Below are 143159 nucleotides of genomic sequence, written 5' to 3'. Positions count from 1 at the left end.
AGAGAAAACCACAAGGAAAAAAAAAAGAAACTCTTCTTAATTTGCCTCCAGTGCAAGCTTGGCCCGGCCATGCGTACATGTTTGCTTACTCAACATGTCTCAGTACACTCGTCCGTGCAGCCTGCAGCTAGCTAATCAAACTCACACTAGCTACCCAAAGATCTGGCAGAGTTAGCTAGCTTTGATTGGGACTGCAGTGAGAAAGGATCGATTTAGGTAAGTTGACATGAAAACATTACACATTTACACGGTGAGAAAGGATCGATGAGATGTTATAACTAGTTATATATGCCATAAAAATTTTAAAACCTTTTACAACAAAAAAAAACCATTGTGATCAAATTAGACCATCAGTATAATTCCCGGCCCATGAGTTCTATTAAGGCTGTTTATTTTTTCAGTCGTTAGAAAGTGTATATATACCTATAAGATGATATATATGATGTACAAATTCTCTTAATATCAATTTATTGTAGGTTCCTCCAAAAAAATTATGGGAAAAGATATACGTACTATACTGTTTGTACTAACTTTGTACAAGTTAATGCTATTGGGTCATGTTGCAATTAATTCTTGACTTTTTAGAACTTCCAGTTGATTTAATCAAGCGGTTGAGATTTTTCATCAGTAAAAAGTTTGTAAGAAATTTTTAGTATATGTAGAGCGCTATAGACGCACACACTCTGCATCTATATATTGTCATGTATCCCTGTATAATTTCGTTACACAATTCTTGTCATTTGGCACGCACCTAGCTTAGCTTATCCATTCAACGTGTGGCTCACAAGCGCCTCCAGCTCTGATCTTTTTTCTTTTCGTATTCTTGAACTCCACCAGGAAGAGGGGACCAAATATCAGCTCACAGACAGAGAACAAGTTGCTTCCGACAAGAGATTGTCCTACAATATCTGTATCTATATGCAGGTATACTATCGGGATCTTTTCCTTCAAATCTCGTGGTGCATCGCTAGCTCTCTGTAGCCATCCAAGTGTTGCTGATGATTCATTGATCTCCAACCCATACTGCCCATTTATAATTTTCATTATTATTCATTAATTTCATCATGCTGGCGATCGTCATCCATGAGTTGTTTCAACCACAAATAAATAAAAGATATACATGCATTAAAAAAACGAGCGACTATATATATGAATAGTCAATCTTGTGTGTATTTAATTCTGTAGAAGGTGACTATAATTAATTAATCCAAATTTCAAAATATAAAAAGGATAGTTTGTGCCGACGGTTTTGTTTATTCCGACTTGCATGAGCTCTTGCTGGGAAATTTATGCAAAATTGTATAGTAATGTTCTATGTGGTCTTTGAGATTTTCTTATGAAATAGCTTTTCAAGTTTACACATGCTAAACATGTCATGATCAAGCTCTATATTTCTAGCTATAGTTTAGTTTAAAAATACTGAGAGATGGTGAACCCTCAATCTCGTACTAGTTAGATCTCTGTAGGCACACAATTTAGATCTTTGCATTCATAAGGAGTACTAGAAAAACAATTCTGTGCGTCACCTGAAAGGCACAAGAAATTGAACTTTTGCAAATTTACGCAGTAAAACTACAGTATAGCAGAAAGTCAGCAGAAAGATCTGGTAGATGACAGACACATATTAGAGGTGCAAGTACAAGGATTAATTAGAAAATTATGCACCTAGCATATGCACTATATGCAGAAAGATTTGGTAGATGACATATGCTATAAGCTGAACAAGAAATTGACACCACCTATATATATGCAAGGAGATGAAGAAAGAGCTCATCATGAAGATCCAAATCTGGAAATTAATCTTTATAATAACGAATTCTATGCATATATATTACAGCCACAACAATGAACTACAACTTTCCCTTGGCCAACAAAACTGATCACTTGCCTAGCTAGCTAGCTATCCCCCTATCTTCATCTCTCCATGGCCTCTAACTTGATGAACCTGCAGTTGTCGGCTTCTCGCCCCAGCTCCTTTTTCTTTCCCCACATCTTCTTGAGTTGTGTAAATTCAACTTAACAATCCCAACTCGAACAACACAAGAACATATGCATAGTCGATCTTGTAGATGAGCAAGCAGTATCGACGATGAAGATCGATACATATATACATATATGTATATATATAATCAAGATCCACACATGAATATGGACATGTACATATATATACTTTTTTGTCTTCTTGGCTTGGCTATCATCAGCTGTAGTCACCGCCTCGTCCCGGCGCTGACGACGGCGGCGGGTTGTGGTGGTGGTGGTGGCCGCGGGCGATGAGGCGGGCGGGGAGCGGCCTGCCGGTGCCGGAGCCGCCGCAGCTGCGGCAGGGCATCCGGCCGGAGCCGGCGCAGGTGCGGCAGCCGGAGTCGCCGTCGGACCAGCGGTTGCAGAGGCAGTCGACGCGGCCGCTGCCGCCGCACGTGGCGCACCGTGGCCGCGCGTCCCACCTCGACGCCGCCGGCAGCTGCCGCCCGTCGCCGCCGCCGCCCATGGTCCGGTTCGCCATGGCCACCCCCGCCAGCATCCCCAGCCCCGCCGACGCTATCACGATCGGCCCAACCATCGTACTAGTGTCCACGAACTAGGAGGAGGAAGGGGAGGAAGCTAGGAAGAAGAAGAGGAGTTGTTTGTATGCGTTTTCTTGGCGTATATAGTGGGTAGGGAGGAAAAGATTTGGGGGGTGGTTTGTTTGGCGGGGAAGAGGCGGGCGAGCGTGTGTAGGAGAGGGAGGCGACGTGCGTGCGTGCGCGCGCGCGACGGCGTGCGAGCGATGGAGGAGGGAGTACTTGGTTTTTTACGGTTTTTTGTGGGCGAGGGAGCGCCGGCGCGTCTCGGGTTTATAGGATTTTTTTTTTCTCTCTTCCGCGCGCGTGTGAAGGAGGATATATGGGTTGCGTGGCGCGCGGCGCGACGGCAGCAGTAAGCTAGCGGTGGGTGGTAGGAGAGATCGAGTTTTTGGAGGGTAGCGAGGCGGGGAAGGCGTGTCCGCCTTGTTACCTCTGGCTTGCGGAGTTGGTTACTCTTTGGTGAGAGTTGTGTACGGCTGGAGAGCCGTGTTTCTGCTTTATACATGCACGCACCTGGCTATACCTTGTTAGCTTAGCTGCCGGGGATTTTGGCATATATGGCCACCGGCCGGGGACGAAGGTTCGGTTCGATCTCTAGTGATTTAGAACCCTAGTTTTTCTACTGTGTGAAAATATATTTGTCGCGATGGTATTTGTTGCAAGTGTACTATTAGTTTGATCGTGCCAAACACGTATTCACTGCTCTTTTGGTTATCGTTCGGATTAACATACAGATTTTACCTCAATATTTTATTAGGATATTTTTTAAACTGCTAAATATATACTAGTATATTACGTGCGAAAATTTTTTATATAAAATTTGATTATTTTTTGAACTTATAATAATTAAAACTCAAATAATCATGCACTGATAGTTTATTTTTCGTGCTTTAACTATATCTTAAAATACCACCTATATATAATTATCTTTTCAATTTTAGTTTTACTCTCTTGCAAAACGATATAACTGTTGCCATGTAGTATAAAGTTTGTTATTCGTGCCACATTTTAGTTAACTACAGCTTTGTTTTAATTAGCTGGTTTTCAATTATGCATCTATCAGCAATATATCTCGTATACTAAGTTTTTTTTGGATTATTGAGAAACGGATTATTTGCTCCACACTTAGAAAATATATTTTCTCAACAAACTTTTTGCTATTATATTGTTTAGACTAATTGTTTTAAGTTATTACATATTAAATTTATTTCTTAAAACATTTAATTTATCTCTCTAATCAAGTTGACAATCCATATATATTTTGTTCAATTATCTGCTCTATATTGAGCTAAGTCCCATTATTAATTAGAGATGAAGGTAGCGTACCTGTGCGTACGCTCAATCAGAAACTGAAATCAAAAAGAGCATTTTGGGAGTAAATTATATATATGATCCGTATTAGTAGTAACCTAAACTATATATATCATTTTCACTAAGTAGGAGATGCATTTTTTTGTAAGATATATAATGAAAATGGAATGACAACCCAAGGCTCCAAAACCTCCGTTGTTAATTATATAGGTCCCAGCCAATTAAGGAGACCCATGCACATGCACGCATAAAGCAGCCAACATTTCATATATACTCCACAGCATAACGTACGTCCTTGTCCCTGCTTTTTTCACAATTGCTGTATTTGATCTTGATCCACACTCGATTGACTGGGCCAATGCCCAATGGCCAATGCCAATTTAGGCTTAATTAATTATGAAAAGGAGATTACCCAACTATATATACATAGCTATTAGATGTGTTTTGCCTCTTTTTAGAATTAATTTGCTTTGCGACCATGTGCGCGACAAAGACACAGGTTTATTATTGACATTAATATGTTGCTTTCGATGCAGGTCATCGTATGCCGTCACAATTACTTTGGGCTAATCTCTACCAGTTTTGGCCTTCGGCTTTATTTATACATATCTGTTATATATCATGGATAATCTAAACAACTAGATGGTCGAGGCGTTGATCTAGAATTATAATATGCAAGATATGTTTGAAATGTTTTCCTGTGATTTGGATAGTAGGTAGGTGTTGCCCCTTCTATGAGTAGTTTATTTTCCGAGGGAAGCAGGAATTTCCATGTCATGGTGTCACCTACTCTTTTATGGCTTGTAATTTAGCAAATTTTAGACGTATGCTAAAAGTAGAGAGCAGAGATGTAATGTAGTGCAATCTGTGCTTTAATAAAATCCCTTAATTATATTTGAAAAACTTTGAGGTTCCAAATATACGGGAAGTATTTACATTTAACCAATAATAATGGTGATCCAACCCTAGCTGCCCCACCGGCCCCTGGCTAGAGTTTTCCTTACCATCGGTCTCACCCTGCCCTAGCTAGAGTTTCTCTTACCATCATTTACCGTGATAACTGACGTTACCACCGTGGTATGATAATGGCAATGATTCTTTAACCCCCCCCCCCCCATCAAGCTCAAAAGAAATGAGACAAAAATTTAACTTTGTGTTCAATTTCATCTGATTTTTCTCACTATTCACTTGTGTAACTTTCTTTCCCTGGTAAGTTAAACCCTGCTCCCCAACGAACTCTTCGTGAGATGGGCTAGCTACAGCGGAGAATGACATCACATACCAAACTTGACGCAAGAATACTGAGATTATGGGGCTGTTTAGTTCCCAAAAATTTTTCCCAAAAACATCACATCGAATCTTTGGACATATGTATAGAGTATTAAATATAGATAAAAAGAAAAAACTAATTGCATAGTTTGCATGTAAATCGCAAGACGAATCTTTTGAGCCTAATTAGTCCATGATTAGCCATAATTAGTCTATGATTAGTCCATGATGTGCTAATGACAGATTAATTAGGCTCAAAAGATTTGTCTCGCGGTTTCCAGGCGAGTTATGAAATTAGTTTTTTCATTCGTGTCCAAAAACCCCTTCCGACATCCGGTCAAACATCCGATGTGACACTGAAAAATTTTCATTTCTCTTACCATCAAAAATTTTCATTTTCAAAAATTTTAATAGCAGCTGCGCCGTTGAGAACTCGAAACAGTGTCGGTGCTAGGTATAGTCAACACGATTTAGGCTTCGTTCGTTCCTGGGCGATCCAGGGGACTGAGAGAGAAAAGTATCTCGTTTTCCGTGCGCACGTTTCCCAAACTACTAAACGGTGCGTTTTTTACAAAAAAAATTCTATAGGAAAGTTGCTTTAAAAAATCATATTAATCCATTTTTGAAGTTTAAAATAGTTAATACTCAATTAATCATGTGCTAATGGCTCACATCGTTTTGCGTATCTTCCCAATCTCTCCAATCCCCTTCTCCTCAAAGACACCCTTAATGTTTCCAGTGATGTTATTGACATCTTTTTTCGTGGGATTGATGGATTTTTTTTTTTACTTTTGTTTTTCTTGGCAACCTTCTTGCTCTGCATTGTAGCCAATGTTCCTCTCTTCTCTTGCAGTAATGTAATGCCGTGCGAATTAAGATTTAATTTGTATGTTTAAAATAAAAAAAATCTAGGTGATGTGAAGGAAGTGTGTGCACGTAGCTAAAGACTAGTTGTAACTATCCACGATGTTTCCTCCAAGAAAATTTCTAACTGTCAAAATCAATCCATAAGTTAAATGAAACCATTTTAATTTAATTTGTGGAAAATCCAATTTTATCTTGGCTACTCTAGTACATCAACAAATCTTGGCTAGATTAGCATTTGCTGTCGACATGAGTCTATCTATTGGCTGTGTGGTGGCGACAACCATGTACATGCATTTAATCTATAATAGATGTCCACTGTGGACAAACCTTCTTTACTCCCGGTTGGTAACCCCTTTTAGTCCCGGGTTTCCAACCGGGAGTAGTAATCCGGGACTAAATATGGGTATCTTTAGTCCCGGTTGATAACAACAACCGTTATTAAAGAGAGACAGTCCAGATGGTCCCCTTTTCTTTTTTTTTTCTTTTTTATTTTCTCCTGAATTGAGTGGCATGCACATACCCAAATCAAACCCTAAAACCCCAAATCAAATAACATCCTAACTCTACATCACAAATCTTGAAGTTATTCATACACACAAATTAAATACATCATAAATCCTAAAAAATACAAAACAAATCAAATACATCACACATTATACATCTTAGATCCATACAAATGTCCAATGAATCACAGAATTATACATCTCAATAATCACATATTATAAAAAAAAATGGCCGCTCGCTGCTGCCGGCCGCCGGCCGCCTGCCCGCCGCCGCCGCGCGCGGCCCCCCGCCACAGGCCGCCGCCGGCCTTGCTCGGCGCCGCCCGGCACGACCGCCGCGCGTGGCCCCTCGGCCACAGGCCGCCGCCGGCCCTGCTCAGCGCCGCCCGGCACGGCCGCCGCCGGCCGTCTGCCGGCTGCCGGATGGGAGGGGAGGAGGGGAGTAGAGGGGAGAAGGAGGAAGGGGAGAATGGGGAGGAGAGGGAAGGGGAGGAGGAGGAGGCTTGGATCTTAGGGGAGTTGGAGAGGGATGATCTTATCTCTAAATATTTAGTCTGGGACTTAACCGATCAGAGATGAGAGAAAAATATTTGCTCCTGGTTAGTAACTTCAACCGGGACTAAAGATTAGATCTTTAGTCCTTAATCTTTAGTCCCGGTTTATAGTACCAACCGTGACTAATGATCTAAATGATCTTTACTCCAGATCAAAATTTTTATAACCGGGATTAAAAATAATTTTTAGTCCCGGTTTTTACTAGATCTGTGACTATTGTGGAAATCAGTCGACCGAGTAAAGATCATTTCTCCAGTAGTGGTCCTAATGATCACTCAGCTTTCATCGAGAAAATAACGTGTAAAAAATTGTCAAGATAACCCAAAGGCGTACAATAGTGTTGCCGTGGTCAAGGTCGACCAGCGGCAAAACTACCTACTATCTCTGCCCTAAAACGATTTTATTTTTATATATCTCACATATACCAACATAAAACTAAAAGGCTAAAAATTTATTTACTTTTTCAAACTTAAATGCATTTATCCCTTACATTTCTAAACTCTACTAATGTATTTGTAGCTTCAATATATATATTAACTGTCTTAGAAAATAAAGTTCTTAAAGTCTTTGTGAGATGAAAGGAGTAGGCACTAATAACTGACTCTCAGCCTCACCTGACAGAGAGGCCGAGTGGACTGGTAAGCTGCAGAAAATTGATTTATTAAATAAGTCCACGTGCTTGTTTTAATGACTTGGATCGATCGATCATTTTCCTGGGTCAAAATCAAAATTCTAATAATATACTTTATTCGATGCTGGCCGAGTTTGACTTTGCTCAATTAATTAATTAATCTCTAGACAGCTCTTCTCTTCTTCGACAGTTCGACCCGTTCTGTTCTGTCTGATACTGACACAAATAATTTCTTCTTTTTTTTGAGAAAAAATAATTTCTTCTCTCTTTCTCTTTCTCTTTCTGTTCTAAAACAACAGATTTAGAAAGGAGAGGCATGATGAGGACACAACTAGCTCGGATCTAACCATGACGACATTATGTATTAATCAACTAAAGGTGCATATGTTCTATAATAGATTTACTTGTTATATATTTGAACAAACGTTGCTACACAATGAGTTTCGTGTGTTTTTGTTTGCAGAGGTACTTTCTTGGGCGAAAGAAAAGAGACCGAGCGTAAGGAATACATGGATGATTGAAGAAGTTGATTGGGGACTAAACCAAGACCTTCTCCAAGTCTTCTTTTATCTCACCACGCCACTTTTGGTCCATAGATGACAAGAGATAAAGTTCTACACGTTTTGGATTCAGATTTGGGCCTCCTGACAGCATCAACTTCAAACAGACCTAGCCGCTGATCTAGAAGGAATTTTGTAGCCACCAGGTAACTAAAACAATAACATGCAAAGGAGAAGATACTATTATGTTATAAAGAAACCCCTTATTCCTACTTAGCCAAATAGATCAACAAATAGTTGTTGTATCTATCAAAAACAGATTTTCTCATCTCTTTGGAAACACATAAAAACCAATTCTTAAACATATGAGTAACATTACAAGGAGGTTGTAAATTAGAAACCATATGAATGATATGTAGAATTATGTGATGATTTAATCGTGGTGATGAACAATTATCACATGTAAATGTTTATGAAAACACGGTGATGTGTTTTTGGACGGTAAACAATGCGGTGGTCGTCACTATTGCCGGTTAGACCGGGTGGTGCATGTCGGTCAGACCGGAGGTGTCTGGGCAGTCTGACCAGGTTGCTTGATGGTCAGGCCGACAGGCTCTAGGTGGGAGTCGGTTTCGGGTTGTTTTCGTGGGATTTCTAGATTGCTTCATGTTTATAATTTCTAAATGGTTTCTATTTGCATGTGATATTATTGTGTACTGATGTGAGTTAAGTTGGTGCGAACTTGTACTCAAATATAGAGTTTCTTTGTTGTTCATATGCAGGTGTTGCTTGAGGCCATGGAAATATAGCCAGTGATAGATCGGGACTAGGCTTGGGGGAATTTGAAGTCCAGATGGTAAAGGATATCACATGGGATGCTCAGGTTAGAGAACAATGCATGTCGATGTGAAAGTTTCCATATGGCATACACGTGGGTGTTGTCTGCATATGGAAAGCAGAGTTAAATTTGGATTAAAATACATGTTTGGAAAGATTAGAGTTTGTAAAGTTTGTTTCTTATATGGGAAGGTTTCCTAGGGGATTAGGACTTCTTGTATGAGTTGGATTCATGGCTAGGGGCAGCCACATTATGGGTATAAATAGATAAGGGGTTGAGGCTAGAAGATATCGACTTTTTGGGAGAGAAAAGTTAGGGTTTGCTTCGAGGTTTCAATCCTAGCTCGTGAGTTGAGAAGGGGGTGCTTTAGATGCACTTTGTAAACACATTGATGCAATAAAGTTGATTTATTTTCAAGAGTTTTATTGGTACGTGTTTTTCTAGATCCCGACAGTTTGACCAGTGTACTACTGGTGGTCTAACCGGCGAAACGGCGGTGGTCTAACCGACAGCAAGCAAGCGCTCAGACCGGCGACGGCGAGCAGCAGAAGGCGAGGAAGCGGTGGTCCGACCGGTCGGACAATACCGATCAGACCGGGGGCGTAGAGGCGGTCAGACCGATGTGTACACGGTGGTCAAACCGACTACGTCAAGATCTCCATCAACTACGAGGGTTACTTTTATTTTCGCTACAAGTTTTTGGTTTTTTGTGTTCCTACTATTCACCCCATGGTAGATTTGTTTGGTCTTGTTCGATCCTACATGATGGACCACACCAGACAAGATAAATGATATTGGAAGAACAAATGTTCGATGATTTCATCTCTGTGACAAAAGCAGCATATCTTACTATCTTTTCATTTTAATTTGATGTAGAGACTTCATTTGTGTCCTAAGGCCCTGGATGGATCAAGGACTAAATTTTAGCCCGTGTCACATCAGATATTTGGACACTAATTAGAAGTACTAAACATAGACTAATGACAAAACTCATTCCATAACTCTAGGCTGATTCGCGAGACCAACGTTGATTCCTTCGACGTGTCAATTGGACAAATACGCATTGGAAATGTTTGATGCTTCTTGGGGCTTCTTTGGCGACCGTGAAGTCACTGGATGAATTGCCGAGTAGATAGATCAGATCCGGAGGAGAGTGGAAATTGCTCAAACAGTGGAGTGATGTGGAAAGAGCTAGGTGTCGGTCACAAAAACCTTAATAAGAAGTGAGGAGCTGATTGAATCATAAAAAGTGATTGATCGCAATCTTAGGGCAAAGCCAAAATAATCATGAGTGGCCACAATATTATAAGTCTCTTCCTCTTGACCAAATCTGAGAATCTATTAAGCCTAATTAATCTATGATTAGCCTATATGATGCTACAATAAACGTGCGCTAATTATGGATTAATTACGTTTAAAAATTTTGTCTCGCGAATTAGCTCTCACTTATACAATTAATTTTATTATTAGTCTATATTTAATACTTCTAATTAATGTTTAAACATCCGATGTGACAGGGACTAAATTGATCAAACACCAGCTTAGCTAGGTTATCTTGTAAGAACTACATTCCAATGATATCAAAGGAAAATTTTGATTTTGAACGGTCTTTTTTTTTATACCGTTACCATCAAAGGTAAGGTAAATTAGAGTACCCGCTCATCAAAGTGTCAAATTACATCGGTGTCCCTCCCATCCTGGCCTCTTTGCAAACAAGCATGTGCTAAGAAAAATACGAACCGGCCTCATTTTTAGCTATCAAAAAAAGAAAAAGAGACCTCATTTTTGGCTCAACCTATGAAACGACCTTATTTTTGGCTATTTCAGCCGCCGTCTCCCATGCCATCTCTCTGGCTTAACGGGTAAGCTAACTAGGAACGAAATTGACATGGTCAGGGAGACTCATTTCGCACATGCTCTAAATCCTGTACGTTGTTGTCCTGCATCGCGAGGTCATTTTCGTTGAGTTTTAACTTCAGGGAGATGAGCAATTGGGGACTGAACCGCTGAATCAGACCTATAAAGTTGAATCCTTTGTTTGCGGTTTTTATACGGGCACATGGACATTTCCTGCAGCTGTGAAGTGACTGATTTGCTTGGATACTTTTTGGTTGTCACATCGTAGCATGTTAATACTACTATATTGTGTTTAATCTAACATTATTTATTAATCCCTCCATCGTAGAATACCTATAGTTTCAGAGTTGAACACGGTTATTAAGAAAGCATATATAATTAAATAGTAAGATATTGTAATTGGTTGAGAAGTGAAGGTACGTGGAAAAAGTAAATGGTGAAGGGTTGTGATTGGTTAGGAAGGAAATATTGGTGGAAAAATTGTTATATTTTAGAACAAATTCTAAGTGCTAAAAGTTATTATATTTTGCGACGGAGGGAGTCAGGATTTCTCTTACCGTTTTTGGCACGGTTACGCAACCCCGTGGTAAGGGTTACGATGGTAACCGCGCGGTTACCGTGAGATATACTGTGGTTTCAAAAACTGAAAAATTTACCGTGCATGTAACAGTGATAATCGTGCAGTTTCGTAAACCCTGAAGGGAGTATATTTTAGCACGGTCTCCCTATCATTATGTTGCTCTGGCTGAGAGATTGATTGAGTTTGGAACACGTGTACACTTAGCATCAGATTATGTAGACAAAAATTGTTGGCAAGAAAATTAGACAAAAAATTGCAGCTCAGATTTTGCGAAAGGAAATGAAAACGACCACATCGAAGAAATTAGTGGATGATTAAGTTTTGGAATAAGTATTTACTTGAATAAGCAAAAGTTTAGATTTTATAATAGAAAAACTGACAGGATACGCAAGATATTTTGCCGAGACACACAAGTACACAACTAGCTAAGCTTATTGAGGTTTACGGACAGCACTGGCAAAAGCCTATTACAGCATGACATCACAGTTCTGGACGAATGCCTTCTACTTTTCTTTTTGAACTATTATCGGTAATTAGCAGAGCGTCCACATTAGTTAACAGTGAATTTTCCAGCCTCATAAAATCTACATTAACTCAAGGCAAAATTGTACACAAAAGCTCAAAACAGTACAGGTAAGTAACTTAAAACCCTTCAACCTCTTTGGTATGAACAGAAGCTATATCCACTGAAATGGGTAACTCTGTCGGAGTAAACACAAGCATCAGTACCCAGGTTGGTTTTCTAACCCAGTGTTGAGCTTTGGTAGAAACCAAGTTAATGATGACGGTCCAGCTTTTACAAAACATTAAGACGAGTTTAGGGCATCAAGCTGGCGCTGAAGCTCCTCAAGGTCGTCATCAATAGCCCCGGATGTAACTGGAGCAACTGGTTCTTGGTAGGAATCTGCAGTTGGGAGTTCGCGGACAAGGCCTTCTGGGAGGCTATCTGTATAATTTCGAAAAGTGGGACGAAATGGTTAAATACAACCAAAGAGCGGTAAATAAAGGGACAACTTTTCTAATAGCAAAAATGAATTACCAGCTCCAGTGCTTAGAATGCTTGGTGTCACTGTGTCACTGTCATCGACAACACTGGATAAGAACAAATATTGAAGTTAGCAATTCTACAAAAGCCACATTTTTATTCATCAAGCATGTCAAGATGCAGTACAACAGAAAAAGAGAATGAAGTTACAATTAGCACCAAAGTGCAACCCTAGCCTAGTAGTTTCTGAATCCTACAATAATGAGTAGCTAAAATTTAGCATGAAACATTTTCAAACACATGCAATCCTGCAAGCAGGGTGCTTAAGAAATGATGTGGGCTTGAGCATGGGGTACAAAGTTCTATCCAAGTCAACTATCTTGTCAGCTCCATTAGTATGGCAACTGAATCTGTAATGAGCATTAGCATAATTGATCACAGACATCCTAATTATTAATTCTCAGTAATTGCCAAATTTAGACATAAGTTGTTAGTTCCTACTTCCTACACATTTGCCTGTCAAGGAATTCAATAAAGTACATGAGGAATGACTTACCTAATATTCCAATCATTATCTAGATGGACCGGACATTCATCTGCTGCTGATGCTTCAGCTTCCATCTTAGCTTTTGCTGCTGCATCTCTAGCAGGTTTTGACTGCATATATTCTTTCTACAAAATGATCAAAAGAAGGGTAACATTCCCGATCTTTCACAATGTCAACAATGTAAACATAGGGAGGGCACATGGGAGAAGACAACACCTGTCTCTGAACACATGCTGGATTTGAACACTGTGGATTTGGTTTCATTTCCATTGTTGGGAAATAATCCTTAAGTGAATTATATCCCTGCGCAATCAGAGGGCATTACAAGATTTTAGAAACTAACCAGTACAGTGCTCGAATGTTGAGTTGAATATGATGAATCAGAATCAACGTGAGCCACAGTGGAGTCCCCTTTTCATATGAACAGTATATCATGTTGTTCCCCAGAAAAAGTATCTAATCTTGTGCAGTTACATAGGAATAGAGAAAATAGCAAAAATGCTAACAAAATTACAAAAAAGTTTTTTTCTCAGCCAAAAAATTTCAAAGAAAAAGGGATCCACAATGAGCAGGAAAAAACATAAAGTTAGCAATTACCAAGTAAGGGGAAACTTGTCCAAACTTCAACAAATATTTCAGAGCATTCTGGACAAGGAGACCAGCAACAACACCCTGCAAAGAACATTTTTTATCAGCCAAAAATAAATGGAGGCAGGGGAAGATGATAGAAAATTGATGTTAACAAACTAGCAGGGTAATACTGTAAGAATTTTGATGAAAATAGGTGTAAGAACCCTATCCCTAGACATAAACACTCTATCAATAAACAATCACATGGAACTGTAGTGCTCAATACTCTGTGCAATTCATTGCAAATTATTTTCAAAAATGAAGAAAAACTTGTTTCAATGCAACAACAATACACACAAGTGATTAGATAAAAGCGTGGTAGACACTAGACCTAAAATCAGAACTGTAGCCATACTTGTTAACATGTAGGCCTAAAACAAAAATATACAACTATACGAGCATTTAAGGCTGCTAAACAGCTACACAAATGTAACCATTCTAATTCAACCTTCCACATAGCTTTAACTACAGTTGTCCTTGTCAGATGAGAAAAGGATGAGAACTAAACAGAAGGAAAAATAGAAGCGTACCATTGTAGTTGGTAAAGAGGCAGCACAAACACCTTCCCGCTTTAATGTGCGCTCATCCACTCCGGATGCAACAACCTATGTGCAGAGGTTCACAATCAAGCTAGGAAGCAATAGAGAAATAAATATGCAAAAACAGGAAGTGTGCGGAGACACCGGACAGGTGGACACCTCTCCCAAACTAAACCAGCTATGTAGAATGCAAATGCAAAAGCCAGTACTAAATATTTTATCCATAATATAAAATAGTAAACTGTATAAGTATGTTCATTAAGACAGTACAAAATCTCAAATTTATAAAAAATTACCAATGGAGGAGCACATGCAAAACATGCTGTTTCACCAGGAACCAGCAACTGTATATGACCAGAAACAGCATCTTCTGAGACACCTGATGCATAAAGTTCTCAAGTCACATGCAATCGAGATTATAATGACTAATGCAAGCAAAGCGTCAGCACAAAATGAAGTCCATGGCAAAACCAAACTGTTCGTTCTTTTTTCCTTTTTTACCAAGGGCTATACAGGCACAAAGAATGAAACCATGTTTAACATGTATTCTGTACATATTGGTTCCCCAAGTGCATGTGCATTTCCATGTAATGTTTTATTAAAGGGTACAAAAATCAACATAAAGAGATCATCTCATATTTCACTAGCATGGTCCTCATACTTCCATAACAATAAGATGTAATTTATTAGCATCAATAATATCTGTGCTTGAGGAATTGTAAGCAGGGGACTAGTAGTAGTACATTATAAACTCACAACAAAGGATGATAGTCAAAGTATATTTGTAGATGTTTTTGGTCAACTGATGTAAGGCAAGTAATCTAAAGCAACTTCTCAGGGCAAGGTAGATTATCAAATTTCACATGCAATTTGAGATGTCTAATGAGAAAGAACAAAGGCTGAAGATATAACTGTTGGGGTTGCTAATAAGTACAGTACACAAATGATTTTATTCTCAAGAGGACAGGATCATTAACTGAGTTTTTTCTACTTACCAGACTCCATCCATGTCTGGCCAAGTTCATTGCATGCCTGAAAAGAAGGAATAAATGAATAAAGAACAAATGATGCACCACTGAATAATGCAGTATGCAGTTATACACTGGCATCTATGGTTAAATTAGTCATGAACAAGGAGACAATAATTTGGTTGATGGAGCTATATATCATGGAAATGTTCACTAGTTCACACCTGGTTTACAACCATACGAGCTTCATAGTTATCAACGCAGCTCAAAACAAGATCAACTCCAGTGTTACGCCCATCAGAGCTTCTGGCTTTGAGACTTCCTAAAAATGTTTCAAATCCTTTCACTGTAGTAATATTTAATGAATAGCTCTGCAGGAAGAAAAACAAGTATAATGTTGGTTTGCATATGGGCAGAAGGAAAATAAATATACTACAGCATATTACTCTATCCAAGGTTACTATCCAACAGAGAAACTTATAAATGAAATTCTGTACTTTATACAACATTCATCAATTGCCATAGATGAAACGATAGAAAACAAGGAGACATTCGCAAAGGAGTAAGAGCAAGTTCGTCTAATGATTAATTAAGATAGGATTCACCAAGTCATTGGCAAGACCCAGATATGTTTTCTCATGTATTAATAGTAAAACTTAATGTGTAATTTGAACCTGATGATAGAACCAATTAGCTGGAGATGAAAAAGGTTAACAGTAGTTTTCACCTCCAACGTAACATCAGGATTTATTCCAGATAGTGTCTGCACAGCAGCATCTGTCTTGGTCATTCCAACCTAGTTGCATAAGGATGATATAGATGTTACCATCTGAAAGACAACTTGCATAAAGGAAAGAGAAGCAAATACATGTAATTGCCGCAAAGCTTACCTGGTCTGGGCGAAAGAACAACCTATTCATGTTGGCCAGTTCAACTGTATCATAGTCATACAACAAAAGGCGACCAATGCCACATCTAGTGAGCATCTCAGCAGCAACACTACCAACGCCACCTATACCCTGCAGAGCATGAATACTTATATTAAGGTCTGTTTTCCTGAGTTAAAACTCCATATGTACAGACTGCAGAAGCTGACGCTTTCAGCCATCAATTGTCCACTAAGAAGACTGTATAGTTGCATACTATTTATGTTTTGTCTGTCTCATAAAACTTAAATACTTTCCATGAACATGTTGGCATTGTTATGAACATGACTTGTATTCACCAGAGGGCAATAGCCCAAATATATACACAGATACAGGGAAAACCAAAAGACAGGAACATGGAAAGCCAAAAGACATAAAACCATAAATACAACCTATCTAATACACATCTAACACCCCCCCCCCCCTCAAACTCAGGGTGGATCAACAACACTGAGTTTGGAGAGATAGAACCTGTGTTGAGCTCTAGTTTGTGCCTTTGTAAAGAAATCAGCCAACTGCAACTCGGAAGGCACGTACTGAAGAGCAACCACCTGATCTTGTACCTGTGTGCGGGTATACGAGGCATCCACACCAATATGCTTAGTAAGCTCATGTTTTATAGGATCACGAGCAATACTAATAGCACTTGTATTGTCTGACAATAAAGAAGTCGGTGAAGTCACAAAAACACCAAAATCCTCAAGTAACCATCGTAGCCAAGTAACCTCTGCTGTCAAAAGGGCCATAGTTCTTAACTCAGCCTCTGCACTAGAACGAGAAACTGTTGTTTGTTTCTTAGTCTTCCAAGCAATGAGGGAACCACCAAGAAAAACACAAAAAGCAAAAAGAGATCGACGATCGGAGGAATCACTGGCCCAAGTAGCATCAGAATAACCCTGAAGTTGTAAAGATGTGGAGCGTGGAAAGAAAAGACAACACGAGATAGTTCCACGAAGATATCGGAGGACACGAAGATGACTATAGTGATTTTGTGTGGGGGCAGAAACAAATTGGTTCAGAATGTGCACAGAGTATGTAATATCAGGACGAGTGACACCAAGATAAACAAGACTCCCGACAATATGACGATAGCGAGTGGGATCAGCTAACGGTTCACCATCAGTGGCAGAAAGATGAAGATTAAGCTCCATGGGAGTTTCAACTGTGCGTTGATCAGTGAGAGAAGCCCTATCCAGAAGATCCTGAATATACTTGGCTTGAGAGATGAAATCCCTCAGGAGTAGGGGAAATCTCAATGCCAAGAAAATAACGAAGAGGACCAAGATCAGTCATAAGAAACTGCTCACTGAGACGTGCTTTAACAAAAGTAATAAACTCCGCATCTTCACCCGTGATTAGCATATCATCCACATAGAGAAGTAGAATTGTGCGACTGTGGGGTGAAGTGTGAACAAAGAGAGCAGGATCATGAGCACTAGCTGAGAAACCAGCTTCCAGGACAACAGAGGAAAACCGTTGAAACCAAGCACGAGGAGCCTGCTTGAGGCCATAAAGAGAGCGTCGAAGACGACAAACCATACCCTCTGGAACTGAATAGCCTTGAGGTGGCCGCATGTAAACCTCTTCATGCAATTCCCCATTGAGAAAAGCATTCTTGACATCAAGTTGCGATATATTCCAATGATGAGCAGAAGCTATTGCAAGAAGTGTTCAAACAGTAGTCATGTGAGCCACAGGAGCAAAAGTTTCATCATAGTCACGACCATGTTCTTGTTGGAAACCACGCGCCACAAGGCGAGCCTTATAGCGTTCAAGAGTTCCATCAAAGCGAGTCTTGACCTTATAGATCCACTTACAAGTGATGGGACAAGCATGAGAAGGTAAGGGAACAAGATCCCAAGTACCAGTACGCTCAAGTGCAGCAAGCTCCTCTGCCATCGCATGTTGCCATTCCTGATGGACAACAGCATCACGATAAGAACGAGGTTCAGCAAGAACTGTAGCAACATAACCATAGCGATCCTCTGAACGAATCGTAACTAAATTACGATCACGAAAATTGTATCGAGGAGGAGCAACCGGAGAAGCATCCAGAGAAAGCTACTGGACACGAGGTTTACGACTATAAACCTGGGTAAGAGGAGGCACATAAGAGGATGCAGAATTCTCATAAGAAGGTGCCAGCTGAGAGGAAGAGACAGGAGAAGGAATGCAAGCACGAACAGGAGTATCAGGAAAAGTGAGAAATAGAAGAGTCATCGGGAGATGATGTGGAGCTAGGACGCGAAAAGAAAGGACGAGACTCATCAAAAGTAACATCCCGAGAAATCCGCATCCGCCGTCCTACAGGATCCCAACAACAATAACCCTTATGTTCAGCACTATACCCCAGAAAAACGCACTCAACAGACTGAGCCGTCAACTTTGTACGCTCACGTGGTGCAAGAAGCACATAGCAAGCACAACCGAAAAGACGCAGATTAGAATAATCAGGAGGCTGACCACAAAGATGCTCAATAGGAATCCCACCCTGTAGAGCAGAAGAAGGGTGGATGTTGGTCAAGTAATTAGCAGTGGAAACAGCCTCAGCCCAAAAATGAGGAGGAACAGAAGAAGCAATCATAAGAGCACGAGCAGTCTCAAGAAGATGACGATGTTTACGTTCCGCTACACCATTCTGAGCATGAGCACCCGGACAAGAAAACTGAGAAAGAGTACCCTGCTCGGAAAGAAAAACGCGCAACTCTATAGAAAGGTACTCACCAGCGGAATCAGCACGAAACACGCGGATGGGAGAATCAAAGTGAGTGCGAATTATGCGAGCAAAAGATTTATAAATAGCCAAAACTTCGGAGCGATGAGTCATGAAGTAAATCCAAGTATGACGAGAAAAGTCATCTATAAATATGATATAATAGCGATGACCTCCTTTGGAAACAAAAGGAGCTGGGCCCCACACATCAGAATGAACAAGATCAAAAGGACGCTTAGATACAGACTCACTAGAATGATAGGGAAGTTGTATTTGCTTTCCAAGCTTACAACCTTGACATTGATCTAAAGAGACATCACCTAACACAGACCCTAAAAGACCACGACGAACTAAAGCCGACAGACGAGAACCACAAAGATGTCCCAACCTATGATGCCACTGAGCAAAAGACACCATAGAGGAAGCAGCGGAAGCAAGAAGACTAGCAGGCGCAGCGAAAGGAAGACGAAGCCAGTCAAGGTCCCAAAGACGCTGAGAATCACGGCGGCGAGGGCCAGTACCAACCAGGAGACCCGTGTGACGATCCTGGACACAACAAGAGTCAGAATCAAGAATTACACGACAGCCATGATCCGTAAGTTGGCCGGCTGACATGAGTTGCATGGCCAATTTGGGAACGTAAGAAACAGCAGGGACACTGAAGGAAGAAGTAGAAAGAGTCCCGCGACCAACAACAGCAAGAGGAGTACCATCGACAGTATGAACAGTAGTAGGAACTAAAGGAGAACATATAGATGAAAGACTAGATCTATCATGAGTCATATGGAAGGAAGCACCAGAATCTAGAATCCATGGAATAGTACCTGGAGCAGAAGATGGTCCCTCAGTAGAAGATGAAGAACCAAGAACAGCAGAACCAAACTGTGCAGAAGGTAGAGCCACAGAACCAACAGAACCTGTCGCAGCAGAAGCAGTAAGGCGACGAAGTAACATAAGAATTTCCTGTGAATCTGAACCTCCAGCACTCTTCTGAGAAGAACCACTAGTACCCTTCGAAGAATTGCCACGACGTAAATCCTTCTTCCTGAAGCAAAATGACTCCACATGTCCATCTTTATCATAATAGGTGAAGTGAAGGTGACCCCTACCAGATGGCACAACTGTGGCAGGAGGACGCGCCGATGATTAAGAGGAAGAAACTGTAGAACTAACAGCCGGTGTGGAAGAAGCCAAAGAAGCCACAGTACGAATAGCTAACACCGAAGAAGGAAGTGGTAGAATACCCGCCTCTCGAAGACGAATGTCCTCAGAACGAATCTCCGTAAGAGCTTCCATGATAGTAACACGCGGATGTCGAGCAAGTAACTGTGCACGAGTGGACTCATACTCGGATCGGAGGCGTGTGAAAAAATCGTAGATCCGACGAAGATCCATGTGAGAACGCTGACGCTGACAGCACTGACAGGTATGACAAATAGCCGGTCCCAAAGAATCAAGCTGACGCCAAATAGAGGATAACTGTGTATAGAACTCATCCACCGTACTATCCCCCTGTTGCAAGGACTGCTCCTGACGCACCATAGCAAGGTAAAGAGCATCACTAGTAGGAGCATAACGATCACGTAGGTGTGTCCACATGAGATGAGCTGAAGTAAGAGTAACCACCTCACCAGTAAGATGAATCTCCATACTAGCTACAAGAATAGCAGAAGCTCGAGCATCCTCATCCAACCAAGCCTTGTATAAAGCAAACTGACTCTGATAATTTTCCATGGCATCATCAAACTGCTCTTTAGCCTTTGCTCTATCGTCATCAGTAGCTTGACTTGCAAGTGAAGGCATAGTTGGAGCAATAGGGCAAGGAGGAAAAGGTAGCTCACCAGATAAAACATCCCAAAGACGCTGACCACGCATATGAAGACGCATGTGCTGAGCCCAATGACTATAGTTGACACCATCAAAAAGAACTGGGCAACGAGGAACAGACACAGTGCCGGATAAAGACGACATCATCAAGAAGGAAGAAGCGACGGCGAGAGAGCAAACAGAACAAGCGGCAGCAAGTTTTTTTTTTTTAATGCCTCAGCCCAAAATATAGAGCCACCACGTGCGATCAGAGCACAACAGTAGCAGAGCCAGAGAAGCCTTTTTCTTTTCTTCTTTTTTTTTCGTTTTTTTATACCTCCCGATCCAGATCCGGATCGGGGAAACAGACACCGAGCGACCCAGGCGACGGCGCCCTACAACCCAGGCGGAGGCGCCCGCGACCAGGGTCGACGACGTCCGGAGGCCTACAACGAGGGGCGACGGCGGCCGGAGGCCCGTGACGAGCGGCGCCAGCCGGAGGCCAGCGACGAGCAGCGACGGGTTCCGGAGGCCCGCGACTAGCAGCGACGGGTTCCGACGGCGGCCGGAGGCCACGACGAGGGGCGACGGCGGTCGGCGACAAGAAGCGATGACAGCCGGTGATGAGGACAACCACCAGCCCTCTACACTGTTCTGAAGAAATTGACGACGTTGGGGAGCAGAGATGAACGATTCTCAGCGACACCATACTAGATCAAGAGGAACATCATGGCTTCAAGATGAAGAGGCCGATAATCCTCAAAGAAAATCATGGAGAAGTCGAGAGAGAAAATTATAAGAAGACGAGAAGTCTAAACCTGCTCTGATACCATGTTATGAACACGACTTGTATTCACCAGAGGGCAATAGCCCAAATATATAAACAGATACAAGGAAAACCAAAAGACAGGAACATGGAAAGCCAAAAGACATAAAACCATAAATACAACCTATCTAATACACATCTAACAGGCATGTGACAAAATTTGACTTTGGTGCAGAAATGACAATTCAAGAAGCCAAACAAACCATCATCGGTCTTGCCCATTTAATCAGGTATTAGTGAGAGAACCGAGAACCTGACAACATTGTCTAACCATACCATATGTTTGTAAGACTGAAAGGGGTAATTCTGGAAGCTCTGAAAGGGGTAATTCTGAAAGCTCCTACTGCCAAGTGCAGGTGAGAATAAATGTGACAACTAATGGTAAAACTAATACTAAAATGTTTGTCAATTAAGTATTATGACTTACGAAATAACTCGATTGAACCACTCTTTCACGGCAGGTTTAGAGGCCTAGTGTGTGTCCTTCAGAAGGTAGGGTCACATATAAGTCTGTCCAAAACTAACACTGAGCATATGCAATCTTCCTTCAGAAGGTAGGTTAAGCTAATATGGCTGTCCCAAAGCAATATTGAGCAGGAGCTGTGCTTACAACGATGGCGATGGAGTAATCACGGATGCGCTCGTAGTTGTCCACGATCCCCATACGCTGCAGCGCCATGAGCCTGCTGTAGGGATTGCTGTCCACCACCTCCGAGCTCATATCCTGCATCGCATCAGTTGACACATAGACTGTAAGCTTTTCACACCCAATTTCCAATTCGGCCATTCCCCCCCCCCCCAACCAAGGGGAGGAGGGAACCAAAACCCTAGTATTTGCGCCAGATCTTCGTACCTTGATCTTGGACCGTGCAGCGGCGGCCGGGGTCACCATTCCCGCCACGCGCTCTCGCATCTAAGCAAACAACCACAGATCCGATCCACAGGTCAAAACCACCACCAGATCCACACAGGTCAGAAGAAGCCAATCGCGGCGCGAAGTGGGCGGGCTTACCCGATCGATGGCGGCGGGGTCGGGGCGCTGCTTGAGCGCGTCCAGGTCGCGGAGCAGCGCGCGCAGCTGCTCCTCGTCCATGATGGCTTGGCCCGGCGGCGCGGGCTCCTCCTCCTCCTCCTCCTCGCGTCACCGCCGCCGGAGACGGAGAGAGCCGCGCTTTTCCTCTTGTCACTATCGAATCGAGTATCGAGAGAGGCTGATCGAGTTGAGACTTGGGATTTTGAGAGTCCGGCGGAGCCGACACGGCGGCGACGCCTGACGTGGCGGACAAAGTGGAGCCTTGACGTCCCCGAATGACGTGGCGGCTGTACACGTCGGAGCGGGTGGCCACGTCAGAATAGGATTAGAGCAAGTTTAATAGTGTAGCCCACTACTAGCTCCAATTCATCTATAGACAATTTAATAGCTCGTTCATACAATAGTTACATACTACACTATTAATAACTGGTCCCACCTGTCATACACACACTACGTCTTAGAGTTCGTGCTACAGCTGGCTATAAATCTGTAGGCCCATACTCTTCTCTCTCCTTATTTATCTTCTTAAAATATATTTACATCTGACTTATAGCCTACTATTGTACCTGCTCTTAGAGTAAGTATAGTACTAGCAGATTATATAAATTAGGTAGAAGTATATAAGCAATACTCACTCCGTGAAAAAAAAATCAAATCCTGGCTATACTCGTCCAAGTTCATAGCGCAGGATTTGAGTTTTCTTTTTCTTTTTTCGGGGTGCTTGAGCTGGCGCCAGCTTAGGGGAGTAATAACAGGATTGTGGGTGAGGATGGGCCAAAAACAGAGCAGAGCAAGAGCAAGGATGGGGATTTTAATTAGTTTTTTATTTTATTTAATTGATTGAATGAAATTTGTTTTACTAAAATTATTTTTTGAGCTCTAAAAGTTCACGGAAAATTTCAGAAAATGCTTTAGGGCATGGAGAATATTAGAAAAATATTTCCAGCCATGATTTTTAAAGGAAATTTTATTACCCACGTTAATTCACTTGTTTAACTCATTTAAAATTTAATATAAATTTTAGAATTACATTATTTAATGATTTTTAATCTCCGAAGGAAAATCAGGACGTGACACTTACTAGTAACACGTGTTGGACAAAAGGAAAACATAGATAGGCACTATATGCATTTTGGTTTTGCTCCTTTATAAGAGAATATATTATATGCCATTGAGTTTACTCTAATGCTTTATTGGATGCAGCATAAAAATTGAGCTTTTCAGTGCCATGGAAATCGGAGCAAGCAATTAACACATGATCAATTAATTATTATAAACTTGAAAAATGGGTTCGTTTGAATTTTTAAAGAAACTTTTATACAAAATTTTTTTGAAAAAATACACCGTTTAGCAGTTTGGGAAGCGTGCTAACGGAAAACGAAGAAATTGAAGTTTAGATTTGGAGTTTAAAACGGGGCCTAATTCAACGATTTGCTATGGACTTTATCTCCCTCTATAATATGCCACTATCGAGGGGGCGATTCTTCGGACAACGGGGAGTGGAGACCCCTCCCCGAGGTTGAAGATTCAACCAGGGGTTAGTGGTGAAATACGATGGAAAAGGCTAAACAAAGAGAAGGTTTGTGGGGCCCGACTTCCCCGCTGAGCAAGAGAAAAAAGAGTTTATACAGGTCCAGACCACCCGGAGATGTAATACCCTATTCCTGTGTTGGTTTTGTTGTTTTTCTCATATCAGCTAAGAACAAGAGACGCCTTTCCAGTCTACAAAGAAGAAGGTCTGATCCAAAAAATCCAACCCTCAATCCGTAGCTTGTCCCATTCCTTTTATAGACCAAGGAGTGGCTCGCAATGTTACAAATCCACTTTCTTGTGTTGTCTTATCAACCGTCTTTGTCGATGTTGGCTGGTCTCCTTTCATAGTCTTTGAGTAACCCACTAAGATTTGAAACCTATATTGCCCCGGGCACCCGGGCTTCTGTTCGAGACAGTTGGGTCACGCTAGCTAACCCTCCATGTGGGGAGTGGTGGGCTTGGTGAGACCGAGCCTGCTTAAAACAGTGCCACGGTTCCGTTTCCGCCCGTTTGGCTACTTCAGGTAGCGCACGGCATGTGCGACACACGTCCAGGATGCCACCGATCCTAATGAGTCAGCGTTGGCGTCTTGTCCACGTCTTTTCGGCTCCGGACTGGACGCGTGTTGACGGCCGTTAGTGATCAGTTTCAACCGTCAATATTACCAAAATAGAGAAGAACTAGTTATACTTGCAATGCATATTTAAGTTAGAATAATAATATTCCACTAGTATTAGGTTTACTAACCTTTTGCTGAAAATAACCATAAAGTGGAGGAGAATCGACATCAAATCAGATGATCAATTAATCGGACGATGTCGAGGATCAGACTTATACATGAATGGGCCAAGAACTCAGAATTGACACGATGAACTGGGCCAAAATTCACAAGTCTACGGAGAGGAGCAACAAAGGGAGCCACCTGCCGAAGTTAGGCCAGGATGGCCTAGCCCATGGTTCGACCGAACCCCCCTCGCAGCCGTTTGATCCAGGGCTTTGCCTGGACGGCTTGGATTAGCTCCCAATGACGGTTGGAGGGTATTTCCAACCATTCCAACTGTCACAACTGTCATTGGGAGGCTATATAAGGAGCTCACTCTTTCCATTTCAACACACACTTCAAACAAGAGCTCTCTCATATTCTCTCAAGACCATTCCAACTGTCACAAACCGTCATTGGGAGGCTATATAAGGAGCTCACTCTCTCCATTTCAACACACACTTCAAGCAAGAGCTCTCTCATATTCTCTCAAGTTTAGTTTAGTAGTCTCAAGCTAGTGGAGTAGGAATAGAATAGAAATCAGAGTCCGAAAGCCTTCGGAAGAGTTCGGGTATGGCTCTAGTAGCTATCCTCTTCTCTTTTGTAAGCTTTGTACTTTATTTAGAATACTATTCTTTATGCATTTCTAGTATTGAAATACTTTCCGAGTATATGAATGACAACTTTACTATATGTTCATGTTATACTGATTATACTGCTAGCTTATCTGGGAGATGCATAGGTACGAGTATAATGTTTGCTATTGCAATTACTCTATGTCATGACGATGATATTAGAGTAGTATCTGGTAGTTTAGGTATGGTGTCTAGATTATTGGGTATCATTATTTGGGGTTATATGCTGCGGATGAAAGGTGGGCCGCTGATGGTGACAGCTCGGTACGAGTATTCCTCCACGCGTGTATATAGTCCTAAGTTAATTTCCTGGGGGATACTCCTCCGTATTTAGCCCCGGTTGTATTGTCATGACGGGCTATGGTAAGGAACTCGGCAGCCAGAGGTGGCTTCTCGAAGTACTAGGAGGGCATCGGAAAGAGGGTATTAGCTAGTTAATCTTATAACTAGAATGTATGTATACTATGTATACTAGAAGTATAGGAATATATTCTTTTATATTTTTTTCCACTTAGCTTAGATAATTTAGTATGAGAATGAGTAGTTCTATGCTTGTGTGTCACTCTACCCTATAGATTATATTAACCCCTGCTTAGACATGATTATTACAAGTAACATATAAACTATTAGTACAATTCTCTCTACTATGATCTTCCCACGGGATTAAATAAATATAGTACCCTTGGAATACTCTCGGGGTGAAATGCTACAATGGTATATCCGTGCGCTTGCGGATGAACTCTGTAACCATAATATACCAGGAGTATTTCTGCGCCATTGCTGTGAATTATATTTCTAGTAATGTCGTTAAGAAATACCAACAACGCGTAAACCTGTTTCATTTATGGCTGAGGGGACTGCTTCACAGCATCCCGCTGAGCACACCCCTCACCCAAGCTGGTCCTGAGGTCACACCCCTGCGCATTTTATGGCAATTGTTCTTAGACGAGCTTCTTGAAGATGTCTTTGATAAAGCGATATTTTATATATCTAGTATGTTTCGACGCTCTTCTTTGCAAAAGAATGTAAAATTATAAGGACTAAGATGAGCCTGGATCCCAAGTCGTGGTCGGGGCTAAGGCAGACTTTATTTTATATCTTCTAATCATCCGCACGGTGCGGAGTGGGTTCCGGCGGCGAAATCCGACGGGGGAGGGGTGGACGAGGTGGCCCGCTCGACGGCGAACGCGACGGCGTCGACGGCGCGGCTTGGCGCGGCAGCTAGTGGCGGCCAGAGCAACGGCGGAGGCGGCGGAGAGGTGGGCGACGACACTAGGGCTTAAGAGAGCACGGGAGCGGGTGATTGCAAAACGAAAATGAGAGAGGAGGAAACGGGGGTGCTTTATATAGGCTCACAAGGGTCGATCGTGGCCGGGATGGCCGCGATTTCGCCGGCGGAGTGGGGAGAGGTGGGGAGGAGAGAGAGGCGGGATTCGAAATTCGAATCCCGGCCGTCTCGAGCGTGGGCGCGGGCGGGAGAGAGAGGGAGTGGGCGCGGGGAACGCGGGGGAAGGCGGCGACGTGGGCGATGTGGCCCGGGAGGTGAGAGAGCGAGTGGGGCGGCGGTTGCGGGATGCGGCGGCGCCAGCTGGAGGTTGGGGATGGGCCCGACAGGTGGCCCCCACCTGTCGGCGACCCCGGGAGAGAGAGGAGGGGGCGCGGGCTTAGCTGGGCTTAGCGGGCATTCGGCCGGCCCAGCAAGGGCGCGGGAGAGAGATGGAAATGGGCCGGCGGCCCATTAGGGGAAAAAGGAGGGAAAAAGGAAAAAGAAAAAGGGAAAAGAATTTCCATGGATTTAAATATTTGCTTGTGCTCCTTTTTAATTGGTTAAAATTATTTCTAGAGCTCTGAAAATTCCACTAAAAATCTTGTTAGCATATTTCGACATGTAGAACTCAAGAAAAATTCCACATGCCAATTCCAATTATTATTTACATTAATTAATTAGGGTTTCACTCTTGCTTTTACACCGGTATTTTCTTGAGACCATTTATAAATTTAATTTAGTCTTGGGAGAAGAACTTCAGGGTGTGACACAATCTAACCGCCTTTACCCCACTGGTCTGACCGGTCCGATGCCGTCGGTCTGACCGTGGAACCCGAGCAAACACAAATCGAAGATCTCTCAAAGTAAATTGCAACTTTATTACTTCTCACTGTGTATACAAAGTGCAACAACAGCACTCCTCACGAAAATCTCGACTAAACTCGAAACCCTAACTATTCTCTCAACTCAACTCTCTCTAAAAACGATACAGGGAGGCCACACCCTCCCTCTCTATTTATACCTGAGGTAGGCAGTCTAAAGCCACGAACCAAACTTGTATAAGAAGTCCTAATCCCCCTAGGAAATTAACCTTCCCGTACAAGAAACAAACTTTACAAACTCCAATTCTACCAAATTTGGGCTCTCTCTAAATTCGACTCCACATCCCATACACACACAATATCTCCATCGTATGCCATATGGAATCTTCACCAACCATGTGCATTTGATCTTTAGCCTAAGCATCCGCATGATATCCTGATCGTCCGGACGTCATCTTCTCCCAAGTTGACTCCCGATCCATCACCGGCAACAATCTCTCGAGGCATCAAAATCATCTATACATGCATCAACCAAGAAACCATATCCAAGTACAAGTTCTTACCAACTTGACTCATTGTTAGCACATAGCAGTATTACATACGCATAGTATCTATCTTGAAGTCATAAACATGAATTATCCACGGATATCCAACAAACCAACCCGAAACCGAAACCGACACAGAATCAGCCGGTCAGACCATAGGCTAGCCGGTCTGACTGCTCGATACACGCTGGTCTGACCGGTAGCTTTTGCCCTGTCAGACCGGACCAAACATTCAGCAGTAGTCTATGTTCACCTGCAAATCCAATTATCTCCAAAACCACTTTGCCGATCTGACCGCTCGATACACGCCGGTTTGACCGGCAGCTCTTGTCCGGTCAGACCCGACCAAACATTCAGCAGCAGTCCCTGATCACCTGCAAATCCAATTATCTTCAAAACCACTTTGCTGATAATCTTTAAATATCAAAACTAATCATCTTATATGCCAATTGTTCATCGTAGAATAAGAATCAAAGTCACTTTAATTTTACATTTGCAACCCTCGTCATTGGAGCGTTGGATAGGGCAGGGAGTCTGCGAGAGAGCAGCATCGATGATTGGTGCGCCACTGTGCTGGGCGAGCCCCTGCAGGTACGGGATCATGTGCAGGCAGGGGAGGAGACACAGGCAACAGCGTCAAGCAACAAACCCCTCTCGTTAATTCTGTTGCACTTCACTTCCCGCTAATCCCTATGCAGTAATTAAACCAAACACACACACCCAGTGGCAGCGGCAAGCTGAAGTCCGATTAATTAATTAATTAACTATTTAAGCAAAGCATCGGTTTTGAGGATTAGTTGAGTAGGGAAGACACATACATGCACAAGGATATGAGATGATCCAGAGGAACAAGCTAAGCTATAGTACTAGCTAACTACTCTCTTGGAATGTGGCGTGTGCACATACTTGCTTATCCCGAGCAGCATACGTGCGTGGGATCAGAGTAGTTAATTAACAAGGGAATTTCGGCTAATTCCCTGGCTGCTCTCTGATCAGGGTTAGTTATGATATTGATCCCAAGAGAATGAATTCAGTACATGGAACACATTTTAAAAACAGATATTCTGATCCCACTTTGCTGAATTTGCTTGCCTTCACTGGCACTCTGTCTGTCAGACTTCATGCTAGTGCTACTACAACCGTTTGTTTGGTGAGAGCAGGTATTAGCCAGCTATAAACATATTTTAATGGGATAGACGATGAGAAAGAAGAGCAGCGGGCTACAGATTTGTAGCTAGCTATAGCACGGACTCCAAGACGCAATGTGTATATGACAGGTGGGACCATATATTAATAGTATAGTAAGCTACTATTATATGAATTAGCTATTAGATCGGCTATAGATGAATTGGAGCTAGTAGTGGGCTATACTATTGAACTTGCTATGATATCTTTGCACTGAATCACTGAATGCGGAGGTGGTGTCTCTTTGCCCTCAAATTCATGAAACATTTTTTTATCGAACACCAGTAGCTGTGGAGTGTATTGGTAATTTGTTTTCAGCATTGGGAAAAGCAGCTTAGGAATGTACTTTGATTTTTTTTTGTTCCTTAACGAAGAAATTATAATATTTTGGATGAAAACAAATCATAAATGAACAGGTACAACTAGGATATATATGTAGCTTCAACAAATGGGTCATGATTTGGACATGTAATAATTAATCGTGTATATACTACAATTTAGACTATTAGTTTTTATATATATAAACAAGCACCGTGCCCATTTTCTCTTGTTTAAGTTACATTACATGACAGTAAATAGATATATTCCTTGCAAAATAATACAACAAATACATTACATAATTCTCCTTCAGTTTCATATTATAAGTCATTGACTTTTTTCTAAGTCATTTTTTTTATGTTTCACTAGAAAAATATAGTAAAGTTTTTAATACCAAACAAATTACAACATATTTGGGTTAGATTTGATGGAACTAATTTGGTGTTACAAAAGTCACTATTTTTTCTATAAACTCGGTTAAACTTATAACTTAGGAAAAAGTTATAATATAAAGTGGAGGGAGTAGATTACAAACATCAAAAGCACACATCAGCTTCGATGTTCAATGAGCTTAAATCCGTTGCAACTCAGTAAAGGAAATTTGCACATGCAAAAACATCTCCATGGTCCATGCATGTGCATTGCTCATACCGGTGAATATATATTCGCCTTCCAGTACCGTCTGATAGCGTGAAATGAGACGACGACCGTCGTCAAGAACAAACCCTATTTTTTATTCTAGTACCAATCAATCAACTGATCACGAGAGTTACCTACCTTAGCAACCAAGCCAAGTGAAAGTAGTTAGTTATTAATTAAACACAATGGGCACAGCGCGAGAGGCCAAGATATAGCCTAATTGCTTTCTGCCTTCTATCGATCGCTTCGAATGATGTTCTTTCGTGAACGTTCAAATCCAATGCTAGAGGCACACACTTTTTCCAACCATTTTTTTTAAAAAAAACAAATGTCAAGTCGTAACATTGGACACGAATGAAGAGTTTAATTGAAGGGTAAAATTTTCACTATGTTACTGTTTTAAAATAACTGGGAGATTTTATATGAAAAATTTTGAAATAGTGATGTAAAACTATCGAAGCTGCAGCAGTTGTGCCGCTAGAACTAATAGCATCACCAAAAGTACTCCAACAGATCCCCTACTCCCTTGCATGATTTTTGGAATTTCCTTTCTCGAAATATTCGCTTGTTGATATGCGGGAGAAAGCGGTGCCCTCGCTTATTCATTCCCAATCTCGCTGCTCCCACCTTCCTCATCTCCTTCACACGTGTGGGAGATCGGCACGGCTTTCATGGGAGCGCCAGGAGGTAGTGCGCACTGACGGAGGAAAACAAAAATTTTGTTAGTTTAATAGAAGGTCCACTTTTTTGTTTTTTTATAAAATTTAGGTTTTCTCTTGGAGAGATGAGTTATTGTGTTTCCTATTTTCAGTTTAGGAAAACAAAAATATTTTTTTTGAGGGGGATTATACGTAATCTCTTAGTGATGCTCTAAAGCCTAATAACAAGCACAGTGAAAATAGTGATATATATGCAGACAGTTGCTAAATTCAATTCCCTCTTTAATAAAAAAAACATGACACTATTTTTAAGGGAATATATAACGCTGTTAATTTATGAACATGATATTTCATTTTCCATCTTATTAATACAAATTAGTACAAATATATAAAAAGCTTAAATTACCATTACCGATAAAATAATTTGTAACAAAATAAATTATAGTCCCTTCAGTTTTTAATAATTAACTGTTGTTTTAGATTTATGTTTGACCATCCATTTATTGAAAAATATTTAATTATCATTTATTTTTGTTATAACTTGATTTATCATTAGAGGTATTTTAAATATGGTTTACATTTTTTTTACATATTTGTATTAATTTTTTAATAAGATGATCGGTTAAATGTATTTTCAAAAGTTAATGGTTTTATATGAAACCGGAGAGAGGACTTACATATATAGTCTTTTTAGTAACACGAATTGGTAAAGTGATATGTCCAAAGTTCAATAGCGTCTTCATAGCATTTCACATTTTATAACCAACTAGAAGGGATAGTACGTGTCAAGCAAGATGCGTGGATCACTTCCTTAACCCCAATTTTTAGTGAATCATTTCCACTATTTATATGGTGCAGACTTGTAAAATTTCGCGACTTCAAAAACAAATCGAGGGGGTGTTTAGATTCCACCCTAAAATTTTACATCATGTCACATACGTTTAAACATCTGCAAGAAGTATTAAATATAGGCTAATTAAACAATTAACTAATTGCATAGATTGCGACTAATTTACGAGACAAATCTTTTAAGCCTAATTGCTCCATGATTTGACAATGTGGTGCTACAGTAAACATTTGTTAATGACAGATTAATTAGGCTTAAAAAATTTATCTCTCGGTTTATCGACGGATTCTGTAATTAGTTTTTTAATTAGTGCCCGAACACCTCATGCAACACCCTATATAATATCCGATGTGACACGCCAAAACTTTATACCCTTGGATTTAAACACCCCCTGAAGCACTTCGAGACATCGCTCCAGTAAGAGTTGGATCAAGATTAAGTTTTTCATGGCACGCTTTTCAAACTGCTAAACGGTGAGTTTCGTGTGAAAACTTTCTATATAAAAGTTGTTCTAAAATATCATATTAATCTATTTTTCAAGTTTGTAATAATTAAAACTAATCAATCATACGTTAATACCACCTCGTTTTGCGTAAAAAACTTAATCTTTATCTTCAGGAGAAAAGAACACCAATGATGATTGTAAAATTTTAGCAAGATATAAGTACAATAAGCTGCACCAATACAATATAATGTACGTCGATGCATATACACTACTGCAAATAGAACTTGAGGAAGCTTCCGTCCTTCATTTATGAAGAAATAGTCTTTTGGGTTGTTTCAGATATGGATCAGCATGGAGGACAACTAAGCTAAGTTTGTAAACTGCTTAAGCGGGAAGGTAGCATTCAAGATAAACAAAACGAAACATCCTCGCAAAATATGAAAAAGGATAAACGAAATGAGCATGTGCAAGATTATCTAGTGTACGTTACCGATTGACCTGGTAGCTGTTCTCTCGTCCATAGCTTTCTCGAGCTGGGTCATATGTCAGTTATGTCTAATCCAGTTGGATCAGTTTTATAGTAGTTACCATTAACCGTGGTTTAGCCAGGTCCAAATAAATCCAATATTTATCGGGCAAAACTCCCTGTCCCTGCAATTGTAACTGCCAACTCACTTTCACCTCACGTTTTCTCTTGGTTTTGTTTTAGCCCACGCGTAGATGGATGAGCCCTCTCCTCTTCTGGTTATCATGTGAGGTTAATTTTTTTTTCTCCCTGTGATAAAATGATAGTGTATAGATTTTCAAAGAAGCATGAGAAATGTTGAATAAATGTATGCTTATAAAACCCATGAATTTTCAGCATACACATTTCAATGCACTTCTTTTTGCTTAATTAGAATTAATTTACAAATATAATAGATTTATTTTTTATCGTGATTTTTACTGAAAATGGCGTTAAAGGCCATGACTAATTTTAGTAGGTGTAATAAGTAAGATCACAAAATTTTTGGACAATTACTTAGACAAAGTAAAACAAATTAACTAATAGTACCCATTTTAGGTTAATTACAAATGACTACACACTAAAAATTGACATGATTTAATTTCCTATCGATTAAAGGGAAGACGCACACGGACACCACGCGTGAGAAATGATACCGGGATTGATCGTAAGTTGATGACAAGGTTTCTGACTCTGAAATTACCTTCACTATGCATGATCCTAACAAATTATGGGTACTTTCAAAATTCTTAGCATTAAATTTAAATAAATGTAGCTTAAGAAACAAATTAAACATCATATATAATGTGTAAAGCTAAACACATATGAGGTAGAGGGTTCATGGAATTTAATGCAAGGAAACCGTCTAGGTTAAAAGAAGAAGTTCATTGGTATGCATTAATTAGCTTACTATCTAAGACTAGGCTTTTGGACCCAAAGAAGAAGTATAAAAATCTTATCCCTAAATTTATTTCCCTTTACTTTGGTCACGTGTCTTCTGTTTATAAACTGTAAAGATGATTTCCAAGTGAACCTATAAAAAAATTAATATATCTTTAGCAACAAATTAACCACCTCATATAATATGTGAAAAGCCAAACACACTATGAGGAAGAAGGTTTCTGGAATTCAGTGTCAAGGAAACTGCCTAGGATAGAAAAAAGAGGTCATTTGTAGTATGTTTTAATTAGCTTAAAGGATATATTGATCTCTAATACTTCCATCTTTGGTGAATGAAAACATATAGCGAGGAAAAATTTGGTTTATTCCTAGAAGTTTAGATGATACAACCGTCAATATTTACAGACAGTATAAAAATTCACTAATTTCACCTTTCATAGAAATACAGCTAGCACCTGCAAAATTCATTAACTCAGATATGCATTGTGCAATCTTAAGGATACAAATGAAGGGCACCTAAAATTGCACTGCACCCAAAATAAGCACATATATCCTATACATTTAAGCGATATATGATACGCTGCATCACCTTCCGTCCAATTAACTGCGACCAAATCTGGGTTTATTTTTACTTGCCAAATTCGAAAACATTAAATTGGAAAAATGTGTGCACGGTTGGTTACAGCCCAAGATTAGAGGTGAAAATAGATCACCAGAATAGCTGGCATAATGAATTAGCTCCAAATAAAGCTGGCTTGGAAGCACGTAGTATAAGAAAGGCAGCAGGTAAAGAAGGAAGGAAACTGAAACGGGAAAAGAGATCAGGTCCTTTTTTGCGAAATTGCGGATACACCCTTCCCGAAGAGCCCCAGAACGGCCGGTCAACGGCACCGTTGACCGTATGAGGGGGGGGGGGCAGTTTCGTAAATTCCACGAAACACTGTCCCACTCCTCGTCTTCTTCGGATTGCCTATATATAAAGGCCACACCTCGTCTTCTCCATTCTCCGTCTCCAAGTTTTTTTTTTCTCTCTCTCTTTGTCGCCGTTAGCTTGAGGCGGCGAGGAGCTCGACGACGTGGAGGACATGGTGGCGAAGCGCGGCGCCGGCGCTTGTGCCCTCTCCTGGGATGAGGAGGGCGAGGTGTCCCGCGGCGAGAAGAGGAGGAGGGCGGATGGGGATGGCTCGTCGGACGTTGGCGGCGGCGGCGGCATAGGGGCGTTCGACGCGCTGCACGACGAGCTGGTCGTGTCCATCCTCGCCGACGTGGCCGCCTCCGCCGGCTCGCCGGCTGACCTCGCCGCCGCCATGCTCACGTAAGCGCCCGGCCCCCGCCGTTGGGTGTTCCGTGTTCGGTTTGGATCCGCGCGCCGTCTCGTGTCGTGTCCGAGTTTCCGTTTTGGTTCCCGCGTGTGTTGCGAGGAATCGGGCCGGTTATTGATTGGGATTGAGATTTTCTGATCGGAGTTTGTTCGGGGATTACAGGTGCAGGAGATTCAGGGAGCTGGGGAAGCACGGGCTGGTGCTCGCCCGGGCCTCGCCGTCGGCCGTCGCCGTGCGCGCCGCGGCATGGTGCGACGACGCGCACCGCTTCCTCGTCCGTTGCGCGGAAGCCGGAAACGTCGAAGCCTCCTACCTTCTCGGCATGGTGCGTTGCGCCGCGCTGCTTGCACACATTCCATTTCTTGTTGCGTTCCTCGCGTACGTACATGCGACCTCTCGATTGCTCGAGTGCGTGCTTTGATTTTTTTTTTCTTTTTCTTGTTTTGTTCTTGCAGATCATGTTCTACTGCTTCGAGAATCGCAAGCTGGGGGCGGAGCTGCTCGGCGCGGCGGCGCGGCGCGGGCACGGCGAGGCGCTCTACTCGATGGCGATCATCCAGTTCAACGGCAGCGGCCTCCCCAAGGACGGGCGCAACCTCCAGGCTGGTGCCCAGCTGTGCGCGCGCGCCGCGTCGCGCGGCCACACCGACGCGCTCCGCGAGCTCGGCCACTGCGTCTCGGACGGCTACGGCGTCCGCCGCTCCCTCTCCGGCGGGCGGCGCCTCCTCATCCAGGCCAACTTCCGCGAGCTGTGCGCCGCGGTGGCGAACGGCGGGGCCAGGTTCGCCGCGGCGCTGGGGCGCAGCGGCGAGTGCAAGCCGCCGGGCCCGCACATGTGCCTCCTGAGCGACTACGGGTGCCACGTCGCCGGCGCGGCGGGGCGGCGCGCGCACGCGGCGAACGCGTTCCTGGCCGGGTGGTACGCGTCGCGGCCGCTGGCGTCCGGCGCCGGCGCCGCGGCGCTCCGGATGTGCTCGCAGCCCACCTGCGGGCGGCCGGAGACGCGGAAGCACGAGTTCCGGCGGTGCTCCGTGTGCAGCGGGGTGATCTACTGCTCCCGCGCGTGCCAGGCGATGCACTGGAAGGTGGCGCACAAGAGCGCGTGCGTGCCGATGGCGCACTGGCTCGTCGCCGCCAACGCCGGCGCCGGCAATGCGGTCGGGGCCGCGGCGGCGGCGGCGGCGCAGATGGCGATGCCGTGACCCGCGGCGACACCGCGTCCGGGAGCGTGTGGTGGTCGTAGCTCGCCATCTCCGGGATGCTCGCTTGTGTTTCCTCTGCTCCACCGTCTTTGCGTCTTTAGATTATCGCTCATTAATTTACTTTCCTGTACTTAGTTCCTTGTTAGTGTTTTAAGTTAAGCCAAGCCTTTTTGAGAGGGAGAGAGAACTAGTAGCAACTCTTATGTTAATTTCCTTTTTTTTTAGTTTTGAGTATTATGTTTCTTCTTGTTTTTGTACATCGGTAATCAAGTTTTCATCAAATCTACGATGAAACAAAAACCAAACAAGTTTTTGAACTCCATTCTGAGAAACGCATTCAATCTTTGATCGAGGAGCAGTAGTAAATAGGATGGGATGGTCGGTTCGGTTCGTATCACGCAAATGGGGTGGTAGGAATCATAAAAGTGAAATAAAAATCTGGAGGAAACGAGCGGGCAAGCCGTGAAAGAAACGATGGGGGTGACCGCCTGCTTTTCTGGTAACGCCCCTACGGTCTGCGATGCGAGTCAGCGTACGAAGTTTTTTTTTTGTTTTTGGGGGCAGTCATAAATTCAGGCAAACAAAGTGAGCAGCTGGCTGCTGCCAAGTGCCAAGCGGTTGAAAAGCGGCACACGGGTCGTAAATATTTGGCCTGTAGCGTGGAGTGGCACAGACAGACAGACCGCACACGGCAGCAGAGAGAGGAGCAAGCGTACTTTTGGCGCAGGCGGAAGCGAAGCGCCTCGCGAGGATTCGGGCGGGGGGCCTCTGCTGTTTTTCTTCTGCGCGGAAACGGGACGGGGCGACCGTCACGAATCTGTGGTTCTGAAGTCTTTGGTCCTTTTTTTTTTTTTCGGGGAAGGGAGAAATCTTTGATCCTTTTATATTTATACCGTGTCACCGTCCTACACTTGTAGCGGTGAAAACGTACGGAATTGTTGCAAATCCTCGGGAGAAAAATAAAACAAATACAAACGGGACGGATAGGTTTTGTTCGCTTAAAGACAACGGATAATCTTAGTCTGCGTTCTTTGTTGGGAGTTCCCAACTCCCCTCGTTTTCTACGCGTACGTTTTTCAAACTACTAAACAGACGGTGTGTTTTTTACAAAAAATTTATATACAAAAGTTGCTAAAAAATCATATTAATTCATTTTTTTAAAAAATAGCTAGTACTTAATTAATCACACGTTAATGCGAACATCGTTTTGCGTGCCCTCCTTCCGAACACAGCAAATATAGATACAAATACAAATATTTTTTTCCTCGGAACAAATACGTCGGAGTTTTCAACGGATACCGATAATAAGATGGATATCCACCGAAGGCAAGAAACATGAAAATTTCTTTCTTAATTTACACTTCAACTTAGTACTCTCTCCTTCCAAAAATCTGAGATCTATTTCTTTTTCATCAAAACCAAGAAGCAATTAACTCACTCAACATATGGCGAAACCAATGAACATGCAACCAATAAGTATTAGAATAGCTTCTTGGTTTCCAATCAACAATTTAATTTAGCACATAGTGACTATAAATATGACTCAGATTTGTAGAGAAACCAAAGAATGAAATAGGTCTCAGATTTTTGGAAGGAGGGAGTACCTATTTAGATTTTCTTTTAAAGAAACACAGTTAAAATGTACACACTTACAACGTGTGCACACTCACTTTTATTAATACTCACGCACACCTACACCTATGAACACCTTCAAAAGTTTGAACCGGTATAATATTGGCTAGAATTTTTTCCTCCCATACTGTTCTAGTGCATCGGCCTTTCCTTCAACAAAGTGGCAAGAATGTGATCTGGCTCTATAATTTGTTTGTATAAAAATGAGATAGATAATAGATAGTATGCCCACTTTTAATATAGACCATTATAATCTTGACCCATATATTAATCTGTGGCTTATTAACATGGGAATTTGTAGGTGTGGAGACTAAACATGAAGGCTTATTTTTCTATTATTTTATTAAGTTAATAGATTGCACTTGGGGTAATTACTATTCGTTGGAGGGATGAGCTTGGGTAGACATTTGAAACCATGGGTCCAAGATCGACCAAGCGTTTTGGGTGAACCTGATGCACCCTAGAGTACTCGATAGTAATAAATACAAAGCAACTATATAGGTTTGTGCTGAAAGTGCAGTTCACACCTTTGAGTCCAAGTGAATGTGTTTTGAGGATTGTCGATGTCACCTAAGGGGGAGGGGGTAGGTGTTTCATGCAATTACAAAAACTAGGAACGGAAATTAGAACTAACGGGACAATCCGATACTGCTACAGACAGTCCGACAATACACAGTATTGGACAATCCGACATTAGCCGGACAATCTGATCAAACGCAGAGGAAAATAGGAAGTCTCACCTACTAGAGTATAGGCCTGGACAATCCGGTACCGAGCGGACGGTCAGACAACACCAAATGCACGACAATGTGATCACAACAAGACAATCCGACTTTGTATAGAGAGTATAAAACCTATGATAAGGTATAGCACTTCGCACACTAGTTTTAAACTAGTTGAAAACCTATGACAAGGTATAGCACTTTGCACACTAGAAATAGGAGATGATCAATAAGATATAAATATGCAACAAATAAGATCCCCAAATCGTTCAACATGAAAGCATAAGTGCAAAGTAAAAAGCTAGGAGGCACTAATTTGTTTACCAAAATTTGGATCTAGCCAACCCTACATCTCCATTGAGGGGCTTCGAAAAGCCAAATCTCTTTCAACCCTTTTCCTATTCAAGCTACCACCTCCGATGGTGCCTTGGTCTCTTCAAGCAACCACCACAGACAAGCTTGTGCTCCAAGAGACCCACTCAGTCCCAAGCTTGGACTCCAAGCAACTTCCCTCTGATGAAGCTTATTGTACCAAGCACCCACCGAGATGATGCTTTGCTTCCACTATTATCTCTTCTCTTATGGAGGCGATGTATATAACCTTCACAAACTTCTCCTGGGCACACCACACTCCACTTGGTTGACCGCAGGCTTCCCCTTCTCTTAAAAATGCTCAAGTTCTCCAACTTGAAACACAAGCCTCTCTTTTTCTCTAGCAGCACACAAGCTATAGCAAACTCTTGATATGGTGGGAGAACAACTAGCCTAAATGTGTAAGAACTCACTATCAAGGCTAAACTATCCTTGAAAGGATCTTCAATTAGCTGCTTAGGCTATTGGACATGCACTTGGCTTGCTCAGGTAGTAGAGGGTCCAAAAGTCTTAAAACAACTCCACGGCACTGGGTATATATAGCCCTAACCCCTCCAACTAGTTGTTTCTAGTTGTTGCTAGAAGCTGCCAAAACCTGTATGGTGCAGGACAATCCACCATAGGTGTTGGACAGTCCACCATCGGGGTGGATTGTCCGCCACCATAGGTGTCGGACAGTTCATCACCGGGATGGATTCCCGAATAATCCGGTACCTTATCTGATTGTTTGGCACTACTAAACTCAATTTGTCTGCCCGTCTCAGACAAAGCTTCTCTTGGATAGTCTGCTCGCTCCTGGACTGTCTGGCCTTCACTTCTCCATCTTCTGGCTGACTCGAATATGGGCTTGCCCGTACAATCCACTCCATCCCAAACTGACCAGCCTTTATCTTCTTCCTTCCAAGCCTTATCCCATTCACTTCTTCTTCAATAAATATTGGTCCTTAGCAACTTGTGACTTCTTATGGCCTTGACCGGTCCTTCGACATTTCACCAAGCACTTGCTCCTTCACCACTACATCGAGTCCTTCTCTTATGCATGGTCCATTGCGTAGCTAAGTCTTGCCAACCCTTTACTACATCATGCCATCTTCGATCACTTATAGCCTTGCATCACGATGAGACAATATTTTACTCCCTCTTCATCATCATCTTCTTCATCGAGCTGATCCCCTACTAATATATCGTTTGCCATCAATTAGCCAAAAGCCCAAAACCCACTAGGGGCATAGATGCCCTTTCACGGGCCTCCGAAGGATATAACAACCTTACTCTTGTCTAGATCACTATAAGTAAGAATTCGTACAAAGCTAAGAGCTCTTGATAGTACTAGTCGATTTCTGGAAAGCCAACCCCTCCTAATGAGCATCGGATGGGATTTTACACCCTTTGACTCTCATCTCTCTGCTGAGAGGAAAAAAAACCTTTGAACTCCATGCCTGTTTTGCTGTAGCTGTAGATGGTTTCCAGGACGCCACGTCGGGTCCGTCATGCATATCTAAGCTATGTGAAAATGAGACTTTTGGATACACCATATCCTACTACATTAATGCAATGGAATTTGGAGTTAATACGATGGACAAGCTCTGCAGTCGGTGCACCGCTCTTTTAGCTAACATATCATCTAGCAGAATACACTCCCATCTATCTTGCTTGTGCGAGAACATCACATACCCTTTCCCGAGGTGACAATGGGTTCTCAAAGTAAGACACCTGGAGTGCGGGAGCCGTCCATTGCTAGACGCCGACACACGCCGCCCCTTGGAAAGCAATAACCCACCTACTCATCTTGACTCATTTTAGTCAAAGAACACCTGGCAATCCCCTAGCAACCCTTAGTAATAGCGCCACATCGTCCCCGACGGTTAGGCAGTTGGCCCCATGCTACACTGCGTGGGACATATGGTTGCTCCGAGGAGCTTTGTGGACACACCTTCGACCCGAAGTTGATTGACTCTAATAGTCTTAGACATTCAACCGTTCTCGAGGTTTGTAAGTCATATAGGTGGTGGACCCGAGGACCTCCCCGCAAGACCTCAGATCCAGCCTAGGCTGGAGAAGCGATGGTCCATGACCTGCAGGGTTTTTCCGACTTATTTAAGCAATCTGGTAATGTGAGGGGCCCCTTTTGGCCATTACACTATTCCATGTTAAACAAACTGGCCATATATACGAAGGGATCCCCTTGGCCATGATGCTAATATCTCTTTCCACAAATATAAAGATGTAGTGTTTAAAATTTATTTGTAAATATAAGATCTCTAGAGTACTATTTCTGCTAGTACCCTTAATTTGATTTTTATCCAATCTTACCCCTAAGTACCCTCACATCTCTTTTTAATGAAGAATCATTGCCATTTATATTTCTTCTTACCTATCTATCGCAAGAATCGTACAAGTACTCCTGCCACAGCGCGCGGTATCACTGTCATTGTTATGTTCCATCACGCGATTCATGAAGTTAACTGTCATTGTTATGTTCCATCGCACACGATCGAACGAGTGTCGTGCCTAACACAGAAAGGGATCTATATACTTAGAACAGGTACTTAATTAGGGTGCTCGATCGTGATTAACCGCCGTGAATCAGCAAGCCATCGAGACAAAAAAAAAAGCGAAGCCTGGAATGGATAACAAGTAAAGAAATGTCAACCCGCAAGTAGCAAACGCATTTGTCCAAACCATGAGGTTGTTGCCCGTCACATCACATCACACACGTAGTAGTAGTACAGCACGTGCTGTCGAAACAGTAGTCGGAAAGGCATTGGTTTGATGCCTCCGTGTCCTTTTCTTTTAGCTACAAGAAGAGATCTAGGTGAGCTTAGTTAGCAAATTAATGTATCGAATTGGGAAGATTAATTAGTTAATCAGTTTCCCAATTAGTAAGGAGCAAGGACGTGTTCATGTGGTCCATTAGCCACACTGACGTCTGGCTAAGCTAGTTTACGTAAGGTAGCTTAATTTCTAGGGGCATGCAGGACATGATTAGTTGGTTGCTTCCTTCATACTAATCAAACAACGAGTTAAGTTGCGGCAGAGAAGAAATGTTTCTGTATTTAACAATCGTACGAAATTTTTTGCTCGAAAATAACCAGGAAAGCATCACTGACAATTCTCGACCAAATTAAAGTAGGCCTTTAAAGGGTCACCTGCAACATGTAGGTCGCGGTTAAGGTCTTAAAATTTCTCTATATATATTTATGCTATGAACTATTGATATAGATATATATGTGTGTGATATATAATAAAACGTAGGTTGAGGAGAGTTCTTTTTTCTTTTGTTTATTTAAAAAAAAATCAAAGTACTAGCAGGTGTTACCTAGTAGTTGTATATTATAAAAAAATAGATAAAAAATTTGTGTATAAAACAGACTAGAATTACAAAAGATATAACCAGCTTAAGAATAGAAGAGCTAAGCTGTTAACAGAGGTTGAGAGAGAGAGAGAGCCATCGTGTCGCCCTCGCGCGGAGGCTCAGGGACGAAACCCTAGCCGCCGCCGCCCCTCCTCCTCCCTCCTCCCTGCTTCGCCACCGCCGGAGCTCAGTGCCGGCAAAGCCGAGCGACGCCCTGGGATGGCGGCGGCGGGGTCATCTCCCTCGGCTCCATCTCGTCCTGGCGCGGGCGTGGCGATGACGGCGGCGGGATGGCGAGATTGCGGCGACGGCGCGGTGGTGGGGCTCTCCGCGGCGACGGCGGTCGGGCTTTCTACGGCTCCGGCGACGGGCGACGGCGTCGCCATATCCGGTCGTCCCGCTTCCAGATCTGGCCGAGGTGACCGGCGACAGGCTCGGTTGACGCCGGCACCGCTCGGGCGTAGGCGGGTGGCCGGTGACGGGCATCTCCGGTGCGGGTTCGTCGGCGACGACGGCATCGGGTCGGTGGTGGCTCCACCGGCCAGTGGTGCTCTCGGCGGAGCGCGCTCCAGCACCGGCTGCCGCGTGGACCTGGCCGGGGGCAACAGGCCTGCTGTGGTTTTTGCCGGCGACAGGGACGGCGCTTCCATCTCCCTCCCTCCTGTTCCTCCAGATCCGATTCTCCCCTTCTTCAGTGGTTGTTCTTTTGGTGCTCACAGGCGGTGTGGCGCCCGCTCCCCTCTTCTTAGGTGCTCCTCCCTTCTTAGGCTAGGCTGTTTCCAATCGATGCCGGGAGCTCCTTGGTTCGGTAGGGGTGACGTGTGGAGTTGGTTTCCGGCGTCCTGTCTTGCTGGTCGTCGGCCGCGCCGTAGGTTTGCTATAGCTAGGTTCCTGCGTGTGAGGTGGTCTCTGGTCGAGTTGCAGTGTGATTGACTGTTGAGGCGGAGTCGGAGCTGCTTGTCTTGCAAGCTTGGCAACGATGACCCTCAACAGACATCTCGGCAACGCAACAAGGGTTCGGAAGTGGAGCATTTTGAGAGAGCCTCGGGTGAAAACCTTGCCTAGTGCTATCCTAGGTTGATGATATAGACGCCTGTGGGCGCCGTTTCCTCCTTGGAGGTATCGTCATGCTGGCTCTCTCTCCCTTCAGGTGAAAACCGGGTTCCGTTCAGAATGGGCGTTGACAGCATTTTTGATGTTGTTCCCTTGTTGAAGGCTTCGCTCAGAAGGTTTCTGCACCACTAGAGGACGTTTGGTGGTTCTGGAGACCTCGTTCGCATTATGTTGTCAAAGTTGCTTGCCTTTGGTAAGCTCGGCAACGACGACTTTTGTGAGGTCTCAATAGTTGCTTTCTTCTCCTTTTCTGTAAAGGTTTTTATCGGTTTCCCATTTAATTATCCATGTTTGTTCTGTTTTTGGGTCCGGTTTCCCTTATTAACTGGGCCAATTCTCTTCTTCTATAAATTCTGGCAGGAGAAACTCATGCCGTTGGTTCCTCGAAAAAAAAGTTGTTAATAGAAGTTGTAATCTTTTGCTTTGGACCATATAGCATTATAGCTAGCTTATTTAGATGTTTTTTGGTGTAAGCTAGCCAGCGGGTATGGCTTATATCCATTGGAAATAAGAAGTAAGCGCCATCAAGAGGTGAGTACCATAATTAACTTTTAAGTACTAGAAAATTTCATATCTCCTCAAAACTAACAACTGAGAGTCATCAAACTTTACAATAAAAATTGTTAATGTAGTACTATAAAATCACACCTAGAAAAATATACATGCATATCCATAAGATGCCGGTGGCAGATCCAGAAAGAATAGTAGTAAGATCTGAGCAAACTAGATAGAGTTATAGATAGAGTTACAATCCCCCTTCTATCTAAATATGGTAAAACATTTTAATGGGGTCTTCGTGGGGACTCTCATAGTCTTCACGCCAGTAGTGGGGGCTCGAGACCTTGCCGCTCTCTTGCTGGATCCGCCCTTGGATGTGGGTTTAGTTGACCTCCAAAAATTTTTCACGAACACCCTTGTAAGTACATTTTACTCCCTCCATCCACAAAAGGTTATACATATATTCACATTTGAGTTTTTCTAAATAAGTTGTTTCTATTTGTAGTCTTTATACATTCAAGACTTGGTTGCATGCTTAGGAGTCATGGTTGCATTCAAGACTTAGTTACCAATAAATTAAATGTTTTATTAGAACCTAAGGAGTCATCTAAATACTCATTGGTTGCATGCTTGCATCCACTCCTTGATTTTGTAACATCTAAGGTGATTTAATTTCTTATTGGTCTTGGTGTTAAAAGTAATATGTGTAACTTTTCTAGATGGAGGGAGTATATGTAAGTCCAATTTACATAAATGGCCTCACTAAAATATAAATTGCTACTAATCGACTCTGGGTTAAAAAGTTACTTCCTCCGTTTCACAATGTAAGTGCTAGAAAGTCTTACATCGTGAAAGGGAGGGAGTACAGATCTGCCACGCCGTGTATACCCTTGTCGATGTATTAACAAAAACCCCAAGTGCTTATTACTCCCTCATTTTCTAAATATTTGACGCCGTTGACTTTTTTAAACATGTTTGACCGTTCGTCTTATTCAAAAACTTTTGTGAAATATGTAAAACTATATGTATACATAAAAGTATATTTACCAATGAATGAAATGATATGAAAATAATTAATAACTACTTAAATTTTTTGAATAAGACGAACTGTCAAACATGTTAAAAAAGGTTAACAGTGTCAAAGATTTAGGGATGGAGGGAGTATTAAAGATTTAATAGTAGAAACTTTAGTTAGCAAGTTGTTGAGAGATCATCTATCGATGGTTCAAACCAGTACGTCAATGATGAAGCAGGCATGCATGCTCAAATTTTTACATTTTGGTCCTTTCTGAAAACTTATTTTACAAATAGTCCCCTAGAAAAACTTAACCCGGGAATTATCCTTTTTGGAGCGCTAGAGAGGCTAGTGCCGTGGTCCAACATGGCGGCGCCGCGCCCGTGCCACTGTGGCACTAGGGCTATCGTGGCCGTGCTGACTGGGCAGAGGGGGGGGTGCTAGCCACTCTGGCACCGCCCCCCCATACGACGGTGCCAGCCTGGCTGGCGTACCCCTCCTGGGAGGGCCGCGCCCTTAAACCCCGTCGGCCCTACCACCTTTCTCCTCCCCACAGCCATTTGCGCCAAGTCCCAGCCCGAGCAGCAGTAGTTCTTCTCCCTTACTCTCTCCCCCTCACCTCTGCACCTCAAATCCACTCAATTTGAAGCCGTTTTTTTGCGGGATTTTTTGTGGAAATCGAAGAGAAAGGTAGACTCATCCATTCCCCCCTCTTTTTTTTTTCATTTTTATCGATTGAATTTGTAGATCGGAGGGTAACCCTAGAACCCCTTTCTTGCCCAAATTTGTGATTTTTAGCATATGTTCTTGGGATTAGCTTGTTGTAGTGCTGTATGTGTGCAATGTACTCATTGCTGAGTTGGTACGGGAAGACTTGGAGGGGCAAGGAGAGAAGAAGAGACCTTTGTTTGAAAATGATTTATGGGAGGCAGGACCATCAAATAGACATTGCGGTAGTGATGATGTGGACGAAGCGAGGGAGATGAAAAGGGAGTTAGTACAAGAGGGGCTTGATCTAAGTGAACATTTGTCGGAGAGTGTACATTGGTCGTCGTATGGAGGCAACCCTGAATACCCGGCGCAAGTAGCAGGCCAATATGTGAATCCAGATGATTACTTTGTTGTCGAATTGAGTGGTGGTCACGATTCTGTTTCAGTAGAAGTCAATAGGGAGGAGGTTGATGAGGAGGCAAGTGTTGAGAAATATGATGTTGAATTTGCTAAAGACTATTATGATGACCGTCCATTCCCTCCACTAATTAACAATGACAAGTTAGCATTAGAGGAATGTCGTGCGTTTCAGAAGGTGTTTGGGAGAAAGCCGAACATTCATGAGTTTAGGGACCTAACACATACCCATGGTGCAATACTAGATGGCGGAATCAACTTAGATCAGTTGTTAGAACCATTCCAGGTGGATGGTCTCAAAAAGGATTTAGAGTTCCCATCCATGGTAACATTGAAGCTATGGCTCCAGGAGTACGCCATCGTGCACCATCGTCCATACCGTGTTGTCAATTCTACTACAAATAGGAGGTATATGTTAAATGTGAAAACCCACGGTGCAAATGGAAGGTCCATGCAACTAAGAGGTCTAGTGGCACGTGGAGGATATCACGGGTTGGTAAGGCACATAGTTGTGCTACTGCCGAAGGTTCAGGGAGACACCGGCAGCTGACATCTAAGTTCATAGCAACTAGGTTATGCAATGCCATAAAATTGCAACCTACACTCTGTGCTTCTGCATTAGCTTTGTATATATTTGAGGTTTTCCAGTATAGGGTGAAGTATGGCAAGGCTTGGAGCGCACGAGAGGAGGCTATGAAGCTCATTTATGGAGAATGGGGTGAAGCGTACGTCCGTTTGCCCACTTTGCTACAAGCCATTAAGCAGAGAAATCCTAGTATGGTCTACCACATCGATACTCATCCTGATAGGTTTGTCAACATTGGAGGAGTGACCAAGAAAATTTTTATGCGTGCATTCTGATGCTTTGGTCCTTCCATTGAGGCTTTTAAGCATTGCAGGCCTGTACTAGCTATAGATGCAACCTTCCTAACTGGGAAATACAGCGGTGCCTTGATGACTGCATTATCGGCTGATGCGGAGGACCAACTTATACCTTTAGCTTTTGCCTTAGTGGAGAAAGTGAATTCACGAGACTGGTGCTGGTCTATCGATCTTGTCCGACGGGTTGTGGTTGGGCCGCACAGGGAGGTTGTATTATCTCAGATCGGCATGCTGGTATAATGAATGCCATGAGGACTCCTGTTCCAGGATTGCCACCAGTTCACCACCGATGGTGCATGAGGCACTTCAGTGCTAATTTCCACAAGGCCGGTGTGGACAAGCATCAGACAGAAGAGCTCCTAAGGATATGTCAGATTGATGAGAAGTGGATATTTGAGAGGGATGTTGAGGCACTAAGACAGCGTATTCCTGAAGGTCCTCGTATATGGCTTGAATATGAGTTGCTGGACAAGGATAAGTGGTCTCGTGCATACGATAGAAACGGCTACCGGTGGGGTTACATGACAATCAACATGGCCGAACAGTTCAATAGCGTGCTAGTTGGTGTTCGTAAGCTTCCAGTGACGGCCATAGTATCATTTACCTTCATGAAGTGCAATGATTACTTTGTGAACAGACATGATGAAGCAGTGAAGCGAGTCCAGTCAGGGGAGCGTTGGTCCGCCAAGGTAGCTAGTAAGATGAAGGTGCAAAAAAGCAAGGCGAACAAACACACTTCAAGGTGTTTCGATAAGTAGAAAAAGACATACGAGGTCACAGAGAGGGGTGGTATAACATGTGATGGTGTTAGATTCGGCGCAAGAGCCTTCAAAGTTGAAGTTAAGGGGAACTCATGTTCTTGCCAAAGGCCATTGCTCTACCATATGCCTTGCTCTCATCTCATCCACGTTTATCTGATTCATGTAATTGATGAGAAATCTTCCAACCGAATGCCGTATCAGTTCTCTTCAAGAGCCGTTGTGAACACATGGGCAAGTCGCTTTGAGCCATACCTCGACCCCACACAGTGGCCACCATACGATGGTGAAGAATTTGTTGCTAACCCAGATTTGAAGGTTAAAACAAGAGGGCAGAGGAGATCGAAGCGATTCAAGAACGAAATGGACTCGGGTGTTGGTGGTTCTAGAAGGAAACTGCCTTCAGGTGTTCAACTTGATGCTGCGCCGGTGCAAAATAGATGCTGGTTATGTCACCAGGAGGGTCACAAGAAACCTAAGTGTCTTAAGCGTCCAAAAAAGAAGAAGTCCAAAAAAATAGTGTTAGGGAGGTAAATCTTTTGTTTTCCTATTTAAGTCAATGCATGTTTTATTCTTGTCTATTTAGTGTCTATTTATTTATTTTGGATTCTCGCATTCATTTTCTTTAAAGTTATGTCATGCAATTCTTGGTAACTAACGGTGAATTTATTCATTTTTCATGTAGGATGGCCGAGGAGGAACAACCGCCGACTTACCCAGCCTTGGAGGAGTACTACGAGGCCTGTCATCGCAGGGCTGCGATCGAGGCGGGAAGGGTATGAATCGGCATCGATTCACTTATACCTAAGTATTAGTAGTGTGTGTTTGACATTATATTAACTAATTGATTTACAATTGCTAATGCATGTACTTCAACCGCTCCGAGTTAGAGCTCATGCCCCCCTCCAGTGTTCGACGTTAGGTACATCCCGTACCTAAGGGCGGCGGGTTGCTCGGGGTGACCTTGGTCGTGAACGGAATGCTAGTGTGCAACGCTCCTGCGTTGACAGCACTTGTGGACAGATGGAGGTCTGAGACACACAGCTTCCACCTCCCAAGTGGTGAGATGACCATCACTCTTCAGGATGTGGCTATGATCTTGGCCCTCCCATTACGGGGGCATGTGGTGACGGGCAGGATAGAGAATCCTGGATGGCGTGTACAAGTGGAGCAGCTGTTTGGCATTCCACTCAACATTGAGCAGGGGCAAGGGAGCAAGAAGAAGCATAATGGAATACCCCTGTCTTGGCAGAGCCAGAACTTCTCATATCTTGATGACGACGCTGAGCCTTGGCGTGTTGAGTGCTATGCCCGTGCATACATCCTGCATTTGTTGGGAGGGGTTCTGTTTCCAGATGCTGGGGGTGACATTGCTTCTGCGATATGGATTCCTTTGGTCGCCAGCCTTGATGATCTAGGCCGTTTCAGTTGGGGCTCAGCAGTGTTGGTGTGGACTTATAGACAGCTCTGTAAGGCCTGTTGTCGTCAGGCACCATCATCCAACATGAGTGGTTGTGTGCTATTGATTCAGATGTGGATGTGGTTAAGACTACCGGTTGGCAGGCCTAAGTGGAGGCAAAGCTTCACTCCTTGGCCCTACAATGAGCCAGATATGGAGAAGACAACGGCCTACCTGTTTGAGAGTACTGCTACTGCACATGCTCACCGGGATGTGGCATACAAGCATTATGTCAATGAGATGGACTACTTACAGCCTCAACACGTAAGTACTTCCAATATCATTTCTAGTTCGACATTTACTTCTATAATTGAGATACTAACCTACGACATCTCTTCAACTTTTCTAGATTGAGTGGTTACCATACCACACCAATGAGGCTTCAAGCCTGACCCTGAACTCGTTGTGCAATCGAGACTCCGATTACTTCATGTACCAGTGCCCATTGATTTGTTTCTGGGCAGTTGAGTACCACCTTCCACACCGTGTCATGCGACAGTTCGGGAAGAAACAAGATTGGCCGGTTGAGGACATCTCAACCTGAGTTGAATTACACAAGTAATATTTCTTATCTCTGTTTGCTTTCATTATCAATGTTCAATTTTGTACCATTTGACCCTTGTCGATGCTCACTTTGCTTTCATCACCTTCTACTTGTCAAGGTACGACAGGGTGAGAACAAAGAAGGTGAAGGACTGGAGGCTAGAGCATAACAGATACATTGATAAATGGAGGACAGTGGGAAGGAACAACAGGTACATCAAGATAATACACTAAAACCATCTTTTCTCAGAGTACCTTCGTTGGGTGCATAGGAAATTTAGACTGTTCTTACGCCCTAATTGGACGGAAATCGACATAGAGGAAGACCGCGACTCCGATGAGGGGCGGAATCCCTACGACGTCCGGACTAGGGTTGGATATCAAATGAAGCACGCCCCACTTATAGACAGAGTCGTAAGTTTTCTTGAATTTGTCAAAGTGATTTCTATTTGCACCTTACACCCTAACAAACATCTTCTCACGCTTTCAGTCGAGAGAGCTCCTCAGGAGTATGAATGAAATGGGGCATGCCCTCCAATCTCCGAGGGGTGGTGAGGACACGGAGAACACACTCCGCAATATCTTAGAGGTAAAATTGATTTAGCACTTTGCATTACTTGAGTTATGCCTAACAAACTTCTTTTTTTTAAATGCAGAAAGTTCATCAAAGATACCGGAAACTTGCAGCAAGATTAGGTTGCAAGTCGGTTAGATTGGACGACGTGTACCAACCGCGGAGAGTACCACCACCACTACCACAATCCGCGTGTCCAAGTACCGCTCGACACTCCATCAGGATAGAAGAGTGTGAAGAAGTTGGTGGCTAGTCGTCATCACGCATTCCACAAGGGAGGAGAAAGGGGAAGGCGTCGGCTCCACCTAGCGACGACGACGACGAGGAGGAGGATGAGGTCTACATCACACCAGATGCTGATGAGATAGACATGTCGTAGTTCCCCGATGCGCCTCAGGGGACGCAGCCCACCCAATACAACTTGCGATCCACTCGGGCAGCGAAAAAGAAGTAAAATGAGCTTACCATTCTTATGTGTTATTTGATTTCTCTCAGTTTGTTTTTTAAATGTTTTAAACATTGGTTTTTCAAATGTAGGTACACTCCGGGCTCACAAGCTATTCGGCGGCAACGGAAAAAGTGCTTTCTATTAAGTTGATCTATTTGTCATGTGTTAACTTGTTGGTAGTCTGAAGTATGTGGTGGACTATGTGATACTATGTGATGAACTATGTGATATACTATGTGAGGACTATGTGATAGATTGTGATGGACTATGTGAGGACTATGTGATAGATTGTGATGGACTTTTGGCATTGTTTGATGTGTGCAATATGTGATTGAGTTGTGGACTTGTGGACATTTTCGTCAATGTAGTTAGTTGTGCAATTGGAACTTGTTTTATTCTACAAAACTGTGAACTGTGAAAACTGTGATTTGATTGAATTGTGAACTGTGATATTGTTGTCTGCACGGAGGAAGAGGGCGGCACCAGCCAACGGTGCGAGGCAGAAGGGCATGGGGGGGAGGGGGCGGCGCCAGCCACCCTGGCACCGCGGTCTGGGGGACGGCGCCAGCGATCGGCTGTAGGCAGAAGGTTGGGGGGAGGAGGGCGCGGAAGGGTGCGCCAGCCTAGCTGGCGCCGTGTTATGCGGGGTGGCGCCAAGGTGGCTAGCGCCCCCCTCTTCCTAGTCAGCACGGTCACGACACCCTAGTGCCACTGTGGCGCAGGCACGACACCAAGGTGGTTGGCGCCGCTATGTTGGGGGACGACGCCAGCCTCACTGGCGCCCCAAAAAGGACTATTCCTGGTTTAAGTTTTTGTAGGGGTCTAATTGAAGTCCGTTTGAAACTCGGATCTTTCTTCATCAGAGTTTGATTGAACTATATAAAATTTGAATTTTAAAATATAAGAAATTCAAATAATTTTTTTGGGTAGTAAATGATTTCAAACAGAAAAATTGTCAAAAATAAAATTGTATAATTTATCAAGATCTATAACTTTTATTTTGGTCATTTCTCTATATGACTTTGTTTGAATAGTTTGAATTTGAATTTAAAAATATAACAACTTCAAACAACGTTTTCAAATACTAAATGATTTCAACTGAAAAAGTCATCAATAAAAAATTTATATAACTCATCAAGATCTATAACTTTTATTTTGGTCATTTCTTCATCCGATAAAGTGATAGTAACATTATTCATAAAATTTACATATATCTCATTTGGTTTTATAAACTATAAGAGAGATGTAAATTTTATGAACAATATTACTATCACTTTGTCAGATAAAGAAATGACCAAAATAAAAATTGTATGTCTTGATGAGTTCTACAACTTTTATGTTCATGACCTTTTCAACTAAATTTATTTACTACTTCCAAATATTATTTGAAGTTTTGAAATTCAAATTTTTAATTGATAAAACAAAGTCAAAAAAAATGGCAAAAATAATAGCAGTAAAAATACAATAACATGATAGAGCATGATTTAGAAATACAAATACACAATAGCAAAAATCATTTGTGAGTAGTGAGGGGTTTTTTATTCCGATAAATATTCTTCACCGTATCCGTTTCGCTTCGTATTCGCTCCGTATTTGTATTCGATTCTGTTTTTATATCCGGGTTTCCGATTCCGATTTCGATCCTGAAAAGAATTATGAAAACGAATATGATAGAGCTAATTTCGGACCGTATTCGATCTATTTTCATCCCTAGCGGGAAGGAACCGACTGATCGATCGAGCGCACAGGGCAGGGGGCGGCACCGCTCGTCGCGACGCAACGCTGATCCAGCCGCCAGCCGTCCGTCCGATGGATCGCACGCTGCCACGAGGCCAGAACAGCCGAAATGGACGCCATCTCGGAGGCTTGAGGCAATGACAATGAGGCGGCTACAGAAAAAGAGAAACGTTAACACGAGACGATGATGCGATGCGCGGCCGGGTCACGTACTGAGCTGCCAAAGCCATGGCATAGCTGCCAGGACGATCATGCATATGCTTCTTGGTGATGATCTGTGCACGTACATGGTGTGCGTAGCAGCTGGAAATGCTGACTTGGGTGTATACATACGTACGCATGCGTACAGCTCCCTCTCTCTCTCTCTCTCCCTGAGGATACGGCCGTGTCCGGGATTACATCCGTTATCCACATGCATCAGAATTGAAGCGGTTCAACAAAAAAATAAAGAAGAAGAGAGAGAGCGCTTGTTTATCCGATGGTAAAATTCGATTTATCTGCTTCTTAGAACGACGGGTAGATGTAGATAGTTGTAGTATCTGTTACTAAAAAAGAGAGGTGAGAATTACATGTGTCAATGTGTGTAGGTTCTGGAACCATCTACAGTTATTATTTCCTCTCTAAAAAATCTACAGTGTTGGCACGCGCGGAACACCGATGAACAACTAAAAAGTTGGCTAAAAAAGGACGGGACCACCTATACATTTGTCGACAAATTTTCTTCTGAAAATTTGACAGATGTAATTATAGTACAATCGTAGTATAATTACACTGTAACTTGTATGTAATTACTCTGTAACTTGCATATAACTACAGTGTAACTTGTATATAAGTTAAACGTAATTTTAAATCGTTAGATCTATTACAAAATTTGTTCTGGTGAGGAAGAAAAAAAAATCACATCACACATATATGTGAAAGAATTTATTCTCACAACCTCCATTTTATCGAAATAAATGTTATGGAGAGATTTTTGAAAGTTACATACATATTACATTATAGTTACAGTGTAATTACATGCAAGTTACAATGTAATTACACTACGATGGTACTGTAATTACATCAGTCAAATTTTTGGTAGAAAATTTGTCGACAAATTAATATATAGCAAATTCGAAAAGGCCACCTAGGAAACGGAAGGCAAGTGCGTAACAAAGAGTTCGAATTTCTTTTCTTTTAAGTTTCAGCAGGTTGGCTTGGCCCATCGATGACAACCATTTGTTGGGCTGAAGCCCAGTAATGATGGGTTTGGCGCAAAAGGTACACCAACAAATGCTTTGATTCATCAGTGTTAGATTATGCAGCCCGATCCATCAACCATGGGCCATCTAGATCACATTGGATCTGCTCTACTATAGGTCTAATCGGAGCCACAACTTTAGGTCATGGGCCTACACAACCCAAAAAACTAGTCTGATAGGTGAGAACTGCCCTACTTTTAAGTCGTGCTCCATCATCATCAATTACCGATGTAGAACTAAACCCAACAATCAATGTCCCAGTAGATCGTTCATTCTTGATCAGACATATTAGCAGCTATGAGTTTCCGTTTCTTCCCCTCCCTAATGAAAATGTAAAATTGATAATTTGACACACTATTCGGTGTAACACTTGTGATGGCAATGATATGTGGGATCACATGAGTGTATGACAGTGGCTATGAATATCAAACAATCGAATCCTAATTGAAAAGGTGTGAAATAATCTAAGCCCAACTAATGAAGTGTAAAAAAGAAGTGAAATCTCACGAATGAAAATGCATCTTGAATGTAGTTGCAAAACCGGACCAAAAGTGGAGGGGAGATAAAGTAGAGTTAACTTGGAATTAACCTCCCTATCAACGGAACCAAAGGTTCAACCACTATGCAGCTGCAGTCAACTGATGCTACCAAGGCTGATCCAATTGTATATGTTCCCAAACAGCCAAACATTGTACATTAGTTTCACTAAACGTCAACCCGGGCATTACATGGCTATTGTTACTTTCATGGAGCGCCACGTCGGCGGTCAGCCCCACTCAAACGAAAATTGGACCTACTGTGATTTGTTAAACTAACATCATATATATCTAAACGTGTAATTTTTAAGTTTGCGGATGTAGGTGACACCACCGCTTATGTTTAAGGACTGGACATATATATTTTACTCTTTAAAAGTACTAAATGAGATTTTTTGTGATGTAGTCATTCTAAAATTCTTAATTAATAAATATCGTGCTGCACTCATGTTCTTTTTCATGTTTTGCTATAAGTATGAAATTTCAAATCAATAAAAAGATTTGTATACGGTTTGAAGTCTCAATTCCCACAACATGAAGAATGGATAGGTTCTTAATGTAGTCCACAATGTTAAATGCAGATACTCCCTCTGTCCCAAAAAAACTCAACTTCTAGAGTTTAAATTTTGTTAAAAAAACAAACTTCTACCATCCTACGTACCCTCAGCACGTAAAACGAGAAGTTTTATTATTTTAATATCCTTTACTTACCTATCACTTTTATTATTTTTTTCAATAATTAAGGGCATTATAGTCATTCTCACTCCCACTTTTCACTAATTCTACCTTAGAATGCTAGGAATTGCTTTTTTTTTTTAGGACGGAGGAGTATATTGTCTTGGTAATACTATCTAGGGGTCTAATCAATAGTCAAATATTTCTAGTTAAAGTGGTCTCATGAGAGCTTCCATAAAAATGTTCAATTAGTATAGTTATATATTACTTCACCAAACAATTGACATCAAAATTGGCAAAACGTATACATGAGAAATTTCATTACCAAACAGATCTCTATGTTTATTTACAAAAACTTTTGAGATATCTGATCCTAGTACCAAGTGTGGAATGCCAACTTAAACATCAAAATTGAATGCAAATGTGGTATAAATTAAAAGACACTTTCAGCAGCACAAACACATTCCTATGGAAAAGAATGATCGCCCAAGAAGCTAGCGACCACACAAAACTATGCACACGGTTTGATCGAGGAAACAGAGCAACTATGAATCATCACAACATATTCTTCTCTCTTGTCAAGATCTTCCCTGTTCAAATCTGGCGTAGTATCAAAGGTGACGAAGCTTGGGAGGGAGAAGATCGATGTCAGTGAGCTAGCATTGTCCCCATTCTTGCGACACGAGGACGAAGCCATGGCCGGCCAGCATCTGCTCCCTCAGGTTCTTGATCGCCTCGTACCTCTCGGCGTCCTCCTCGTCCAGATCCTTGCTCCTCTCGCTGCACCCTCCGTCGTCCCACCGGTCCTCCTCGCCGGCGCCTTCCTGCGATCGCCGGTCGATGGCGGCGGCGTTCTTGGACCTCGCCGTCGTCGTCATGTCCTTGGAAGCCGTGGTGTAGCTCCAGCTGTAGTCCTTGCTGTTCCCGTCCACGTTCAGCTCGATGGAGTGCATCTCGCTGCCGTCTGAATCTTCGGCGACGCACTCGCCGCGGCCACCGCCGTCGTCTTCTTCGTCGCCGTCGTTGTCGTCTTCGTGATCTCCGTTCTTGTTTACGGCAACAAGAATGGACTGAAACTGATGGCCGTCGGGTCGGCGGCGGCGGTGGTCGTCTGCGTCAGGCGGCGGTGGTTCTTCTTGCTGCTGCCGATCCTTCTTGCTCCCGAGGAAGGCCTCGAGCTCGTCGCGCAGCTGCTCGACGACGGCGTTCTTCTCCTCGAACTGGAGCCGCGCCTCGAGCAGCTTCATCTGGACCCTCTCCTCGCGGAGCTCGTCGGCGAGACGCAGCATCTCCCGCTCCTTCTCCAGCTCCTCCTGCGCCCTCTCCGCCTCCCGCCTCATCTCCTCCACCTCCTCCTCGCCTCCCCTGCCGCCGCCGCCGGCGGCGACGAGGCCGCCCCGGACGAGCTCGTCGCACACCTTCTCCAGCCGCTCCCTCGACCGCCTCTCCCTCTCCAGCTCCCTCCGGGACGCCGCCAGCTCCCTCTCCGCGTCGGCCAGCGCCCTCCCGAGCTTGGCGTTCACCCTCTCGGCGCGCCGCCGCGACCTCCGCTCGCCGTCGAGCTCCGCCGCCGCCACGCGCACCGCCGCCGCGGCCTTCTCCCTCTGCCGGCGCCCCCACTCCCGCGCGTCCTCGGCGAGCCGCGCCCTCGCCCGCGCCGCCTCGTCGCCGCGCCGCCGGTCCTCCTTGGCGAGCCGCCGCGCGTGGGCGCGCGCCAGGTCGAGCTCGGCGCGCAGCGCGGAGAGCAGCGACGACGCCGTCGACGGGTTCAGGGCGCCGTCGCCGGGGCCCCAGATGCCGGCGAGAGCCTTGACGAGCTCCTTGGACGCGGCCAGGCTGCTGCACACCTCCTTCAGGTGTGGCGCCATTGTTTCTCCCCCTCTGCATGGTGAAGCGCAGTCTTGAGATCGCCATGAGTGCACCTGAAAAAAACACGCAGGGAGAGAATTTGAAATCGAATATGTCATCTTCCTCAAGAGCTTTCTGTCGTGTTTTTCTCCTTCTCAATACATTCAGGCGAAAAAAATAAATTATTTTGAAGCTTTTTCACAGTACAAACTGATCAATGAGGGTTGCCGGCACTTGCAAGAAACCAGTACTCTGAATAAGTACACAGTAATCAGTTATGTTTATCTGAATCGCTTATTATCAACTAACAAAACTTATGGTTAAACTTTTATATACGTGTTTTTAGCTATTTAAAAATAAATACTGTAAAATAAACTTCGATTGGAAAGCTACAAAATCAACTACAAAGTTAAGTCTTAAAATTTAAATTTTTGCTTATAAACATAAAAGGAACGTTAGGACTGCCAATCTCTCGACATTAATCGAACAAGTCCTAACCAGTACTCCCTATGTTTTATATTATAAGTCGTTTCACATTTTTCTTAGTCAAACTTTTAAAAGTTGAATAAGTTTGTAGAAAAATATACTAATGTTTTCGATACAAAACAAATGTTTTACCAAAATATATTAAATGTTAAACTAAATGAAACTAATTTAGTGTTGTAGATGTTGCTATTTTTTTTAACTTAGGTGGTGTTTGAAACTCATGTAGATAAAGATGAAGATTAAGAGTTTTAATTATTACAAACTTGAAAAATATATTTATCTAATATTTTAGAACAACTTCCATATAGAAAGTTTTCACATGAGACACAACGTTTAGCGGTTTGAAAAGCATGCTACGTATATCCAAATTTTCATCCAACTTTTGTTAGAGAAAAGAATGGGGCCTTAGTCAAACTTAAAAAACTTTAACTAAGAAAAAATCAAACAACTTATAATATAAAATGGAAGGACTAGTAATTTAAAGTTAGACTAGGTGTGTGACAAAACGGTTACACGTAAATTTTAACATGTAGAATTCGTACTTATAAAAAAGAGTAAAATGCACCAACGAACTTGTTATTAAGTTTCATTTAGGTTCACGAATTTACAAAGCAATCGAAGTCCTTAAACTTGGTTTATTGTATCATCCCGGTCTAAAGACTTGTTTGACCATGGTCTTGCCTATGTGGTACGCCATGTGAATGATGACATGGCTTTTTTTTCCTTTCCCCCTTCTCTTTTTCATCCTCTTCTTTTATCTTCTTCCTCCGCTAGAGCCACCTCGAGCTCCTCCACGCCAACTGCCACCGACGCCAAGTGTCACTGCTGTAAGAGGAAGAGGCTAAAGGGCATGATGCCTAATTGGTGGTGGATTGGAGGGGCGAAGTTGCGGCCAGGACGCAGAGCGCAGCGGCAAAGCCATCTATGGTGGCGGCTTAGCACGATGGTAGCTAGGGTGTCGGCAATGCACGGCCAGAGATCGGCGGTGGGCGGCGGAGCCTGTGCTCGTGGTGGAGGTAGGGTTACGGTGGTGGATTGGGGGAGCGGAGCGGCGACCACGGTAGCCCTCAGAGCAGTGGTGCCGGCGGTGTGAGTGGAGCAGCGCGGTGGCACCCAGCCGAAAGATGGTGGCAAGAGGGAGCGGCACGGAGGACGCAATAGAGGGTACGACAGGCTCGGGGAGTTGGGGAAAATGGTGGAGGGGAGCACAGGGGTGGACCTTATATGCTTGGGAGGTTGGAATCGTGCTCGAGGCAAGCAGATTTGAAGTAGGAGGAGAAGGCGGCGACGTCGGCTCGGGCGGCTCGGCTCAGCTGCCGGTTTGCGTAGGGAAGTGGGGAGGTGGGCGACGACCGCGTCCCCCGCACGTGTGGATGAGGCGGGAAGGCGCGAGGACAATGGCGTCGTGGGGAGCGACATGCGCATGAGGGGTGGCCATGGCGGTTGCCGATCAGAGGAGAAAGAAAGCCCTGACAGGTGGGCCTCGGCCCCACCTATCGGCGCCTCGGCGGCAGAAGCAAGAGGAGGGAGGCAAATTGGAGAAAAAAAGGAGAAGAAGGGAGGAAAAAAGAAAAAAGAAGGGAGAAAAAGTAAAAAAAATTCCATATCGTCATCCACGTGGTATGCCACGTTGATAAAACCACGGTCAAACAAGACTTTGGACCGGGATGTGTTAGAATAGGTGTCGAATATACTAGTCCTATTTGGTTACAGTTGGACTTGGAGTTGTAATAGATGTTGGGGGTGGAGTTAGAGTCGAACTCTGTAACCCGGCATCTCTCTTAAATAGAGAGAGGGGGCACCACAATGTAACTATGGCGACTACAATGTAGCGTAGACACGCAGGGAGATGATGGCGGCGTGCCATGGACTCATAGCGGCTAGGTGCTATGTTGGTTGGGGAGGAGCGCCCATAATTAGAGCCCCGGGGATTTAGGCTTCGGCTGAACCTTGTTAACAAATATCGTGTGTTCTTGTGTCGTCATCTGGCATGTCTTGGGTGATCAACGACTGAAGCGATCGGGAAAGTTAGTTGTCGTTCCACTATATCGACTAACTTTTATAACAAGTGGTATCAGAGCAGAAGGTTTCAGTATTGGATCAAGAAGACATGTGGAGAAGGAAACATGAGGTGGGATCGCGCATCGACAGGAGATCGTCAGTCGTGGCGATGAGATCGATGGCGACAACGAGGACGTTGCAGAGGCGACGACCTCACTCACGATCAGACTGACGATGGCGGAGCGTGACCGGAAGACGAGGCCGGGCGTGGCCGAAGGCGTTCGGAGAGATCGGAGGGGTAGCGCCATGGACGGCGCGCCTGACGCACGCGGCGAACACGGATCCGCGGCGGCAAGGAGGCCACTGACGGAAGGGCAAAACCGGCTAGCGTGGCGCGGCGCGGCGCGGCGGACGTGCAGGGCCGATGACGATGAGATCGTGGACGGTGAACACGAGGGTTGCGACTGCGGTGAGTGCGAGGGCACGGACAGCATGTATTGAGTACGTGCTATACACGCACACATGCACATATTGTCATCGGGAGAGCATAATCACCACGGTACGGATGCAGAGATGTAGAAGAGAAAGCAGAGAGGTTGGGTATGAAGTTGAACTTGACTCGGAGATGGGTTCACGATGCAAGGAGGATTCGACCACGGCTTAAGGAGTTCATCTCAGATCAGACTTACACATGTGGGTCGAGTCGGATCGATGAGGCCAGAATCTGTGTCGCCTTGAAACGTGAGGACCAATACCGAGAAGACTTAACAACAACAGGAAGACTCAAGCTTTGGAAGACACATCTCGGCAGGGGTGTACTGCAGCTTGTGTTCGACAGGTCAGAGGCGGCAGTGATCCGACGGTTTCGGTAGCAGTCGCCGGCATGCACCCAGGCGTGCGCGCGATGGCTCCTGGGAAGAAGCAGGAGGCAGCAGCATCAGGGGTTGTGTGGGTCAGAGGAGCTGGCCAAGCGGCGACGGATTGTCTCGAGGCTCGAGTGTCACGTGCACGTGGATCTGGTCAATCAGGCAAGTTTGTTGGTGGTTCTATTCTGGCTCGAGGCGAGAGACAGACCGAGCAATTTACTTAGCTGCAAGCAGTAAGGAATTGGTAGTGCAATAATTAAGCTAATGCATGGACAATATGGATACGTGGTAGATTAATTGCATACATGTGTATGTGTATGCATGATGGTCAACAGGCCCAGGATTGGATGCACAGCACAAGGTGTGGCACTACTAAGGGATGGTCACGTGGAAAGCAAGCAAGATGCAGTATTTGTGCAGTGGTGTCACAGGCCATTGAGCAATGCATGGAGATCAAAGCAAGCAACGGACTTCATCAGGGGAGAATTGATATATCCATACAATGGACGAGATGGCATGAGCTAACTCGGTTGCGTTGGCATGGATAGGAGATCATATTTACCTGGAGTCCAGAACTTGATGATTGGTGCAAAGCGTTGGTTTGGCGGCGTGGCTCACAGGCACAAGACGGGAGGCATGGTGCAGCTTTGTGGTGATCAAGGTGATGTGGTTAGTATACGGCTCGGGAGAAGGTGCGCGAGGTGTGCATCTATGTCGGTTAAACTGGACCGGCAGGGTGGTCAGACCGACGGACTGGTTAGACTGCGGAGTTTGGACGGTTAGACCGGGTTCAATGGACGTGTGGTTTATTGCAAGAACTTGTTAACGGATCCAGAAGAAGGACAAGAAGGTTCTACAGATGGATAGCTTACAAGTGTGAAGGGCGAGTAGACTGTCGGCAACAGGCTAGTCAGGTCACATATGGAATTATCTGACGGAAATGTGATATATCTGGGACTCGATAAGGGGTTGAGATATATGGAGTTATGCCAGAGGTGAAGAAAAAGTCCCGGGCAACAACGGGTCAAATATCGTTGATAGGGTCGACGATACTGTTTGGCAGTACATGATATATCCAAGATATGCAGGTTGGCATGATGGGGATATATGAAATCTGCGTCACTGAAGAGGAAAAGCAAGTGCTATGGTGTTAATTTCTTCAAGTGATTCAAGGCAACGGTGAATTTTCTCAAAGTATTATAGGTTCAGTTTACGGATGCGGGAAAGCGAGAATGTTAGATTTATTAGATCGGTTCATAAGACAACAAGGAAGAAAGGGTTATCTTCAAGTCTGGTGAGTTTGATTTATCTATTTGGTGATGATGCAGGTTATCTGGGCATGGATTAGATCAAGTCAAATTTAAGATGGAAGATGGAGGTGAACATGGTCTTCAGGGAGTCAATGATGTGACAGCTAGGAAGAAATCCAATTTCGCTTGGCAAGACGACTGAGATGATAGGTGAAAAGGTGGAGCACTGTTGCAGGTGGAATTAAGAGGAAGAAATTACAGGGATAGCGGAGTCTCTTGAAGACGATGGGTCTGGCGTAGACTCGTCGGGCGGCTTGCGGTGAAGCTGCAAAGAAGACAACCCAAGTCTGGAGGACAGGTGGATCGGTATGGTGATTCTACTACTTCTGGGTGGCGTATATTCGCCAAGGTGGAGTTTGTTAAAATAGGTGTCAAATATACTAGTCCTATTTGGTTACAGTTGGACTTGGAGTTGTAATAGATGTTAGGGGGTGGAGTTAGAGTCGTACTCTGTAACCCGGTATCTCTCTTAAATAGAGAGGGGGGCACCACAATGTAACTATGGCGACTACAATGTAGCGTAGACACGCAGGGAGATGATGGCAGCGTACCATGGACTAATAGCGACTAGGTGCTATGTTGGTTGCGGAGGAGCACCCATAATCAGAGCCCCGGGGATGTAGGCTTCGGCTGAGCCTCGTTAACAAATATCGTGTGTTCTTGTGTCGTCATCTAGCATGTCTTGGGTGATCAACGACTGAAGCGATCGGGAAGGTTAGTCGTCGTTTCACTATATCGACTAACTTTTATAACAGGATGATATATTAAACCAAGTTTAGAGATTTTGATGCGCGTTTTGTAAGTTTGTGTATCTAAGTGAAACTTTGAATCCCTAGTGTGTTTTACTCTATAAAAAAACACGAAGTTTTTCCCGTATCAAATCCTAGAGGGGTGCAGTAGAGCAGTGATGAATCGATCAGACACAAGGGACGGTATGATTAGAGCAGTGATGAATCGATCAGACAAAAGGGACGGTATGATTAGATGCTGTTGACAGACACACAGTAGGAGCTGAGGCTGTCTCTGGGCCAACATGACATGGCCCTGTTCTTCTACAACTGCCGCCTCAATTGAAAAACAAGTTGCAACTAACTTTGACAAACAGCCCGAATCTTCCATCTCAAGGTCTCTCAACAGGATGGCTCCAATTTCCAGCTTGAATTTGACTAGTTTACTCCGCCGCTCGCATAATAAATCTAAAGAATCAGCAACCGATCTACTATGACAAATGCCTCGCCTAACTGCATGCGTTATCAGGTGAATAAACTACTACTAGGTGTTCTTGTACCGGCCATAGCTCGTAGCTTGTGGAAGAGATGGACAATGATGCATGTGCCAATGAGAATGCATTCTTTGAAATGAGTGATGTTTTTCTTTGACAGAATTTACAACCTATCAGTTTTCAAAAAAGAATTTGCAACCTATAATAATCAGGCACCGAATCGCTCTGTTCTGTTCTGTTTTTGTGCAGAGATAAGCAGCACATGAGATGCTGACAACTAAAAATAATTTCCAAATAATTTGCCAATGATGCATGCTGACAAACTTAATGAGGATGGTCAAGATTCTTGCTCGAAATAATTTCTAAATGGAGAAGTTAGAGAAAAAAATGATACTCTAAATAGAGTTCTGTGCAAATGAGGAAAATTCAGAGTTAATTACCTCCATTGTGCTGCCATTGCTGAGCATGTCTGGAAACCAGTGGCCATGGCCGTTGTGCCAGCTTCTCTGTCCATCAGCCTCCGATGCCTTGCTCCTTGTTCTTGATCTCTTTGAGAACTATTGCAACGAAAACGAGGACGAGCTCGATTAGAGAAACAAATGGATCAGGAGGATTAATTAGTGGAACAAACGATCGCGCGCACTCACCTCCACCGACACGCATCGCCGGTGAGCCGAGCTCCGGCGAGCGGCATCTTCGTCGTCGGGCGAGCTCAGCTGCCGGAGCGCGCCGACGAGCTTCCTGGCCGACGCCGCCGAGCGCGTGCCGTCGTCCGCGGCGGCGGCGGCGGCGCCACCGTGGCAGCGCCTGCCGTTCCACGACGACTCCGACATCTTCCTGCTCGACCACGGCGACAACACGACGCCGCCGCCGCCGCCCACGCCTCTCCGGCCGAGCACCACCACCCCTCGCTTCTTCAGCCTCAGCTTCCTCAGCGGGTCCGACGCGCCGGACGACGACAGCGCGCACCGCTTCCGGATCTTGGTCGCGACGACCACCTCACCGTCTCTGTCCACCACCACCGCGCCGCGCCTCAGCATCGCGGTGGCCGCCTCAACGCCGCCGCCGCCGCCGCCGCTCCTCCTCCTCCTCCTTCTTGGCAAGAACAACACGAGCAGCAGCAACAATGTGAGCTCTTGTATGGACAGTCACAGTGGCGACAGTGACGACACATCAAAAGAATCGCTACTTCTTGGATTTGCATTGGGATTTGGGAATTGCTTTTGGCCAACATGGACAGCAGCAAGATCGATCAATGATGGGTGTTTGTGTGGAATGGGATGGAATCAGCAACAACTGCTGCTTCGGGCACGGCTTTGGATGAATCTTGCGGACATCGAACTGATCAAAGGGAGAAAGCAAAAGGAGGAAGAAGATGGGCAGCTTTAGTGGAAGGAATAAGAAGCAGCATCAAGAATCCCAGCAAAAGCAAGCTTACGATGTGACCCCCTCACATCTCTTCAAGAAGAGAAAACACTTAAAGAATGAGAAGCAGCATCTCTCATGATCTCCATTGATACAGAGAAAGATCCTCACGATTCACAAATCTATGGGAACTGATGCACCAAAATATCCTTCAAATTGTTAATCGATCAGCACACCAAGAACTGGAGGTACAGTGTTGAAGGAAACCGAGGATTTATACTTGTATCCGGCGAAAGATCGCTGGGTTTCTTTACAGTACGAACAGAGCAGAGAAGATCACTGTAGGACCACAAGTTCAAATGGGGTTCAAACTGTCCAAATCAAGGAGAGGGAAAGGGAGGAGTAAAAAAGGGCAGCCATGAAAACAAATCTACATGGAATGTTGTGCTAGGAACTGCAGAAGTATACGCCAGTATGACCAAAACAAACAAACAAATCATACAAAATGCGCAGAACAATGCCGAATTCAACGAAAGAAGAACAGGTTACTTAAACTAACTCACCCATTAAAGCCCAGAAGCAGAGCTGCAGGAGTAATCAAGCTAGATCGCCAAACTCCGCTGATCGTCGCAGAACTAGAATCAGTTCTTGCGCGCCATGATTGGGGGACTCATTTTTTGCAGTTTGTGATCGAGAGGGCACACGAGTGCGTGCGTGCTGGGGTTGAAGCAAATGAGGGGGACAAGATGATGGGTGAGTATATGGGTTGTGGGGGATGTGAAATTGACAAATTGGTGTCCCTTTGCTGCAGAATGAGCTGTCTGTCCGTCCGTTGCATATGATTGGAGATTTGGGTATGCAGTGTTCGGTTCTGTGTGCGTGAGAGCATATATATGTTCTTCAGTTAAAGAGGGAGAGGAGAGGATCACAAAATTCCAAATTGGACAGATGCTTGAGGCGGCTTAATCAGGTTTGGGAGATCAATCAGAGATGAAAATTTTCGTTGCATACTTTAAGGGTGGGTACAACTGTACATATTCAATGGACGTCAGATTGCTAACGACTGGATATCAGATAGTCAGCAATTATAACGTCAGATGTGGTTAAATTTTCTCCCTCAGTTTGTACACCGAAAGCAATAGTTTGCCCGCGGGAAAGATTTTGCTTAAGTGTGTGTTAAAGAACGAGTGTTTAGCGTGTACGTGACAGTTTAATTCTTTTTTTTTTCGTTTATATTAGCTGACGCACTAGCAAAGAATGAGTATTTATGCATCCAAATAGGCAGACGTATAGGTTCAGGCTAAATGGCACTGATAAAATGGGGTAACAGCGTTGAAAACACGGGGGGCTTGATCATTGCTTCCCTAACAATCCAAACTAGGAGCTCTTGTAGGGTGGTAAACTAGTAATCTAGTCTATATAACTTAGGAGAGTATAGGAGTTGGTTTCTAGGTGATTCGGCCAATGTAGCAGACGACAACCAGCCACAGCCAGCCTAATTACCTAACCTTTGAGACGATCGACGGCCGGCCAAGTTGAGCCATCCGACATTAGCAGCTTCGTTAATCCTCAGGCACCACCAGGAACAAACTAAACAACCCAAAAAAACATAGTAGTACTAGCCGGCGACGCAACGCACATGGGGAAGAAGTTGTTGTTTTTTTTTTTTTTTTTGGAAAGAAGGAAGGATAGGAGGAGCAGCGAGATCAGGCCGGCATGTGGTCGCAGATCTCAAGGAGATCGGAGAAAACTCCCCCCACAAAAGCAGAGTAGAGCAGAGCAAGACATTCACCGAGCACCACACAGCCCACCTCGATGGACCTCGATCGAGTCGTGCTCGCCACGCGCGCCCGCGCTCGCTCAACCGATCGAGAGCAGCGGAAGCCAGCCGCCTCGGCGAACGCGGACGCGGACGCGGGCGCTGCTGCCGCGCGCGACATGCCGATCGACGTCGCGCACGTCGGGGGGAGCGGGAGGACCAGCGGCGCCGCGGGGGGCATGGCGGCATGGGGTGATGTGGGGGTGGAAGGTTCAGCTCAGATCGTAGCACTGTAGCAGCTTGTGGCAGGGTTGCCGCGTGCATGGCACTTGGCAGCATGGCTGCATGGACGGATGGATGGATGCAGACAAACAGTAGGCGGGCGCGTGTACCCGCGACATGGGTGGGACGGGGCCGACTAGCGCGCGGGTGCGGGCTGCGGAGTGGTGTGCGTACGCGTACGCGGCAGCGCGGCGTGTAATGTAACGCCTCCGTCACAACATGGCAACGTGCACGGTCGACCATATCATATCGCTCCACAAATCTGTAATTATGTATCGTCTCCCGCTGCGCTCTGACACGATGATCTCCGGTCTTAAAAAAAAAGAGGGGAAAGAGATTAAGTTTAGTTTTCTTTTGTGCTGGGCTGTGGTACGTGCTGTTGGGCTGGGCTAGAGAGTAAAGAGAGGTTGGGACGTGTCACGCTGCCATGTGCCAAGTTTTGGGGTTCAGTGAGCCCGGTCAGCTAGCAGGTCGACACCTATTTGTTTGATGAGTAGACAAGTTGTGCCCAAACCTAGGATTATTCTAACGAGTAGCGAAGGAATTAACAGGAGTATTAAAATACCATATTTGCATTATTCACATACATGGGGTGACTACTGCGCGCATACGCGCCAACTAAATTGCTGGCGCGCACGTCAGCTGCCCCACCCCAGCCCTCCCTTATCTTTTTTTTTTCTTTTTGCACCTTTTTTCCGATTTTGGTCTCTCCGGATGCGTTTTTCTTTTTCTTTTTCGCCGTTTCTTTTCCGATTTTTTTCAATCTTTCGCACACCTCTTTACAAATATATAACTCAAAGTTTTTAATTTTGATTTGAAATTTTTCAAATTTGAGTTGAGTTGAAAGTTTTTAAATTTTAAGTTAAAAGTTTTATAATTTGACTCGAAAGTTTTCAAATCTGAGTTGAAAGTTTTAAATTTGAGTTGAAAGTTTTCAAATCTGAGTTGAAAGTTTTAAATTCGAGTTGAAAGTTTTTTAAATTCTGGTCAAAAGATTTGAATATTCGAGTTGAAATTTTTTCAAATTTAGGTCGAAAGGTTTCAAATTCGGGTTGAATTTTTTTAAAATTTGAGATGAAAGCTTTCAAAATTTAACTTAAAAGTTCAAAATTCGACTTAAAAGTTTTCAAAATTTACATTGAAAGTTGTAGATTTTCAATTTTTTTGTGCTGAGAAAAAAAAGAAAGGTTAGCTTAATATACCATAATTATCGATAACTAATTACGTATACGATTTTTTTTCTTCAAGTCCTGCAAGGAAAAAAAATTCGAGTCCTGCGCAGTTCGTTGCGGAAAAAAAGAAAAAGGAGGTTGTAGCTAGTGGGCCGCGCACGAGAATATGGGCCGAAAACACTCGCGACTTAGCTAGCTGGCGCGTCTGCGCGCGATAGGAATCTCGCATACATGGGCACAAGATCTGGTTGTTGGTAATTAACCTGGTCCAAGAAGAACAACTGGTGACAAATATGTGGAAATATGGTCAATATGGAATGCGACGAATTCTATACGCCATCGAGAAATTCTGAAGAGTATCACCGCGACCGTTCAATGGACATCATTTGGAGATTAATGTCATGGAGAGAATGTTGCAGAAAATGGAACTATAAACTTCTAACTCATAATAACGCTGTAAAGATTAATGTCGATGGTGCCTTTGTCGAAGATGGTCATTTTGGAGCTTCATTACGGCCATTAGAGATGATCGGGGCATGTTCAGAATATATAACAAATGGCTGCTAGTATCGTCTGCTATTGCTGAGGCTATAGCAGTTTGAGATGGTGTTCATATGGCATGCGAGCATGGGTTTGACAAGGTGATCTATTGAATTTTTTTTCTCATTCCCATCGGACAGACGTATATTCAGCATATGTTCATTCCTGGGTGAAGTATAGAACTTGTTTAATTGTTTCGATATTGATTACAGTTGCTACTCTTGCAAATATATGGCAGCACACAAATGTGTGCTGAATATGTATTCGGGGCTAGAGTCTAGATATGGGCGCTGGTAGCAACAAACAACGAATGTGTGATTGTCTAGTCTAAGATCCTACTTAATTCGACTGAGAATGAAGCTCCTAATTCCAAAAAGAAAGAAAGAAAAAACTATGATTACTCACATATAACCAGGGGCGGATCCAGAAACAAAAAATTGGAGGCTTGATTATACAGTTTCTTCAACCTCCAGCCATCTAGGGACCTTTAGTTTATTATTCATGGTGAAAAAATTGAAGGGGTGCTCCGGGGGACATCCATGGGTCTTGTGGGCACCCACGTTGGATCCGCCCCTGCATATAACTGTGAGGGAAACTAATTGATGAATGCTCACGAGTGACCAAGGTAGCAAACATCTTATCTCATATATTTAGGCTTCGTTCGTAACGGCCAGAGTTTGGCATGTAAAACGAGACAAATATTAGTGTATTAATTAATTATACACCGGAAAGATGGCTTTATTTGGTTTTTATTCAAAAAACTTCTATATAGAAATTCTTTCAGTAAAACGCAATGCTTAGCTGTTTGGGGAGTGTGCTCACGGAAAACGATGGAAGTAGCCCAGTCAAGAATCTGATCTAAACGTAGGCTTAGTCTTTATCCCATCCATTGGATCTCTAGATTAATTTCCCACCATTGCTGCTCCGCATCAGTTCCTTCAAGCCACCACGCACCTGATGAGCGCCACTCCCCCTCCCTCCTACTAGCCTCAACGCCAGCCGCTAGTGAGCCCCGCCACTCCTCCTACCCCCATGTTCCTCCTTCCTAGCGAGATGTCGATAAGCTCGGGAACCCCTTCTTCATCTTTCCCGTCATGTCACTTCCCCTACATATTTTCATCCTCCATGGAAAGGTGCCGACAAGCTTAGATCCCTTTTTTTTTCTACCTCTAGAGACATCAATGTCCTCATCTTCCTCCTCGCTGATGAGCCCCTTGCCTCATCCCAGGGACACTGACAAATGGCATGCACCTCCTTGTTCCTTGGATACAGACATGATGGTGAGCTCCACACAAGTTATGGGTAGAAAACTTTTGAAATTTTGAGTAGAAGAACTTTGATTCGAAAGTTCAAGGGTTTGATATAAAGTTTTTGAGTTTTGAGATAATAGTCTTAGGTTCTTAATTAGAAGTGTTGCGACCAAAATGATACTCTTTCCATTCTAAAATATAACAATTTATAGCATTTAAAATTTGTCCTAAAGTATAACAAATTCTCCACCTATATTCTCTTTTCAATCAATCACAACCTTATTCCATTCAAGTCGACATGCTTTTTTAATACCCGTGTCCAACCTATTACGTGTATTTTGAGATGAAGGTATTACTCCATAGGCTTCCTGCTTTGGTCCATGGAACCCGCAGCCAAATGCCTAGCTTAAATAAACGTGCTAGATATTGGACTAGTCCATGATTAGCATGTTATACAGAAGCCTAGTTGCCTAGTTTTTGAACTCAAAACTTAGGTTTTGGTTTTCCGGAATAAGTTTACTTTAGTCTCTCAATTTGTCATCAAGTCTGAATTTCTTCCCTAAACTGAAATAACAGGTATAGTCCATCCCACAACTCACAATATCGTGTCAACTTTGGTCTCTTGGCAGTATAGTGGCCAGTTTTGGCTGACGTGGCGAGTGGGCCCCACATGTCAGGGCCATCTATTCTTCCTCCAACCTCCCCTCTATCTCCATATCCGATTCTTCTCTCTTCCTTTGAGTGTGCTAGGCGATATAGGAGAGGAATAGGAGCGACAAGGGGCGTCGGTGCTCGAGTGGACGGAAGGCCTCGACGGCAGTAGTGGAGGGTGTTAGAGCTATGAGTAGGGCATGGCTCACATGAGTAGGGCAGCAACCGGTAAAGGGAGTACGGGAGATGACCGGAATGGCGATGGAAAGAGCTCAGCTCTAGTACGTAGCAAAGTGGATGTTGGAAATAAACACGTCATGGTGTATTCCTGGCGTGGTTGAGTCAGTGTGTGTGTGTCGTGCTGCTGCATGTGTGCGTCGTGTGCGTTCTGTTAGTTTGGTTGAGTCGTGATCACGAGTGCATGGCTGCTGCATGGTTGTTTGCATGGCCGTTGCAGTGTTGATCGAGTCGTGGGTGTGCATGGTGTGCGTGGCGTCGGTTCTTGCGGAGGAAGCCGCGTCGTCCGGGCGAGCGTGTGGCTCACGGCGACGTCGAGCGGGTTCTGCGGAACGTGGCGCAATGGCCGGCATGGAGGCTAGCTCCCGGTGTGTCACCGGTCTATAAGAGGCCCCTGTACTCCTTCGTTGTTTCTTTGCAAGGTTCAGTGAGTAATAAAGCCAAGATACAGGAGCGATCGGCTCCGCGGCGTTCGTCGCTGTAAAATCCATTGTTCATCGTCTCCCTCACCGGCGTTTGTGTTCGTGAGTGTGAGAGTGTTCCTGGGCTGAGCCAACAGTGGAGTGGCGGTGGTAGCTTGTGACAGTGGCTATAAGAGAGGGGAGATAGGAAAATTGGATTCGGTGGGTTGAGGCAGTGATGTGGTGAGAGGAGAAAGGAAGAGGGTTACCGGCAGAGAAGATTGCCTGGCAATAGGGATTGGCTGGACATGGCAGACAGAGGAGAGCTCGAAGAGATTGATGCATAGTGGGGAGAAGGGATGTGATGATGATGAACCGCAGCAGCAGCGGTGCCTACGGGGAGGAAGGAGCAGAGAAGGTTGCTTGGTCGGCTAAGCTGAGCGCTCGTGCTCAGCTGTGCGTTAGAGCTATGCCCGTCGCTCATGCTCGCCGCCACGTCGTCACTTCCGCCCCTTCCCCCAATAGCGATGGGGAATGGAGGAGAGAGAGGGGAGATGGGGAATCGCTGAATCAGAGATGGGGAATGGAGGAGAGAGAGGGGATGTAGGCCGCTGCAGTAGTTGTAGCACCGGAGTTATCTTCGTCGTCACCGCCGCCGCCACCACCACCAAACCAGCCCTGCCTCCGCTGGAGAAGGGAGAGAAGGAGATGGACGCAAAGCTACGGAGGTGGCACACGCGGACGGCGAGGATGGGCCTTTCGCAGCTGACACAAAGGGGACGATGGCCACCCTCGTAACCGCCGGCGGCTCCAACACGGGGATTCAGTTCGCTGTTCGCGTGCTTCTCTGCTATGCTCACCTTGCCTTGCTTGCAACACCGCTGCACCAAGCTACAACCACTTGCTCGCTACCAAGTTCACTTTAGGAGAGAGAAGAGTTGGCTGCTAATATATGGGGTCCAAGTGCGCTCCCCACGTCAGCCAAAACTAGTCACTGTACTGTCAAGGGATCAAAGTTAACATGGTATTGTAAGTTGGGGGATGTGTTATACCTAGTATTCGGTTCAGGAATGAATTTTAGACTTGGCGACAAATTTGAGGGACCGAAAGTGAACTTATTCCTGGTTTTCCTTCCCGAACGTCCTTCCTGATGCAACTCTGGATAACCCAGGGATCAACAACGGTTGGGCCAAGCCAGGCCAACTCCATAAACAGCCCAGGCCCATCACTACAACAACCAGCCCACAACTGTTCGTATCGCTGTCAGTCTGTCACTCACCCAAAAACAGAAAAACTGATTGGAATGATAACTGCGGCTATTCCCGAGCTTTCTCAATTTTTACCAAAGTTTATCAAACCCACCGAATCTCGTTGAACTTTTTACCCATTTAGCGTACCCATCGATTAGGTCGATAACCACGAAACCGGAGGAAGGTTTTCGTCGGTTTTGGATCAATCCTTTTATTGCAAATAAAAACGCAAAGATGCATGTAATGATGCAGGCACCAACCAAAACTGTTGACAAAGCGATCGATCGATCGACAATCGACAGGCACCACCTGTCGTTCTCAGGGACGAAAAGAGGCCGAAAAGCTCAGCGGCGAAATCGACCGCGAATCTAAACATTCTCTAGCGGCAAACTGAGACATGCCTTGGGTGCTCCCATGTGCAGGTGACAAAAGAAAATTAAGAGCAGAGCAGGAGCTTTGATCATTAGCTCACATGCATAGATCGATCAAGCGAGGAACATATTCATGGTACCTTCCGTGGATTCATGGCCCCATATATAGAATTCGCTTACAATTTTGCTATATATTTGTCGACAAATTTTCTCCCAAAAATTTGACAGATGTAATTACAGTACAACCGTAGTATAATTACACTGTAACTATAATATAACTTGTATGTAACTTTCAAAAATCTCTCCATAACATATTATTTTGGTAAAATAAAGGTTGTGGGAACAATTTTTTTCAGATATGTGTGTACTGTGATTTTTTTCTTCCTCACCAAAATAAATCTTTATAATAGATCTAATAATTTAAAATTACGTGAAACTTACATACAAATTACACTGTAGTTACATGCAAGTTACAGTGTAAGTACATACAAGTTACAGTGTAATTACACTACGATTGTATTGTAATTACATCTGTCAAATTTTTAGGAGAAAATTTATCGACAAATGTATAGGTGGTCCCTTCGCTTAAATTAAAAGCTGCTTCTAAACCTTACAGGATGAACACTCAGAAACAGAGTTAGTTTTCTCTCCGTCTCTAAAAAGAGTGAAAATGAAGCAACACGAAGTTTTTAGACAAGAGAAATGAAAATGGTACGAAGTCTCACATTAGCTAAGGGAAAAGGAAAACAAAAATAGGATGTAGAGTGAGACCTAGCGCCAAGATCTGAATCCAAGCCTAAGAGTAAGATGTAGAGAGAGATCTAGCTCCACATGCAAAATAAAGCTACTCTCTCCGTTTCTTAATAACGGGTAATTTTGACTTTTTCGTTTAAATTTTGATAATTAATTGCCCTTAAATTGTTAGCCCAAAGCGAACAAATATTTTACTTGTATTTAGGGCATACCCTACTTTAATAACATATGGTATCATTTTTATCGTTTGTAAATATTAAAAATAAATTGAGTGATTAAGGTTCGAAAAAAAATAGTGACTTAGTGTCACTTATTATGAAACGGACTAACGGAGGATACTGCAATGTAAGTCCATCTATACACCTGAGATGGAAGGAATCTAGGGTGGTGTTTGAATCTCCCGAAGATGAAGATGAAGATGAACATTAAGTGTTTCACGTAAAACGAGGTGGTAATAACGTGTGATTAATTAAGTTTTAATTATTACAAACTTGAAAAATGGATTAATCTGATTTTTTAGAACAACTTTCATATAGAAAGTTTTTACACGAAACTCACTGTTTAGCGGTTTAAAAAGTGTGCCACCAAAATCCAAAACTTAATCCATCCTTTTTCAGAGGAAACTTAATCCAAAACTTAAACGCACAAGGCTGACTATCATACATTACCAGTTTAAAAAGGAATCAAATCCTGACTGTTTTAGTTGCCGGAGGGAGTATCTGACACAAAAAATCAAATTGGGTAAAAAATCCCATGATTGCCGACTCCAAAATTTCATATCCTCATAGAAATGGAGAGAAATTTTATGTTTTGTCATTGATAACTATCTGATCCTACAAATTGCTAAACTTAAGTTATACAAAATACCATCTTACAAACACCCCCCCTCCTCATTTTGCAAGACTAATAAAAAAATCATTTGGACAAATGTCATCATACTAATTGCCCAAACTATCCTTAGGAATCTCATAAATAATTGAATAGTAGCTGGCAAAACAACTTTCTATATTCTACAGAGTGGTCTTAACGAAAGGTGGGGGATGGTTTTTTTTTATAAAGGGTATGTTTAGATTGTAGTTAAAATAAACCTTATCAAATTTTGTTGGTATTGCCAAATTTTAGCAAGTTGATAATATTGTAAAAATTTTAGCAGGATTTTTTAATGTATTTACTAAAGTTTGGCCACAAACTAAACGTAGACATATTTTTGACAACTATGCCAACAAATGGTATGGTTAAAAATGGACCTAACGGCTGTGATAAAAAAAAAGGAAAAGAACATTTGTTCAATCGCATTTACATTTATCGTTTACAATTTGCAGAGTCAGTCACTTGTCGATAAAAAAGGGTAAAATTTCTCAATTTGTAGCCCTGAACTTTCATCAAACTTCTGAAAACTAAATATAACCGTTCACCATTCAACCATCAACTAGATTTAGGGTCCATTTTTATAATGTGATACTTGTGTGGTAATGTTAGTCTTAAATACATTTCACAAAACTACATATATTTTGATAAAACAAATCACAAAACTGATTTAACACCACATTTATCATAAAACTATATATTTAAGACATTGTATCATAAAATTACAAATTTAGTGATAAAGTTAAGAAGTACAGAGTTTAGAGTTTAGAATCCATAGCACTATTATTTTTACAAAGTTACAAAATATGTAGTTTTATGATACAATAACTTAAATCCGTAGTTTCGTGAAAATTTTAGTGTTAAATCTGTAGTTTTGTGATACTCATTTTTCAATCTATAGTTTTATGAAACTATAATAGTTTGATCAATGCGTTGTCTTGTTTCAAAGTTTATTATGGTTTGATTTTAGACGAATTCCAAAGGTACTAAAGTGAACGTCCTTTATTTCCAAGTCCCATTATTTCGCTTATTCGTATACTTATACGAATCTCTTATTAGCAAATAAAAAATATTTATGAGTAAAACCTATATATTTGTGTCCTTAGCGGCTTAAAAAATGCAAAAAAAAATCAAATTCAAAATCGAGTTATATAACTTAAATTTTGACTTATAACCATAAGAAAATGGGTTAATTGGATTATGCCATTACAAATTTGCCTATTCAGAAAAATGTCATTATCATAGCCGTGTCATTTGTATTTTACAAAATTAGAACCGTACCACTTCCATCACATTTTCCATCTATCCCCTTCCTTTTCCGTCTTCTTCCTTCTTTCTCCCATCTTCTTCCCTCCGCCGCTAGCTGCGCCTTTCCTCACCAGTGGCTGTCGCCTCCCCTATTGCCTAGGCATAGCGACAGCGAGAGCTGAACCTGGTCCCGGCCCAACCTCACTGGCTACTGCCGCCTCCCCTATTTCCTAGGCACACCGGCGCTGCGTTGCTGCAAGGGGGTGGATGTAGACAGCGTGAAGCCGGCGGAATCCACTGAGGGAGAGCACAACAGCCCCGGAGCTGCTGCTTGGAAAAGCCAAGGTCCGCCCACTCCCGTACGCGCATGGCCTCCTAGAGCCGCTCGTCCTCCACGAGCTACCGCCACCACCAGCTCACACACACCATGGCCGCTAGCATCCGCACCTCCGCTCATCGTAGCACCTCAAACACCAGGTCCTCCCCAAGATCCCAGAACCCTCGGTTGCTCACCCTCTCCTGCATCCTCCGGAGGCTACTCTTGCTGCTGTTGTTGTTGCAATGGCGGCTACAAGTAATGGGGGTGAAAACAGGGTGGGTATTTCCCGCCCGCCCGCCCGGCCACATTATTTCGAGACAAATTCGGATACTCAAGACTTTTCTCGGACATCGGGTCCGAATGCGGGTCTTTTTTGGCGGATACGAGATCGGGTTCGGGAACATCGTATCCGACGGATACAAATTATCCAGTAAAAAATCCGGGTATTACCTGGATAATTATACAGATATTACCCATATTATATTTTTGTGAGGCACTTTTTGGTACTATTTATTGGTTCTACTATGATGTATTGTACCATATTTATTTTCTAAGGTCATAATAGCCTAATACAATTGTATTATGGATATATGGAATTGTTAAATGGTTATTGTCTATGTGATATATAAGATTGTTGCTTTGACTTGATATCCAAATAAATATTCGTAACTGATAGTGTACGTATCTATTTTGGTACGTATTCGTTCCGTATTTTGGCCCGACATTACCTGAGTTTGTATCTATATTCGATACTACCCATGTCCGGCTCTATTCCGATTATAAAATATGGGTTAGTATATGGGAAGGGTGAGATCCGACCGAACCTGACCTGTTTTCACCCTTAGCAAGGAAGAGGAGGCCTCACCCTGGCTCGAATTAGAGGACGGATCAGTCCACTGCCTCTTGGCTGGCTCGTCGGAGCCGCCATCACCAGCAATCGGAGCACGGGGCTCATCACCGCCTGACGAATCAGAGCAAAACTTCATGGTGCCTGAGGAGGGAAGAAGATGGGAGAAAGAATGAAGAAGATGGAAAAGAAAGGAGATGTATGGAAAACGTGATGGCAGTGGCACAGTTCTAATTTTGTAAAATTTCAGTGGCACGGCTATGAATAAATAAATTGGAATGGTATTTTTCTGAATAAACCAAATTTGCACGAATTCAAATAAACCAAATTTGTAATGGCATGGATCCAATTAACCCTAAGAAAATTAGCCCTTCTGCAATTAAGGAACAGCAACACGCAATTGTAAGATCGAATCAATGGTGCTCCCGACGGAATGTATCAGAACAGGTCTTCCAGAAAGATGCATCATCCCTCCCCCTAAGAAGAAGAAGAAGATGATGAAGATGCATCAGAAGAAGACAATTGCCAGCTGATCCGCACAAAAGCAGCAGAAAGGAGGAAGGCCGGGCCGCCGTCACAAGTCGGCAAAGCTCAGCTCGTACGGCAAACAACAAAGAGAGAATACGTACCTTCCTATCTGGTACGAGTATTTCATGCCAATCGTTAATTATCTGCTAGCTAAACTAAACAATATATTAGCCCCTTCTGACCTACCTAGTACTACTACTACCTCCCTTGCTTTTGATCATCCGTTTAGGATCTCAAGTTATTCACTGACAATATAATAATCCATTCTCTTTCTGTTGTTTTTTTTAAAAAAATTTACGGAGTAAAGACAGAAGGGAAAAAGGGAAGGAGCAGGATTTGGCCTACATTTTGGTGTGATAGGTCTTTGGGTGCATGGTGGCATTGGTCCCTCAAGAACACAGTTGCAGGGCACTATGTGGACTGTACCCTAAGGCACAGCCAGCAAAATGCAGATGGTCACTCTGCACTGTCTGTCTGATGAAGGGCCAATTGAACCTTAGTGGCGAAGGCTTCCAAAAAGTGTACCTGCTGAGATTCCCTTAGGTTTGGCTATGATGAGTTAATGGAATAATCAGGGGTGCACTGGTTCTATCATGAGAATTTGTTAATTTGAATTTTGAGGGAGGGAACTTTGCTTTATTTATTTTTGTGATAGATAAACTTACCCAAATCATATAGTTGTGTTCTTTCAGCTGGAAATGGTGTTATGTTTTCTTCTGTGAGGGAGGTGCTCAATGAGTTTTTATCCTTAAATGACATTTCTTTTTGGCAAATATTGAATAAGAATACATATCCTATATAGGTAACACCTCCTTATATTAAAATTAGCTCAATTCAATACATTACATGTCACTGAGTTTGTCACAGGTTTACAATTTGCCTCTGACTTTATCACACTCTATGATATGCCATCAACTTTTATTTAACTTCTACATTTACCATCGTCGTCCGGTTAGTCTCCGTTAATACTTACATACCCAAATGACCAAAATACCCCTAGGACGAAAACTTTCAAAATTTGGACAAAAATTCCAAAATATCATATTATAAACATAAGATTGTAAATATCCAAAATTTGGCCAAAAATTAAAAGTATGATATTTCAGAATTTTTGTCCAAATTTTGGAGTTTTTTATTCCCAAGGGTATTTTAATCATTTGGATAAAATTATAAAATACTAATAGAGGCTAACCGGGCATCGATGGTAATTTGTAAAAGTTAAGCAAAAGTCGATGGCTCATTGTATAACATGACAAAGTCGATGGTAAATTCAGATCTATGACAAACTCAATGGCATATAATGGATTCTGTCATCAATGTAACACCAATTATATGCTAGGGTAACTCAATTTTTCAACATACTCCCTCCGTTTCACAATGTAAGTCATTCTATCATTTCTCACATTTATATTGATGTTAAGTATTATATATGGAAGGAGAATGTGTCACGACGAGAGAGTATCACATGCTAGACTAGTGTGGCGCGTGTTATTGGGTGAACATGTCTTATTTGGCATCCCATTTCTATATCTCTTGTGCAATTAGTGGTAGATCCAAAAATTTTCTAGAGCCTAGGCATGGGCGTCATTAAACTCTGAATCTCTGATGGCAAAGAGTGCCTGCTTGAATGTATCAGGCCTACGAGCTCAGCCTAATCTTCAATTCCAGGTTGAAAGACTCAAATTATTCATGAAACTCGATCCGTTGGAACGTAAGAACTTACAAGATTTTCATAGGATTTAGTTCAGTTCTTGTAAAGATCATCCGAAAATCCATGTTGATCCAAAAAGGGCCTTGAAGCTCTTAGTTAATTTCCACATTATTATCTAAAAAAAAGTTAATTTCCACATTAGAGCTTCAAAAAAATTACTAAAGATTGATGCTTTAGGCTTGGTTTAGTTCCCAACTTTTTCTTCAAACTTCGAACTTTTCCATCGCATCAAAACTTTCCTACACATATAAACTTCCAACTTTTTTCTTCAAACTTTCAATTTTAGTCAAACTTTCAATTTTAACGTGGAACTAAACACACCCTCAGTTGAAAGTTTGAACCAGTTGTTTTGAGAACACCCTAATTAAACTTTCTCCATTTAAAACCAAGGGTTTCAACAGAATTGAAATTTAGTGGGAAATCATTTAAATCGATATATGGAAGTAACAATTTCGGGTTGGAGAGGGTGTGCTTCCGCCACTATCATCTGGCACAAACAGTGTTGTAAATAAAACTAGCACTTGCTAAGATTCAGGGGCTATTAATTTTATCACCCAGTCCTCCACTGAAGAACAATGCAATTAAGCTGAATCATACATACATTTCAATATGGCGCCACCGGTGAACATGGAAACAAATAGTCTTTGAATAGCACAAAAGTATCGAACCCAATGACAAGAAACAAAGCAATCACTCAAGGGGAGCAACCTCAATCTAGTACAGTTGCAAGTTGCAAACTCTCTACAAGCACAAGATATTTTTCCCACAAAACATCAAAAGAAACATGCCAATCCATGAATAGCTCAGTACAAACTTTTGCACGAGAGCTAGCCATGCATGCAATGAGACATGCAACCTATAATTGGGACCATGGCACAACTCACAGCCATCATAAACTTTTAGAGATGATGTTGCATTGATGTTGGTGCCACACTTTAGTCATTTTTGCCAATTAAGCATTAGATAGATCCTCCTTTGCTATAGATCACTTTTGCTTTAATCTTTCACCAGCCTTTTGATGTAGTAATAAGTTACTTTTTCCTCTTCCCTGTAATCCTCCTCTCCTCTCCTTTTCTCTCAGTGCCCATAATTCTGCTAGCCAGCTACCATATGCAACTTTTTCCATCCATGTGATGGTGAAGCTTCATGGAAGAAGAAGATAGAAGCCATCACCCCTATATATACCCATGCAACCCTACAAAACAAACTCCATGCCAAAACACATAGATCTCCATTGCATGCATGCAGTACATTGCTAGCCACAGCTATAACCCACTATAGGAGATTATTAGTGCACAATATCATCAACATAATTGTGTGATTTTGTGCCAAGTAAATTGATCTGAGCTGCATTCAATTGGTGGTTCATTGTTCATTTTGGTTTAGAAGATGAAGAAGGCGTCCAGGTTCTTGAAGGGTCTCTTGTCGGCCATCGTGGCGGCGGTGAAGGCGAGGTCGGCGGCGGTGCGCGCCAAGACGAGCGCCGTGAGGACGCGCCTCATCGTCTTGGGCATCCTCCGCAACAAGAAGCTCCTCCTCAGCGCCATCAACAGGAAGATCCACGCCATCGTCAGCAGCGGCGGCGGCGGCGGCAGCAGCCATGGCGAGTACGGCGGCGGCGGCGAGAGCTATGGCGGCGAGCAGCAGCAGCACCTGAGTGGCATCCACCTTGTCGGCGGCGGCGGTTACAGGAAGGCCGCCGTGCTGCATAGCCTGCCGAGCTTCGTGGTGGAGCAGGAGAGGAGCGCCGTCGTGCTGCTCAGCAGCCTGCCGAGCTTCGCCATGGACAGGGACGTCTACGGCGGCGGCGGCGAGGCGGAGGCGGAGGAGGAGCAAGGAGTGGGTGGGAAGCAGCAGCAGCAGTCGGTGATCGAGCTGGCGCGCGGCGCGGCCGCTGCGGAGGCAGGCGGCGGCGCGGAGTTCAGGCTGGAGGACGAAATCGACCACGTCGCCGACGTATTCATCCGGAGGTTCCACGAGCAGATGAAGCTGCAGAAGCTCGAGTCCTTCAAGAGGCTCTGCGAGATGCTCGACAGGAGCTAATTTAATTTAAACTAAGCCATCGATTTAGTGAGAATTTGCATGGTACTAAGGCAGAGTCTGAGGGCGTAATTAGAATAAGTGACGATGGAACTATATGTATGTACTCATGCTCTTTCGTTTTAGAGGAGAATTGATGTACCAACACGAGTCCTAATGAAGGAATAAGAGATCAGACTACTTTTTTTTTTGGGAACGTCAAAATTTCACACAGAACACTTGCTCACATTCTTCTAGGAATTTTTCTCGCGTGCTAAATGGGATTTTAGAACATTTTTAGCCTGATGACAAAAATGATGTCCGAGCTAATGAGCTAGTATTATACAGTCGATCACATCAAAGGATTCTTAAAGATTAGGATTAACTATTCTGCAGAATGATCATGGTTCTAATGATTCCTTTCTGGATGTGTTGGCTGTGATTTTTGTTCTATTCGATGGTGTTTGTAAAAAGGGATATGTAAAAAAGACGCCGTCTGCTTGACCACTCAGTTTACACTACAGAAATCTGGACACTTTAACTGTTAAGGAAAAAGAACTGAATTTGGTCGGTAAAGGGGTTACTCAAACATGCATCCCACCACAAAAAAGTCTTGGCTTGGATAGAAACGCTTTACACAAGAAACATATCCGCACAAAATTTTCGGTGCCTAAGTTTTACAAAATTACAAATCTCATCAACTCTAAACTGAAATATATCTTGATTATTTTGCACTAACGCACACTGAATCAAGAGAGATGGAGGACTGAAAATCTGGCATGCGTCCGTTTCAGAATCGGGCAAATTCCATATGCCAGCAGAATCAATCCACTGATTCCAAATCCCAGTCCAATCTTAATAAAGTTTTGCTATATTTCTGAGGCAGCATTACATCAGACTTCTGATAATGTAGTGAAATCAGTTACAAAATTCACCAGGAAACATCACTCTAGTAATATCATAAGATATCCAACTGTACATAACACAGAGCGGCACAAATGCACAAGTACTTTTTTCCGGGAAAATGCACAAGTACTACAATGATATGTGCGGGTGACGAAAAAAAAGATGTCAACTCTACTGTGTTTAATAGCACAATCTGTACGTCCTGCAAGTTAGAAATAGAAGAACGGAAATTTCAGATTTCATATCTGAAAGTAAAATGACATGAACTCCGTAGGGATTTAAACAGAAATAAATCAGTAAAGAGGATCCTTCTGAAATTTGGAAGGAAATGTCTATACATATGACTAGCGTGTACCATTTGTGTCTGACTAGTGCAAAGCTGCTACATGCCTAGGCCCACATGGGAAGATGTTGAGAGTGTTGATTGGTGGTCGGATGTGAGTCCTACAGCTTCAGTCGTACGTATAGCAGAACTCAATTTGGAATTACTGAAGGATACAGAACACAAAACCAAGTATTACCAGTTGTTTTTCTTTAGTGTCAGAAATATCAACGTTGCGCCATCTTATTACTGTTTAAATCCACCCCTTTGCTTCACTTTTGAACGGTTCTATCTTGAAAGAGACTGCAAATCCTTCATCCATTCCCAGATTAACAAGAAAAATAGCAGCAGAGAACCAGAAACAGTTTAGAATTTTATACTGTTATGCAAAGGGAACAAAAGAGAGGTTGAGAAACACAAAATTGCAAAAGAATAAAGCCAAAACTTCAGTTTGAAAGAGAAAATGATTGAACTGCGTGGTGATTTCTTTAGCATAAAAGGAGCTAAAGAGACCATTTACCATTCTTCTACAGCCTTTTATTTCGGTTTTGAATTGCAATATTTACTTGCTTGAGACTTACAGAGAAAATCTTATATCAATTCAGCGATTTGCTTCTCCACAAAACTACAAAATTGAAGCAGCCTTCACTTATAAACATATTCAACAGAATATGAACATACTCATAAGATAAAAAAGGCCATTGTGTTTAGGTTAACTGTAAAATAGAGGGGAAATATTTTGAGTAAATCAGAACTAGATTATTGGATAAATATAGCTAAAGATAGTTCACAGGAGGCATAATACAGCAAGCGTACAAAGAAAAGTAGAATAACAATCGAAGAAGTCCAATGATAAACAGTTAAGATTTGATGAAATATGTAACAAAATAGTTCATATTGATTGATTTTAACTAACAACAGGAGATAAGTCATCTGACATGAAAAATATATATTTCAGATGAAAATGGTTTTAAAATATACATTTACTGGCTGGATAACTAAAGCATGTTTACTTAAATACGAATGGCATGGAAATAAATTCAGAAACCTAGCAAGAAGAAGGAAACATGACGCTAAGAAGACACAATCATATATTTTTCAACATCATATGATGTAAGAAAGCCCAACGATAGCCAAGCTCAGATGTTGCACCTTTGCTCTCTAGTTACTAGAGTTCAATTCCCATAAATCTGTTTTCTTTTTTTCTTTTGTTGATTTTCCACTGTTGTAAGACCTTACAAGAGTACACTAGCCAATTGTTCCCAATTCCCACCCTCAGAAAAAATAACTGTACATGTAGAATTTGCATTGGTAAGCCATGGCATATGAAATTATCAATCAATGTGTCAATAATTATAGCACGTATTCATTGGGACCCCCAGTATCATTTGCATAGCAGATCTTCCCTTTTTTTTAATCTCATTTTGTCGATTTCGATAAGTGCTATTCACATGATTCCAAAAGATGTATGTCTCGGATCTTAGCTAAGTAGCTACTTGAAATGTGCATTCATTCAATCACTTTTGTTTACCTGGTACTAATAAGTTTCTACATTTATCCTGCAGACATGACATGTCATATTATCGTATCCAAATTTCAGATTATGATTGCTTTTGGGGTACCTGCTATCAAGGGTTGGGAAACATTTCAGGAACTTCGACCATTATTCAGATTTTTGTAGAATTTAGCTCCAACTGACACATATTTTCCTTCTCTCCACACAAAGGTCCATTTACAATATTCAATGTTGTAAATTTTAGTGTACATAATGTGATTAGAAAACAATTAAACTTAATTAGTGATGCTTTGACATCAAACAATTAAGAGATAATGATGCAAGGGAATCATACTTGTCAATACTGTTTAAAAAAACATTGGTGGAATTTGCTGTTTTAACAGGAACAAAAATTTCACCTAGTGGTAATATAAATACAAAACCTCAAAAAATTAGCAGAGGCGCAAAGCAGAGATAGATGATCCACACACTAGTAGTACAGTGTGTACTAATGAAAAAACAACGTGTAGTGCCTGTTCTTTATATGAATACTAGTTTGTAAGTATGAACTATGAACAGCATAACTACAATCAGTATCTCACTATCTCCTGGAGCAGGTATGAGGACATGAACATGCACTCCAATTTCATTCAAATATTTTACTTGAGCAACATCTACAAGGGAAATCAGATACCAAAGGACGAGTAATTTACATTGTTTGTGGAATGCACTCATGAATTCAGGTGTGCTATGCTGAGTACGATACTTGAATGTCAAAAGCCTAATATACATGAATTCAGGTGTGCAAACCAAGCTTTAGAGAACAAGAGGTTTCAGCATTGAGTGTACTGTTAACAGGGACCATTGATATTTCATTGTTTGCCAAGAAACGTGCTTATTCATAAGCTATTGCTAGAGAAGATTCTAAGTTCTAAATAACCATAAGGAAGACGGCAAACTTTAGGAGAACAAATAAGCAAAAAGGTTTATTTTCAAGCTCATTACAGTCAAGTAGTTTTAATGTTCAAATCATTAAAGGACACTTTTAAGCCTGTGGTTGCAGTATCAGTGTTATATATATAATATTAAATAAGTTTACAGGAACATAAATTTTGTAACAGTAAAATTCGACCGACAAAGTCTCGGGTTGTGGTGCATACTTTAGCATGGAGTTTCTTCCAATGCTACTGAACATCATATTTCTTCATAACCCTTAATAGGTTATTCCTAAATGGCTGCACTAGTAATGGTAAACCCAACTCTACCCAATTGAACAAGTTCTTGGGCCTTTTGATGTGTTAAATAGTACTGAAAATCTAGAAGAGCTAACACCCAGAAAAAAACAGCAAGAGATAGAACAGAAACAACACATGTACAATATTCCTTAGTACACACCTTGCAACAGTGTGCATAACGAAAGGTCCTTGTATTGTATTATGGTGTTGCAATGACTACTAAAGGTAGCAAGAACACACATGAAAGAAGTGTAAAGCAATTTACAATCCTTGGACAAAATCATACCTTTAACAGGGCTTGCCAAATATGAACTATGTTCTTCTTCTAGAGTGGTTGGCTGGCCCCGGTGCACCCTCAAACAAATCAGAAAGCTGACTTTCCAAGTCCTCTGGGGTGTATTTTATATATTTCCCTGAATTTCTTCCCCCATCCACTTGGCTACCATATCTTCCCAAAAAAGCACGATATGCCGGAATAACATTTTCAGATATGGATATTTTCAGCTCTTCTCGGAGCTGAGGATCTGGAACTTTCCAGGTTGTTTGGTTCCTGTATATTTCCTCAAAGGCCAGGTTGAAGTTCTTGAACTTCTCCTTGATGGACATCCGAGAACTTGAATGCCCACTGCCACTGCCGCTGCTGCTGCCGCTCCCACTTCCATGTCCATCATCCTTCAGAAAAGATAAAACCTTCATCCAGGAAATCCTTAGGTAGCTCTTTGAATACTGCCGGATCTTGCCATTACGCCTTTTTACCCAGTGATCACCTAAAATCTTGCCGAGCTCAGAGTCCCTCACCTTTTGAACAATGTACAGCAAATTGTTCATGGAAAATATGCACTCCAGGGCGCTATCTTCATACAGCTTAGATTTTTCCTCCAAGTTAGCCTCCAAATAAGATATCAGCTTCAAAAGGCGCTTTCCAAGAGGGGTCATGCTCTCCAAGTGTTCCTGATCCTGATCCTCAGCTCTTGCCAAATCAATTTGGTCATCGGCATTGTCATCCAAGAGGGCATCAAGTGTGTCGCTGTAAACAACCAGAAGCCTCAAATAGTTCATGACGTAGCGTGTCATGGGGTGGATCTCACCAGCTGTCATTGCCCTCCGTGATGACTCCAGCTGCAAAACCTTCCCAAACTCGAAAAGTGTACCCCTAATGGCATCCCCAAGCCTATCAAGATTCGCCTGAACATCGCTGATCACACCATCCCCAGAACTGCCCAAGCACAAATCCTTCATCTCAGGGATCACCTCTGCAAGTGCCTCATACATGTCAAGAATCCGCGAGAGCTTCTCTGGCGAGCGGGGACACACAGCCACAGCATCCCCAAAGCTGAGAATCTGCATAATACAACCTTTGGTTGATTCGATGAAGCACTCCTCCCTGAGCTCATCGGACACACTGAGCACCTGATCGCAGAGGCGTCGCTCACCAGCGAGCAGGACACGCACGACCGTCTTGACCGCCTGCACCCACTTCTTCATCTTGTCATTCAGGTGCTTCCACTCGATGCGCTGCACCTCGTCAATGCTGAGGCGCTCGACGCCGAGCGCGGAGAGGTACTCGTCGAGCAGGTCACGGCGGATGCCGCAGTACGCGTCGGCGAGCTCGCGCGAGTACCCGGCGCGCGCCATCCGGTCGGCGATGGCGCGGAGGTCGTCGACGGCCTCAGGGCGCACGGGGTCGAACACCTGGTCCTCGAAGGGGTTGACCAGGGGCCCGCCGCGCGCGGTCTCCGGCGCGACGTCGATGCTGTGCGGCGTGGCGGCGTCGAACTCGGAGGAGGTGTCGAGGTCGTCCATGGAGCCGAGCGAGAGGCGGCGCAGGGAGAAGAAGAGGCCCGTGGGGTCGAGCGGCACGGCGTGGCGGACCATGAGGTGGCGCAGCTCCTCCTCGAGGCGCGCCATGGCGAGCTGCACGGCGACCCCGGCGCGGCCCGCGGTGGAGGAGGAGGAGGACCCCGCGCCGCCGGCGCCGCCGCCGCTGCCGCGCGCGAGGTGCTCGATGGCCACGTCGACCGCGGAGAGGTACTCGGCGACCTCGTCCTCGGTGGCCTCGAAGACGAGCGCCTCCGGGGTGCCGTCCCAGACCTGGATGAGCTGCTCGGCGGCGTCGAAGGCCGCGGCCGAGATCTGCCCCCACAGGGGGTTCCCCCGTTCGTCGGAGTCAGCGGCGAGGTCGGGGGAGGGGAAGAGGTCGGAGGTGATCTGGGAGAGGCGGTTGTCGAAGCCCGAGAGGATGCGGATCATGTCGTCGGCGGCGTTCTTGGATGTCGCCAGCGACTTGACGATGTGCTGCGCCGCGGCGAGCACCTTGTCGCCTCCGCCGGCGGCGGCGGCGACCGGGGACTCCGGGGGGGGAGGCGGGGGCGCCGCCGACATCGCCGACCAATCGGGGGGATTCGGTGGGGAGGGGAGCGGAGGTAACTTGGGTGTTACGCTGCTTTGCCTAGTTGCCTTCTCTGCTTTGACTGCTAGTGTGCTAGTGCTTGGTGTTGGCTGGCTTGGATCGCCGAATCGTCGGGTCGGGTCGGGTCGCGTGTCCGACCGGTCGCACTGGTGGTGGACTGAGAAGGCGAGCTCAACGCTCAACAGTGGCGATGATTTTTTATCTTTTGGGGTTGGGGTTGGAGTTGGACGGCCGGGGGAGCCATGCCCCAAGGTCGTGTACAGTGGACCGACGACCACTGCTCCACTACCACCAGCAGTGGCCGGCCGGCGTGTTGCCCCCTACCCATGTTGCGTCTTCTTCTATTCTTCTTGGGTCTCAGTCTTAAATATATCTCTCAACTAGATATAAAACATCCTCCAACTTAATAAACCGTGTAAAAGAGGTCCTTCAATAATATTGTACCTGGTTTTGGCTGACTTGACGTCTGCGTGGCTCCTTTGACTTTGACTGGTTCTTCATCGTACGTGGTGTTGACGTGTCACTTAGTGACAATTGGGTCCGGAAAAACAATAAAGCATATGGGCCCACATGTCAGTTTTACATACACAATAATAATAAAAGGTTTCCCCACGTGGCCCCACCTGTCATCCTCACTACTCCCCTCTTCTCTCTATCCTCTCTCTCCGGGCATTGGAGCGGGGCGGACAGTGGCCGGAGCGAGCGACGGGCGGGCAGGAGCAGGGCGGGCGGAGGCCGCATGAACGCAGCGTCATTCTCCACCAGCAAGATGGATAGCGCGACGCTCTTGATGCCCAACACCCTGTTGATGTTGTGTTGGATGGCCTTCCCGCACACCCATGCACGTGTAGTCGATCCGGTTGCTATCGTCGGCAAAGGTGAGGCGCGCGACAACGACGTCCTTCTCGAACGCGATGGCGTGGAAGGAGGAGCGGGTACAGACAAGCATATAGGAGATGTCGTCGAGGACAGCGTCGGACTACGCCTGGTCGGCGTGGACTAGGGAGAGGACGTGCATGGTGATGGTGGCCCTCCGCGCGATGGTGACGTTGGCAAAGGGCCTCGTGGACTCACGCTTGGACGAACGCACTGCAATTGAGGTTCGGAAAGGTAGACCTAGTTGGAGGGCACCGCGAAGGAGAAACCCCGGCGGATGGTGACAACCCCGTGAGCTTGGATTTGGAGCAGGCAGAGGCCAGGGAGCGAAGGGTGGCGAGGATGGAGGCGTCAGGGCAGAGCTTTGAGCGAAGTGACTCGGCGTAGGACGCATCCGTGGAGGCCCGCGGCTTCTTAGAGGCGGAGCATGACGTGGTCGCGCCTGCCCCACCACAACGCTTCTTCTCCGACATGTCGAGAGATTTGGGGTCGTAGTTGCAGGGGTGTGGGGATAGAAGTCGAAGGACGATGACGACGACGACTGAGACCCAAGTGGGCAGAGCCGCTCTGCTCCACCCATCGCCGCTCCGCCCGCTCCGTGCCACTGCCTCGCTCCGCCCCTGTGCTCTGTCCCGTCACCACCTGTCGCCCCACTCCTCCCCTCTGCCCCGCCCCGTTGACATCCCGCTCCGCTTTGCCAGCCTACTCCGCCCACTGCTGCTCTAGCCACTGCCCGTCCTGCCCGTCGCCTGCTCCAGCCACTACCCACCCTATTCCACTGATCGGGGAGAGAAAGAGAGAGCGGATAGAGAGAAAGGGCGGAGAGAGGATAGAAAGACAAGGGTAGTGAGGATGACATGTGGGCCCACTGGTTTTATTATTTTTTGGGATTCAATTGCCACGTAAGCGTCACGTCAATGCCACGTGAAACGAAGACCTAATCAAAGGAGTCACGTAGGTGCCACATCAGCCAAAACCGGAGATAATGTTGCCGATGGACCTCGTTAGCATTGGTTTTGTAAGTTGGGGGATGCATTATATCCAGTTTTGTGGTCTAGGCATGAATTTTGAACTCGGTGACAAATTTGAGGGACCCAAAGTGAACTTTTTCCTTTTCTTGGTTCCATTTTTTTTAGGTGCAGAAAAGGAATAAGTCCATTTTTCCTTCCTCAACTCATGCCCCTGATTGAATCACACCCCTCAACCGCAAAACCAGGTATAAGACATCCCCTAACTCTCGAAACCGTTTGCAAATCAACTCCCCGGACGGTTTTGGAGGCGGTTTTGTCCTATGTGCCGCTTATATGGCGGGTTGACTTGTCTTCATCCAATGTGGCATCAACGTGGTGCTTGTGTGGCATAAAAATAAAACAAACATAAATAGGACCCACATGTCAGTGAGCAAAACAATAAAAATACATATTGGCCCAGAGAGGTCCTACCCTGCGCGCAGCGCGGCCAGCCGGCGAGGTCCTCCCCCGCGCACGGCGCTCTGGCCGGCGAGCGAGCGCCTCCCCCGCGCACGGCGCTCCGGCCGGCGAGCACCTCCCCCCGCCCGCAGCACAGTTGGCAAGGTCCTCCCCCCGCACAGCCGTTGTTGCCGCCCTGCCTCTGTGCTTATGGAAGACGAGAGAAGAGGAAGAGATGAGAGAGAGAGAGAGAGAGAGATGAGGTGGAGGCTGCCGACAAATGCGTCCCACCTATGACTCAGCGAATCAACTATCACATCTGATGAAACCGCCTACGAAACCGCTCAGGGAGTGATTCAACTAGGGGCATGAGTAGAGGGAGGCAAAACAGACTTATTCCTACATGAAAAGGGGCCTTTGAGGCTCGGGCCTTGGGCCTGGTATGTCACCTACATGTCATCTTTTTAGGTTAAGTTCACTTTTAGGTCCCTCCATTTGTCGCTGAGTTTAAATGTCGTCTCCGAACCGCAAAATCGAATACAACTGTTAACACCAAATTTAGTAATATTCTTTAGCGGATTTGGATATGTAAAGAATACAATCAGCCAATGAAAACTTTATCTAAAAGAGATCAAGTTCAAGAATTAATCGTGAAGACACACGGCAGCTTGATTTATCTATTAATTAGGCAGGGCTTACTAATTTTCCTTTTAATATTTAAGAAAGTGTGTTTAGTGTCGAATCAGGACTCTAAACAGCCTATGGGCATAAATATGTACACTGGGGTTATTGTAAACTATCTCTCGATCAATACAACTTTTGGCACATCACCACCCTCTGTTCCGAGGTTTTTATCACCGGCTGCATCGTTTCGATCTCCGGCGAAGGGATAAGTCCTAAGTTCCACTGGCTCTGTTATCGGTTATATTGGTGTTGTTCAAGACTGCATCGCTTCAATATCTTGGATTGCTATAGTTCAATTGGTATATTTGCTTACCCGATATTTCAATTCTATCTTTAGTTGCATCGTGTCAGGGTTATGGGTAAGGTATACCCTCTACCCTTCGATATATGTCACATATCGATATGGTATACTTGCGCGTATACGGACGTTTTCGGCATACGTTAAGGAAATTCATCACGGAGTTCACAGATGGAAGGAGTCCTACTCGTACGGAACTGGGTCGTCATTGTATCGTGTCGGGTCCGATGTCTCCGAGTCCTACTTGAAGACCAGTTGACCTGCGATATAAAAGGAACCCCCGGGAGGACCTAAGGCATCGAATCTCATAGCCAACACATCCACCACAGCCTACGGAGTTGAAGCCTACAGGAGCCAAGTCGCCGGGAGATCTAATCGAACATGTTCGATTATGATCTCGTCGGTATCATCGAGTTCCGCTATTCCCTTTGTAATATGTGGTTTCCATCATATAATCCCATATCAACTGAATTAGGGCTATTACCTATCAAGGGGCCTGAACCAGTATAATTTTTGTTTTCTGTTTGCCTGATGTCGTATTACGTAGATCCTCGTACCAGCGTACCCCAGTACCCTTTATATCCGGTCTACGGGTATCCCCCGTCGACACATCGTGTTTAGTTGGGATTATCTCGGTTAGGTCTAATCTTCTGTCTTAGCCGACATATCTCTATACAATATCTATCACTTTATACATGATTTATTGACTTTATTCGATTTATTTGTTGCTGTAAACTTAATGCTGTATCAGTTTGTGGTCCGAGTTCGACCTATGACTACACGCACCTCGGCCGCCCACCGGCATACTACTGCACGCACTGTGTGTGTCATGAGCCTAGCTAGCTACGGACTGGGAGAAACGTACTACCATCTCCCAGGCGCTTGCTCATCGCACTAGTCGATTGCTTACATGCTGTGTTGAAAGATCGGTTGGTGTGGTACGCGTATGTGTCGCAGGGGAAAACATTGGATCAACGCTCGCTCGCTCGCACGTTTCTCGTAAGAAAAAGGTGAGGTGTGGCACTGGCAGGAAAGCGGCGTATATATATATGTTAGGTGGAGCTAGCTATAAGGAAAGAACAGCTCCATCTTTTCGTTTATACCTATACTTATCAGCTAAAATTTAAATTTTTAATCTTAAATTTAAAGTTGATTTTGAGATTTTTTTCATCGGAGTTTATTTTTCAGTCTTTGTTTTTATATCGCTAAGAACACATATATAAAAGTTTTATTCACAAATTATGTTTCGTTTGTAAATATGTCGTTTGACTTAATAAGCCAAACGATGAGAACCAAAATTGTCGGGAATTATTTAGGTTATTATTTTTTCGTGGCCGTTTTCTAGTTCCACTGTGTGTTTGGTGTGGGTACCGCGTGCAGTGCGTGATGAGACACTACTTCGCAAGAGTTCCATCTTTCTGCCCTTTTATTTTACACGCATATATTTTCTGAAATGCTGTTATACAGTACTGTTTTTTAAAAGAAATACATAAATAATCACTTTAAAAAATCATATTAAAACATTTAAAAAATTTTAAACTGATATTTAATTAATTATGTGCAAATGAGTTAGTTAGTTTTCCATCCTCTGAGGAACATCGTTCCATGGACTGGGCCCGATGGCGAGATTAATTTTTTTTTCTAGGCTGGGATCGAGACAAGCAGGAAAGGTTATCAGCGTGTACTCACTAAACGCGAGGTTGATTGCGTGATCCATCTTTGCTTAGGGCACCCGTAATAGTTATCTATAAGCTCTTTATAAAAGATCCATGTCAACATATTTTTCTATTTGGAAGAGATTAAATAAAGAAAGAGAGTAAAGCTATTTACTAACCTGAAGATAGTATATAGAGAAAAACGAGATAATGGATTAGAGAATTGTAGAAACCCATGTAGACATACTATTGAGATGTTTTACTATTAATCTAGTCTATTGCTAAGATCATGTTTTATAAAGAGCACCTTACTTTAACACTGCGGGTGCTCTTAGGGCACCCGCAATGGTTATCTATAGACTCTTTACAAGAGATCCATGTTAGCATATCTTCCTACTTGGAAGAGATTAAATGAAGAGAGAGAGAGCGCAAAACTATCTACTAATCTGGAGATAGTCTATAGAGAAAAACGAGGCAATGCATTAGAGAGCTATAGATACCCATGTAGACATACTATTGAGGTGGTTTACTATTAATCTAGTCTATTGCTGAGATATACATGTTTTATAGAGAGCACCTTACTTTATCATTGTGGGTGCTCTTAGCAGCTGGAGTATTCACTATCCGCAGTTTGCCAATTCATATCTTCCATATAGCGTGGCTGTGTTCGGATTCCGTGGATGGGAAATAATCTCTCCCGCACGGAAAACGGAGCGATCCATTAGTGCGTAATTAATTAAGTATTAGATAAATTTCTTTTCAAAAAGGATTAATTTGATTTTTAAGCAACTTTTGTATAGAAACTTAAAAAAAATACACCATTTAGCAATTTGAAAAACGTGCGCGCGAAAAAAGATGGAGAGTGGTTGGGAAACTTGGGTGCCGAACACACCCATAACGCTGATCACCCTCTCTCTCTCTCTCGTCTCATCTCAAACGCGTATGCGCCGTGGACCACATTTCCCCTTCCTCAACAGTCACCACACAGATACACAATGCCTCCCCCCAGGTTCTCCTCCTCCAGCAAGTACGGGCTTCAATTCGCCAGTTATTTCCAACCATCCATGAAATTCTCATCAAACAAACAGAGAGAAAAAAAAACAGAGGAGTAAAATGGATGAATCTACCGAAGCCATTATGTGAAAATGATGCTACTCTATTCCACTTTGCTTCTTTTTTTCCCGTAACAGTTCCATCTTCATCTTCTTATAATGCCTCCTCTTAAAATAGCCATCACGGCTCCGCTCGGCTAGCACGATTAACCGTCCAGACTTACCGTCAAATGTTTCATTAAAATTTTAACAGTTAAAAGGATTAACAATATAATTTCTATAAGAAATGGTTGATATAGTTAAGTTATGTTCAGATTTAAAAATCTTTATGTCTTCGCAACTATCTACAACTAACCACACTACTAGAAAACACATTTTTCCCAACGTAAGGGTCTTTTTTTCGCAGGCGGACATGATTCTTATAACCAAATAACCGCCTACAAAAATATAAATCGGGGTGAAGTTCGCTGTCCACTTAAACGGCACCTACGAAAATCATTTTCGCTGGCGGACTACTTAAGCGGCACATGCGAAAATAGATTTTCGCAGGCGAACCTTATGTGCTCCGACTGCAAAAATCGTACATACCCAAAAAAAAAAACCACCCTTATCTTCTCCTCCCACCCCTCCCACCACTCAACTCTCTCTCTCTCTCCCTCTCCCTCCACTGACTCAGTCTCCTCTCCTCTCCTCTCCTCTCCCTCACTGGCTCTCCTCTCCTCTCATCTCCGGCGGCGGCGGCGGCGACGATGCGCGCGGGGCGGCGCGGGGCGCGCGGCCGGCGGCGTCTCCCCTCGCCCCCTCCCTCCCAGATCTGGCCGGAGGAGGGAGGGGGGAGGCCGGCGGGGGCGACGGCAGCGACGACGGCGCGGGGCGGCCGGCGGCGTCTCCCCTCGCCCCCTCCCTCCTAGATCTGGCCGGAGGAGGGAGGGGGGAGGCCGGCGGGGGCGACGGCGGCGACGGCGCCCGTGGTGCGGCACAGGCCAGCCGGCGGCGTCTCCCCTCTCTCCCTCCCTCGCAGATCTAGCCGGAGGAGGAAGGGGGAAGGCCGACGGCGGCGACGACGGCGTGAAGCAGCGGCGGCGGCGGCTCCCCTCCCCTCCCCTCTCAGATCCGGCCGGGGGAGGGGGGCGGCGGCGGTGCGGCGATTTTTTTTTCGTTCGTTTTTTTGCATTTTGGCAGGCGGGCTGTTGCCTCGACTGCGAAAATCATCGATTTTCACAGTCGTTGTATTGCAGGCGGACCTCTCTCTCACCTGCGAAAATAAGTTTTGGCCGCTTGGGAAAATTGGTTTTCTAGTAGTGCCACACATACGGTCCCAACCCCGTAACGACGAAGAGAATACATATGTATGGCTATAATATACTGCTCTCCGTGATCGGAACCACGCAACCCACGAATATGAATTATATGATTGAGAGTGGATGAATCTTGGGCCAAATCTTTGACCAGTTTCAGAGATCACACGAAGGAAAGAATATATTGAAACCAATCCAATATGGATGACGAATCCGATTGGAACGGCAGGAAAGATTGGAGCCACGGCTATTGAGTATTGAAGCTCGATCAGTACGTCCCCTGGTTGTGACCTTCCTTAGATAAGAGTGATATGGGGTCTGTTTGGGGGAGCTTATAAGATTTGAGACGCAACTAGTTGGTAGCCAATTTCTGAGAATCTGTAAAAGCTGGGTTTTCCAGATAGACCCATGATATGGTAGCACTGAACTAGTAGGCAGACGCACCTGGTTTCTACTACTACTACAACTACCCAACATATCAACTTGCTTTGTGCTGATATCGTCGTGGGCATACGGGCGTATCTAATATCCTGATGACCCAGTGGCTAGGCAGGGGATCAACGCCGTCACACGCACGCTACCTGCTTTGCTCAACGGATCCATCCAGACATCCTGTGCTGTTAATTCCGCATGAGAGTGATCTACATCGCGTGATATGGGGTAATTTCTTCCTCCTAAAATACAAAAGAGATTTTAACTGGGTAGTATATTTTGAAGTGTAACCATAGGATATATGGTATTGTTTTTTATAGAATCGAGCAAAGTTCTTTCATTCGCCTTAAAATGTTTTGATTGATAACATTTTGTTAGTTTTAGGGTGAGTACGGGACGGCAGTTCATTCGGGATTTGTATCCCGTTTGAATGGGATGATACCTCTGAGATATCGCCCGATACGTAGTTAGGGGTGGATAGCGAGCCGGCTCGACTCGGCTCGGTCAAGCTCGTTAGGATAACGAGCTGGCTCGGCTCGGCTCGTTTGAAAGCTCGAGCTAGCTCGTTAGGCTCGCGAGCCAACCCATCCAAACCATCCAGCCGGCAGAAGAGGAGGGACCTGGCGGCTGGCGATGGTGGTGGTGGGCGGTGGCTTGCTGGCGCGGCACGGGCGGAGCCCTAGGCTGTGCGGGTGCGGTGGCGAGGTGGGGAGGAAGATGCGGACGGAAAGGGAGGAGTTGGGGTCGACTTGGAGGTCCTTGGAGGCGACGCCGTGGAGAAGGCCACGCGGCAGGAGACCCCGAACGCCGCCGCGTCGTCTTCTCCTCCCGTCGCCGCGGCGAGCGACTGAAGCTTGTGGTGGAGGAGCTTGAAGCAACTGGAGCTTGTGCCCGAAACGCCGTCGCGTCGTCTTCCCCTCCCGCCGCAGATCACCCAGCTCCGTCAGCGCAGTGAGGCGGCGGCAGTGGCCCTAGCGGCTGGTGGTGGCGAACTGGCGATGTGTCGTGTGGTGCGGCCGTGCCACGTGCGGTGGATGAGGAGTGAGGAGTAGGACCGAGGAGGACTAGGGTTTTGCTTGCACTTTTGCTGTTGTCTATTTGTCTTGGGCTTGGGTCTTTCTTTTGTATTGGGCTGGGTCTTTGCGGATGTCTGATGGAGTCCTAGCTCGTTAAAGCTCGCGAGCTAGCTCGAGCTGGTTCTTTATCTCTAACGAGCTAAAATGCCAGCTCAACTCGTTAGGAAATTCAAACGAGCCGAGCCGAGCATGTCACGAGTCGAGCGAGCTAACGAGCCACGAGCTTTCTATCCATCCCTATACGTGGTAGGTATCAGCTGATATCTTGTTCGGACGGGAAGGTATTACATGATACCTATTTGGTATCGGCTAATACCCAGGTATCATCCCGTTCGAACGGGATACCGTTCTGTAGCATTTCCATAAATTTAAAAATAAATTTATTTGATTTTTAGGAAACTTATATAGAAAACTTTTGCATGCATGAATTGTATTGTTTAATGTAGATTACAAAACGTGCTCATGGAGAATAACAAATCAAGTAGCCGTTTCGAGTTGCTATTAGAACTTAACCGTAGTGTTGAGCTAGTAGTAGATATACTGCCCGTTCTTAAATTTTTTAGATGATCAAGTGGATTTTGGACAATTGCATATAACAAATATATTATATATTATAAATAACAAGTAGCGTAAAAAAGTTACCTAAAGCAACATTGATGAAGAAAGTAAAAAAGAAACGTCATTTAGAACGGAGTTGCAAAAAAAGATGGCGGCATATTATTGCGAAAAAAAATATATGTCGGTTTCTTGACATTCTATAGCCCGGGATTCGTGCTATAAAACAATAGTGAAGCAGCAGCGAGCGGGGAATGAAACCCACGACCTTAAACCATGTGTACCAGGGCAGCCAGCTCAATTTTTAACTTACATACAATTTACTTTTTTTTCCAGATAATGGAATATAATCCCGGCCTTTGCTTAAATAGCTACAGCCAATTATTACACCAATTCAACAAAAACTCATACCTAAATAAACAAAAGCACACACAAACTAATAAAAACTCACACAACATAAAAAAATCACAAAAATTTTGAATAATTCTATTTGTGAATCTACATCCAAAGTTAGCGAGTAGCTGATAACCATTGACTTAAGATTACGACATGCAGCTTTCACTGACTTGATTTCTTCAACACACTTTAGTAGTTGAACCCAACATCAGAGCTAGTATGTTGCCTTGAAAAGAACCTACATACAGGATATAGATGGTGATTTATAAAAACCATATCATTTCTATACAATCATATAGCCCTATTTATAGCAGATGCTCCAACATACAATTTTACATATAATGTGATGTAACTACACTATATTTTTACTATAATTATATTTGGCATACATATTTTTGGATATTTCCAATTTAAAGCATGACATATATAAATGATAATCTATGAAGTAACCACAAGCTAAAAAAGAAAGGTCTGACGGGATGATCACTTGATCAGCTTTCTGTGTGCTCTCGTCAAAGCATGATAAGCATATCTCAGAATAATCAGTCTTTTCTCTATGCGATAGCTACATCCTCTAGAGCCTACGATCTACTAGCTTGTTGAAAATATCAAACCTCACAATCGAAGGCAGCTGGGTTTCAAGTTACCATGGGCGCTTGTTTGGAGACAAATTGCTACCGATAATGCGGCTTGATGACACTTTGAATAATGGAACACTGACAGTTATCTTATTCTGTCATGCATATCACACTAATCACTTACACGTCAGGAGATATATATAACTGGTCTACTGGCTTATATTGTCTTACCACTTATTGATGCTGCGAGCTGAAGCTGGTGACTCGGATACGCCGTACGTAGCAAGCGGTTATCCCTCCATGTGGGCTGAAACACGTTTTAATTTGTATGACTTTTAACCTTCTAAATTATTTAAAACCTTATAAAAAATTGTATGAGCTTTCTACCACTACTGCACAAACGATTTTCTTGGACAGCTACCCTTTTAAATTGCGTGCGGACGGTAACTCGGTCCACACAGGAAAATCGGCTCGCGAAAATGAGCCGATTTTCCTATGCGGCTCTCTTAATAGGTCCGCACAGGAACTTTAAAAATTTCCCTTTTTCTCTCCTCTCCTTTATCCGCTCAGCTAAGTCCCCTCACTCACGTGCGTTCCTCTCTCTCACGCCTCAGTCCTCTCTCTCTCTCATGCTTCCTCTCCTCTCCTCACTCCTCACTCCTCTCTCCTCGGCGGCGGACCACGGTGACGACGACGCGTGGCGCGGAGGCCGACAGGAGGCGGGCAGCACGGAAGCCGGGAGCGGCGACAGCGACGGCGGCGCGCGACGGCCTCTTCCACGCGGCGGCAGTGGAGGCGTGGGATCCGCGGGCGGCGGCTGTCCCCGCACGGATCCGGCAGCCGGCCACCCTCCCCCCGCGCGGGATCCGGCTCCCCTCCCTTCCCCTTCCTTCCCTCCCCAGATCCAGTGGAGGGTAGGGGCGTTGGCGGCGGGCGGTGGGCGGCGCGGAGGCCGGGAGCGGCGGCGCCGATGGGGGTCTTCAGCCGGCGTCGGCAACGGGAGCAGGCGGCGGATCCGGCGTCTGGGAGACCGCCGGCGACGGGAGTGGGCGGCGGCAGCGGGCCTCGGCTAGGGCGGCGGCGGCGGTTGGATTTGGGGTTTTGGTTTTGATTTTTCTTTTGTTTCATCTTTTTATTTTCCCATGCAAGCGGCTGCCCGCGTGCGGGTGAGGTACCCGCATGCAAAAATCGCGATTTTCGCAGACCCTTCATTACAGACGGGCGAAACAACCGCACGTGAAAATGAGTTTCGACCGCACGGAAAAATAGTTAGTGTAGTAGTGTACTATATTGTTTCCTTTACGAAACACAATACAGACGCATACATCATATAAATGTGTGTACACTCACCCATATATAACACGCGCACACACATCTGTTGACATTTTAGATCACGACTACGGTATTTGCATGATATGGGGATCATTGGTAACATGGTATATGCGAGATTGAGATAAAAGAGGCAGAGACAAGGATTTTTATACAACTTCGGGCCCCTTATTCATCAGAATCAGGTAATAGCCCTACTTCTATTGGCCGAAGCCGGTGTTGCTCTTATTCATCATAATCAAACAAGTACAGCATTTAGGATAACCTATTTAGTCATCGTTGACTTGGCGGCATGGAAAACCAACACGTAGTTGACGACGGGGTAGTCTTTCTCCTTGAATATGTACTCGTCGAGATCAGAGATAGTGCTAAATTCCTCTTATTGGCCTCTGTAGGCGCCAGATTGGGTATATCTAGGATTATCTCTAATATCAATATTTGGAGGCGTGCATTGGTGTCCACGTCCCCTCTCCTCTTATGAGGTCTTGTATTTATACCCATAGATGTACCCTTGTCCAAGTAGAACTAGGGAGAACAATATGGATATAATCCGAGTAGTCCTTATAGTTTCCAATAGAACTCTTTTTGTAATTTTTTATCCGGAACTCCTTCTATATAAGAGATATGATTCCGTATAAGACTTGGTATATGGTGGTCTCGCCGAGTTTAGTCGATTACTATTGGGTATGTGTGTATCCATAACCCTGATAACATCCTACCCCTATAAATGCCTCCAAGAACCAGGCCCTACGAACGCCTACACGTACACCTTAACTTTATGAGGACATGCCAATATATTTTGAGATTCATGGAGTCGCCATGGCTGTACCTTAAAAAATATAGCAGACATATCTTGAGATTCGAGAGACATTCGAGGACTAGACTGACATACCTTGAGATTCACGAAGTCACTATAGATACCTTGTTATCGACAGATATATTTACAACTAGTGGTAAATGTAAACATCCTTGTCAAGTCTAAAATTTAAATCATGATAGCAGGTTTCATCATCAGAAATCTAACAAGTTGACACTCTCTTGTAGCAACTATTTTAATTCCCTTTACTTTATGAATTAGTTTGTTAACAAAGGGTGGGGCATTTATTCAAGTGAAATGGCCGGTGGTTAGTGAAAGATAAAAGGATTTTTATAATGACTATACAAAGTTAATTAAATTAATTAATATAAACGAGATTAGTCTACCTAGAAACCTTTTAAAAAACTGTTTGTTTTCATACACGATAACGTGGAAAACATACTTAGGGCTTGCTCAGATTGATGTCATTTCAAATCATATCGTTTTTTTTAGAGTTGTCAAATATGTTCATCCATTATTTTCTGGCCAAACTTTAATAAATAGATAAGAAATCCTGCTAAAATTTTAGCAATTTGGCAATATTGCCAAAATTTTGTAAAGTTTATTTTAGCTACAATCTGAACAACCACTTAGAAATCAATGAAACTACTCTTTTTTTTATCATATTTCATATTTGACCTATTTTTTTTAAAAAAATCAACGATTATAACACATGGGTTCAAATTTCTTGAATGGTGGGGAAGCATCAGTGGTAGTTCAATAATTAAGAATGTATGATCCAAACTAAAATTAATATGTGATTCTACTTCTTATACAGCTACTATATAACGTTTTGAAGTCCTCACTATCAACATGTGAGATAGGCGCACAAGTAGGGACGGATCTAAAAAAAATAGTAGTGAGGCTGAATAAACTACATCAATATAAACCGAACCTCCAGTCCCATATCCTATGAATCTATGGAAAAAAATTTAATGGGAGCTTAGGAGGATCTCCACTGTCCCGAGGACGGTAGTCCGCCCCCATTGTGAATCCGCCGCTGCGCACGAGGAGGTCAACATAACTTATTTCTTTACAAGAAAAAAGAATTGCAAAAGGAGTGAGCAATGATTTGTGGCCCGTTGTCCACGTTGCTGCCGAGTGTGAAAACAAAACCACAGGGGTAGTACAATATAAACAACACGTCAGAGATCAGACACCCACCTCTCCACCTCCCTCCTCTCCTCTCCTATCGTCCCCACGCGCACTCCAACTTGCGGGCGATTTGTTTTCCCCCGATTTCCTCTCGTCCGATCCCTCCCCATCACGAGGCCGGAGCGCCACCCCACACTGCCTCCGCTGCTCCCAAGGTATCCCTCCCCTGCCCTGCCCTGCCCCCTCCACCTCCGCCGGATTTCTCAGCCGGCGTAGAGCGGAGATCCATCAGTGGTGGCTCGGATTTGTTTTTTTTTTCCTTTTTGGGTGGTGATTTGACTCCAACTTTCTCGGACCGTGTCGAGAGCTTTGCTCCGATCTTCTTTTTGAATCGCTTTGGGCGATCTAAGCGTAGACTGTTCTCTCTGTCTAGTCCGCCCATTTTGTTTCGGATTGGTTTGGTTCGTGCCTGCGTGGTGGTGGTGGTGGGGGTAGGTGTGGCTATTTGTTTCCAGGAGAATTGGGGGTGGTTCGGCTGAATCCCCAAGCTCTATGATAGGTGGCGCCCCTGACTGGATGTCCACTAATTCGCAGTATTCGGATGCCCGCTAATTTGTTCGATGGAATCACACAATGGGTTTTTTTACCCACTATCATGTTGCTTGTTTTGGCACCTGGCAACGTTTGTTCTTATCCCTTCTGATTTGTAGACTAGAGATCCAAACATTGTGGTTGGTCAGTGGTCACCACACAAATATCAAAGCCCTGTTTTTCAACTCCTCCTTGATCGGTACAGATTTATGTCTCCTGCTATTTATTACCAATACAAAAACTACTTCAGTGATTGTATTTCTCTTTGAACTGGTATTACTTCGGGTTAATAAGAAGTATCATGTAATTTTTAGGAATTCCAATTCCTGCTTGATAAGAATCAGTGATTGTGCTAAGGCTCCAGTGTTGACTGCAGGTGATTAAAAACACAGAAAATGGATGGAACTGCTGGCTAACAGTCGTCAAAATTTATATGGCCATAGGTAATGCATATCGCTGGCATATTTGTGCTTGTTAATTATGATTTTTTTGGCTTATTTAGCAAATATATTGATATGTTTCCCATTGTTTCTGTAGATAATTGTGCGATGTGTGTGGGAGGTAAAGGTTTCTACCTCAACAGTAAGGAGACTTCCGACCCTTCAAGGAAAAACCATTCCAAAGTCTCTCAGTATCGGATGGCATTTGATGCACCAAGAATTACTAAAACAGAGACATCAAAGTTGAAGAACCTCATTTCAGCATCATTCAAACCCTTGTCTCTTACCATCCCCATAGGCGACGGTTTCCATGAATTGTTTCCTGTGGGTCACTGTCATTTATAGCAGATAAAGTCTTATAGATAAGCCAAAGTTTTTCATTTCTGTTGGCTAACAAGGGGAGGCAAAAATTGAGTTGCGCTCTCAAGAGTGTACAATGCTTACACTTGTTGGCACAAGAGATTCTTTTGCTCAGTCACAGGCACAACTTTGTGCTGGCATGCAGCTCAAGGCTCCAACAAGGGCGAAATATTCCCAAGGCTTTATGCCCATAGGAGAATCCGACGCATACTGTGCTCTAATACCTGGCTTACCTGAAGATCTCGCAAAGATATGTCTTGCTCTTGTTCCTCGGAGCCAGTTCCCTGTTATGGGTTCAGTGTCCAAGAGGTGGATGTCATTCCTCGAGAGTAAGGAATTCATTGCTGTAAGGAAAGAGGTTGGGAAGCTTGAGGAGTGGGTGTATGTCCTGACTGCTGATGCTGGATCAAAGGGGTCCCATTGGGAAGTTTTGGGGTGTTCAGGGCAAAAGCACAGCCCTCTTCCACCCATGCCTGGGCCAACCAAAGCTGGTTTTGGTGTGGTTGTTCTAGATGGAAAGCTTTTCGTTATTGCTGGCTATGCTGCTGATCATGGGAAGGAGTGTGTTTCTGATGAGGTTTACCGATACGATTCTTGCCTAAACAGGTATTGTTGGCTTTTCATAGGCATCAATAAGTCTATGCGCAGACAATAGATTTTGCTAATTTAAAGACAATCATTGCAATTTGCGAAGACTTTAAGGCTTATATTAACATGCTCCTTGTAATCTGAATACAAACAGTACTTATTTACAGACCATGAAATGTTCAAATGCAGGATAATAACCAGGGTTTTGATATTTCGAAATATTGGACTGACCCATTTGTGTTATTTGTAGGTGGGTTGAGCTTTCTAAGATGAATGTGGCTCGTTGTGACTTTGCTTGTGCAGAGGTCAACGGTATGATATATGTTGCTGGTGGGTTTGGTCCCAATGGTGATAGTTTATCTAGTGTTGAAGTTTATGACGCAGAACAGAATAAGTGGACATTGATTGAGAGCCTTCGCCGTCCAAGGTGGGGCTGCTTTGCGTGCAGCTTTGAAGGCAAATTGTATGTCATGGGCGGTCGTTCGCGCTTCACAATTGGTAACACGCGTTTTGTTGACGTGTACAATCCTAATGACAACTCCTGGGGTGAGGTGAAGAATGGTTGTGTAATGGTCACAGCCCATGCTGTTCTTGACAAAAAGCTCTTCTGCATCGAGTGGAAGAACCAGAGGTCACTCGCAGTCTTCAACCCGGCTGATAATTCTTGGCAGAAAGTCCCAGTGCCACTCACAGGTAGTTCTAGTACTCGTTTTTGTTTCGGCATACATGATGGGAAGCTGCTGCTGTTCTCTCTGGATGAAGAGCCCTGCTATAAGACACTGATGTATGATCCCGCTGCACCAACGGGATCAGAGTGGTTCACATCTGAGCTCAAGCCACCAGGATTATGTCTGTGCAGTGTGACCATCAGAGCCTGATGCTTTCTGGCTTGTATCGCCTTACCATCATCCTTGTAGGATGCCATCCGATACCACTATTTACTGCTTACAATCAGAGTTGAACTCTCATTTCCAGTGTCGTTTGCTCAGGTATTTTGATATCAAATAATGCTCCAGGGTGCTTATGCTGCATTCATTCGATTGCAGCGTTGTGCCAGGATGCACTTTGTTTCATGTATTTTACTGCTAGTTGTAGTTCACATGGTTGTTGTCGTTGTACTGGACGATGAATAGCTGATAGGCTGATATGCAACTGTAGTGTTTGTGGCGGGCAAAGAGGCTAATTGTCAGAAAAGATTTGTCAGCTCTTGCTGTATGTAAACCTTGTTGTCTGAAACATTGTCATTCGCTATTTCTGATGCTCTGTTTTTCCATATGAAAAGTGGGTTCTTGCTTCTGTTTGCTTGAGGAATCCTTGGACCTCATTTGAACGCCTTCTGCATATCCTCTAGCCTTTGAGGATCCAAATGACTAACTTTCAATTTTTTCCATGGGCTGCTTGTACCATTCACGCAAGTTTACTGCTAGTGGAGTTCAATAAAAATAAGTTAAATTTCTTTCTGCAAAAAACAAAAAGAACACCCTTCAAGTGTGCAGCTGCAGAGCGTACAATACAATGATACTGTACCATCTACACTCTTTCTGTTTGAATGAAAGGTATTAGCTGCCTTTGAGCTGCTTTATTAGTGTATAAATCAAAAACGACTTCTATTTTATGAATCAGAGTATCTCTTTCTTCCCAAAGAAGAACCCTATATATAAATGTGACAGCATCATGCGTTCTTCGTGAAAGCAGATAACCACGGGCCACACCAATTTCAGTAGGCGGACGGTTGACCATTTCTAGCTTCTCAGGCACTGTAACCACGGGCCACACCATTTCAGTGATGCCGTCCCAATAATCTGGCTAATCAGTTCCCCGTTTGAACATCAAATTTGGCACTTCATAAATTCATAGTAGCTACGTTTGTTCATTCATCAAATAGTAATACTACAAGTCTACCGTAGAATTTTGTAGGAATTGCAGTACCTTAGCGGTATATATTTTTCAATGATCGATCTGGTACTAACTGTGGTAGTTTTAATAAGCATTTCGGTTTCAAACGTTTCGAATGTTAGACAGCACAGATTTTTAACATCAAAAGAAAGAATGCTCTCTCCGAGTTGACCTGTGCTTGACAATACAGCAGACAGTAAAAAAAAGGATAGTACTCTCTCTGTTTCACAATGTAAGTCATTCTAGTATTTCTCACGTTCACATTGATGCTAATAAATCTAGACATACATATATATATATATATAATATTCATTAGCATCAATATAAATGTGGGTAGTGTTAGAATGATTGTGTCCCCGAAAAAAAAAAGACTTACACTATGAAACGGAGAAAGTATATCTGTAAAATTGGAAACCTCTGGAACCTCCGGGACAAACAGGATGTCGAAGTCAGGTGAACCAGAAAATTTGCCTGACAGGTCGAAGCCAAAAACAGAAGCAATACTGCTCCTCTTCTACTCTGCTTCACTATAGTCCATTCAGTATTCCTCTTACTCTGCAAGCGCGTGCAAGCAAGAAGAGAAGAAGAAGAAGAAGGAAGGTAGCGGCGGCCATGTCTCTCACGGGATGCCTCCCTCCTCGGCCGCCATGCTCGATGAGGAGGAGAACCAGTGGAGGAGGAGCCTCTGTCTCTCCTGTCGTGGCGATGGCGTCCACGGCAGGGTGCGCTTTGATCCATTTCATTTTCATTTTCCTTTCTGTCGACCTTGATCTCGCCTCGAATTTTGCCGGGTTTGATTAGGCTAAAGGGATTAATTAATTTGCTGCATGTTCTTCATCTTGTATGTTGAAAATTGTTGATTGGGAGTTTCACTTCAAACAATTTCGGCCATTCGCCCGTGCTATAGTTGTTGAACTGCCCCCCTGATCTCGTCATCTACATTGTGTCATCCTTTGTTTCGTTCTGAATTTTTCTTGATCGTTTTTACTGGTTGCCTTGCGCCTTTGTTCGTCATAGGGGCATTGGTCGTTTTTAGCTTCAAGCTGTTCTCTCTCTTTTCTTTTTCCTTTTTGCATGTTTTCCTTCTTATTGTTTGGTTCTGTTCTTTTATATTTTCATGTGTACACTAGTAATAATACTGGTCAATTGCATTATATAACCAAAAAAGTTCTTCACTTCTTCTTATGCGCCTTTCCTAGATAAAATAAAATACTGTTCGCTTGTTCTACCTACTTTTAGATTATAAGACTTTTTAGCATTATCTATATTTATATAGATACTAATGAATGTGGATAATGCTAGAAAGTCTTATAATATGAAACGAATGAAGTAGTTTGTTTGATTATGCTAGTTTGTTTGTCACAGTTCTTCTAGTGTTCAGGACACCCGCCTGTAGCATCCGAAAAGCATGAAGTCCTAGAGATACAGTTCAGTAAAGTGCCACTGCCTTCAGACTGGCACACCTTCCTTTAATTTAGTTCTAGAAGGGGAAAAAAATAGATTTCACAATTACTGTTGATTTCCACGGCCAATATAAAGTACTACCTCTGTTTCAAGACAATTGTATTTCTACCATTTAAATTTTGTTCTAAAAAAGTTGTATTTGTACAAAGGTAGAACCCAGCCAATTAATTTGTGAATGCTAATCAAGTGAGCTAATTGCTTCGGATCACCACATTAAATATGTCTGAAATTTAGTTGAAATATAATTATTTTAGGATGAAGGTAGTAAATAAAATACAGATGGAGTCAGATGTTCATATTTAGCCTAGTCATGCCAATTTAGGTGATAATTTGACCAGCTTATCTTACCCAAAAAAAAAAAAGTAAAAACGTGTTACTCTCTCATATAGTTCCTTTTCACTGCAAGTGTACCCCTTCGTAAAAAAAAACCCTAATCCTAGCTACGAACCTGGACATATGCATATCCAGATTCATAGCTAAGGTTTATCTTTTTTTTTAACAGAGTAGTATGCAGCCGTGCTTTGAAGAGAGTACTTGCTTAGCATCTCAACCAGGGTTTACGTTACCACCGGTAACTGCGCGGTTACCGTGGGGGTACGGTAATATAAATGCCACGGTTACTGGGCTTAAATTCAAATAAATTTAAAAAATAAATTTTGCATGGTTTTTCACGGTTACCGTGGTAACCGTGCTTACCGCCGGGACGCGGTAACCCCGGACTCAGCAGTTTGGAAAACCGTGATCTCAACATGACAATGATTTATTTACAGAAAGATTACCTCGTTGCCATCATTTCTGTACGTTCTACTTCGTTTTATATCATATGTTGCTTTTTACTTTTCTCTAGTCGATTTTCTTTTAAAATTTAATCAAATTTATAAAAAAACTATAACAATATTTCCAACCCAAAACAAATATATTATCAAAATATATAAAATGTTAGTTTTGATAAAACTAATTAACTTGGTATTGTAGATGTTACTATATTTGTTATAAACTTAATCAATCATAAAAGAAGTTTGAATGGAAAAAGTCAAAACAACTAAAAGTATGTAACGAAGCGAGCAATGATTAGTATCATCTGTACTGCATTTAATTTATCGTAAAATTCACTGATGTTTCAACAATCCAATCCCACATATCCAGATGCAAAACATTCGGTTCATATATCATCTTGACCATACAGTCGCCATTTCTGAATATTCTTCCTCCTCTGAACCTGAAGAGTTGGCGGCATCGGCAACCCCACCCCGAGAGGCAAGAAGCCCTTCGCCCCGTGGCGCGAGGTGCCACCCCAGGTGACCCACACGCTGCCGCCGGAGAAGAAGGAGGTCTTCGACTCCCTGGAGGGGTGGGCGGCGGACACCATCCTCCCCTACCTCAAGCCCGTGGAGGAGTCGTGGCAGCCGCAGGACCACCTCCCGGACCCGCGCTCGCCGTCGTTCGGCGACGAGGTGGCGGCGCTGCGGGAGCGCGCGGCGGGGCTCCCCGACGACCACCTGGTGTGCCTCGTCGGCGACATGGTCACCGAGGAGGCGCTCCCCACGTACCAGACGATGCTCAACACCATGGACGGCGGGGTGCGCGACGAGACCGGCGCCGGCGGCAGCGCCTGGGCCGTGTGGACCAGGGCGTGGGCCGCCGAGGAGAACCGGCACGGCGACCTGATGAACAAGTACCTCTACCTCACCGGCAGGGTCGACATGAGGCAGGTCGAGAAGACGATACAGTACCTCATTGGCTCCGGCATGGTAAGCATTTGCTCCCTCCGTTTCACCTTACAAGTCGCTTTGATTTTCTTTTTCTATTTAAACTTTTTAAAGTTTAATTAAGATTATAGAAAATATTAGCAATATGCCAATATCAATAACATCCATTGAATCTGATATTGAATATGTTAAATCTGATGTTGAATATATATTGATAATATGTTTGTTTTGTGTTAAAAATATTATTATATTTTTTTATAAACTTGGTCAAACTTAAAATAGTTTGATTAAGATAAAAGTCAAAGCAACTTACGATATACAACGGAGGGAATATTACATATTGTATATACTACTATAAGATTGCTGGTTTACATTTACAGATTTGTTAATAGGACATGACATTCAGATGAGATTTGGCGGCATGTGATTTTTTTTCCTCTACAATTTGCTTTGCGATTCGTGGTTTAGTTAGCTGACATCCATCCGTGAAAGCCCTGTAACCTTTAAAGTGGTTAAGTTTTAGGGTTGAGATCGAAAAGTTGGAGGAGTTCCCTTATTTAGAGGGCGATCACAATGATAAAGAAACAACAGCGGATATCAGCAGTGGAGAGGTTGCGAGGTTATAATAGCGTCACCGAAGCCATGTATGGGGAGGAGGATAGTGGAGGCAGCGAGGGTGTCAAGGAATTAGTTGGTTATGTAGTGGTCCGGTGTCGACGGCCGTAAAAGATGGAGAAGGGCAGTTACATGGAACATTAGAGCTAGAGAAGATGGAGAAGAAGCAATAACATAAGGCTACAGGGAGGATATAGGTATGAGGAGAGGGGTGTCATGGTCTTGCATGTCTCTTTAGCGCAAGAGGTGATGCCGGTTGTGACAAAGGGTAGTGGGGTGCTAGGTGACGGAGACAATATCTTGATGTAATGGTGTCAGGTCGTTGGTAGGGCCTTGTTAACGGGTGTTTTAAAATTCTTAGAAGCTGTAAGTTGGTAGCTAGCTTATAAAAATATAGAAAAACTTGGTTTTTCTAGTTTTAGTTTTCAAAGTCGTTTTTTGAATTCTATAAATATATATTTTCAGAATCTAGGTAAGAATATGATTGTTTGAAGGAGTTAGAGATTTTGGGAGAATTATTTCTACTAGAAGCTTCTTCAAACAAACTAGGTTGAGCAAGCAAGGTAGAAGGGGATAAGAAAAATAGGGGAGTTATCCGAACAGTTCAATTTAGATCGTGATGTCTAATGGTTAGAATTTCGTGAAATTCTCATGATCCCTAAAAAGTTCGAATATTGCGTAGGCATTCTGGTTCATTTGTTTACTCCCTCCGGTTTCATTTTAATTGACATTTTGGATAATGACACGGTCTACGAAATATATCTTTGACCTTATTTTTCTATTATAATATATACAATAAATAAATGCATGTTTACTTTTATTATAGTGCTTTGAAAGATAAATCTATAAATGTTGTTTTAGTTTCTTTAAACCAAATATTTTTAAAGTTATTTATGGTCAAAGTTATAAAAGTTTGACCTCAACCTTGTCCAAAGCATCAATTATTATAGAACCGTAGTTAGTACTCTTGTAGCTCATTTGTTTTGTTAGTTGAGAAAGGGTCTTTTTTTTTTCTTTCAACAAATGAAACTGTGGTAGACATGAAAAGCGATCACTCACACATTTTTTAAGAAGAAATTATACATACATTTTTTTAACAAATAAAACTGTGGTAGACATGGAAAATGTTCACTGACACATCTTTCAAACCTAAATTATGAGCGTGTTAAGAATTAAACCCGAGACCTCAGGTTAAAACCACACCACTCGCTGCAGTGCATCTAGAAAGTTTTACTCAACACACCCAAAATGTTTGGCTAGATTTCAATTCAATGTTGTTTGCTTGGTTTTGGTTGCAACTTGCAAGGATCCACGAACGGAGAACGACCCGTACATGGGGTTCATCTACACGACGTTCCAGGAGCGCGCCACCTCCATCTCCCACGGCAACACGGCGCGCCACGCGGGGCGCCACGGCGACGCCGCCCTGGCCCGCGTCTGCGGCACCGTCGCCGCCGACGAGAAGCGCCACGAGGCCGCCTACGCCGCCATCGTCGCCAAGCTCTTCGAGGTGGACCCGGACTACACGGTCAGGGCCTTCGCCCGCATGATGCGCCGCAAGGTCGCCATGCCGGCGCGCCTCATGTACGACGGCGCCGACGACCGCCTCTTCGCCCGCTTCGCCGCCGTCGCGCAGCGCCTCGGCGTGTACACCGCCGCCGACTACGCCGGGATCATCGAGTTCCTCGTCGCGAGGTGGGGCGTCCCCGGCCTCGCCGCGGGGCTTTCCGGCGAAGGGCGGCGCGCGCAGGACTTCGTCTGCAGCCTCGGGCCGAGGTTCAGGAGGATGGAGGAGAGGGCGCAGGAGGCGGCGAAGCGGGCGCCGCCCGCCGCCGCCGCTCCGTTCAGCTGGATCCATGGCCGTCAGGTGCAGCTCTGATTCTGACTGAATCGGTGGTAATTATTACAGTAACAAGTTTGTGTTTAGACAGAAAGAAAATCTGACAACACCAGTTGCTGAGAAAGACATAAAATAGCTTTAAGTCTAATAATTGTTATGTGATCTTGCAAATTAAAATGTGTATACTTTGTCCTTTGTTGATAACTTGATATGGTACATGAAAGAAAAAAAATCATGCATGTGGTGTTGGTTTCTTTGATCACTCTTCATTAGCCTCCATGAATTTCTGAAGTTTCTTCATCATGAAGACAATACTCATTTCTCACAAAGTATCTTACAACTGGCAAATTTATGACTGAAAATTGTCGCCAGTGACACGATATAAATAGATACATGAGTGAGAATCAAAAGCCAGATTACAGGTAAAACATCATCAGCATTCTTCATGGACTAGTGCAGGATGCTGAGAAACAAAGCCAAGATAGGAAAGGGAAACTGTAGAAGCTGATTTATATACTTAGATATATATATGTTACAGACCTGTATCGCATTCTATATTTTCTATGCACCTATATTCAAGCAAAGGCAAAGTATTTCCATTATATGAATCTCTTCAAATATTCAAATGTGCCTTTATATGTCACCAAGAAGAACAAAAGGGCAGGTCCAGTGCAGGATGTCCAGCTCTTAATCTCGTCACAGGATGCAGCATGAGCAGGCCTGAGAGGGAAAGAGATCAGTGATTACATTTTCATTATAGTGTTGCACTGAAAATTCTGCTGATGAATTCAGATTTCCCAACTCAGTTGTATCAATCTAGTTTATCACTTTGAAAGACCCAATGATATAACTAATCAAAAGAATTTAAAAGCAGAAAACTGAAATTGTTCAGATTTTAATCTGCCAAGTACATAAGAAAGCATCAAATATTAAGACTTGTTAGGCAAAACATTTCTTTTTTAGATAATGGAAGCAAACCACTTCTGGCATCTACACCCAAAGGTGTACATAGCCAAAGGTCAAACATTCCATGGATATACAAACTGCATAACTCAATTTGCATCTCTTGTATATACCTCTGTTATGACTTCTGGGTGATCAAATATTCAAATGAATTTTTGCATGTTTTGTAGTGTCGATAGTAATTCATGGCTTTGTGAGAAACAGAGTTGAACTAGAACAGGGGACAATGCATAACTCCAGAAGTGCAATCGAAAAGTAAAACCATGATATATAAAATTTTCACTATGTTCATTGGTCCTTATTATATTCCATTAGTGGGACAGCAGAATTACTTACTGAGGGACTGCCTAATGCATCTTTAAGTTACTTCGCTATATATCTGTACACATAAATCTAGCATATTACAAAACAAATGCACCTAAAGATGCCAAGAAAAAATCACCATAGTCGCCGGGAAAATTGACCATAACTCCATAAGTAATCTTATAACCTGAGCAAGAATCATACTACAAAGTAATGCTCCCATATGGATTATGTGGGATAAGTCACAAAAGATTTGTCGTATAGTTAGGGACAGCACACAGATACCTGTTGCACTTTATGTTCCTGTCTTCTGCCACCAGAAGGAGAAGATGGTGGTTGCTGCTTGACAGAAGAGTTTGGGGTCAGCTTATCACGCCTAACCCTGTTAAAAATGCCGGTGTACTTCTCCCCAGATGCCGCATTAGCATCATCCCAATCACCAAATGGAGGTACAGTCACTTCATCTAAAGCCTGAAAAAGAAAAAAAACTCAGAATGCAAATGCACTTTATTCAGAAAACCTCTAACACACAATGTGCACATCATTTCTGAATTTGCAAATGGAGATCGAGATGAGGTGAAGAACTGTACAGGTTCAAAGCCTCTGCCTCCTTGCTTCAACCTGCTCCTTCCTGGAGTCACTGGGACACGGCCATCAGATGAAGAGGCCTTCCTATCTGGAGTCTGCATCCCAGCTGACCTGTACCTGGACCTTGGAGAGGCAGCAGCAGCAGCTGCAACTTCTCTGTAAGGGCTTCTGGGTGAGCCACCATAGCCACCATGGTCCAGATGATGCTGCTGCAGCGGATTGGCGTGCCGTCTCGCCACGGTTTCGCGGTGGAGAGGCGATCCGGCAGGCCGGGGATGGCCGGTTTCGGGCTTTCTTTCATACCTCTGCCTTTGGTTCAGGGCATCATGAGAGGATGGATGCAGTGGTGACCTGAGAGGAGGAGGAGGCTGATCAGGTGTTTCAGTGATCACTTCATTTGGGTTGGAGTAAACACCGGTAGCAGTTTTCTTGCTCCTTCTCAGGTTCTCAAACTTCTGCGTGTACGGGGTGTCGCCTGCGGCTGACCAGTTCCCGAATGTAGGAACTCCTCCTTGCTGTTTGGAGAAATGAATTAGCAAACATTTGTCATCTAACCAAATCATGGCTGATACATTGTCACAGATTCTAAAAAAATGTACAGTTGATTATAGAATTATACATTTCAAATTGATAAGTATATACCCCATAGGTTGAATAACTTTTTGAAGAGTTATCAGTAGTAACAAACTAACAATACTAAATCGGTGAGAAAACAAAAGTCTGAAGGGAAATTACTGGAACAACAAAAGGGAAAAAAAATGATATGAGAACAATACTATTCCAGTATTCTATCATTAAGAAGCATGTGCAAACAGTTGTCTCCTTGATAATAAATACACAATCTATTTTACGACCCCCTGATTTTATCATTATCCTGTGTTGTCAACTTGTCATCATGATTCATGGATGTGCCATTTGCCTTTCATCCATATCAAGCCAATAAATCCGTCGAATTCTTTACAAAGAAAAAAAAAACCCAAGAACATGAGGTAATCCAGAATTACATTATACTACCTCCCAAACACCTGAAATTTCTGTCATAGATCTATTGTGCAATAATATATGTGTTCTAAATAAAACCCCAGCAACAAGAAGATCGTTTGGTTCAATACTGTGATCGGTTTTAACTAACCAATATGAATAAGATCCCCTGCTTTCCTCTGTAACTACTAAATCAATCGTCGGTGGAGTAAGAAACATCAAGTAAAATTAAATTGCATCATGCTACAAGCCAAAATCCTCAATACCAGCATCATGAATATTTTAATTCCGGGAGCAAAAATCGGAAATAAGCAACTCACCGACGTCATCCACTTCAAGTTTGATCCGAACACTGATCCAGTAGGAGAAAACTGCTGGTGCTGGAGGATGCAAGATTTTCTGTCCAAGAACTGCTAATCAATAGTATTTCTCTCACAAGGCACTAACAAATTGCACCTTCTCTCCCAATCATCCAGAGCTACCAAAATCAACTGTAGCGATATGGCAAACAAACACTAAGGTATCTTTCATTCAAAAGAAAACTACTCAAGATTCCTCGTTTGAAGAAATACAAGGAAAAAAAATTGAAAACAACACTTTTCACTCGGATTCCTTAACAGAACAAATCGAACCAAAAGATTTCCTGAAAAACTACAATTCTCACAAGAAAAAAAATGAATTAACAAAAAAAGAATAAGCTCCGGCAAGACTAAAACTACAATTCTCACAAGAAAGAAGCAAAATTTGGGGAGAAAGCAAACTGAAACGCCCGAGAGCCAGTGGAAGCAGGCTGCTTCACTCTTGAGACCTAGACTGCTAGAACAGCTCCAAGAAAAAGAAAGAACTCAAATTTCTTCAGGAAAACACAAAACCACTCCCCACAAAAAGATCAAACCCCCTCAAGAAAACGGCCACAATCTTCTCCCTTGGAAGAAACCAAAATTGAACGGTGGTCTTGCCTGTGCAAATCCCTCAAGAAAGGACCCAAAGGGCCAAAACCACCTTAAAATCAATCAGAGAAGGCACATTTCTGCTCCATTCCGCAGCACCCGCAAGTGGTATATATACAAATACGCTCATAAGTAGTAAGAGAGGAGGAAGGAGAAGGTCTTGCCGTTGACAATGAGACAACGCCATTGTTTTATTTGAAGCCTTCAAAGTCCCCTCATCATTTTATTTTTTTCTTTTTTATTTAGTTTAGTTTAGACCAAGCTAATGTTTCTGGTTTTATTTAACTGTAATAGGTGTTAAATTAATGAGTAATTGGTTTGCTTTTTTTTTTTTAGTAAAGGAAAGATACTAAAAGATTGGTTGGAAGGCAGAGTTCTAGTCTGCAAAATTAATTTGGAGACAACTCCATTATCATGAGAATATAGACTTTTCAAGCAGACTGCATATAGTACATAATTAATTTGGCAATGGCGTCATCTTGAAATTTAGTTTCGCGAATGTACCTGTATGCAATTCTCTCCCTGTTTCATTTTCAATTGTTGTTGTATTTGTGTTGAACTTTATTGGCCCCTTGTCTCAGTTTGATTTCTTAATTGGTAGATTATGCAACTTAACAAGAAATCAGTTTAGTGCATGCAAACTCAATATTGCGTACTTAGGCTGTGTTTGATAAAAGAAGAAAGACGAAAATTGAGAAGATACGTAAAATGAGCTGAGCCATTAATGCATGACTAGTTGAGTATTAATTATTTCAAACTTGAAAAATAGATTAATATGATTTTTAAAGCAAATTTTCTACAAAATTTTTTTTTAAAAAAAACACACCGTTTAGTAGCTTGGAAAGCGTGTGCATAAAAAACGATGCACTTTATCTCTTTCTCTCGCATGAATGAACACAACCTTACTTACTTTAGTACTCTTTTCGGTCAAAATTGTTTGACATTTTCACCTTTCCCTTGTCTTTGAGGTGCGATTTTTACCATAATTTTGTTTCTTTATAGATGTAGTTTTTAATGCAAACTTATATATGCTTAGCTTTATGTGTTTTCAAACTAAACATTTTATTAGAAGCCATTGAAAATATAAGCTTACACCATTAACAAGGTGTGTAGAAACTATGACATGTACAAAAATTAATATGTATACATACAATTAATACATACTTCCCTTAGTTAAAAAGAATGAAATAATCTAGGTATTATCACTCCAATGTAACCTTTCCATATATATATTGACAGTTGAAAGAAGTAGTTCAGATTCATCATTTTTCTGTTTTATATTTATACACCTCAAAATGGTTACTGTGCTTTCCCCTTATACACCCCGAAACAAATAGATATATATTTCTTTGAGTAAAAAATATAGATATTTTGAAATGAGCTAAGTATTTTAATTGTTGTCTATATGCAGTTGGGATGATTTGTGCTACTTGACTTTACTGATCGTCCACTCGCATTAATTTAGCTCATCTTTATTTTCTACTCCACTTGTGACCTAATCTAGGTTGCCTGTGCTCTAACGTAACGTGACTTGATCTAAGTAGAAAGCAAAGAAAGAGACAGCACGTTACCTGAGCCTGCATGCATGCCAATATATAGCTAACTACTACTACTATAACTAATTCTCAAAAAAAAAAAAACTACTACTATAACTTACCGTATGCTATGTGTTTGCTGGATTCTCCTCTGACTTTCCTTGCTAGAGGTTTTTAAATTAACCAGAGCTGGTTCCAGGCTGCATCATTAATTGGGTCTTGTTTTCTTGTTTTGCTCAGAAACTGAAACTGTGTCTCATTTTTTTATAACAACTTTCTTAGTCTCAACGGATATGATTATAATACTATCTAGGGTGATGAATATTATGAGTACTAGAACTGATTTCAACTGTTGATTTATAAGTTTTACGTACTATCAGTAGAAAAAAAAATGCTACTACTAGTAGTTGAGGTGGTAGTATAAATATACACAATCCATTAAACTAGCAAATATGAGCAGTCTAAATTGATTTCTAATAGAGACCATTGTAAAAACACTTGATTGTGTTGTCGTTACTTGATTGCTTATTTGGTCGAAAATCTTGGTTTCTTTCTGTCATTTCTGAAAGTTTTATGCAAGCTTACAATAATGCGGCTATATATGTGCCCCATCAGATTGATGCAGATGCCATGAGGGACTTTTGGTGGAAAATCTCTATAACAAGACTAAATGTAAGATAAATTTAATAGATACACACGCGCGCGCGCGCGCACACACACACACACACATATATATATATATATATATATGAATATCTATTTGAAAAAATATTTGGCTTTGTACCTTCAATTTAGTTAATTTGGAGGTAGAGGCCGGGTTTTAATCTATTTTCTAAAAACATCTAATTTGAAAAAAATGAAAAACTATAATTATCTTTCAATTATGTATTATGTTTCTTATATCTAGCTAGTATTCTTTTTTTCTCTAGAACTCAATAATATATGAAGGGTTTGGCCAAGGGGGCTTAGGCCCACATTTGCCCCTGTTGGGATTGTCATAATTATAAATGGATAGGATAAATCAAACATTACATATTCTAAACCTAGAAAAATAGCCTACAACAAGTTATATATCTAAAAATTTTATGTATACTACCTCTATTAAAAAAATATAAGCATTTCTAGAATTCAAATGTTTTACTATAATATAAGCATTTCTATATTGATCCCCATTATTCGAAAGCCAATTAGATGCTTAGAAATGGAATCTCTAGCCATTCAAAATTTAAAAATTGACAATTAAAATGAACAAAAGGAATCTTTTGACATAATCTTAATATTTGCTAAACAACGCCTAATTGTTATCCTAAAATAAATCAACTTTTATACGACATTAATCTAAACAAAGTGATTTGCTTCAAGATATAGGGAGTAAAAATCCTTATATTTTAGAACGGATGGAGTATATGAGTAGACTGACCTGGCGTCAGCTTATATACCTGGGTTTGGGTCTTGATCATAGTGGTATGCAGGTTAATTTAGAGCACGTGGTCCACATGAGAAAAATGCTTTACTTCCTTATTGTCAGTGTCTTCGTTTGGTCAATGCAAGCCATAGCAGGGAAAATTACACAGGAGTGTACTTAAGTCATATATATATGCATGTGATTGAAAAGCTGAAACTATAATATATCAGTCGGTGTCATACTGTCATGCATGCATTGTAGAATTAAATCTGCTATCCGTGGATTAGTTCAAAAGGCCGCAGCGCACAGTTAGGGATTAATTAATTTTAGTATTCATGGCTGATGTTGACAAGTTAGAAGACATGCTTATAATGCGCGCACTAGAAGTACTACTCCTACTTGTGTTTTGGTCTCGTGTCTGTTTGTTACTGGAGTAAAACTTATTTAGCAACTATAACAACCCATGCTATGTGCAAGAGAGGGGATGATTTCTTTTGTTTTTAACAATGAAAATAGTTTGAACGATACTACTGTGTTTTCTATTGGTAGTATTATAATACCAATAGAAATGATTTATCCATATTAAGGATAAATTAGTAATTTATTAATATAATAATTATGGGTAACTTTAACATTATGTTTTTTCCCGTTTAGATCGATCTGTGGTCATTATATTGCGCTGGCATCATTTATATTCCATCGAAAAAGCCAAAAAAGGAGAAAAGGAAGTGTAGTCACTACTTAATGACAATTATACCCTATCGCATCTTTTTTTAACAATAGTACCTCTCTATGTTTTTACTACCGTTAACTGAGGTGGTGGTAGTACGAATAGATTTGCATCCTTCCATCTATTAAATGAGATCAATGGTTCAAATTGTTTCCTATTACCAGTAGAGACCACCGTAGTGGGGCTCAAATAGTTTACACCGTTAGCCTCTACTGGCTGGCATAGAATCAATAAGTGTTAAAGTTGAGAATGACAAAAATATATTGAGTGATAGGATAAATCCTTAGCTCCTCTAAAAAGATGATCACTTGAATAAAAAGGTAAGACATATCACACATATTCTACCTAGTAGTTCTATTGTATCGATGAACTAACTAGATGTTCCGTGTTATTTCCTTTTTTTTTTCTTCGATATTATACTCACCCTTAAGCTCTAAGACATGGTATTTGATCCCTTCCAGCTTTCAAATATTTGGTTTTCAAGTTTGGAGATGAGTTTTAGACAAAGCGAAGAGTTTAGAGGTCAAATGGATTTATGATTATGCCATATTTTTTTCAAGTTGCATGCATGTATGGAAATTAAACCTCATGATCATTGTTTTATTGATCGAATTGTGGTTAGATAAATTATGTTTTTAAGTCTCTCTCTCTCTCTCTCCCTCTCCCTCTCTCAATTGTTTGATAGTTTCATGCCATAAATAATATTATCCTTACCAAAGTACATTAGAACGTAAACAATTCAATTTGGCAAACCACATAACAATGTTAAAACGTTTTCACCAAACAAAGTTATCATAACCAATGCAATATAATACCAAACCAAGGCTAAAACATCCTTATAATTAACCCCAGCTCCCAGGTAGAGCTAGGTCTTGGCTAATTAATTTAGGGGAGGAAAAAAGAAGTATACCGTCCAAATGTAATGGGACTTTAATTCTTCCAGAAAATCAAACAAGCATGTGATAATTAATATGTCGTGACGACGAGTCGACGATGTGCAACATACGTGTTCCTATGTACTATACGTTTCAGACAAACATGATAATTTGCACGTTTCTATATCGTCAACCCATCTTAATATATAATTAACCAGTAAAAACACACATGACTGAAACGATCGAAATCGAGCACAAAGTCTTCCGGTAATTAATAAACTGTCATTTTCATGCTGGACCAAAATTTCTCCATGACATTTATGATCTCCAAAACGTTAGGCAAAAACCAACGCTTAACTGATCTTCGATCTCCAAAACGTGGTCAATTGTTGAGAGCTGCAACTCAATTGCGACCGTAGGGTGACTTGCTACTGCAGTCATGCATGTGTGTGTCATCGTTGGTGGTGCTGTCGAACTACATGCTCCCCAAACTCCTACAGATGTTATTGAGTTACATGTACCAGCTAGTTTAGTCAAAAGATTAAGTTGATGAGTGAGGAAGAATATAATGAGTCAATTCAATTCAAACTTATATTGATGTGGAAGGACGGACAGCACATTTATATTTCAATCAACAACTTTTCTTGTGTGTCCATTCAACCCAAAGTTATAAGTCGATAAGGAAAGATTTTGGCCCATGTAGGAGCCGGTTCAACCCAAAAGTTCAAGTAGATTTTATAATTCAGTAGATTTTATACGCTGGTTAACTGGCTATATATTTACAACTCTAGTGGACCTAGGGGCCTAACCGCCCTAGGAAGCTACTTAGACTCACTGGCATACTACCTCTATCACATAAAAAGTTCATTTTTCAGTATTTGGATACAACGTTTGATTTTTCGTCTTATTTAAAAATTTTATGATTAATATTTTATTGTTATTGGATGATAAAATATGAATAGTACTTTATGTGTGTGACTATTTTTTTTAAATTTTCTTCTTAAATTTTTCAAATAAGAAGGCTTAAAAATAAATTTATTTTGGGACGGAGGTAGAAGCAAAATGGTAGGCATATATGTTGTTGGTGGTCCGATCGATGTAGTGAGCTTTGCTTCAGTTTTGGAAATTTCCTGTGTTGATTTAGACACCAAAATACAAAAGTACAGTAAAGCTCTACTATTTTGCATCCTTCGCTATAATCCACAGTTTAACAATGACCTGAAATAGCTTGCCAATTTTCAAGATTCTAAGCCAAATTTGTTAAAATTGACCACGTGTTTTAAATGGAGTCGTGCCGAGGTTCATACATGTTTGAACACTGATGCAAAGTGGAAGAGATCGAGTGACGTACTAGTGTCGCCAACCCTACCGAGAAAATTTCAACCACACAGAATCGATGAATCACTGGATCACTCTCATGAATATATTTTTGAAACATTCAGTAATACTCCGTATGTTCTACTCATCGATCGAATTATGAAGGCACTATAACACATCGATCGAGATACGGATAGCCAACGATAGCTTAAAATATTTGACTGTAAATCAGCACATGTCACAAACCAGACGAGAATAATGATTCAAACTAATGGACAGATCAATGATGGGGCCTAAGAACAATTAATCAAGCTCGATCAGGTCAAGTAGCTAGTGGTCAGTAATGCACAGAAGTTCGTGAGTTCATCTTGTTAGACACGGCCTCGAGAGTAAAATTTCGGTAACTAATTAACTATATTTCCTCAGCTCAAGATATGACTACTTTTTTTATATAAAAGATATGGCTAGTTGGCTACTTATAGAAATTAAGATTTGTTCTAAAATATAAAAATATAAAATATAAGGACTTGTAGAGTATTATTCATCTAATTTACTCAATCTTACTTCTAACCATCCTTAAAATTTCCAATCAACCCTTATTTAATAAAGGGCGTGGAGTAATTCATAATGTTGCCTGATTAAAATTACAAGCTACTCTATCCATTTTATATATATTATAAGTCAAACCTTTTTAAGCTCGAACATATTTACAGAAAAAACAGCAATAATTACAACACCAAATTAGTTTCGTTAAAATTAGCATTTAATATATTTTGATATTATATTTGTTTTGTATTGAAAATATATCTATATTTTTCTATAAATTTGGTCAAACCTGAAAATTTGACTAAAAAAAGTCAAAACGATTTGTAGTAACTCATAAGTCAAAACGATTAGGACAGTAATTTACAAAAAGATGGAGTAGTCTATAACTATTAGGAAAGAATCTTGAGAAAAAAATTACAAATATAATACTTCCTCTGTTTCAAATTACTTGTCAATATAGGTTTTACATAACTCATAAGTCAAACATTTTAATTTTTAACCATAAATTTCTGTAAACCCATATTGTTCAACATTATAAGATTTAGGTTTTTAGATTTACCATGAAAATAATTTTCATAACATGTAATTCTCATGTTAAACTACACGGATTTATAAAAGTTAACGGTAAAAGATACATATTTTAAGTAATTTGAAACGGATGGAGTATCATTGGTTTGTTATTTTGAGAATACACATGACCTTTATATGCAGTCGCAGAGAGAGATATTGGAGAGCCCAAAGCTGCTTAAAATATTTGATTGTATCTGCATCAAAACAACACTAACATCCCCACACACACAAGGGACAATTGCTCATTTGACCATGTTATGAAGTGTAACTACTAATTTGACCTTACTTTTTAAACTTTGCTCATTTGACCCTACTTTCCAAAATCGAAACTGCCGTCCGACCCTCTTTCCACTCCACCATTAGGGTTTTTTTAAAGGAGACAAAAAAAATCATTTTATAATATAAACTGACTAAAATACCCCTAAGCAGTGAACACTAAATCAATCCTCAAATTTCTCACCCCACGGTCAAATTTCTCATCCCGTGCCTTCTTGGCGGCATAGCTAGGGTTCGGCGGAGGCGGTGCACGGTGAGGACGGCGGCGGCGGCTCGTGATGGGAGCTGTGGTCCAGCGGCATCGACGCTCGGTGGGGGCTGCGGTGGCGGCGCACAGAGAAGGCTTCGGCTGTGGCGGTGGCGGCGGGAGTTGCGGTGGTGGCACGCGGCGGGGCTGCAACGGCGGGCGCCGCGCGGTAGGGACTGCGGAGATAGCGCTTGGCGCGAGCTGCGGAGGCGGCGCACACAGAGGGCTTCGGCGGCGACGGCGCGCAAGAGCTGTGGTGGCGGCATACGGGTGCTACAGTGGCGGCATGTGAGAGTGGCGGACGAAAGGGCTTCGGCAACGACAGTGCACGGGTGCAGAAATGGCGGCATGCAGGAGTTGCAGCGACGCGTAGGTGCGGCACCGACGACGACACGCGAGTGAGTGCTCCCGCGGCGGCGCGTAGGAGCTGCTCAGCTGCAGCAGCGACGGCATGCGGGAGATGGCCATCGAGCTCCATCTGGTTAGCCTCCTGGGTTTTTTTTTTTTAAGCCTGCGGGGATACCTTAACTACGTTTTGTGTTTTTCTTGGATATTTGTACAGTTTGAGATTGATCTACTATCTACTTCTACTTATATATATATATTACTACTTAAAATTAAAATTTTTAAGAAACGTTTCCTTCGTCCCTTTAATAAATAAAAAAACCGAAAAAAAAAAACAAAACAGAAAGAGTCCGATTCCCCTTGGAAAAAAAAGATCGGATCCCTTAAAAGGGAAAAAATGTCCGAGAAAAAATACCGTTTAAATAAAAAAAAGCGAAAAAACATAAAAAAAAATCCGACTCCCCCGATGGAAAATAAAAAGGAGAGAAAAAACAAAAAAAAAGAAGAGAAAAAAATCTGTCGCAAAAAAAAAGAAAAATAAAAGGGCGTTCGAGTCTTAAAAAAGTCCGACTCCCCGACTCCCCGTTGAGAAAAAGAAGGCGACAAAAAAAAGGAAAAAAAACTTAACCCTAAAAAAAGAAAAAAAAACGTCCGACTCCTTAAAAAAAGTCCGACTCCCTCGAAAAAGACTTCTCGAAAAATTGAAAATATTTTTGCCGGTATTTTGGTACGTCATCTGTATATGGGTCGGTTTTTAAATGTTCGCTTTTGGACTGGTACTTTGGTACGTCATCCGTATATGGGTCAGTTTTAAATTCGTTCGCTTTTGGAAATACAAATCCGCAATTGAGTTAGTTTTTAATTTCGTTCGCTTTTGAAAATATAGAAGGAATCGTATAAGAATTCTCTTTAAAAGAACTCACATGCTAATTTGAGACGATCGGACTCCTAATTGCAGCTCATGATTTTCAAGATGTTTTTGCCGGTACCTTGGTACGTCATCCGTGTATGGGTTGGTTTTTAAATTCGCTCGCTTTTAAAAATACAAAAGGAGTCATATAAGAAATCTCTTTAAAAAATTCGCATGCTAATTTGAGACGTTCGGACTCCTAATTACAGTTCATGATTTCCAAGATGTTTTTGATGGTACTTTGGTACGTCATCGTGTATGGGTTAGTTTTTAAATTCTTCCGCTTTTAGAAATACAATTCCATATTTGAGTTAGTTTTTGAATTCGTTCGCTTTTGAAAATACAGAAGGAATCATATAAGAAATCTCTTTAAAAAACTCGCATACTAATTTAATACGATCGGACTCCTAATTGCTGCTTATGATTTTCTAACAAAATATATATCCAAGCGAATTTAACACAGTGAATTTCATTTTAACTAAACCATATAACAATAATAAGATTAAAATAGTCTTCACCCGTTGCAACACACGGATACTACTTAAAAAATAAGAGGTGCTTCCATCGTCCGTCTAAATAAAAAATAGAAAAAAACCTAAAATAAAAAAGTCCGATTCCCCATAAGAAAGTGGCGAAAATAAAAAAAAACTACCGTATCCGATTCCCATCTAATTTTGTTCGTTTTCTTTTTTTTTGTTTTTTTCCGTTTTATTTTCTTTCACCCATTTTCCGGTTTTCTTTGTCCGTTTTCTTTTCCCCTTTTTGCATATTTTCTTTTCACCGTTTTTTCTTTCACCAATTTTTCTGTTTATTTCTTTTATCGCTATATTTTTTTTTGCGGTTTTTTCATCGGGCCAAACCCAGCGTTGCCGCCACGTTGATTTTCCTCCTCATATGCTTACTCCTCCTACTTACTGCAATAACCGATTTCCCACTACTCTCTCATTATTTTCCCTATGAATTCTCCTTTCGATTCAGCTTTAATTCACCAGATTGAATCTCCATTTAATCATCCTTATTTTTTTATCTCAAGTTTTGCAGATTGCTTCGATTTTGATGAACCATTTAATCGTCGTCATTTTTTATCCCGAGTTTTGCTGATTGCTTTAATTTTGATAAAAAAAAGGGAAAAGCGAGATCAAGTGGATAAAAATCCCTCAATAATTTTGGATATGGAGAAAGATTCGACCGGATTTGATGGAGAGGATCAGCTTCGTTAGTCATCGTACGGGTACGGAACTATGCGAGCTCGAGCGGATTACCGTATTTGATGGGAGGATCGGCTCTGTCATGGTATAAGACTATGGGAGCTCGAGCGGATTACCGGATTTGATGGGAGGATCGGCTTTATAATGGTACGGACACGATACTGTTCGACTTGGGCCTACAACTCCATTTGTGGACTGAGCCACAGAGAGATAGACCGAGCAGAGGGAGATAGCAGACTATACTAGGACTAGAGGTGAAAAGGACGGAAGGAATGTGCGTTCGTTTGGTCCAAAACGCATGGGCATTAAAGGGAGTATAGTGCGTAGGATAAAATATATTTTTACCTATTGCAACGCACGGGTATTTTTTCTAGATAAAACGCTAAATTGATGGACGCTTGAGTCAGATAGGATCCATCGATTTTTTGCCATCTATTACACGGCTTTTATTTCGTCATATATTCTCATGTATTGGGAAAAAAAGCAAAAAAAGAAAATTAAAAAAACAAGCAAAAAATGCGTGAGAAAAGAAAAGCAAAAAAGGGAGAAAAATATGGTTTTTGTCGTCAGTAAAAAAAATAAAAAAAAAACATGCTAGAAAGAAACTGTTAGAAAGAAATGCGCCGTTTATAAAAAAATAAGCCGCTCATTAAAATACAAACATTATCATTGACATGATTATGCATGAAAAACGTATATTATCATTAGAATTTATTCACCCGTTGCAACGCATGGATATTTTTGCTAGTGTTGTAAAAAATTTATCAAATCTGTGAATAAGTTAACTTTGTCAAAAATATATCAAATTTATGTCAAAATTATCGAAATTTATCAAACGTATGTTAAATTTATCAAACCCATATCAAAATTTCTCAAATATAACACCGCTTTGTCAAACCTGGATAAATAAACAAAAATAATAAAAGTAGGGTCAAATGAGCAAGGGCATAAACAATATTTTTGTCATGAACAACGCCGTTAGATTGCCTTCAGAGAATAGGGTCAAGTCTGATCTTTATTATTTTTGAAAAAGAGGGTCAAATGAACAAACTTAAAAAAACAAGGCCATCAAAACAGGGTAAAAACACAACCCCCCCCCCCCCCCCCCCCCCACAAAAAAAAAAACGATGCAAATGCGGAGGCGTAGCGTAGGGAGGGGGGGGGGGGAAGAATAATCAGGTTCGTGGTCAACTATATATTGGCCAGTAAACGGAAACGTGAAAATTGCACTTAGAAGAACGGCTCATGCGTGTGAGTAAATCTTTAGTCCCGTCATCCCACGAAATCGCTAATAAATGAAAATGACAGCGACGACGACATCTCTACGGCCAGATTATTTTGGGAATTTACAGGGAACTTAGGAAAATACCTTAAGTGATCATGACATATTTAATTTATATATTATTGTCCGAGGGATTGAAAGAAATATATCGGCAAATTGTTTGGAAGAAAGATTGTAAGTGATCCCATGAATATATGATGGAGAACTCTTTATAGAAATTTTATACCACCTTACCCTATCATGTCACTTGACTCTTCTCACGACGACTATGAACTCGCGAAGATGATGCTACCCCTTGTTGAATGAACCATGCTAGCAGATAGTACTGTTTTGCTTACTAAAATTTAATACTCTCCGTGTCCTTAGCCAAACTTGTTTAGTTTTGACTAAGTTTATAGAAAACTTTAGCAATATCTATAAAACCAAATTAGTTTTACTAAATGTAATATTGAATATGTTTTAATAATATGTTTGTTTTGTGTTGGAAATATGATAATTTTTTTATAAACTTGATCAAACCCATAAAAGACTAAACAGAGGAAAGAAGTGGGAAGTAAAGAGAATTTTTCCAAAGGATTTAAATACTCCAAATTTTCTATGTTTTTCATTTAAAAACTGTGGAAGAGAGTGGAGCGACATTGTATGGAGAGAGAAGGTAGGTGTACATTTTTTTTAATTCATGTAGGTGCCTTAAGCTTAAGAGATCTACCTTAAGGCGGGCTTACCTTCTATTGTCAACATTGAAGATGCCATAAGGCCTTCAAAATACAAATTAACCTATAACTTGGCTCTGAAATACTATGCCAGATCGAGCAACAGATTTGGAAATATGCAACAGATTTGGAAATATATGGACATAATTCGAAGACATGGAGATTGGTAGACATACTCATTTTTAACTAGTACCCTGTAATCCCCCTACTGACTCCCTCTACTGGAGCATGCCCAAGCAGCATCAGGACCCAACAGTAGCTAGGCTACAATCAGCTTGAAAATTGCATACGATGGAACTGTTCATGCACGAAGCTGACTCGAGTCCTGTCAAACTAAGTTGCAGAAAAATTAGGAAAAAGCTTAAAGTTCATGTGGGTATTTATGTTTTATTGCTTTAATCGTTGGAAGAAATATATTGGGAAATTCTTTCCAAGATCCTTCCATCTCGTGCAATCTGGCGACCAGAAGTGAGCGCAGTGAAAGATCATTCGCTCAATATCAATATTTCTGTGCATTTGTGCTTCAAGCAAAGGTGAAACAGAGAGGTTCAAGTGTACATGGAAATTCTATACGATTTAAAGGACTCCAAAGAAAGGATTAGTGATAGCAGAATTCAGCTCGGCTCCAGCAGTGTTCAGGACGGCCTTGTCAACCTTGTCCCTTGCCAAGAACAAGAACTCGTTGCCTTCAAGTTTCTCAAATCCACAGAGCTGGAGAAACTCTATGCCTCCATGCAGATTGCCAACCCTCTCCTGCATTGTACCGAAACAGATTATAAGTAGCGTGTTGTTCTTGAAAGGATAACAGCGGATCATTTTACCAGGTCAATATGTACAGTAATTATTTTCACCTGAAATGTAGCGTTGGTCAGTCTGATCTTCCTGAATTTCTCCTCGTCAGGATTTTTAGCTACATTGCCAATGTAGGTAAGGAGTGTTTGAAAAGCCCTCTTCACTTTAGCATCGTCATCCTGTTGCAAAAACGGCCCATAATTGGGTCAAATTGAATACCAAACATATAATATGATTATATCAGCATTGAATGATTCCACTCTAAAACTACAGGGAGAACACAATTTTTGGTATAGTTTCAACAAACAATAGAATTCTCAAGTCTTTACAGTTGCATCTGTATTCACATGCAATGAAGGATATGTGTCAATCTGCCTGACAAATATGAGTAACATAGAAGATGATTTCAAGTTAAAACTACATGCTACCTTGTTCTGCTGCTTAAGATTTCTTAAGCAATCCCTCATGCGCTCGGCCTTTGTGGCTGGCCTGACAGGTAATGCCCTCTGGAAATCCATAGAACAGAGTTAGATGGCAATAATGATTTCAAAACATTGTTTATTTATACAATCTGCAATTATATTCTTTGGCCTACTAAGTTCGGATCTAAAGGCCTCTACAAAAGCTGTTCCAACAAGAAATCCATTGACTGATGTAAGGCATAAGATCTGAATGTTTCCTGAGAAATTCAGAATCAGATAAAATTTTTGCTCGCATTCATCTCAGCGATTTGGTTCAGTTAGGCAATTCAGGTTCTCAAGACCAGTACAGGGTGCAAGTTCAAACTGGCAGTAGGTTGGTCTAAATGACTAAATTTGGATCAACTGCTAATTATGAAAGGAAATTCGGATCAACTGCTAATTACGATAGGTGTACCTTCTTCTCTTCAACCGGAGGTGGTGCGCTTGGTTTAGGAGCAGCTGGATCTTCCGGGGGCAATCCAAGTTTCCTTCTCCTTTCAGCCTGGTAATTAGAAAGAAATAATTGAGGTCTAATTGCCAGAGTGTGACACTTACATGACAACCATACAAATATCCCCAGGTTATGTCGAAGCAAATATGTAACGCCAGAAATTCTTATATAAATAATAGAAGAAATGATGAGATGGAGAAGATGGAAACCTTGTCCTCTTCCAGTTTCTGACGGATTTTTTCTCTAGCTCTTTTCTCCTCTTCTTTCTCAAGTCTTCGCAGTTCTATCATGCTGCAGGTGGTGGTAAAAACAGTCAAGGGGTGGAGAACAGAATACTACTAGTCAAAATACAGAAAAATCAAAAGGGGAACAAAGAACCAACCGTTTCCTTTCATTATCCTCCTCAATTCTTTTGGCTTCAAGAAGCTCTTTACCGATCCGAATCCTTTCCTAAAAATGTCTAATATGTAAGATAAAATACTGGCAAAAAATGAACAGAAATATATGCCACATATAATGTAAGGAACAATAATATGCTATTAATTGTAATATTGGAAAAAGATCCACCAAAATTATAATATTGCAAAGGTGTAACTGGAAAATGCCAAGATCACATCACATCAAACATAAAACTGGAATTTGAGGGGAACAACCAATGATTTTCATGCTTTGGTATTAGTGCTCATCATTATCTTCAAATGAAGGGCATAGCGTAATTTGTACTTGTTGTCTAGTAGAACGGAGACAAATGAGAGAAAATTTTCATCTTTGATATCAACTCTCATCAGTATTTTCAGATGAAAAATATAGTATAATTTGCACTTCTTATCCAGCAGCTTATATCAAAATAGGGGACAGTAGGCTGAAGTCCCTGTAAAGACATGATAACGTGACAAAAGAAAACAGCAGATACCATCTATACCTTCAACTCTACATATTACAGCAACAAATTTAAGACTAGCTCAGTACTTCAGACATAATTGCACTTCCAAGTAATCTTATGCAGATTTCTTCATACAAATTGACAAATTTGAGATGAGATTTCATGAAACAAAATCAATAAGTTCCAGCAAACTATTTGTGTTATGTTATTGTACAAGATTGCTGGCAGGTGGAATCAAAGTTACATGAAAATACATCATAAAGGGCTATTGATTGTAATGACTAAGCATAATGCATGTCTTTTTTGGATATGCTGTGCAAGATACTGACTAAAAACACATCTAACTGCACAGAAGAAACCAGATATATAAATGTGCTGCAGGTAATCTTGATTCATACATTTCTAAATACATTAAATAAGGTAAAAAGAAGTTGAGAACAAACCTTCTCCCTTTCTCTTTCCATCCTTCTCTCTTCTTCTTCTTTCTTTTTACGAGCACGTTCCCTACAAATCGAGTGAGTAAACTCAATAGTTTAGTAACAAAAAGTTAAAATCAGAATCATAACGCCAGATCTGTGGTTGTTCCAGTGTTAATATGACAAACGGAGAGCAAATATTGAACAAAGTTCCTGTTTAAGGCGGTACGATAAAAAAGTGCACAATCTGCATATTGGGGGTTATCATGTGCAAAGAAAATACGTAGGGAATGTAATAAAAGTATAGAACTTCAGGGATTAAATATGAGAATTCTATTGTCATTTATATTGAGTTTCAAGTCCAATAAAAATTATCATTTTTAAAGCAGTGAAAAAAATTGTCGTACCAATGCATGCGATTACAAAGCCCAACCACATACGACAAAGCATACAAGTACTTAAATGTCAATTGAACTGATTTCAACGAGGAAAAGGTAGTGCTACAGACAGACACAAGTCAATGCAATTTTCTGAAGATATATATAAAACCATCAACTCATTAAAGATAATAAGAAAGCAATAAGTTCATGAACACACCTTAATTCCTGAGCTTTAATCTTCATTTCCTCAGGAGACAAAGAGGGTTTATTAGCCTCAGTTATTGTATTAGCCGGTACCTGAGAGATGAAAGAAGGTAAGTGTAAAGTTATGTACTGGAGAGCAAAAATTTTCTGGACAAGTATAGGTATAACACAGAAAGAATTCATCTATTACTCCCATTGGACACAATTAATTGAACCTCTGAAGTGGGAGGTTAGATATATTCAAATGTGCAAGTTTGGTCCTAGATACATGGGCATACGCAGGGGAAAAAAAACCAAAATGGACAACCTATGCCAATTTTTCAAATGTTTGAAATGCGTTTTCATTGTTACAGTAAATACATTGAGCTGCACAAATAATAAATAAATATAGTAAAAGTTTTGGGTATTACTGAAACTCCATGGATAGAATGTCAGAGGTCAGACAGTGCAATTCAGTGTAGCACTACACAAGCACGATGAAAATAATACCAAAATAACCACTTAATATCCAAAACATATTATTTTTTCAGCAAGGGGCAATTTAGCACACCAGCATACCAAAACAAATAAAGGTATAATCAATTAATCAGCAACAAAAAATATAAATTCATCATACCAGAAGCGGTTCGTCAATATCTGGATCTTCTTGGTGCTCGGAAAGCCAGTTAATGGCACCTTCAATAGTGCTATTACCTAGAGGAAAATTAAATGGGTGCAAACAAAGTTATGAATTAATCATGGTTTGCTTACTGAAGGTGTTATGTTTATTTAACTAATATAGATGAGACAATCATAATATATAAGTAAGACTGCAAAACGTAGTCTTATTGACTTCTGGTCCACTGAGACAGTTTTGTCCAAAAGCACAGCAAATAGTTCAGCTTTCAATGCATATATAATGCCTTGTTTTTTCTGTCATATTGTAAATTTCGGTCCACAGGCACTACAATGCAGAATGTATGTCTAATTTTGCACTCATAATGTATCTTGTTGCAATGCACAAGCACTAGCATTATTTGATCTGCAAGACTCAATAGCAAAGCATATACTTTCCAATCGAGGTCGTTCCTTTATTCACCATATGCTGAAATCCTTGGTCCAGAATTTACTGTGATAAAAAGCCTTCTAGCCGAGACTTTCTTAGATCAAAGTCTCAAATAGCTCAGTCGCACGAGCGAACATATATACACTTGAACAGTTAATACTTTTCTACTGCATCTGCAGTCTACTCCTCTGTCCCATAAAAAACCGAATCTTAGGGATGAATCTGGACACTAAGATTCGGTTTTTTATGGGAAGGAGGGAGTACTCTAGTAATAATTTGCTAATAAATAAAATCTAAGTTGGAGAAAGAACTTGACAGCATGGTACAAATGTTGAACTAAGACATACTATCTTGCTACACCATACCAGAAAAATGAAGTGCCCTAGTGGCACGCGCCGTCGTGAACCCCATCGCCTCGAGGTCCGCCAGCATCTCCTTGTTAACCTCCGGCGCCACCATCTCTGCCGGAAGCAAAAAGCCACCAAGATTCAACACTCTTTGCCACCCAAAGGCGGCCACAGATCATAACCCTTTCGATCATCTCAACAACAACCACCTCACCTTGTGGCTCGGCGCTTGCCGAGGCATCGACATCCATGGCCTCGCCGGCCGGCTTCGGCGGCGCCGCCTCGAGATCAATTGGCTTGGCCGCCTCCATGGTCTTGTCAGTGAACTCCGTGTGGCCCGTGCGCTTGGTGTGCAGGTCCACCTCCTGCGCCGCGCAAGATCAGAGATCCACACAACCAACCAGGTGAGACTAAAATCGGATCGAGAACCACCGAATCCGGCGGAATTCGATCGAGAAAGTGAAAACCAAAGGGAAGGTGGGGAGGGGGATGGGGGGATCTCACGGTCTGGGAGCGGCAGGGCTTGCCGCAGGCGGCGCAGACGAGGTTGAGGACGGCCTCGGTGGACTCGGAGAAGTTGGCGTGGTTGGTGGCCTCGGCGTGCGCCTGCGCCTCCTCCACGCTCCGCAGCAGCACGCCGCAGTCGCCGCACCGCAGCGACAGCCCCGCCATTGCCGGCGGGCGGCGGCGAAGAGGGAGGTGCTTTTGCTTCGCCGCGGCGGCGAGGTTTAGACGGAGAGAGGGGGATTCCGCTCGCGGCGGCGGCGAGAAGACGAGGAGACGAGACCAAGTCGCTCAGGTAGTCCAGATCAGGTAATTATTAAGCGGAATTTTTTATATTTCTTATAGAGAGGAAATTAATTAACCTGATTTGTTACGGAGTATACGTATGTACGTACTGTATTCCGAACGGGAAGGGCTCATCTTCTCCTCGGATTGAAGGATCTGGTTTATTGATCAACGGTTGGGATTACTGTTTTTAATAAGAAACATGATATAAATCATGTATGCGCTCACAATATACGTACACTCAACCTTATAAACGCACGTAACTATATTTTTTTATACTAAAAAGAGATCGATATATCTAGAAAATGTTGAATTTAGTAAGTTTGATTTCAGTGTTGACATAAAGTCACAATCATGGTAATGAACACCCAAATTTCATGGATAATATTTTTTTCCTTGTCCAAAATTTATTACAGGTTTGTTAAGATTGTACTAGTATAAATGGACAACAATATGATCATGCATTTGGCTAAAAAGGTTATGCTTTTGATCAGTTCCTTGCAACAAGTTAAGAATATTCCATACCTTTTACAGTGTTTTTTTCCTTATTCTACGTTGTGAGAGATAGGAGTATTTGATATGTTTTGCTTCGTGTGAACACCTTTTAGCTAGTGCTTGGGTGTTTTTTTTAAAAGAAAGGCAAAAGCTTTGCCTCGCCTCAGAGCTAGTGCTTGGTTGGGGCACAAGAAGAAATTGAATTAGCATATTTCTGAAAAGCAAAAATGGATTATCAGCTTGTTTGGTTTATTAGATGACTTGAAAAAAAATACACGTATGTAGCAACGAGTGAAGGCTAATTTAATCATATTATTGTTGAACGGTTTAACTAAGGTAAAATTCACGGTGGGAACTGCAATTATAAGTTTGATCATGTCAAGTTAGTATGCAAGTTTATAAAAGAGATTTCTTATACGTCTCCTTCTCCTTCTTTATTTGTAAAAGCGAACGAATTCAAATACCGACTCAAACACGGATTTGTATTTCCAAATGCAAATAATGAACTTAAAAAGCGACTCATACACGGATAACGTACCAAAATACCGGTAAAAACATCTTCAATTTTTATAATAGTAGAGACTAGCTAAATGCATGTGTGTTGCAACGGGAAAAAAAATAAAATTACGCTAAATATTAAATTATGGTTTAATTTTTTTATCTAAGTCATATTTTTTTTATTAAACTCAAACAAATCTGAACGTAGGGAGCAGTGTTACGTAGGAGGAGAAGATGGGCTTTGTATTCATCGAGAGTATCCATGCATCTTTCAAAAGATTTTTATGATCATATGTCACGGTCTAAGATTATGTGGAGATGAATCGAGATGAATGAGGATAGATTGGATTATAGTAGATGAAATAACAAGAAACGGTTCTGAACCTAAACAGCGCGACGCTCTCTGTCTCACTGAGAAGGCAGGCCGATGGGCACTAAGATAAATCTTGATCTAATGCCTAACTGATCTGGAATAGGGTCCCTCCTTATATAGATGGAGGACTCCTTAATCTAATCCTAACAAACCCTATCTAATCCTAACAAACCCTAACTCTATCCAATAGGCCTAGGATTCCCGGCCCAAAGCCCATGACATTACTCCCCTCTTTTTAAGCAGCTCGAGGCACACCCCGCTAGACTCAAACAAAGTACCATAGCCTAAACAAAGATTCACAAGCCTTTTACATCTCGGCTGAAATATATACTCCTATATAATTAATACTACTGTTGTGAACAACCCTACTTTTACTTTTATGTTGTCATCATAGATATGGACAGGTGGACCCCACCCAGAAGCCTTGAAAGGAAAGTGAGGCCCATGCCAGAATCCAAACATATCTAGGCCAACATGGATCAGCTGCAGATCGAAGCCCAGCCCACCAGTCTAGCCCATTTAAATTGCCCAGATGAGGAGAAAAGAGGAGAAACCCTTGCTCCTCCCGTAGATAGCGCTGCCTCCAACAACATGCGCGTGAGGAGCGCCGTCCGCGAGAAGAGAAGTTGGGCCACGCCAAAAGAAATCGCCCCCAACTTCGACTTGAAGTCCTTGCACAACTGCCGCGTCCACAGTTCTCAACGCGCACATGCCGCCAGGAACGACTCAGCCGTGGTCGAGCCGCAAACTTCGTGAACCAGCTCGCGGACCCGGCGCGATCTGCGCCATCACGACAAGCGAATGCCGCGCCCACCCGTCGCGCTAGTGAATCGCGCCGCCATACGCCGGCTGGCTCTGCTCCAACCGTCGCCGTGTTGTGTCGCCATCGAAGTGGAACTCACCGTCGTCTTCTCTGACTCCGTTGAGGGCGCCAACAGCGACGGCACCATCGCTAGGCCCAGCGGCGAGGCCGAGGTTGCTCGCCCACCTGCCGTTCCCGCAATTCACGCCGCATGTATGTCGCTATCTTCCCGCGCCAAATTGTACCTGCCACTCTCGGAACTTGCGCCGCCGCTCGAGGAAGCGTGAGCGCCTCGCCGTGAGTCACGCCACCCCCGCATGGTTGCAGAACGCCATTGCCGACGACCCCGGACGGTGGGCTGGGCTGCGCATGCGTGAGTGGCGGAGGCAAGAGGCATCACCGATGCTAATCCTAGCAGCGCACCACCCAGTTGCGCCATAGTTGGTCGCCGATGGAACCTGCAGCCGATCCCGCCCTATGGTCGACGAAATGACGTAAAGGAGGTTGTCGGCGATGGCCTGCCATGGAGTGGCGTCACCGCCGATTACTGCCACCATCCGTGCCGCTTGAAGACGCGCCCTCGTGGTCGCAAGGACGCTACATGCCAGTATGATGATTCGGCATCCTCAAGGAAGGCCGCCGGCTCGGCTGACTGGGCTGCCAAGGCCTAGAGTTGCGCCACCAAGTCCATCATCTTCTTCGAGATCTCGGCAAGGCCTTCGCTAATGTTGAGAACCACAGCGATCTCGGCACCCATGGGCACGGAACCGAAGCTCTGATACCAAGTTATCACGTGTTAGGATTATTTGGGATGAAAAGGGACGAAGGGAAATAGATTGGATTATAGTAAATGAAATAACAAGGAACGGTCCTGAACGTAAACGGCGAGACGCTCTTTGTCGCACTGAGAAGGCAGGCCGATGGGCACTAAGATAAATTTTGATCTAATGCCAATCTGGAATAGGATCCCTACTTATATAGATGGAGGACTCCTTAATCTAATCCTAACAAACCCTAACTCTATCCAATGGGTCTAGGATTCCCGGCCCAAAGCCCATGACATCATATCACACAGATTTTTAATCTTTAGATTAAAATCCAATAGACACAGCAAAAAGACAAAAAGCAACTAAGAAACACCATAATGGATACTAATTGCCATATCTTCAAGAAAAAGACCAAACCCAATATAAATTTCAAAACTTACATACGAAGATTCAAAAATTACACTGTAACTTACAAAAGTTACAATGTAAGTTTTATAAATTACACTGTAAATTACAAGAAAATACACTGTATATTTAAGTGGGAAAATCAAGTGAGAGATAAGAAAAAAAATATTTCGATTGAGATGTAGCAAAATCGATCACAAAATAGGGAGCTGCCAATCTCGCGTTACATCTACAACGTTCTGAATCAATCACGCGCCCATCATGTTCTCGCGGACTGAGTCGGACATCTACCACGTGTGCATTGCGAACCCATATAGATAGAGTCGGATAACAAACGAAAGAATAATGAGTAGATAATCATTATTATTATTATTATTTTAAAAAAAGTATAGGTAAAGATCTAGAAATCGTAAAAGGATTCGGATGACAATTACCAAAATCTTGACAAAAACATCTTTAATTTTTATAATAGTAGAGATAGAGATAGAGAAGAAATAGAGGTATGGAACATAGTCTGGTTCCAACCTCTTCCTCCATCAAAAATATTAATTTCTATGGATAATTCTAGATATTCTAAGAGTCTTTTTTATGGAGGATGTACGGAATCTCTTCAAGATGCGGTATGAAGCTATACCGATTTTTCACTGACAAAACTGTCTCCTAAGTCCTAACCAAACGCTAGAGAGATCAATTCGGTTCTCAAAAAAAAAAAAGAGAGATCAATTCCATTCCCTCAATCAAATACCCGGCAAGTATGACCAACTTGTCCAATGGAATAGCCTTCTTACTACCAGGGTTTCCCTTACCGTTTTTAGCGCGGTTACCGCACCCCCGCGGTAAGGTGGTTACCGCGGTAACTGCGCAGTTACCACGAAAATCACGTGGTAACCGCAAGACATACCGTGATTTCAAAAACTGAAAAGGTTACTGTGGTAACCGCGCGGTTTTGTAAACCCTGTGTTGGCAACTTTTTTGACAAGTTGACAAGCACGATCGCAGCACCTTAAGCCTTACGGTGATCCTAGAGTCGCCAACCACCTCGATCTAGCAAAGAGCTAAACCTAGATGGGTTTTGATAACTAAACCGGCTAGCGGAGCCGATTTCTAGATAACTACCCGCCTCGTGGGCAAAACGGAAGGTTTTCAGGACAAACCTACAAAGAGATGTCGCACTCTCGCAGCGGCGGCGGATGGTTTACGGTGCAAACCGACAAAGATGGACAAACTAAGAGAAAACTAAAAGCAATATGAAAAACGATTTGATTGATTGATTGTAGATTGATTTTTACAATGAACCGGCCATGTCCCTTATATAGGGGTTGGTCTTGCCCTCTACAGGCCCTTCTCCACGTCCAACTCGGGGTAGAAACTAAAGGAAACCCGAAACATGCCTTCTCGAGCAAGGAAACCTCGAGACCCGACGAAACACAGTCGGACTCGGACCTGCCAGTCAGATCGGCCACACACCGCCGATCTGACCGGCCCTGAACCGGCGGTCTGACCACCCAACACACGGCGGTCAGACCGGCCCACTCGGAGGAAACCGGCAAACTTCCAAATTTCGGCAATCTTTCCTATTTTAATTCTAGGTGCCAAATTTGGGAGTAAACACATGCCCCCCTGCCTTTTTGATGAACAACGTGAATCTAAAAGCATAGAACATGTTTTGGTCTTAGGACGATAATCCAATTACCGACCATAGTACCTCCTAAGCGTCTTGCCAAACGCTCGGGAAGTATTTCTTTAAGTATTTCCCGTTGATTACTCACTGAAAACGCTCCTCTTGAAGTGTGTCCAAAAAATATGCGTTTCCTCGAACAATACCGCATACTCGATAAGGACCCTCCCAACTAGAAGACCACTTACCGAACTCCTTGGATCGAGTACCCAAAGGCAAAATTGTCTTCCAAACCAAATCTCCAACTTGAAACAACTTTGCTTTCACCCTTTTGTTGTACGCCTTGGCCACCTTCTTCTTCTCTATCTCTATTTCTTCCAATGCCTTCAATCACTTGTCGATGACTTCATCAAGGTTGTCTCCCATCAATGTCTTGTAATCTTCACTTGACAAATCATCTTGCTTGATATAACGAAGAGAACCAAGATTTACCTCCACTGGTAAAACGGCTTCTTGACCATAAACCAACTCAAAAGGAGTGACTTTAGTGGCACCATGTTTAAATATCCTATGTGCCCACAATGCTTCAGAAAGCATCTCATGCCACTTCTTTGGGTATTCCTCAATCTTCTTTTTCACTAACTTCAACAACGTTTTATTACTCGACTCGGCTTGTCCATTAGCCTGAGCGTAGTAAGGAGAAGAACTCAACAATTTAATACCATAAGATTCGGCAAAACTCTTCACTTCTTTAGATATAAAAGAAGCACCTTGATCCGTAGTTAATGTTTGTGGAATACCGAATCTATGGATAATATGCTTCAAAATAAAGTCAATTACCTCCGTATGAGTCATATTCTTCAACGGCACGGCTTCGGCCCACTTGGTGAAGTAATCCGTAGCAACTAGCACGAACCTATGCCCCTTTGATGACGAAGGATAAATTTGACCAATGAAATCCAAAGCCCATCCTCGGAACGGCCATGGTTTGATTATAGGGTTCAACACGGTGGCGGGCGCCAATTGAACATTACCGAACCGTTGACAAGCCTCGCATCCTCTATAATATTTGAAGCAATCATCAATCATCTTCGGCCATAGAACCCCGCTCTCCTAAGCAACCAATTCATCTTGTGGGCTGATTGATGAGTTCCACAAATCCCTTCATGTACCTCTCCCATAGTCACTTTAGATTGATCTTCATCTAAGCACTTCAACAAGACACCATCTATATTTCGGCGATATAAATCCTCATCAAGCAATGTGTATTTGAACGCTTGTCGCCGAATTTTCCGATCAACCTTAAGCGTGGGATCTTTCAAATATCGAATCAAAGGAATTCTCCAATCTTCTTCTGCTTCCTAGGCACAAATGTCCGAATTCACAATTAATTCGGCCTCTAAATTGATTGAAACGTGCCCCCCAGCGCTCTGCCCAGAACTGGTCAGACCGACCATACAGGGCCGGTCAGACCGCTCGGGGTCGCCGGTCAGACCGGCGGCATGTGGCCGGTCAGACCGCCCCTGGTCACCGGTCAGACCGGCCACGCAATGCCGGTCAGACCGCCCCTGGTCCCCAGTTTCGCCAATTTCGCACAAAGATTTAAAAGCAAGCACCGGCTCCTCTAATATCAGAAATAATCCCTTCTTCACATTATAGCTAGATGCTTGTTGTGCCAAGTCATTTGCTCTAGAATTATCACACCTAGCAATATGTCTAATAGCAAAATTATCAAAATTGGCAATAATATCCAAACATGAATCGAGGTACCTATTTAGTGATCCGTCCAAGCATTTGTAGACTCCGGCGACTTGTTGCACCACCAATTCCGAATCACCAAAAGCATCCACGTACTTAGCTCCAACCATCTCCATAACTTGTAAGCCGAATAATAGAGCATTGTATTCGGCTTGATTATTTGTACAATAATACTCCAAACGAACCGATGCTTCATAACACATGCCATTAAGTGAAAACAAAACTACCCCTATGCCTTGACCTTCTTTGCAAGAAGAACCATCAAAATAAATCTTTCAAGGTATAACTTCAACTAAGCAAACCCTTTCCTCATAAGCAATATCTACATGATGGTCCACTATAAAATCACATACAATTTGGCCTTTCATAGATTTCAATGGTTCATAAGCCAAATCATATTCTATCAAAGCATATGCCCACTTGCCAATTCTCCCACTTAGAATTGGCCTTTGCAACATGTGTCTAATAACATCGGCTTGACAAGCAACTATGCATGTACTAGATAACAAGTAATGCCTCCATTTGGTACAAGCATAGAATAAGCATAGACAAAGTCTCTCTATAAAGACATACCTCGTTTCGGCATCCAAAAGACAGCGGCTCAAATATGTAATGATATATTCCTTGCCATCTTCCTCTTGCGTCAAAACGGCACCAATGACTTTGTCTTCGGAGGTAATATATAACCGAAAAGGCTTTCCGGCTTTAGGCGCTCACACAACGGGTGGAGTAGACAAATATCTCTTCAACTCCTCAAACGCCTCTTTTTGTTTTGCCCCCCGGGTAAAATCGGCTTCCTTTTTCAAGCGAAGTATAGGAACAAAAGCATCGATTTTACTCGCTAGATTAGAAATAAACCTCCTCAAATAATTCACCTTCCCTAGCAACTTCTGAACCTCCTTCTTGCATGTCGGCGCTTTGAAATCACGAATCTTTTCTATCTTCTTAGGATCAATCTCAACCCCTCTCTCATGCACCATGAATCCTAAGAACTTCCCTGCCGACACACCAAAAGCACACTTAAGTGGGTTCATCTTTAAACCATACCGGCGCATCCTCTCAAAAGCTAACCTCAAATCGGCTATGTGTCCTTCCATTCTATCCGATTTGACAACAATATCATCAATGTAGATCTCTAAGATAATACCTAGCAAATCATGAAAGATCAAATTCATTGCCCTTTAATATGTTGCACCGGCGTTCTTCAATCCAAAAGTCATGACAACCCACTCAAATAAACCAACAAATCCCGGGCACCTAGAAGCCGTTTTGTACATATCCTCTTCCGTCATAAAGATTTGATTGTAGCCGGCATTACCATCTAGAAAGCTAATCACCTTATGACCCGAGGCATCATTAATCATCATGTCGGCTATAGGCATAAGATACTCATCTTTGGGAGTGGCTTTATTTAAATCTCTAAAATCTATGCAAACTCTAATCTTACCACTCCCCTTCTTCTCCACCGGGACTATGCTAGAAACCCACTCCGTATAACGACATGGCCTAATAAACCCCGCCTTCAACAACCGATCAATCTCCTCTTTGACTCGGTCATATAGCAAAGGATTAAAACGACGAGGTGGTTGCTTATAAGGCCTAAAACCCGGTTTAATTGGAAGCCGATGCTCAACAAGCTCACGGCTAAGACCCGGCATCTCATGATATTCCCATGCAAAGCAATCAACATATTCTTTAAGTAGCTCGATTATCTTAACCTTAATTATAATCGGCTCTCATATTTTTGTTTACAAAAGTCGGCCTTGGTTTGGTTCCATCACCTATGTCTACTTCCTTCAATGGATCGGCCGATGTAAACCCTTGTCCAAGCTTCTCCACTTCATCAAAATCTTCAATGGTTTCACCAATATCGTTCTTTGTAGACCGATATTCTTGCACCCTCTTTTGTAACCACTCTAAATTAGCCTCCTTACTCATTATACAAATTTATATGGCTTAGCCGTGCTACACTAGCCAGCTTTATAGAGATAGGTACAAATTTGCCATCGGAGATACTAATAAAATCATAGTTAGAAAGATCCCTCCCCGATAAACATTAGATATTCCCATGACGCCACTCAAAAGTAGCATCGGCCATTGCAACCTCAGCCGATGTATCCGCTTGAACAATTTCAACATCATCGCCGTCCCATTGAATTAAACATTGATGCAAGGTAGAAGGCACACAACAATTGGCATGAACCCAACAACGACCCAAAATAACATTGTAGTTACCTTGCACATCGACGATGAAGAAAGCGGTTGGTAGCATCTTATTTCCCACGGTGAGCTCCGCCGAAAAGATACCCTTTGCCTCCGTTGGTTTACCATTGAAGCCATTGAGAATCATGTTGGTCTTCTTCAACTCATCATCCTCACGCCTCAACTTCTTGAGTAATGAATACGACATCAAGTTCACAGCGGCACCTCCATCCACTAACATCCTAGAGACCGGCTTCCCATCAACATGGCCTTTGAGATAAAGAGGCTTCATGTGACGGTTTGACTCATCGGGCTTCTCAAAAACCGCGTCTTTAGGACCTAATGAGAATTGAGCAACCCCGGCTTCATCCATAGCACAAAACTCCATAGGCAACATACATACCATGTTGATATCCATATCTTCTTTTGGAGATGATTCACCTTTATTAACCGATTATTCCTCCTTCTCCTCTACAACAACCGATTTTTCCTTCTCTACGGACTTACGCCTCCATACCGGTGGTGGTCGCAACTCATTAAACCTCTTATCTCTTTGTTCTTCGGCCTTTTTCTCTCTCATTTCTTGGAGATATTTAACCATTTGCCACATTTAGATGTGGCAATTAACTTTTTGCCACTGGACCCACATGTCATAGATACATGTGGACCCACATGTCATTGAGATAGGGGTGGCAAATAGTTATTTGCCAAATCTAAAAGTGGCAAATAGTTAAAAGCCCCCATTTCTTGAGCCCGAAGACGTTGCAACCTTCTCTTTTGAGTAGCCGTCAAATCCTTAGGCATCCACCTAGGATTCGGCTCTGTTCCAGGAGATAAATAATGTCCTCTATTAACCTTGCTTGAAGACGATGAATCCAATATCGCCCTTTGCAAACCTCCTATCAAACCGGCGCTGGAGCCCGGTCAGGCCGGACGTATACCACCGGTCAAACTGGCCAGATGCGCCGGTCAGACCGACATTTGGCGCACGGTTAGACCGGCCTGAGGCGTCGGTTGGACCGCTATCGGGTCGGTGGTCAGACCGGCCTGATGGCCCGGTCAGACCGGCCGTATGGCTGCGGTCAGACCGGCCAGAAGGCCTGGTCAGACCGGCCGACTGCGATGAGCTGGTACCGGCTTCGGACCTTTTGCTTGAGGACTCTCCAACATCATCTCTAGAAGGTATTGGCACATCATGAAACCCCACTTTGATGGTAATTACTTCCGAAGTCCTTGCCTCCACCTTGATGCGCTTTCCTTCCCTCTTTTCTTCATTGGCCCGGTTCCTACCATAAAACCGGCCATTGTGTGGTGAAGACAAACGCTCATGAATTGGCCTTCTTGGTCCTCCCCACCCTTGGTTGAATTGCATTGGAGGCATATGGTTGAACATTGGCGGTGTTGCCCCCCATGGTATATAATAAGGATAAGGATAACCCGGTGGCGGCATTGAATAAGAACCCCATGACATGTCTTGTAGATGATGATATGGAGGTGAATGCGATCGTCTCGGTGAATGACCAAATCACTCCCTAGGAGGTGATCTTGGTCTTTTTCCTTTGTTGTGAGCCTTCTCACCACCTTGCTTCTCATACTTCTCCAAAAGCATATCAAAAGTCACTTTGGTCTTCCTAGGGGCTTTAGAAGTTGAAGCTTCACTCTTATTCTCCTTCCAAACGCCAATCTCCGGCTTCTTTGGCACTATCATCTTAGGTCTTGGCTCGCCAATGACCACTCCTTTTCCCTTAGTAGATTCGGCTTGCTCCGGCCGGATCAACACCTTCTTATCATTGAAATTAATCGTATTCACTGGAAAAGGATCATGATCAAGCTTCATCTTAGAGCCATCGGTGAACTTCAATCGTCCTTCATCTATGGCCGATTGAACCTGTCGTCGAAACACATTGCAATCATTAGTAGAATGAGAATGAGAATCATGCCATTTACAATATGCTCGACGTTTCAACTCTTCTTGAGATGGTATGACATGGCCTTTAGGTAATCTAATTTGTTTCTCTTGTAAAAGATAATCAAAAATCTTATCACACTTAGCCACATCAAAACTATATTTAACCTCACTTTGCCGATCTTTGCGAGGAGTCAGCATTAGGTTAGAGCAAACAAAAGGCTTGTTTTTGTTAGTCCATGACCATTCAGCAACATATATATCATGATCACCCTCCTCTTCACTATCACTAGCCTCAGGGTAATCAATCATAACATTAGGCTTTTTGTCATATGATCTAAGAAGTTTTTTATTATCCTTAACCCGGCTTTCTTGAGCCAGAGCCCTTTGCATAAGTTGACTAACATCAAGAAATTGTTGGCCATCTAGTCTTTCTCTAAGAGGAGCAATTAAACCATTAAAAGCAAGACCAGCCAAATCTCTATCAGTTATATTCAAGCTATAACATCGGTTTCTAACATCCCTAAATCTCTTAATATAATCAATGACAGGCTCATTATACTTTTGCTTAACCGATATTAAATCACATAACCTAAGCTCAGTTTCTCCAGTATAGAAATAATCATGAAATTTTTCTTCTAATTGAGCCCAAGTATGATAGAATTTGCCGGTAAAGAAGTAAACCATGTAAAATCATTACCGGACAAAGATAAAGAAAACAAGCGCAATTTAAAAGTATCACTATTAGCCTCACCACATTGCGCCAAAAATTGACCTACATGCTCCTATGTGGTCTTACCGTCCTCACCACTAAACTTGGTAAATTCGGGAACTCTATAATTACGGGGAAACGACACATTATCATAATAATCAGGATACGGCTTTTTGTAAACTCTAGCACGATTCCTAGTTTCAATCCCGAATCTATTCCTAATAATCTCACTAATTATATCCTCCATGTTATTAGGTCCATGTTGATTTGGCGGTGGATTTGGTGGCCTAATAGGTTGTGTTTGTGGCGCAATATGATTATATTGGCCTTGTCTAGTATCGGGAGGATACCCCCTAGCAACATCATTATAAGCATTAGGAACATGTGGGGGAACTTGGGGATTATTTGCAGCAGTAGATACAGAGGGATCAAATGTTCTAAGATGATACAAATAACTAGCATTAGTCATCAGATCTATCCCCTGTATCGGTATAATCGCGTCAGTCTGACCGGCCCAGGGCCCGGTCTGACTGGCATCCAGAGGCGCGGTCAGACCTGCCTGAGTCCTGGTCTGACCGCGGGGATAATACCCGGTCTGACCGGCCGTTTGGCCGGTCGGACCGACGGCT

The 143159-nt window shown here is 42.7% G+C and overlaps 10 protein-coding genes and 1 long non-coding RNA gene across 19 annotated transcripts; 4 read left to right on the top strand and 7 right to left on the bottom strand.

Moving 5' to 3' along the window:
* Positions 1 to 1776: 1776 nt before the first annotated feature.
* On the bottom strand, positions 1777 to 3040 carry LOC4329439 (uncharacterized). Its single transcript, XM_015767893.3, has one exon. It carries the CDS (start codon positions 2558 to 2560, stop codon positions 2198 to 2200), a length of 363 nt encoding a protein of 120 aa, XP_015623379.1. The 5' UTR covers positions 2561 to 3040; the 3' UTR covers positions 1777 to 2197.
* An 8830-nt stretch (positions 3041 to 11870) lies between these two features.
* LOC4329438 (ubiquitin-like modifier-activating enzyme 5) lies at positions 11871 to 22672 on the bottom strand. Its single transcript, NM_001416621.1, has 14 exons — positions 22428 to 22672; positions 22269 to 22328; positions 22026 to 22139; positions 16035 to 16163; positions 15872 to 15940; positions 15369 to 15515; positions 15172 to 15208; positions 14473 to 14555; positions 14168 to 14242; positions 13605 to 13679; positions 13224 to 13310; positions 13017 to 13132; positions 12515 to 12567; positions 11871 to 12421 (listed from the first exon to the last, which is right to left on the bottom strand). The coding sequence occupies exons 1-14, from the start codon at positions 22506 to 22508 to the stop codon at positions 12282 to 12284; spliced, it is 1266 nt and encodes a 421-aa protein (NP_001403550.1). The 5' UTR covers positions 22509 to 22672; the 3' UTR covers positions 11871 to 12281.
* Positions 18914 to 20666, bottom strand: LOC136351200 (uncharacterized). 2 transcript variants are annotated; one of them, XR_010739238.1, is made up of 4 exons: positions 20625 to 20666; positions 20410 to 20502; positions 19608 to 20313; positions 18914 to 19329 (listed from the first exon to the last, which is right to left on the bottom strand). It is a non-coding gene; the product is annotated as an uncharacterized lncRNA (long non-coding RNA). The 2 variants fall into 2 exon arrangements; XR_010739237.1 differs by lacking the exon at positions 20625 to 20666 and having other exon boundaries at positions 20410 to 20548.
* Positions 22673 to 34123: 11451 nt separating the features above from the next.
* LOC4329437 (F-box protein At5g50450) lies at positions 34124 to 36353 on the top strand. The gene is made up of 3 exons (XM_015769292.3): positions 34124 to 34822; positions 34992 to 35154; positions 35285 to 36353. The coding sequence occupies exons 1-3, from the start codon at positions 34593 to 34595 to the stop codon at positions 36029 to 36031; spliced, it is 1140 nt and encodes a 379-aa protein (XP_015624778.1). The 5' UTR covers positions 34124 to 34592; the 3' UTR covers positions 36032 to 36353.
* Positions 36354 to 55011: 18658 nt separating this feature from the next.
* On the bottom strand, positions 55012 to 65031 carry LOC107277754 (uncharacterized protein At5g41620). Of its 4 annotated transcripts, none has more exons than XM_026023546.2 (4): positions 64381 to 65031; positions 63100 to 64271; positions 62893 to 63009; positions 55012 to 56641 (listed from the first exon to the last, which is right to left on the bottom strand). In XM_026023546.2, exons 2-4 carry the CDS (start codon positions 63490 to 63492, stop codon positions 55376 to 55378), a joined length of 1776 nt encoding a protein of 591 aa, XP_025879331.1. In that variant the 5' UTR covers positions 63493 to 64271; positions 64381 to 65031; the 3' UTR covers positions 55012 to 55375. The 4 variants fall into 4 exon arrangements, with proteins under 4 accessions (XP_025879331.1, XP_025879332.1, XP_025879333.1 ...); XM_026023547.2 differs by having other exon boundaries at positions 63100 to 64188; XM_026023548.2 differs by having other exon boundaries at positions 63100 to 63547.
* A 14183-nt stretch (positions 65032 to 79214) lies between these two features.
* On the top strand, positions 79215 to 80239 carry LOC4329435 (uncharacterized). Its single transcript, XM_015769211.3, has one exon. It carries the CDS (start codon positions 79393 to 79395, stop codon positions 80044 to 80046), a length of 654 nt encoding a protein of 217 aa, XP_015624697.1. The 5' UTR covers positions 79215 to 79392; the 3' UTR covers positions 80047 to 80239.
* Positions 80240 to 80877: 638 nt separating this feature from the next.
* On the bottom strand, positions 80878 to 86456 carry LOC4329434 (exocyst complex component EXO70B1). Of its 5 annotated transcripts, none has more exons than XR_001543797.3 (3): positions 84267 to 86456; positions 81450 to 81562; positions 80878 to 81130 (listed from the first exon to the last, which is right to left on the bottom strand). XR_001543797.3 is itself a non-coding variant. In XM_015771381.3 (2 exons), the coding sequence occupies exon 1, from the start codon at positions 86360 to 86362 to the stop codon at positions 84293 to 84295; it is 2070 nt and encodes a 689-aa protein (XP_015626867.1). In that variant the 5' UTR covers positions 86363 to 86456; the 3' UTR covers positions 80878 to 81130; positions 84267 to 84292. The 5 variants fall into 5 exon arrangements, 3 of the variants coding, with proteins under 3 accessions (XP_015626867.1, XP_015626868.1, XP_066163838.1); XR_001543798.3 differs by having other exon boundaries at positions 81450 to 81553; XM_015771381.3 differs by lacking the exon at positions 81450 to 81562.
* A 13590-nt stretch (positions 86457 to 100046) lies between these two features.
* Positions 100047 to 103214, top strand: LOC4329433 (F-box/kelch-repeat protein At1g67480). The gene is made up of 4 exons (NM_001416620.1): positions 100047 to 100194; positions 100947 to 101013; positions 101108 to 101976; positions 102209 to 103214. The coding sequence occupies exons 3-4, from the start codon at positions 101447 to 101449 to the stop codon at positions 102834 to 102836; spliced, it is 1158 nt and encodes a 385-aa protein (NP_001403549.1). The 5' UTR covers positions 100047 to 100194; positions 100947 to 101013; positions 101108 to 101446; the 3' UTR covers positions 102837 to 103214.
* Positions 103215 to 104170: 956 nt separating this feature from the next.
* On the top strand, positions 104171 to 109720 carry LOC4329432 (acyl-[acyl-carrier-protein] desaturase 3, chloroplastic-like). Its single transcript, NM_001416619.1, has 3 exons — positions 104171 to 104576; positions 106544 to 107069; positions 108949 to 109720. Exons 1-3 carry the CDS (start codon positions 104467 to 104469, stop codon positions 109519 to 109521), a joined length of 1209 nt encoding a protein of 402 aa, NP_001403548.1. The 5' UTR covers positions 104171 to 104466; the 3' UTR covers positions 109522 to 109720.
* Positions 109721 to 109765: 45 nt separating this feature from the next.
* LOC9268959 (RPM1-interacting protein 4) lies at positions 109766 to 113383 on the bottom strand. Its single transcript, NM_001416618.1, has 4 exons — positions 112638 to 113383; positions 111339 to 111851; positions 111034 to 111219; positions 109766 to 110202 (listed from the first exon to the last, which is right to left on the bottom strand). Exons 1-4 carry the CDS (start codon positions 112644 to 112646, stop codon positions 110179 to 110181), a joined length of 732 nt encoding a protein of 243 aa, NP_001403547.1. The 5' UTR covers positions 112647 to 113383; the 3' UTR covers positions 109766 to 110178.
* Positions 113384 to 125695: 12312 nt separating this feature from the next.
* Positions 125696 to 130998, bottom strand: LOC4329431 (uncharacterized). Its single transcript, XM_015767063.2, has 12 exons — positions 130710 to 130998; positions 130420 to 130570; positions 130224 to 130319; positions 129430 to 129506; positions 128827 to 128906; positions 128257 to 128317; positions 127313 to 127380; positions 127140 to 127221; positions 126895 to 126981; positions 126447 to 126524; positions 126078 to 126197; positions 125696 to 125979 (listed from the first exon to the last, which is right to left on the bottom strand). Exons 1-12 carry the CDS (start codon positions 130875 to 130877, stop codon positions 125803 to 125805), a joined length of 1245 nt encoding a protein of 414 aa, XP_015622549.1. The 5' UTR covers positions 130878 to 130998; the 3' UTR covers positions 125696 to 125802.
* Positions 130999 to 143159: the final 12161 nt, after the last annotated feature.

This window comes from Oryza sativa, chromosome 2 (genome assembly GCF_034140825.1).
Source record: "Oryza sativa Japonica Group chromosome 2, ASM3414082v1".
Classification (NCBI taxonomy): Eukaryota; Viridiplantae; Streptophyta; class Magnoliopsida; order Poales; family Poaceae; genus Oryza; species Oryza sativa.
The sequence above is the reverse complement of the archived record's forward strand: the minus strand, read 5'-3'. Positions and strand labels throughout refer to the sequence as shown.

Bases quoted from the DNA above. Each gene is read 5' to 3' on its own strand.
- LOC4329439 (XM_015767893.3), bottom strand. From the start codon at position 2,560: ATGGTTGGGCCGATCGTGATAGCGTCGGCGGGGCTGGGGATGCTGGCG.
- LOC4329437 (XM_015769292.3), top strand. From the start codon at position 34,593: ATGGTGGCGAAGCGCGGCGCCGGCGCTTGTGCCCTCTCCTGGGATGAG. The intron at 34,823-34,991 runs GTAAGCGCCCGG...CGGGGATTACAG, and splicing joins CTCGCCGCCGCCATGCTCAC to GTGCAGGAGATTCAGGGAGC. The intron at 35,155-35,284 runs GTGCGTTGCGCC...TTGTTCTTGCAG, and splicing joins CCTCCTACCTTCTCGGCATG to ATCATGTTCTACTGCTTCGA.
- LOC4329431 (XM_015767063.2), bottom strand. From the start codon at position 130,877: ATGGCGGGGCTGTCGCTGCGGTGCGGCGACTGCGGCGTGCTGCTGCGG. The intron at 127,222-127,312 runs GTTGGTTCTTTG...CACCACCTGCAG, and splicing joins GAGGATAATGAAAGGAAACG to CATGATAGAACTGCGAAGAC. The intron at 126,525-126,894 runs GTACACCTATCG...ATGGATTTCCAG, and splicing joins CTCCGGTTGAAGAGAAGAAG to AGGGCATTACCTGTCAGGCC.
- LOC107277754 (XM_026023546.2), bottom strand. From the start codon at position 63,492: ATGCTGAGGCGCGGCGCGGTGGTGGTGGACAGAGACGGTGAGGTGGTC. The intron at 63,010-63,099 runs GTGAGTGCGCGC...TCGTTGCAATAG, and splicing joins GGCGATGCGTGTCGGTGGAG to TTCTCAAAGAGATCAAGAAC. The intron at 56,642-62,892 runs GTAATTAACTCT...TGTTTTTTTCAG, and splicing joins GCAATGGCAGCACAATGGAG to GTGCACTCATGGCGATCTCA.
- LOC4329435 (XM_015769211.3), top strand. From the start codon at position 79,393: ATGAAGAAGGCGTCCAGGTTCTTGAAGGGTCTCTTGTCGGCCATCGTG.
- LOC4329432 (NM_001416619.1), top strand. From the start codon at position 104,467: ATGTCTCTCACGGGATGCCTCCCTCCTCGGCCGCCATGCTCGATGAGG. The intron at 104,577-106,543 runs GTGCGCTTTGAT...CTGAACCTGAAG, and splicing joins GCGATGGCGTCCACGGCAGG to AGTTGGCGGCATCGGCAACC. The intron at 107,070-108,948 runs GTAAGCATTTGC...GCAACTTGCAAG, and splicing joins ACCTCATTGGCTCCGGCATG to GATCCACGAACGGAGAACGA.
- LOC9268959 (NM_001416618.1), bottom strand. The intron at 111,220-111,338 runs GTACAGTTCTTC...TTTCTTTTTCAG, and splicing joins GAGGCAGAGGCTTTGAACCT to GCTTTAGATGAAGTGACTGT. The intron at 110,203-111,033 runs GTATCTGTGTGC...TTTCCCTCTCAG, and splicing joins AGGAACATAAAGTGCAACAG to GCCTGCTCATGCTGCATCCT.
- LOC4329438 (NM_001416621.1), bottom strand. From the start codon at position 22,508: ATGGACGAGGAGCAGCTGCGCGCGCTGCTCCGCGACCTGGACGCGCTC. The intron at 22,329-22,427 runs GTAAGCCCGCCC...TTGTTTGCTTAG, and splicing joins ACCCCGCCGCCATCGATCGG to ATGCGAGAGCGCGTGGCGGG. The intron at 12,422-12,514 runs GTAATTCATTTT...GAAATTATACAG, and splicing joins CATTCTAAGCACTGGAGCTG to ATAGCCTCCCAGAAGGCCTT.
- LOC4329433 (NM_001416620.1), top strand. From the start codon at position 101,447: ATGCTTACACTTGTTGGCACAAGAGATTCTTTTGCTCAGTCACAGGCA. The intron at 101,977-102,208 runs GTATTGTTGGCT...TGTTATTTGTAG, and splicing joins TACGATTCTTGCCTAAACAG to GTGGGTTGAGCTTTCTAAGA.
- LOC4329434 (XM_015771381.3), bottom strand. From the start codon at position 86,362: ATGTCGGCGGCGCCCCCGCCTCCCCCCCCGGAGTCCCCGGTCGCCGCC.